The 144,179-nt window shown below is 51.7% G+C and overlaps 1 protein-coding gene across 1 annotated transcript; it reads left to right on the top strand.

The window, feature by feature from the left end:
* Positions 1-47,462: 47,462 nt before the first annotated feature.
* PPM1G (protein phosphatase, Mg2+/Mn2+ dependent 1G) lies at positions 47,463-111,873 on the top strand. The gene is made up of 10 exons (XM_063914902.1): positions 47,463-47,652; positions 85,265-85,334; positions 87,677-87,762; positions 87,832-87,964; positions 88,210-88,646; positions 94,940-95,056; positions 106,627-106,861; positions 109,855-109,984; positions 110,055-110,142; positions 111,260-111,873. The coding sequence occupies exons 1-10, from the start codon at positions 47,542-47,544 to the stop codon at positions 111,446-111,448; spliced, it is 1,596 nt and encodes a 531-aa protein (XP_063770972.1). The 5' UTR covers positions 47,463-47,541; the 3' UTR covers positions 111,449-111,873.
* Positions 111,874-144,179: the final 32,306 nt, after the last annotated feature.

Genomic DNA, 144,179 nt, shown 5'->3' with positions numbered 1-144,179 from the left:
TGTGGGGGTATATAGCGGAGCGTCCTGAGTTACCAGAAACCAGCCATACTGCCATAGTGCTCTGTAATACCTGGGTTGCAGATTCATTACTTGCAACCTGTCAGAAATCTGAGAAATCCAAGATTTGATAGAGGAAAACCACTCTGGTACCCTTGCTGGTATCTGTGCTAAACCAGTGCTATCCTGATTACATGGAATGGGATCATCCTGGGAGGACAAATCCTCTGCAGCATATGACACAGTGTCCCTGGACATAACTAAAGGAGGCCACCAAACACTCCACACACACACACACACACACACACACACACACACACACACACACACACACACACACACACACACACACACACACACACACGGGCAGACAGAGTTTCCCCCCCAAGAATGGTGAGAGAGACACAGAGATCGGAGCCAACCCACACACAGCGCTTTTACCAAAGTGAGACCCCTTGTCAGCGCTGACTGTGCACCTTAAAAGGACACACAGTCGTATTACAGCCCCCCCCCCCCCCCTTCTACAACCCCCTGGTACCATTTACAGATAGCTGGAGTTGCTGTGGAGGGACCTGATTCTACTTCTCAGCGCTGTGCAGGCAGGAAAATGGCGCTGAAACGCTGCTGGGTCCGCACTGAGAAGCTCTGCCCCCCAAATGGTGCTGTCTTCCTGCTCTTCCACTGATTATACTGGCCTGAGGATTGAGTGCTGGCTGAGATCCGAGGACCCCGAGAGGCTTTGGGACCAGTGTGGGGGGTAAGCGCTGGCTCAGGGCACCCCTCACAGCGCCGCACCATGTACCGCTGAGCCTTCCCAGGAGCGGTTAATACTGCGCTCCCTCCCCGCTGCCGCCATCTTCACACCGGCCCCCGCTAGCTAGGGGGGTCGGTGTCTCACTCACCACTTCTTCAGCTCTGCAAGGGGGTGGCGGCATGCTGCTGGGCGAGCGGTCCCCTGTGACGGGGAACGATCTATCCCCTCTGGAGATCAGTGTCCAGTCAGCGGATACAGTGGCTCAGACCCCGCAGGGCGGACACTGCTTTCCCCCTTAGTCCCTCGCAGCAGGGCTGTTGCCAGCAGCCTCCTGTAAAATAATAAACTCTAATAAAACTTTCTCTGACGTCCTAAGTGGATGCTGGGACTCCGTAAGGACCATGGGGAATAGCGGCTCCGCAGGAGACTGGGCACAGCTAAGAAAGATTTAGGACTACCTGGTGTGCACTGGCTCCTCCCACTAAGACCCTCCTCCAGACTTCAGTTAGAATCTTGTGCCCGGCTGAGCTGGATGCACACTAGGGGCTCTCCTGAGCTCCTAGAAAGAAAGTATATTTAGGTTTTTTATTTTACAGTGAGATCTGCTGGCAACAGACTCACTGCAGCGAGGGACTAAGGGGAGAAGAAGCGAACCTACCTAACAGGTGGTAGTTTGGGCTTCTTAGGCTACTGGACACCATTAGCTCCAGAGGGATCGACCGCAGGAAAAGGGGCGGGGCCATCTCCCTCAGCACACTGGCGCCATTTTTCCCTCACAGCTCCGCTGGAAGGAAGCTCCCTGGCTCTCCCCTGCAGTCTGAACACTACAGAAGGGTAAAAAAGAGAGGGGGGGGGGGGGGGGGGGGCCACTAAATTTAGGCGCAGGATAGATATATATATATTGATATATAAAAAGCAGCTATAAGGGAAAACACTCATTTATAGAGAGATCCCTGTGTTATATAGCGCTCTGGTGTGTGCTGGCATACTCTCTCTCTGTCTCCCCAAAGGGCTTTGTGGGGTCCTGTCCTCTGTCAGAGCATTCCCTGTGTGTTTGCGGTGTGTCGGTACGGCTGTGTCGACATGTTTGATGAGGAGGCTTATGTGGAGGCGGAGCAGATGCCTGTAAATGTGATGTCACCCCCTGCGGGGTCGACACCTGAGTGGATGGTGCTGTGGAAGGAATTACGCGACAGTGTCGACTCCTTGCATAAAAGGTTTGACGACATACCTAATGTGGGACAGCTGGCCTCTCAGCCTGTGCCTGCCCAGGCGTCTCAAAAGCCATCAGGGGCTCTAAAACGCCCGCTACCTCAGATGGCAGACACAGATGTCAACACGGATACTGACTCCAGTGTCGACGACGATGAGACTAATGTAACTTCCAGTAGGGCCACACGTTACATGATTGAGGCAATGAAAAATGTGTTGCACATTTCTGATGTTACCCCCGGTACCACAAAAAAGGGTATTATGTTTGGAGAGAAAAAAACTACCAGTAGCTTTTCCTCCATCTGAGGAGTTAAATGAAGTGTGTGAAGAAGCGTGGGTTCCCCCGATAAGAAACTAATAATTTCTAAAAGGTTCCTAATGGCGTACCCTTTCCCGCCAGAGGATAGGTCACGCTGGGAAACATCCCCTAGGGTGGATAAAGCGCTCACACGCTTGTCAAAGAAGGTGGCACTACCGTCTCCGGATACGGCCGCCCTGAAGGAATCTGCTGATAGAAAGCAGGAGGCTATCCTGAAGTCTGTATATACACACACAGGTGTTATACTGAGACCAGCTATTGCTTCAGCCTGGATGTGCAGTACTGCTGCTGCATGGTCAGATTCCCTGTCAGAAAATATAGATACCCTAGACAGGGACACTATATTGCTAACCGTAGAGCATATAAAAGACGCACTTTTATACATGAGGGATGCACAGAGGGATATTTGCCGGCTGGCATCCAAAATTAGTGCAATGTCCATTTCTGCCAAGAGAGGGTTCATGGAAGTTCTGCAGTATAAGGGTGAGGAGTTGTTCGGGGATGGTCTCTCGGACCTCGTTTCCACAGCAACAGCTGGGAAGTCTACATTTTTACCCCATGTTCCCTCACAACCAAAGAAAGCACCGTATTATCAGGTACAGTCCTTTCGGCCCAATAGGGGCAAGCGGGTTAAAGGCGCGTCCTTTCTGCCCAGAGGCAGAGGTAGAGGGAAAAAGCTGCAGCATACAGCCAGTTCCCAGGAGCAAAAGTCCTCCCCCGCTTCCTCTAAGTCCACAGCATGACGCTGGGGCTCCACAGGCGGAGCCAGGTACGGTGGGGGCCTGTCTCAAATATTTCAGCAATAAGTGGGCTCGCTCACGGGTGGATCCCTGGATTTTTCAGATAGTATCTCAGGGGTACAAGCTGGAATTTGAGACGTCTCCTCCCCGCCGTTTCCTCAAATCTGCCTTGCCAACCACTCCCTCAGGCAGGGAGGCAGTGTTACAGGCAATTCACAAGCTGTATTCACAACAGGTGATAGTAAGGTACCCCTACTTCAACAAGGAAGGGGTTACTATTCCACAATGTTTGTGGTACCGAAACCGGACGGTTCGGTGAGACCCATTTTAAATTTGAAATCCTTGAACACATATATAAAAAAATTCAAGTTCAAGAAGGAATCGCTCAGGGCGGTTATTGCAAGCCTGGACGAGGGGGATTACATGGTATCACTGGACATCAAGGATGCTTACCTGCATGTCCCCATTTACCATCCTCACCAGGAGTACCTCAGATTTGTGGTACAGGATTGTCATTACCAATTCCAGACGTTGCCGTTCGGTCTATCCACAGCTCCGAGGGTCTTTACCAAGGTAATGGCCGAAATGATGATACTCCTTCGAAAGAAGGGAGTTTTAATTATCCCGTACTTGGACGATCTCCTGATAAAGGCGAGGTCCAGAGAGCAGTTGTTGGTCGGGGTAGCACTATCTCGGGAAGTGCTACAACAGCACGGCTGGATTCTAAACATTCCAAAGTCACAGCTGGTCCCTACGACACGTCTACTGTTCCTGGGGATGGTTCTGGACACAGAACAGAAAAAAGTGTTTCTCCCGGAGGAGAAGGCCAAGGAGCTGTCATCTCTAGTCAGAGGCCTCCTAAAACCAAAACAGGTGTCGGTGCATCACTGCACGCGGATCCTGGGAAAAATGGTAGCTTCCTACGAAGCGATTCCATTCGGCAGGTTTCATGCAAGAACCTTTCAGTGGGACCTGTTGGACAAGTGGTCCGGATCGCATCTTCAGATGCATCGTCTGATAACCCTGTCTCCAAGGACAAGGGTGTCTCTGCTGTGGTGGCTGCAGAGTGCTCATCTTCAAGAGGGCCGCAGATTCGGCATACAGGACTGGGTCCTGGTGACCATGGATGCCAGCCTTCGAGGCTGGGGGGCAGTCACACAGGGAAGAAACTTCCAAGGACTATGGTCAAGTCAGGAGACTTCCCTGCACATAAATATTCTGGAACTAAGGGCCATTTACAATGCCCTAAGTCAGGCAAAACCCCTGCTTCAAAACCAGCCGGTACTGATCCAGTCAGACAACATCACGGCGGTCGCCTATGTAAACCGACAGGGCGGCACGAGAAGCAGGACGGCAATGGCAGAAGCCACAAGGATTCTCAGATGGGCGGAAAATCACGTGTTAGCACTGTCAGCAGTGTTCATTCCGGGAGTGGACAACTGGGAAGCAGACTTCCTCAGCAGGCACGACCTCCACCCGGGAGAGTGGGGACTTCATCCAGAAGTCTTCCAAATGATTGTAAACCGTTGGGAAAGGCCACAGGTGGACATGATGGCGTCCCGCCTCAACAAAAAGCTAGAAAAGTATTGCGCCAGGTCAAGAGACCCGCAGGCGATAGCTGTGGACGCTCTAGTGACACCGTGGGTGTACCGCTCGGTTTTATGTGTTCCCTCCTCTTCCTCTCATACCAAAGGTACTGAGGATAATACGGAGAAGAGGAGTAAGAACTATACTCATTGTTCCGGATTGGCCAAGAAGAGCTTGGTACCCGGAACTTCAAGTAATGATCTCAGAGGACCCATGGCCTCTACCGCTCAGACAAGACCTGCTGCTGCAGGGGCCCTGTCTGTTCCAAGACTTACCGTGGCTGCGTTTGACGGCATGGCGGTTGAACACCGGATCCTGAAGGAAAAGGGCATTCCGGAGGAAGTCATTCCTACGCTGATTAAGGCTAGGAAAGAAGTAACCGCAAACCATTCTCACCGCATATGGCGAAAATATGTTGCGTGGTGTGAGGCCAGGAAGGCCCCAATGGAGGTATTTCAGCTGGGCCGTTTTCTGCCCTTCCTACAGTCAGGGGTGACTATGGGCCTTAAATTGGGTTCCATTAAGGTCCAGATTTCGGCTCTATCGATTTTCTTCCAGAGAGAACTGGCTTCACTACCTGAAGTTCAGACTTTTGTTAAGGGAGTGCTGCATATTCAGCCCCCTTTTGTGCCTCCAGTGGCACCTTGGGATCTCAACGTGGTGTTGGATTTCCTAAAGTCACATTGGTTTGAGCCACTGAAAACCGTGGATTTGAAATATCTCACGTGGAAAGTGGTCATGTTGTTGGCCTTGGCTTCGGCCAGGCGTGTATCAGAATTGGCAGCTTTGTCATGTAAAAGCCCATATCTGATTTTCCATATGGATAGGGCAGAATTGAGGACTCGTCCCCAGTTTCTCCCTAAAGTGGTATCAGCGTTTCATCTGAACCAACCTATTGTGGTGCCTGCGGCTACAAAAGACTTGGATCTTCCAAGTTGTTGGACGTAGTCAGGGCCCTGAAAATATATGTTTCCAGGACAGCTGGAGTCAGAAAGACTGACTCGCTATTTATCCTGTATGCGCCCAACAAGTTGGGTGCACCTGCTTCAAAGCAGACTATTGCTCGCTGGATCTGTAGTACGATTCAGCTTGCACATTCTGCGGCTGGACTGCCGCATCCTAAATCAGTGAAAGCCCTTTCCACAAGGAAGGTGGGCTCTTCTTGGGCGGCTGCCCGAGGGGTCTCGGCTCTTCAACTTTGCCGAGCAGCTACTTGGTCGGGGTCAAACACGTTTGCTAAATTCTACAAGTTTGACACCCTGGCTGAGGAGGACCTAGAGTTTGCCCATTCGGTGCTGCAGAGTCATCCGCACTCTCCCGCCCGTTTGGGAGCTTTGGTATAATCCCCATGGTCCTTACGGAGTCCCAGCATCCACTTAGGACGTCAGAGAAAATAAGAATTTACTCACCGGTAATTCTATTTCTCGTAGTCCGTAGTGGATGCTGGGCGCCCATCCCAAGTGCGGATTGTCTGCAATACTTGTATATAGTTATTGCTTAACTAAAGGGTTATTGTTGAGCCATCTGTTGAGAGGCTCAGTTGTTATCATACTGTTAACTGGGTATAGTATCACGAGTTATACGGTGTGATTGGTGTGGCTGGTATGAGTCTTACCCGGGATTCAAAATCCTTCCTTATTGTGTCAGCTCTTCCGGGCACAGTATCCTAACTGAAGTCTTGAGGAGGGTCATAGTGGGAGGAGCCAGTGCACACCAGTTAGACCTAAAGCTTTCTTTATAGTTGTGCCCAGTCTCCTGCGGAGCCGCTATTCCCCATGGTCCTTACGGAGTCCCAGCATCCACTACGGACTACGAGAAATAGAATTACCGGTGAGTAAATTCTTATTTTTCTAGGGAAGCTCAGGAGAGCTCCCCTAGCTGTGACCGGCTCCTCCGGGCACATTTTCTAAACTGAGTCTGGTAGGAGGGGCATAGAGGGAGGAGCCAGCCCACACTCTCAAACTCTTAAAGTGCCAATGGCTCATGGTGGACCCGTCTATACCCCATGGTACTAATGTGGACCACAGCATCCTCTAGGACGTAAGAGAAAAAATAGGATTTTAATACCTACCGGTAAATCCTTTTCTCCTAGTCCGTAGAGGATGCTGGGGACTCCAAAAGGACCATGGGGTATAGACGGGATCCGCAGGAGACATGGGCACACTAAAAATACTTTGACTGGGTGTGAACTGGCTCCTCCCTCTATGCCCCTCCTCCAGACCTCAGTTATAGGAACTGTGCCCAGGGGAGACGGACATTTCGAGGAAAGGATTTTTGTTAAACTAAGGGTGAGAGACATACCAGCTCACACCACAAACACACCGTACAACTGGATCAGCAGGTACCAGATAACAGTATGAATTAACAGCAACAAGCTGAATATAATTGATACACAAACCTTGTGTAACCGAAAATAACCAGTATCAATACAACTGCAAGGAACAGTCCGCACTGGGATGGGCGCCCAGCATCCTCTACGGACTAGTAGAAAAGGATTTACCGGCAGGTATTAAAATCCTATTTTCTCTTACGTCCTAAAGGATGCTGGGGACTCCAAAAGGACCATGGGGTCTATACCAAAGCTCCAGACCGGGCGGGAGAGTGCGGACGACCCTGCAGCACCGATTGAGCAAACATGAGGTCCTCCTCAGCCAGGGTATCAAACTTATAGAGCTTAGCAAAAGTGTTTGAACCCGACCACGTAGCTGCTCGGCAAAGTTGAAGTGCCGAGACCCCTCGGGCAGCCGCCCAAGAAGAGCCCACCTTCCTGGTAGAATGGGCCTTTACTGACTTCGGCAACGGCAGCCCAGCCGAAGAATGAGCGTGCTGAATCGTATTACAAATCCAGCGTGCAATAGTTTGCTTGGAAGCAGGATTTCCAATCTTGTTGGAAGCATACAGGACAAACAGAGCCTCTGTTTTCCTAGTAAGAGCCGTTCTGGCAACATAAATTTTCAAAGCTCTTACGACATCAAGAGATTTTGGGACTGCCACAGCATCCATAGCCACAGGTACCACAATAGGTTGATTTATGTGAAACGAAGAAACCACCTTCGGCAGAAATTGTTGATGAGTCCTCAATTTCGCTCTATCCACATGAAAAATCAAATATGGGCTCTTGTGAGACAAAGCCGCCAATTCGGACACTCATCTGGCAGACGCCAAAACCAAAAGCATGACCACTTTCCAAGTGAGAAACTTTCACTCAACCTTACGCAAGGGTTCAAACCAGTGAGACATAAGAAACTGCAACACCAGATCAAGATCCCACGGTGCCACGGGTGGCACAAATGGAGGATGGATATGCAGCACTCCCTTCACGAAAGTCTGAACCTCAGGAAGGGCGGCCAATTCTTTTTGAAAGAAAATAGATAAAGCCAAAATCTGCACTTTGATGGAACCTAATTTCAGGCCTGCATCCACACCTGCCAGCAAAAAATGGAGGAAACGACACAAGTGAAACTCCTCCGCAGGAGCTGCTTTGGTTTCACACCACGACACATACTTTCTCCAAATACGGTGATAATGTTTTGCTGTGACCTCCTTCCTAGCCTTAAGGAGAATGGGGATGACCTCCCCGGGAATACCCTTCCGAGCTAGGATTTGGCGTTCAACCTCCACGCCGTCAAACGCAGCAAGTCCATAAACACGCATGGCCCCTGCAGTAACAGGTCCTCTCTTAGAGGAGCGGCCAGGGATCTTCTACTAGTAATTCCTGAAGATCCAGATACCAGGACCTCCGTGGCCAATCTGGAACGACGAGTATTGCCTGAACCCTTGTTCATCTTATGATCCTCAACACTTTTGGAATGAGAAGAAGTGGAGGGAACACATACACCGACTGAAACACCCACGGAGTTACCAGGGCGTCCACTGCACAGACTTGGGGGTCCCTTGACCTGGAACAATACCTCGGAAGCTTCTTGTTGAGGCGAGACGCCATCATGTCTATCTGAGGAATTCCCCAACGCCTTGTCACTTCTTTAAATACCTCTTGATAAAGAGCCCACTCTCCTGGATGGTGGATGGAGATCGTGTCTGCTGAGGAAGTCTGCTTCCCAGTTGTCTACGCCCGGGAGGAAGACTGCTGACAGAGCGCTCACGTGCTGTTCCGCCCAGCGGAGAATTCTTGTGGCCTCCGCCATTGCCGCCCTGCTCCTTGTTCCGCCTTGGCGGTTTACGTATGCCACCGCTGTTATGTTGTCCGACTGGATCAGGACAGGGAGACCCTGAAGAAGGTTCCTCGCTTGCAGGAGGCCGTTGTAAATGGCTCTTAACTCGAGATCATTTATGTGGAGACAAGATTCCTAACTTGACCATTTTCCCTGGAAACTTCTTCCTTGCGTGACTGCGCCCCAGCCTCGGAGACTTGCATCTGTGGTCAGCAGGACACAGTCCTGGATTCCGAACTGAGAACATTGCAGCCACCCATGGAGAGAAATCCTGGCCCTGGAAGATAGACTTATTTTCTGGTGCATGTGCAGGTGAGACCCGGACCATTTGTTCAGCAGATCCCACTGAAACACCCGGGCATGAAACCTGCCAAACGGAATGGCTTCGTAAGCCGCAACCATCTTCCCTAGCACTCGAGTGCATTGATGAATCGACACTCTTGCCGGTCTCAGAAGCTCCTTGACCATGGTCTGTATTTCCAGAGCTTTGTCTTCCGGAAGAAACACTCTCTGTAGCTCCGTGTCTAGGATCATGCCCAGGAAGGGCAGACGAGTTGTCGGGATCAACGGAGACTTTGGCAAATTTAGAATCCAACCGTGATGTCGCAGAACCGACAGGGAGAGTTCCACATTTCTTAGCAACTGTTCCTTTGATCTCGCCTTTATCAGGAGACCGTCCAAGTACGGGATAATTGTGACACCTTGCTTGCGAAGGAGCATCATCATCTCCGCCATTACCTTGGTGAAAACCCTCGGGGCCGTGGAAAGCCCAAACGGCAACGTCTGAAATTGGTAATGACAATCCTGCACCGCAAATCTCAGGAAGGCCTGATGAGGAGGATATATCGGGACGTGTAAGTAGGCATCCTTTATGTCGACTGACGCCATAAAATCCCTCCCTTCTAGGCTGGAGATCACAGCTCGAAGAGATTCCATCTTGAACTTGAAAATTTTCAAGTATGGATTGAGGGATTTTAGGTTCAGAATCGGTCTGACCGAGCCGTCCGGCTTCGGCACGATAAAAAGGCTCGAATAGAACCCTTCCCCCCGTTGGGACGGGGGAACCGGCACAACGACCCCCTGTTGACACAGCTTTTGTATCGCAGCATTTACTACTACTCTTTCTGGAAGAGACACTGGAAGGCCGACTTGAAAAAGCGAGGAAGGACGAGCCCTTTCCTTTTTTGTATTTATTAGGCCGAAAGGACTGCATCTGATGATGGGGCGCCTTTTTCTGTTGTGTGGGAACATAAGGAAGAAAAGATGACTTACCCGCAGTAGCGGTAGACACCAGGTCAGCAAGGCCGTCACCAAACAAGACACTACCTTTAAAGCGTAGAGCTTCCATATTTTTCTTGGAGTCGGCATCAGCATTCCATTGATGAATCCACAGCGCCCTCCTGGCCGAGACCGCCATGGCATTGGCTCTTGATCCCAAGAGGCCGACATCCCTCGCCACATCCTTTAGGTAATCTGCAGAGTCCTTGATATAACGAGGAGTCAAAAGAATGTTATCCTTATCAAGGGTATCTGTGGCCGGAGAGACTAACCAGCCACACGTGTAATGGCAGCCGCAGCACTGAAGGGGGTTAACCCATAGTGCCCGGCGCCATTAGGAGGACAATGGGCGCTTGGCGCCACTTTTAAACTGTGCACTGGCGCTAGTCGCCATCTTTAAATGTATTGTGGGTGCTAGGCACCGGGTATTTAAAGTATGTTTAGTGATGTGTTTTGGCATGTCATATGTAGTGCTCTGTGCACAATTGCAGGAATGCATGTTTAAATGTATTTGTATTTGAGATGTGGTCACCTGTATTTTAAAGGGACAAATGCACTTACTATAGCTGTCTGAATAATCATCTCTTATCCTCTGGAAATAGGAAGTGGCATGCTAATGGCCCTGTCCTAGCAGAGAGGTGTGAAGGACAAAACCTTTTGATGTGTAAGTTCCTTAGAGAAATATGCTAATCTCGGGGGATCTCCTTATCCCATAGGTCTATGGGCTTGGAACCTGTTTGTTTCATGTAGCTGATTTAATTGATATACGAATCCTGAATGGTAGATGCAGGAAGGAAGAATATTTGTTTGGTAAATCCAATACAAACCGTATTTAAAGCTATGTGTTAAATGTATCAATGGTGAAGTGTAACCTCCCAGGTGGTAGGAATTGGAGTTTAAATTATACAAAACTTTGTCTGTGTGTGGCAGGAAAAAGGAAATAGCTTTTTTTGCACTTACTGACATCCTTGTAAAATGTAATTTATTTATATTTTGTGCGATAACCTGATTGGTTGGAGAAGACAGGGAGGGCTTACCCCCCTGTGGTACTGTGTGGAAAATTGACATAAAAAGGAGGCCTGCGTGCCTCCGTATTGTAGTTGTACCATCTTTATTCTGCTGGAACATCTTGCTGTATGCTGTTGCCCCTAGCAATAGGGATGAGTCTTTTTTAAGGCTATTATTGAGCAAATAAACATCTGCCTCAGGAAGATTGCATCATCTTGTGACCTACAGGGTTATGCCAAACCTAGCCCCGTCCTCCGGCTGTCCAGGGAAGCACCTAACGTCTCCAAGTTCCGCCTTCCGCCAGCTACCGGTAGCGGCCTAGCAAGTGGCTAGTGGGGATTCGTCAACACCACACAGGTGTGGTAACGCAGTGTGTCGGCACAGAGCAGAACCGTGGTTCCAAACGCCACGGCAGGTTAGGAGTTTGGTGGAGGCAGCATAAACCCGCCCACAGCGCAGTGGGTGGAGTCAGTAACAGGCGGTTACTGACGGTAAGCGGGAATCCCCTATGTGGTCAGGCCTCGTGTGACCTGACCCTCCATTCTGTGCGCAGGAGACGGGACGCGAAAGCGGTGAGTGCTTTCATACGGGACCGTCCTGTCACAGTATCCATATCAGAAGCCAAATTATCAGCCCACTTAGCAATAGCACTACTCACCCATACCGACGCCACAGCAGGTCTGAGCAATGCACCAGTATTAACGAAAATGGCCTTCAATGTCGTCTCCAGCTTGCGATCTGCAGGATCCTTGAGAGCAGCCGTGTCAGGAGACGGAAGCGCCACCTTCTTGGACAATCGGGATAGAGCCTGATCCACATTGGGAGACGACTCCCATTTTTCCCTGTAGTCAGAGGGGAAAGGATATGCCATAAAAATTCTCTTGGGAATCTGCCACCTTTTGTCAGGCGACTCCCAAGCTTTTTCACAAAGAGCGTTCAGTTCATGAGAGGGGTTAGACTTCACCTCAGGCTTTTTCCCTTTAAATAAGCAAACCCTTGTGTCTGGAATAGCAGGTTCGTCAGAGATATGTAAAACATCTTTAATAGCCACAATCATGTACTGAATACTCCTAACTACCCTTGGATGTAAAGTAGCCTCATTGAAATCGACATCGGACTCAGAGTCTGTGTCGGTATCTGTATCTGCCATCTGGGTAAATGAACGTTTCTGTGACCCTGAGGGGGTCTGTACCTGAGACAAGGCGTCCTCCATGGATTTTCTCCACGTTTGTGTCTGAGAATCAGATTTATCCAGCCTCTTAGACAATAACGACACATTTGCATTCAATGTACTCAACATATTCACCCAATCAGCAGTTGGCTGTGCCGACAGAGTCATTCCCAAATCCTTTTCTGCGCCCCCAGTAACCTTCTCCGGGGAGGAACACTCAGCCTCAGACATGCCGACACGTAGTATCGACACACACACACTCACACCGGCCAAATCAAGGGGACAGACCCACAGGGAAGCCTGTAGAGAGAAACACAGAGGGAGTATGCCAGCTCACACCCCAGCACCCATATACTACAATATAAATAATATATGTGGTTTGCGCTGAAATATAAATATAACAAGCACCAAATTGCATGTGCCCCCCCGTTTTGCTCCCTTTTACATATGAGGAGCTTGGCGGTCCGGGCCAGCGTCTCTGCAGTGGCTGTGGAGAGAAAAAATGGCGCTGGTGAGCTGTGCGGCTAAGCCCCGCCCTTCCCGGCGAGCTGTAGTCCCGCTCAAATTTGAATTTATTATACTGGCGGGGGTATTGTATACGGTGCCCAGGCACTGAATATGCCTTCTGCCAGTTAAATTGACCCTCAGTAACTGCTGCCCAGGGCGCTCCCCCCAGCGTCCTGCACCCTGTGAGTGCCGTTTGTGATGTGTGTGGGAGCATGGAGCGCAGCGCTACCGTTGCGCTGTACCGTTACTGAAGTCTTCTGCCGTCTGATGTCTCCTGTTCTTCTAATACTCACCCGGCTTCTTTCTTCTGGCTTCTGTGAGGGGGGTGACGGCGCGGCTCCGGGAACAAGCAGCTAGGCGAACCAAGTGATCGAACCCTCTGGAGCTAATGGTGTCCTGTAGCCTAAGAAGCAGAACCCTTAACTCAGAAGAAGTAGGTCTGACATCTCTCCCCTCACTCCCACGATGCAGGGAGCCTGTAGCCAGCAGTGCTCCCTGAAAATAAAAAAGCCTAACATAAAGTCTTTTCTAGAGAAACTCAGTAGAGCTCCCCTAGTGTGTGACCAGTCTCTCTGGGCACAGAATCTAACTGAGGTCTGGAGGAGGGGCATAGAGGGAGGAGCCAGTTCACACCCAGTCAAAGTCTTTTTAGTGTGCCCATGTGTCCTGCGGATCCCGTCTATACCCCATGGTCCTTTGGGAGTCCCCAGCATCCTCTAGGACAGGCATTCCCAACCACGGTCCTCAAGGCACACCTACAGTGCAGGTTTTAGTGATATCCAGGCTGAAGCACAGATGGTTAAATCAAAATAACTGAGCTACTAATTATGTCACCTGTGCTGAAGCATGGCTATCCCTAATACCTGCACTGTAGGTGTGCCTTGAGGACCGTGGTTGGGAATGCCTGCTCTAGGACGTAAGAGAAACGTTTGTTTTTTTTCCAACCCTGATAATCAGTAATGCACTCTTAGGGGGTCATTCCGAGTTGATCGCAGCTGTGCTAAATCTAGCACAGCTACGATTGTAAACTCAGACATGCGGGGGACACCCAGCACAGGGCTAGCTCCCCCCCCCCCCACCCCGGAACAAATACAAAAGTATCGCACAGAGGCACAGAGGCGATGCCTTTGTATTTGAGGAGTAATTCCCGGTCAGTGCAGCTCCTGCGACTGGCCGGGAGTTGCTCATCGCCCCCCAACGGTCCGGCCATGCCTGCGTTGGCCGGACCGCTCCCCCTAAACGGTGGCTTAACGCCGCCGTTCAGCCCCCTCCCGCCTAGCGACCGCCTCTGTCTCAGAGACGATCGCTAGGTAACGACCCAATCGCTGCGTTGCGACAAACTGCAGCGAGCGATCGGGTCGGAATGACCCCCTTAATCCCTTTCCACATAAACCTTGAATCACCAGCTGCCTTAGTCAAACAAATACCCTTTTTTAAAATTTGAATGGGCGGTCTTGTATGCAAAACTGTAATGAGGGGCAAGAGGGAGGAATGTGCGCTATGAGGGGCAGGAGGGGGATATGCGGTGTAATGAGGGGCAGGAGGGGGATATGCAGTGTAATGAGGGGCAGGAGGGGGATATGCAGCATAATGAGGGGCAGGAGGGGTATATGCGGTGTAATGAGGGGCAGGAGGGGGATATGCAGCATAATGAGGGGCAGGAGGGGGATATGCAGCGTAATGAGGGGCAGGAGGGGTATATGCGGTGTAATGATGGGCAGGAGGGGGATATGCAGCATAATGAAGGGCAGGAGGGGGATATGCAACATAATGAGAGGTAGGAGGGGAATATGCGGTGTAATGAGGGGCAGGAGGGGTATATGCGGTGTAATGAGGGGCAGGAGGGGGATATGCAGCATAATGAAGGGCAGGAGGGGGATATGCAGCATAATGAAGGGCAGGAGGGAGATATGCAGTGTAATGAGGGGCAGGAGGGGGATATGCGGTGTAATGAGGGGCAGGAGGAGGATATGCGGCATAATGAGGGGCAGGAGGGGAGGGGGATATGCAGCATAATGAAGGGCAGGAGGGGGATATGCAGCATAATGAAGGGCAGGAGGGGGATATGCAGCATAATGAAGGGCATGAGGGAGATATGCGGTGTAATGAGGGGCAGGAGGTGGATATGCGACATAATGAGGGGCAGGAGGGGTATATGCAGCATAATGAGGGGCAGGAGGGGGATAAGCAGCATAATGAAGGGCAGGAGGGGGATATGCGGCGCAATGAGGGGCAGGAGGGGGATATGCGGTGTAATGAGGAGCAGGAGGGGTATATGCGGTGTAATGAGGGGCAGGAGGGGGATATGCGGTGTAATGAGGGACAGGAGGGGGATATGCGGCGTAATGAGGGGCAGGAGGGGTATATGCGGCGTAATGAGGGGCAGGAGGGGGATATGCGGCGTAATGAAGGGCAGGAGGGGGATATGCAGCATAATGAGGGGCAGGAGGTCGATATGCAGCATAATGAGGGGCAGGAGGGGGATATGCAGCATAATGAAGGGCAGGAGGGGGATATGCAGCATAATGAGGGGCAGGAGGGCGATATGCAGCATAATGAGGGGCAGGAGGGAGAAATGCGGTGTAATGAAGGGCAGGAAGGGGATATGCAGCATAATGAAGGGCAGGAGGGGGATATGCAGCGTAATGAGGGGCAGGAGGGGGATATGCAGCATAATGAGGGGCAGGAGGGGGATATGCAGCATAATGAAGGGCAGGAGGGGGATATGCAGCATAATGAGGGGCAGGAGGGGGATATGCAGCATAATGAGGGGCAGGAGGGGGATATGCAGCATAATGAAGGGCAGGAGGGGGATATGCAGCGTAATGAGGGGCAGGAGGGGTATATGCGGTGTAATGAGGGGCAGGAGGGGTATATGCGGTGTAAAGAGGGGCAGGAGGGGGATATGCGGTGTAATAAAGGGCAGGAGGGGGATATGCGGCGTAATGAGGGGCAGGAGGGGGATATGCGGTGTAATGAGGGGCAGGAGGGGGATATGCGGCGTAATGAGGGGCAGGAGGGGGATATGCAGTGTAATGAGGGGCAGGAGGGGTATATGCGGTGTAATGAGGGGCAGGAGGGGGATATGCAGTGTAATGAGGGGCAGGAGGGGGATATGCGGCGTAATGAGGGGCAGGAGGGGTATATGCGGCGTAATGAGGGGCAGGAGGGGGATATGCGGCGTAATGAAGGGCAGGAGGGGGATATGCAGCATAATGAGGGGCAGGAGGTCGATATGCAGCATAATGAGGGGCAGGAGGGGGATATGCAGCATAATGAAGGGCAGGAGGGGGATATGCAGCATAATGAGGGGCAGGAGGGCGATATGCAGCATAATGAGGGGCAGGAGGGAGAAATGCGGTGTAATGAAGGGCAGGAAGGGGATATGCAGCATAATGAAGGGCAGGAGGGGGATATGCAGCGTAATGAGGGGCAGGAGGGGGATATGCAGCATAATGAGGGGCAGGAGGGGGATATGCAGCATAATGAAGGGCAGGAGGGGGATATGCAGCATAATGAGGGGCAGGAGGGGGATATGCAGCATAATGAGGGGCAGGAGGGGGATATGCAGCATAATGAAGGGCAGGAGGGGGATATGCAGCGTAATGAGGGGCAGGAGGGGTATATGCGGTGTAATGAGGGGCAGGAGGGGTATATGCGGTGTAATGAGGGGCAGGAGGGGGATATGCGGTGTAATAAAGGGCAGGAGGGGGATATGCGGCGTAATGAGGGGCAGGAGGGGTATATGCGGCGTAATGAGGGGCAGGAGGGGGATATGCGGCGTAATGAAGGGCAGGAGGGGGATATGCAGCATAATGAGGGGCAGGAGGTCGATATGCAGCATAATGAGGGGCAGGAGGGCGATATGCAGCATAATGAGGGGCAGGAGGGGGATATGCAGCATAATGAGGGGCAGGAGGGCGATATGCAGCATAATGAGGGGCAGGAGGGAGAAATGCGGTGTAATGAAGGGCAGGAAGGGGATATGCAGCATAATGAAGGGCAGGAGGGGGATATGCAGCGTAATGAGGGGCAGGAGGGGGATATGCAGCATAATGAGGGGCAGGAGGGGGATATGCAGCATAATGAAGGGCAGGAGGGGGATATGCAGCATAATGAGGGGCAGGAGGGGGATATGCAGCATAATGAGGGGCAGGAGGGGGATATGCAGCATAATGAAGGGCAGGAGGGGGATATGCAGCGTAATGAGGGGCAGGAGGGGTATATGCGGTGTAATGAGGGGCAGGAGGGGTATATGCGGTGTAAAGAGGGGCAGGAGGGGGATATGCGGTGTAATAAAGGGCAGGAGGGGGATATGCGGCGGGAGATATGTGGTGTAATGAAGGGCAGGAGGGGGATATGCAGCATAATGAAGGGCAGGAGGGGGACATGCAGCGTAATGAGGGGCAGGAGGGGGATATGCAGCATAATGAGGGGCAGGAGGGGGATATGCAGCATAATGAAGGGCAGGAGTGGGATATGCAGCATAATGAGGGGCAGGAGGGGGATATGCGGCGTAATGAGGGGCAGGAGGGGTATATGCGGCATAATGAGGGGCAGGAGGTTGATATGCAGCATAATGAGGGGCAGGAGGGGGATATGCAGCATAATGAAGGGCAGGAGGGGGATATGCAGCATAATGAGGGGCAGGAGGGCGATATGCAGCATAATGAGGGGCAGGAGGGAGAAATGCGGTGTAATGAAGGGCAGGAAGGGGATATGCAGCATAATGAAGGGCAGGAGGGGGATATGCAGCGTAATGAGGGGCAGGAGGGGGATATGCAGGATAATGAGGGGCAGGAGGGGGATATGCAGCATAATGAAGGGCAGGAGGGGGATATGCAGCATAATGAGGGGCAGGAGGGGGATATGCGGCGTAATGAAGGGCAGGAGGGGGATATGCAGCATAATGAGGGGCAGGAGGTCGATATGCAGCATAATGAGGGGCAGGAGGGGGATATGCAGCATAATGAAGGGCAGGAGGGGGATATGCAGCATAATGAGGGGCAGGAGGGCAATATGCAGCATAATGAGGGGCAGGAGGGGGATATGCAGCATAATGAGGGGCAGGAGGGGGATATGCAGCATAATGAGGGGCAGGAGGGCGATATGCAGCATAATGAGGGGCAAGAGGGAGATATGCGGTGTAATGAAGGACAGGAAGGGGATATGCAGCATAATGAAGGGCAGGAGGGGGATATGCAGCATAATGAGGGGCAGGAGGGGGATATGCAGCATAATGAAGGGCAGCAGGGGGATATGCAGCATAATGAAGGGCAGGAGGGAGATATGCAGCATAATGAAGGGCAGGAGGGGGATATGCAGCATAATGAGGGGCAGGAGGGGGATATGCAGCATAATGAAGGGCAGGAGGGGGATATGCAGCATAATGAAGGGCAGGAGGGAGATATGCAGCATAATGAGGGGCAGGAGGGGGATATGCAGCATAATGAGGGGCAGGAGGAGTGTATGCGGTGTAATGAGGGGAAGGAGGGGTATATGCGGTGTAATGAGGGGCAGGAGGGGGATATGCAGCGTAATGAGGGGCAGGAGGAGTGTATGCGGTGTAATGAGGGGAAGGAGGGGTATATGCGGTGTAATGAGGGGCAGGAGGGAGATATGCGGCGTAATGAGGGGCAGGAGGGGGATATGCGGCGTAATGAGGGGCAGGAGGGGTATATGCGGTGTAATGAGGGGCAGGAGGGGGATATGCGGCATAATGAAGGGCAGGAGGGGGATATGCAGCATAATGAGGGGCAGGAGGGAGATATGTGGTGTAATGAAGGGCAGGAGGGGGATATGCAGCATAATGAAGGGCAGGAGGGGGATATGCAGCGTAATGAGGGGCAGGAGGGGGATATGCAGCATAATGAGGGGCAGGAGGGGGATATACAGCATAATGAAGGGCAGGAGTGGGATATGCAGCATAATGAGGGGCAGGAGGTGGATATGCAGCATAATGAGGGGCAGGAGGGGGATATGCAGCATAATGAAGGGCAGGAGGGGGATATGCAGCATAATGAAGGGCAGGAGGGGTATATGCAGCATAATGAGGGGCAGCAGGGAGATATGCAGTGTAATGAAGGGCAGGAGGGGGATATGCAGCATAATGAGGGGCAGGAGGGGGATATGCAGCGTAATGAAGGGCAGGAGGGGGATATGCAGCATAATGAGGGGCAGGAGGGGGATATGCAGCATAATGAGGGGCAGGAGGGGGATATGCAGCGTAATGAGGGGCAGGAGGGGTATATGCGGTGTAATGATGGGCAGGAGGGGGATATGCAGCATAATGAAGGGCAGGAGGGGGATATGCAACATAATGAGAGGCAGGAGGGGAATATGCGGTGTAATGAGGGGCAGGAGGGGTATATGCGGTGTAATGAGGGGCAGGAGGGGGATATGCAGCATAATGAAGGGCAGGAGGGGGATATTCAGCATAATGAAGGGCAGGAGGGAGATATGCAGTGTAATGAGGGGTAGGAGGGGTATATGCGGTGTAATGAGGGGCAGGAGGAGGATATGCGGCATAATGAGGGGCAGGAGGGGGATATGCAGCATAATGAGGGGCAGGAGGGGGATATGCAGCATAATGAAGGGCAGGAGGGGGATATGCAGCATAATGAAGGGCAGGAGGGGGATATGCAGCATAATGAAGGGCATGAGGGAGATATGCGGTGTAATGAGGGGCAGGAGGTGGATATGCAACATAATGAGGGGCAGGAGGGGGATATGCAGCATAATGAGGGGCAGGAGGGGGATATGCAGCATAATGAAGGGTAGGAGGGGGATATGCGGCGTAATGAGGGGCAGGATGGGGATATGCAGCGTAATGAGGGGCAGGAGGGGTATATGCGGTGTAATGAGGGGCAGGAGGGGGATATGCGGTGTAATGAGGGGCAGGAGGGGGATATGCGGCGTAATGAGGGGCAGGAGGGGTATATGCGGCGTAATGAGGGGCAGGAGGGGGATATGCGGCGTAATGAAGGGCAGGAGGGGGATATGCGGCATAATGAGGGGCAGGAGGTCGATATGCAGCATAATGAGGGGCAGGAGGGGGATATGCAGCATAATGAAGGGCAGGAGGGGGATATGCAGCATAATGAGGGGCAGGAGGGCGATATGCAGCATAATGAGGGGCAGGAGGGAGAAATGCGGTGTAATGAAGGGCAGGAAGGGGATATGCAGCATAATGAAGGGCAGGAGGGGGATATGCAGTGTAATGAGGGGCAGGAGGGGGATATGCAGCATAATGAAGGGCAGGAGGGGGATATGCAGCATAATGAGGGGCAGGAGGGGGATATGCAGCATAATGAGGGGCAGGAGGGTGATATGCAGCATAATGAAGGGCAGGAGGGGGATATGCAGCGTAATGAGGGGCAGGAGGGGTATATGCGGTGTAATGAGGGGCAGGAGGGCTATATGCGGTGTAATGAGGGGCAGGAGGGGGATATGCGGTGTAATAAAGGGCAGGAGGGGGATATGCGGCGTAATGAGGGGCAGGAGGGGTATATGCGGTGTAATGAGGGGCAGGAGGGGGATATGCGGCGTAATGAAGGGCAGGAGGGGGATATGCAGCATAATGAGGGGCAGGAGGTCGATATGCAGCATAATGAGGGGCAGGAGGGGGATATGCAGCATAATGAAGGGCAGGAGGGGGATATGCAGCATAATGAGGGGCAGGAGGGCGATATGCAGCATAATGCAGGGCAGGAGGGGGATATGCAGCATAATGAAGGGCAGGAGGGGGATATGCAGCATAATGAGGGGCAGGAGGGCGATATGCAGCATAATGAGGGGCAGGAGGGGGATATGCAGCATAATGAAGGGCAGGAGGGAGATATGCAGCATAATGAGGGGCAGGATGGGGATATGAAGCATAATGAGGGGCAGGAGGAGTGTATGCGGTGTAATGAGGGGAAGGAGGGGTATATGCAGTGTAATGAGGGGCAGGAGGGGGATATGCAGCGTAATGAGGGGCAGGAGGAGTGTATGCGGTGTAATGAGGGGAAGGAGGGGTATATGCGGTGTAATGAGGGGCAGGAGGGGGATATGCGGTGTAATGAGGGGCAGGAGGGGGATATGCGGCGTAATGAGGGGCAGGAGGGGTATATGCGGTGTAATGAGGGGCAGGAGGGGGATATGCGGCGTAATGAAGGGCAGGAGGGGGATATGCAGCATAATGAGGGGCAGGAGGGTGATATGTGGTGTAATGAAGGGCAAGAGGGGGATATGCAGCATAATGAAGGGCAGGAGGGGGATATGCAGCGTAATGAGGGGCAGGAGGGGGATATGCAGCATAATGAGGGGCAGGAGGGGGTTATGCAGCATAATGAGGGGCAGGAGGGGGATATGCAGCATAATGAAGGGCAGGAGGGGGATATGCAGCATAATGAGGGGCAGGAGGGAGATATGCAGCATAATGAGAGGCAGGAGGGGGATATGCAGCATAATGAGGGGCAGGAGGGAGATATGTGGTGCAATGATGGGCAGGAGGGGGATATGCAGCGTAATGAAGGGGCAGGAGGGAGATATGCGGTGTAATGAGGGGCAGGAGGGGGATATGCAGCATAATGAGGGGCAGGAGGGGGATATGCAGCATATTGAGGGGCAGGAGGGGGATATGCAGCATAATGAGGGGCATGAGGGGGATATGCAGCATAATGAGGGGCAGGAGGGGTATATATAGAGTAATGAGGGGCAGGAGGGGGATATGCAGCATAATGAGGGGCAGGAGGGCGATATGCAGCATAATGAGGGGCAGGAGGGAGATATGCAGCGTAATGAGGGGCAGGAGGGAGATATGCAGCATAATGAAGGGCAGGAGGGGGATATGCAGCATAATGAAGGGCAGGAGGGGGATATGCAGCATAATGAAGGGCAGGAGGGCGATATGCAGCATAATAAAGGGCAGAAGGGGGATATGCAGCGTAATGAGGGGCAGGAGGGGGATATGCAGCATAATGAAGGGCAGAAGGGGGATATGCAGCGTAATGAGGGGCAGGAGGGGGATATGCAGCATAATGAAGGGCAGGAGGGGGATATGCAGCATAATGAAGGGCAGGAGGGGGATATGCAGCATAATGAAGGGCATGAGGGAGATATGCGGTGTAATGAGGGGCAGGAGGTGGATATGCAACATAATGAGGGGCAGGAGGGGGATATGCAGCATAATGAGGGGCAGGAGGGGGATATGCAGCATAATGAAGGGTAGGAGGGGGATATGCGGCGTAATGAGGGGCAGGATGGGGATATGCAGCGTAATGAGGGGCAGGAGGGGTATATGCGGTGTAATGAGGGGCAGGAGGGGGATATGCGGTGTAATGAGGGGCAGGAGGGGGATATGCGGCGTAATGAGGGGCAGGAGGGGTATATGCGGCGTAATGAGGGGCAGGAGGGGGATATGCGGCGTAATGAAGGGCAGGAGGGGGATATGCGGCATAATGAGGGGCAGGAGGTCGATATGCAGCATAATGAGGGGCAGGAGGGGGATATGCAGCATAATGAAGGGCAGGAGGGGGATATGCAGCATAATGAGGGGCAGGAGGGCGATATGCAGCATAATGAGGGGCAGGAGGGAGAAATGCGGTGTAATGAAGGGCAGGAAGGGGATATGCAGCATAATGAAGGGCAGGAGGGGGATATGCAGTGTAATGAGGGGCAGGAGGGGGATATGCAGCATAATGAGGGGCAGGAGGGGTATATGCGGTGTAATGATGGGCAGGAGGGGGATATGCAGCATAATGAAGGGCAGGAGGGGGATATGCAACATAATGAGAGGCAGGAGGGGAATATGCGGTGTAATGAGGGGCAGGAGGGGTATATGCGGTGTAATGAGGGGCAGGAGGGGGATATGCAGCATAATGAAGGGCAGGAGGGGGATATTCAGCATAATGAAGGGCAGGAGGGAGATATGCAGTGTAATGAGGGGTAGGAGGGGTATATGCGGTGTAATGAGGGGCAGGAGGAGGATATGCGGCATAATGAGGGGCAGGAGGGGGATATGCAGCATAATGAGGGGCAGGAGGGGGATATGCAGCATAATGAAGGGCAGGAGGGGGATATGCAGCATAATGAAGGGCAGGAGGGGGATATGCAGCATAATGAAGGGCATGAGGGAGATATGCGGTGTAATGAGGGGCAGGAGGTGGATATGCAACATAATGAGGGGCAGGAGGGGGATATGCAGCATAATGAGGGGCAGGAGGGGGATATGCAGCATAATGAAGGGTAGGAGGGGGATATGCGGCGTAATGAGGGGCAGGATGGGGATATGCAGCGTAATGAGGGGCAGGAGGGGTATATGCGGTGTAATGAGGGGCAGGAGGGGGATATGCGGTGTAATGAGGGGCAGGAGGGGGATATGCGGCGTAATGAGGGGCAGGAGGGGTATATGCGGCCTAATGAGGGGCAGGAGGGGGATATGCGGCGTAATGAAGGGCAGGAGGGGGATATGCGGCATAATGAGGGGCAGGAGGTCGATATGCAGCATAATGAGGGGCAGGAGGGGGATATGCAGCATAATGAAGGGCAGGAGGGGGATATGCAGCATAATGAGGGGCAGGAGGGCGATATGCAGCATAATGAGGGGCAGGAGGGAGAAATGCGGTGTAATGAAGGGCAGGAAGGGGATATGCAGCATAATGAAGGGCAGGAGGGGGATATGCAGTGTAATGAGGGGCAGGAGGGGGATATGCAGCATAATGAAGGGCAGGAGGGGGATATGCAGCATAATGAGGGGCAGGAGGGGGATATGCAGCATAATGAGGGGCAGGAGGGTGATATGCAGCATAATGAAGGGCAGGAGGGGGATATGCAGCGTAATGAGGGGCAGGAGGGGTATATGCGGTGTAATGAGGGGCAGGAGGGCTATATGCGGTGTAATGAGGGGCAGGAGGGGGATATGCGGTGTAATAAAGGGCAGGAGGGGGATATGCGGCGTAATGAGGGGCAGGAGGGGTATATGCGGTGTAATGAGGGGCAGGAGGGGGATATGCGGCGTAATGAAGGGTAGGAGGGGGATATGCAGCATAATGAGGGGCAGGAGGTCGATATGCAGCATAATGAGGGGCAGGAGGGGGATATGCAGCATAATGAAGGGCAGGAGGGGGATATGCAGCATAATGAGGGGCAGGAGGGCGATATGCAGCATAATGCGGGGCAGGAGGGGGATATGCAGCATAATGAAGGGCAGGAGGGGGATATGCAGCATAATGAGGGGCAGGAGGGCGATATGCAGCATAATGAGGGGCAGGAGGGGGATATGCAGCATAATGAAGGGCAGGAGGGAGATATGCAGCATAATGAGGGGCAGGAGGGGGATATGAAGCATAATGAGGGGCAGGAGGAGTGTATGCGGTGTAATGAGGGGAAGGAGGGGTATATGCAGTGTAATGAGGGGCAGGAGGGGGATATGCAGCGTAATGAGGGGCAGGAGGAGTGTATGCGGTGTAATGAGGGGAAGGAGGGGTATATGCGGTGTAATGAGGGGCAGGAGGGGGATATGCGGTGTAATGAGGGGCAGGAGGGGGATATGCGGCGTAATGAGGGGCAGGAGGGGTATATGCGGTGTAATGAGGGGCAGGAGGGGGATATGCGGCGTAATGAAGGGCAGGAGGGGGATATGCAGCATAATGAGGGGCAGGAGGGAGATATGTGGTGTAATGAAGGGCAAGAGGGGGATATGCAGCATAATGAAGGGCAGGAGGGGGATATGCAGCGTAATGAGGGGCAGGAGGGGGATATGCAGCATAATGAGGGGCAGGAGGGGGTTATGCAGCATAATGAGGGGCAGGAGGGGGATATGCAGCATAATGAAGGGCAGGAGGGGGATATGCAGCATAATGAGAGGCAGGAGGGGGATATGCAGCATAATGAGGGGCAGGAGGGAGATATGTGGTGCAATGATGGGCAGGAGGGGGATATGCAGCGTAATGAAGGGGCAGGAGGGAGATATGCGGTGTAATGAGGGGCAGGAGGGGGATATGCAGCATAATGAGGGGCAGGAGGGGGATATGCAGCATATTGAGGGGCAGGAGGGGGATATGCAGCATAATGAGGGGCATGAGGGGGATATGCAGCATAATGAGGGGCAGGAGGGGTATATATAGAGTAATGAGGGGCAGGAGGGGGATATGCAGCATAATGAGGGGCAGGAGGGCGATATGCAGCATAATGAGGGGCAGGAGGGAGATATGCAGCGTAATGAGGGGCAGGAGGGAGATATGCAGCATAATGAAGGGCAGGAGGGGGTTATGCAGCATAATGAAGGGCAGGAGGGGGATATGCAGCATAATGAAGGGCAGGAGGGAGATATGCAGCATAATAAAGGGCAGAAGGGGGATATGCAGCGTAATGAGGGGCAGGAGGGGGATATGCAGCATAATGAAGGGCAGAAGGGGGATATGCAGCGTAATGAGGGGCAGGAGGGGGATATGCAGCATAATGAAGGGCAGGAGGGGGATATGCAGCATAATGAAGGGCAGGAGGGGGATATTCAGCATAATGAAGGGCAGGAGGGAGATATGCAGCATAATGAAGGGCAGGAGGGAGATATGTGGTGCAATGATGGGCAGGGAGGGTGATGTGCTATGTAATAGGAATGATATGTGGCATAACGGATAATGGAGATGAATATGTAGAGTAATGAGGGGCAGGTGGGGTATATATGGTGTAATAAGGGGCAGGAGGGGTATAAGCGGTGTAATGAGGGGCAGGAGGGGTATATGCGGTGTAATGGGATCCGGATTGAAAGTCGACAGTAACTAGGTCGACAATGTCTAGGTCGACCACTATTGGTCGACAGTAACTAGGTCGACAGGGTGTTTAGGTCGACATGTTCTAGGTCGTCAGGTCAAAATGTCGACATGAGTTTTTCACAATTTTTTTCTTTTTTGGAACCTTTTCATATTTAACGATCCACGTGGACTACGATTGGAACGGTAATCTGTGCCGAGCGAAGCGGTAGCGGAGCGAAGGCACCATGCCCGAAGCATGGCGAGCGAAGCGAGCCATGCGAGGGGACGCGGTGCACTAATTGGGGTTCCCGGTCACTCTACTAAGAAAACGACACCAAAATAACATTAAAAACACATGTCGACCTTTTGACCTGTCGACCTAGAACATGTCGAACTAAAGACCTTGTCGACCTAGACACCCTGTCGACCTAGTTACTGTCGACCAATAGTGGTCGACCTAGACATTGTCGACCTAGTTACTGTCGACTTTCAATACCACACCCATATAGAGTAATGAGGGGCAGGTGGGGTATATGAGGTATAATGAGGGGCTGGAGGGGTATATAAAGAGTAAGGAGTGGCAGGAGGGGTATATACAGAGTAATGAGGGGCAGGAGGGGTATATAGAGAGTAATGAAGAGCAGGAGGGGTATATGAGGTGTAATGAGGGACAGGAGGGTAATATAAAGAGTAATGAGGGGCAGGAGGGGTATATGAGGTGTAATGAGGGGCAGGAGGGGTATATATAGAGTAATGAGGGGCAGTAGGGGTATATATGGTGTAATGAGGGGCAGGAGGGGTATATGCGGTGTAATGAGGGGCAGGAGGGGTATATATAGAGTAATGAGGGGCAGGAGGGGTATATATAGAGTACTGAGCGGCAGGAGGGGTATACATAGAGTAATGAGGGGCAGGAGGGGTATATATGGTGTAATGAGCGGCAGGTGGGGTATATGCAGTGTAATGAGGGGCAGGAGGGGTATATATAGAGTAATGAAGGGCAGGAGGGGTATATGAGGTGTAATGAGGGGCAGTAGGGGTATATATAGAGTAATGAGGGGCAGGTGGGGTATATATAGAGTAATTAGGGGCAGGTGGGGTATATGCGGTGTAATGAGGGGCAGGAGGGGTATAGAGTAATGAGGGGCAGGTGGGGTATATGAGGTGTAATGAGTGGCAGGAGGGGTATATATAGAGTAATGAGGGGCAGGAGGGGTATATGTGGTATAATGAGGGGCAGGAGGGGTATATTATTATTAACCTTTATTTATATGGCGCCACAAGGGTTCCGCAGCGCCCAATTACAGAGCACATAAACAAATAATCAAGCACGAAAACAGCAACTTAAGGTGCATACACACGGAGCGATATAACTGAGCGATTTTGACTATATAGTCAAAATCGCTCAGAAAGTTAGTGCATATCGCTCCGTGTGTACACAGGCAGCGATAGCGATGCGCGTCCCCGCCAGGTCGCTATCGCTGGGAAAAATAGACAGTGCAGGCAAGTCAATTTAGACTATGTCGCTGGAAAATTTAGTCAAAATTGCTCATATTTTGTGTGCACAAGCGATTTTCCCCAGCGATAGCGATGTTTCCTTCTAGCCACTCCCCGCCGCCCATAGCTCATTGCGCGGAGGCTGAAGAGGGAAGAGTCAGCAGAGTTCAGGAGCTCCAGACACCGCTGAAAAGGTGAGTATGAATAGTGAGGTACCTGGCCAATTCCCGCTGCTGCTCCGTGAGGTGGGGAAGCGGGGGCAGGGGGGGAGATGCCGCTGTTCCTTGCGCCGAGTCTGACAGGGGGTTGGCGGCGGTGATATGTGCTGTGCGTTGGCTCTGGGACTGTCCCTGGCGCACAGCACGATACGAGGTGCCTGGCCTATTCCTGCTCCTCTCCTCTGCCTAGCTGCAGCTCCGTGAGGTGGGGAGCGGGGGAAGGGGGAAGGGGGAGATGCCGTGGTCAGTGTTTGTGTTGTGAATGCTTACTTCCTTGGCCCCGAGCTTGTCAGCTGGCACAGGTCCGGGGGGGGGGGGGGGTAAGGGGGGTGGTAAGTAAAGGAGAGAGTCACTGTCTGTAGCTGGCTACCTGGCGCAGTGTTTTAGTGCTCTACCTGGCGCAATGTTTTAGTGCTCTACCTGGCGCAATGTTTTAGTGCTCTACCTGGCGCAATGTTTTAGTGCTCTACCTGGCGCAAAGTGTATATGTGCTCTACCTGGTGCAAAGTGTATATGTGCTCTACCTGGCGCAAAGTGTATATGTGCTCTTCCTGGCGCAAAGTGTATATGTGCTCTACCTGGCGCAAAGTGTATACGTGCTCTACCTGGCGCAAACTGTATACGTGCTCTACCTGGCGCAAACTGTATATGTGCTCTACCTGGCACAAAGTGTATATGTGCTCTACCTGGCGCAAAGTGTATATGTGCTCTACCTGGCGCAAAGTGTATATGTGCTCTACCTGGTGCAAAGTGTATATGTGCTCTACCTGGCGCAAAGTGTATATGTGCTCTACCTGGCGCAAAGTGTATATGTGCTCTACCTGGCGCAAAGTGTATATGTGCTCTACCTGGCGCAAAGTGTATATGTGCTCTTCCTGGCGCAAAGTGTATATGTGCTCTACCTGGCGCAAAGTGTATATGTGCTCTACCTGGCGCAAAGTGTATATGTGCTCTACCTGGCGCAAAGTGTATATGTGCTCTTCCTGGCGCAAAGTGTATATGTGCTCTACCTGGCGCAAAGTGTATATGTGCTCTACCTGGCGCAAAGTGTATATGTGCTCTACCTGGCGCAAAGTGTATATGTGCTCTTCCTGGCGCAAAGTGTATATGTGCTCTACCTGGCGCAAAGTGTATACGTGCTCTACCTGGCGCAAAGTGTATACGTGCTCTACCTGGCGCAAAGTGTATATGTGCTCTACCTGGCGCAAAGTGTATATGTGCTCTACCTGGCGCAAAGTGTATATGTGCTTGTGGCCGGAGGGACCCCAGCCACGAGGGAAATGGCCGCCTGCAGCACTGAAGGGGTTAACCCCTAGTGCCCGGCGCCATTTCTTCAGACAATGGGCGCTTGGCGCCAGATTTGAAATAGACTGTGGGCGCTAGGCGCCGTGTCATAAAATGTATAAAATTGTATTTTTAAATGTGCCGTGGTCCCGGACCTCTCCGGAGACCACGGCAGGGAGGACAGCCCCCCGGCGCGCTCAGCAGTGTGTGCGCGCCGGGGGAGAGAAGGCAGCCGCTGACCGCCGGAGTCCGGGAGCTGCGCTCCCGGCAGCGGTCGGTGAAGCCCCGGGCGCACTGGAGTGTGCGCGCCGGGGAGAAGGGTGAGCGCTGCGGCTGGGAGCTCGGCTCCCGCTGCAGTGCTCTATGTGAGAGCCGCCGCTGGGGGCCGGGAGCTCTGCTCCCGGCGCCTCAGCCCAGCACGGGTGGCCAGCCGCAGCAGCCGGGACGGACGTCCCGGGCTGCTGGGCGGCGAGGGGGGTGCGCCGCAGCCCGGCTCCCCGCCGGACGCTGCGGCGAGGCTACCAGACAGGCGCCGCTCATGGGGGACCGGGCTAGCCGGCTCCCTAGCGGTGTGGGGGACATTAGGCTGCCGAGCAGGATGGTGAAGCGCTGGGGTCCGGGAGCTACGCTCCCGGCGCCTCAGCGCTGAAACAAGCCAGGGTCACGGCGGCCGGGACAAGTGTCCCGGGCCGCCGGGCTTCGGTACAGGGGGGTGCGCCGCTGCGTGCGGCGAGGCCACTGGTTAGTGCCACACTGGGGGGACAGGGAGAGCCAGCTCCCTGGAACCCCAGAGGCAGGAAGGCAGGCTGGAGGATGGGGGAAGCCAGCCCCATACCTCCAGCACTGAGAGAGAACCCTAGCAGCCAGGCTGCAGGGCTAGAGAAGCCCAGCGCTGAGCGCTGAGCACAGTAGCTACAGAACAGGACATTGTGTAAAACATGCAGTGCCTAGGTTTGTGAAGCCTGTGCAGGCTCAGAGTGTATTTAAATGTATAAACATGTACAGTGTGATTTAAATGTAATGTATTTAAAGATAAATTGCACTTACTTGATTGTGTGTCCCAGGAGGGGGGAATCCATAGCTGTGCAGGCTGATGGATTCTCCCAGACCTTTTCCCCAAAAACTGAATGTTTTCCCATCCAGCCTCACATTTTCAAGAGGCACAGGGAGAGAGAGAAGCAGCTTAGCTATGAAACAAGCTGAGTGGTTTCTTGGAGCTCCATGGAGATCAGCCGTAGTGCCAAGAAACCTGGACCGGGGAGCCAGGCTGCCCAGCTCTGGAGCCCAAATCCAGGCTGCAGGCAGTGAGAGGGGTCCCGGGCAGGTTTCTGGAAGTCAGTTTAGGAGGGAAAACTTCCCCCCAGCCAGACTGAACGGCACCGTGGGAGTATCCTGAATCTCCAAGATGGGAGGGTCAAAGGAGACCGACCACTCCCCACTGTCCATAGGGAACAATGTAAAGCTGTGCATGAGACCAGAGCATGCACAGCTCATGGGTAAACATTGATTGGTTGTGCACCACAGGGCGGGCTTACCCCCTGTGGTAAGGGGTCTTGGAGAGGGATAAAAGAAGGGCAGTTGGCCCATAGGAGGGGTTATTGTAACATCTTCTTCTGCTGAAAACATCTGATTGTATGCTGTTGCCCCTAGCAATAGGGAGGAGCCTTTTTAAAGGTTATTTGAGCAATAAACATCTTTGCCTCAAGAAGACTGCTTCATCTTGTGACCTACAGGGTTAGGCCAAACCTAGCCCCGTTCTCCGGCTGTCCAGGGAAGCACCTGACGTCTCCAAGCTCCGCCTTCCGTCAGCTACCGGTAGAGGCCTAGCAAGTGGCTAGTGGGGATTCTTCAACACCACACAGGTGTGGTAAGGCAGTGCGTCGGCACATACAGAGCAGAACCGTGGTTCCAAACGCCACGGCAGGTTAGGAGTTTGGTGGTGGCAGCGAGAACCCGCCCACAGCGCAGTGGGTGGAGTCAGTAGCAGGCGGTTACTGACGGTAAGCGGGAATCCCCTATGTGGTCAGGCCTCGTGCGGCTTGACCTTCCATTCTGTGCGCAGTCAACGGGACGCGGCAAGCGGCGAGTGCTTCCGTACGGTACCGTCCTGTCACAGAAATTGGTGGCATAGTGGTGGGATAATCCCAGGCGGCTTTTCATCACCTGATTGGAGAAGCCGAGTTACTCAGGAGAGGAGTAACTGCAGCGCAGGAGAACGCACACGATGGCGGAATTCAGCGGAATGTCCAAGGAGGATCTGGAGATCGTATGCCAGGGGAAGGGTGTGGATATCCCTTCCAACGCGTCCAGGAGCGTCATGCAGGCGGCGCTCAGGAGCTGGGAGGAGTCTCATCGGGCGGAGGTGAAAAGCACTGACGGCGTCAGCATCGCAGAGGACGGCCCACCAGTGGACCTTCGTAAGGAACCGGTGAGAACCACAAGCCCCGCCCTCTCTCACAGCAGCAATGTTTCCCAGCAATCCCTAGCAGGGCCAGGATCCCAACGTCCCAGCGGGGGCAGTATGGATAGCCTAGCAGATCGGCTAGCGGAATTGGGGGAAAGGGCAACGAAGCAAGAGCGCTTGATCATCATCCAGATGTGGCGTGATGAGCGGGCACCACAGGCCGTGGTACCCCGGGAGCCGTTGTCAGCTGTTGTACACAGATCGGGACGCATTCAGTTTGCCAAGTTTGCAGACAGTGATGGGGACATTGATGGACATTTACAAGTTTTTGAAAGGACTTGCAAACTACACGATCTACCCAAGTCGGAGTGGGTGAGACACCTTGTGCCCACTCTGCATGGAGAGGCCTTGGAGGCCTATCGAGGAGTGGCGACGGAGGACTGTGGGAACTACGACGAAGTCGCGAAGGCCCTCCTCCAGCGATTCTTCATCACTCCCGAGTCTTACAGGAAGAAATTCAGAGACTTGCCTAAGAATCCTAGCAGCACCCATGAGCAGTTCGCCACCCAGCTGCGGCAGTACGTGGTGAAGTGGGTGAAGGATTCGGAAGCCACTACATGGGACGCACTGATCGACCTGATCTGCAGGGAGCAGTTCTACCGCAGGTGCGCCCAAGAAGTGAAGGAGTGGGTGCTAGATCGGGAGCCACCCAGCTTAAAAATGGCTGCCCAATTAGCCGACAAATATGTGGCAATTCGGCCACGGGGGCAGAAGCGCCCCGCCAGCAGCCAGCTCCAACAGACTGTACCACCAAGGGGACCACCCTCTTCAGCTCATCACCCCCAAAGACAAGCATCTTCCAACCCGGGTGCTCTTAGCCAGCAACCGCACCGCAGCGTCCCTGCAACTGATCAGAGATCATCGGTGCCACGACTGGAGAAGAAGTGCTACGGCTGTGGGAAAATCGGACATCTGAGGATGAACTGTCCTGCATCCCAAGCACCCCAGACTCGTGCCCCAAATCCGAGTGCTGGAGCCCGGATCGCTTGTTTGTCGAGAGGAGATGAGCCTACAGAGACTGTTCCCCCTCCAGTCAGTCCGATGGAGTGTGGCGAGAGACAGGTGCACTCTGCGGAGAGAGTCACCTGCATGGCCAAACAGCCCCTACACAACATGTGGAGGCACCTGCAGCAGTCCACGTGGGACCCCTGCAGGGAGAAGGCCTAAGAGACTCTGGGGCCTCAATCACTGTGGTGAGCCCCCACCTTATAGATCCTGCTGCAGTATTGCAGGGTCGCACTGCCACGGTCACCCTGGCAGAAGGAACAGAAAAAGCGGTTCCCATGGCAAGAGTCTACCTGGACTGGGGAGCTGGACCAGAGTTGTGAGAAGTTGCCGTCATGGATGGTCTCCCAACTGATGTGGTCCTAGGAAATGATCTGGGTGGTGGGATCGTCACTATGTTTGTTGGCGCCATTCCCCGGAGTCAAGTTCCAAACCCACCGTTGACATCAGCTACTCCAGCACCGCCCAGCCCAGAGGAAAAGACTACAGCTGCTAGACAACTGCCAGCACAGCCAACCACAGCATCAACCAGCCCAGAGGAAAAGATTACAGCGGCTAGATCAGTACATCGACCCCGCATGCCTTTTGCCTCTGGTATGCCTACGTCCCCTAGCAACGCAGAGGATGTCGGTTCCAGCTCGTGTGATCCTGTGGGGGTGCCCAATGATGCTCCTGACCCAAGTGGTTTGCCAACTCCGGCGGTGAGTATGAGAAACCACACTGATTTTTCCATGACTGACCCCTACCAGACTGACCCTAGTAGTCCCCACCTAGATCCCCCTGTAGAGTGTCCCAATTTAGGAGAGATTGAGGGCCACAGGCAGGAGTTTAGGGAGGCTCAACTCTCTGACCCGTCCCCGAAAGGCATGAGGCGCCACTCTGGCAGCGGCCTTGACAGGGTTGGGGCAGGAAGTTCGACCTGGCGGGAAGGATTAAGGTACAGGGTAGCCAGGAAAGTGGGAGGGGATAGACCAGATAGGGAATGTGTCCAACTGGTCCCCTCAGGGAACGTTCCTGCGCAACCGGTGTCGGTTGCCAGCGAAACCCCTTTGGACAGTAACCCGGAGACAGACCGTACCCTGAAGTGCCTGACACAGAGCTTACCCTGGTCTGGAATGTCGGATGACGCCCAGACCAACTGTAAGGCTGGTGCCATGCGTTGGCAGCTGGGGCACTCCAGCGGTTGTGTTGTCTCTGGGCCTCTGCCCGTAGGAGAACCCTTGCAGCAAGTTGCTGTGGACATAGCAGGTCCCCTGCCTGTGCACAGTAGATCGGGGAAGACGCGCAGCCTCCCTGTAGTGGATGCCACACAGGATCCAGAGGCTGGTGGTCTGGCCGCCATCCCTGTGGCACAGGTAGCGGACGAGGAGGAAGGAGTAGGCCTAGGTGACAGGGTATGTTTCCCGAGTCATAGGTCGACAGAAGAGGATTGGAGGGCAGGTCTGACAGTTAGGGCAGACAGTTGCCAGATAGGTATGACGGAGGTGCAGTGCCTGGGGCACCATGTGGGAGGAGACAGGGGTAGGCCCAACCCAGAGGGGGTGGAGGCAACCAGAGGCTGTCCCCGACCCACATCACCCAGACCGGTACTGACCTTAGAACCTGTAAGGCCCTACGGACATGTTGTCATTGACTCTAGTCCTGTAGTGAACCCCTTGACAGAGATGGCTAGGAAGGGCATTCCCAAGTCAGTGGACTTTGCACCCGCTTGCGAGTTGGCATTCCAGTCATTGAAGGAGGCTCGGGTACCCGCTCCAGTGCTGATGGCGCACATTCTTGACCAGGACTGTGTGTTACGAACTATTGCGCCACTGCACGGACTGGGAGCAGTACCGAGCCAGAAAGAGCCATATGGGCAGGAGCACCCTGTGGCCTGGTTGAGCAGTATACTGCTATTGTGGGAGGTGGGGTATGCCACAGTTGGGACACCGTGGGTGGCACTTGTTTGCAACCGGCCCCCCACCGTGGTGACTTACCACCTACCTGTTAGGTGGCTGCAACCTACCTTGGGGGAATTGGACAGACTTTTGTGGTGGAGCCTTGAACTTGGACTTCAGGTGGACTGTTTGAACATTGTGCACCCACGAAGAGAGGCCCACTACACTATGGATGAACTGTCTAGGCCAGAGCCTACACCCCCCAGGTAGCGTCCCCTTCACCCCAACGGACTGCGGGACCAGGACCCAAATCGTTGGGACATGGGTCCCTGGTTGACCCGCTTGAATGGGGGGGGGAGGAGTGTGGCCGGAGGGACCCCAGCCACGAGGGAAATGGCCGCCTGCAGCACTGAAGGGGTTAACCCCTAGTGCCCGGCGCCATTTCTTCAGACAATGGGCGCTTGGCGCCAGATTTGAAATAGACTGTGGGCGCTAGGCGCCGTGTGTCATAAAATGTCTAAAATTGTATTTTTAAATGTGCCGTGGTCCCGGACCTCTCCGGAGACCACGGCAGGGAGGACAGCCCCCCCGGCGCGCTCAGCAGTGTGTGCGCGCTGGGGGAGAGAAGGCAGCCGCTGACCGCCGGAGTCCGGGAGCTCCGCTCCCGGCAGCGGTCGGTGAAGCCCCGGGCGCACTGGAGTGTGCGCGCCGGGGAGAAGGGTGAGCGCTGCGGCTGGGAGCTCGGCTCCCGCTGCAGTGCTCTATGTGAGAGCCGCCGCTGGGGGCCGGGAGCTCTGCTCCCGGCGCCTCAGCCCAGCACGGGTGGCCAGCCGCAGCAGCCGGGACGGACGTCCCGGGCTGCTGGGCGGCGAGGGGGGTGCGCCGCAGCCCGGCTCCCCGCCGGACGCTGCGGCGAGGCTACCAGACAGGCGCCGCTCATGGGGGACCGGGCTAGCCGGCTCCCTAGCGGTGTGGGGGACATTAGGCTGCCGAGCAGGATGGTGAAGCGCTGGGGTCCGGGAGCTACGCTCCCGGCGCCTCAGCGCTGAAACAAGCCAGGGTCACGGCGGCCGGGACAAGTGTCCCGGGCCGCCGGGCTTCGGTACAGGGGGGTGCGCCGCTGCGTGCGGCGAGGCCACTGGTTAGTGCCACACTGGGGGGACAGGGAGAGCCAGCTCCCTGGAACCCCAGAGGCAGGAAGGCAGGCTGGAGGATGGGGGAAGCCAGCCCCATACCTCCAGCACTGAGAGAGAGCCCTAGCAGCCAGGCTGCAGGGCTAGGGAAGCCCAGCGCTGAGCGCTGAGCACAGTAGCTACAGAACAGGACATTGTGTAAAACATGCAGTGCCTAGGTTTCTGAAGCCTGTGCAGACTCAGAGTGTATTTAAATGTATAAACATGTACAGTGTGATTTAAATGTAATGTATTTAAAGATAAATTGCACTTACTTGATTGTGTGTCCCAGGAGGGGGGAATCCATAGCTGTGCAGGCTGATGGATTCTCCCAGACCTTTTCCCCAAAAATGGAATGTTTTCCCATCCAGCCTCACATTTCCAAGAGGCACAGGGAGAGAGAGAAGCAGCTTAGCTATGAAACAAGCTGAGTGGTTTCTTGGAGCTCCATGGAGATCAGCCGTAGTGCCAAGAAACCAGGCTGCCCAGCTCTGGAGCCCAAATCCAGGCTGCAGGCAGTGAGAGGGGTCCCGGGCAGGTTTCTGGAAGTCAGTTTAGGAGGGAAAACTTCCCCCCAGCCAGACTGAACGGCACCGTGGGAGTATCCTGAATCTCCAAGATGGGAGGGTCAAAGGAGACCGACCACTCCCCACTGTCCATAGGGAACAATGTAAAGCTGTGCATGAGACCAGAGCATGCACAGCTCATGGGTAAACATTGATTGGTTGTGCACCACAGGGCGGGCTTACCCCCTGTGGTAAGGGGTCTTGGAGAGGGATAAAAGAAGGGCAGTTGTTGGTTATTGTAACATCTTCTTCTGCTGAAAACATCTGATTGTATGCTGTTGCCCCTAGCAATAGGGAGGAGCCTTTTTAAAGGTTATTTGAGCAATAAACATCTTTGCCTCAAGAAGACTGCTTCATCTTGTGACCTACAGGGTTAGGCCAAACCTAGCCCCGTTCTCCGGCTGTCCAGGGAAGCACCTGACGTCTCCAAGCTCCACCTTCCGTCAGCTACCGGTAGAGGCCTAGCAAGTGGCTAGTGGGGATTCTTCAACACCACACAGGTGTGGTAAGGCAGTGCGTCGGCACATACAGAGCAGAACCGTGGTTCCAAACGCCACGGCAGGTTAGGAGTTTGGTGGTGGCAGCGAGAACCCGCCCACAGCGCAGTGGGTGGAGTCAGTAGCAGGCGGTTACTGACGGTAAGCGGGAATCCCCTATGTGGTCAGGCCTCGTGCGGCTTGACCTTCCATTCTGTGCGCAGTCGACGGGACGCGGCAAGCGGCGAGTGCTTCCGTACGGTACCGTCCTGTCACAGTGCTCTACCTGGCGCAAAGTGTATATGTGCTCTTCCTGGTGCAAACTGTATACGTGCTCTACCTGGCGCAAAGTGTATACGTGCTCTACCTGGCGCAAAGTGTATACGTGCTCTACCTGGCGCAAAGTGTATATGTGCTCTACCTGGCGCAAAGTGTATACGTGCTCTACCTGGCGCAAAGTGTATACGTGCTCTACCTGGCGCAGTGTTTTAGTGCTCTACCTGGCGCAGTGTTTTAGTGCTCTACCTGGCGCAAAGTGTATACATGCTCTACCTGGCGCAGTGTTTTAGTGCTCTACCTGGCGCAGTGTTTTAGTGCTCTACCTGGCGCAAAGTGTATACATGCTCTACCTGGCGCAAAGTGTATACGTGCTCTTCCTGGCACAAACTGTATACGTGCTCTACCTGGCGCAAAGTGTATACGTGCTCTACCTGGCGCAAAGTGTATACGTGCTCTACCTGGCGCAGTGTTTTAGTGCTCTACCTGGCGCAGTGTTTTAGTGCTCTACCTGGCGCAAAGTGTATACATGCTCTACCTGGCACAAAGTGTATATGTGCTCTTCCTGGCACAAACTGTATATGTGCTCTACCTGGCGCAAAGTGTATACGTGCTCTACCTGGCGCAAAGTGTATACGTGCTCTACCTGGCGCAAAGTGTATACGTGCTCTACCTGGCGCAAAGTGTATACGTGCTCTTCCTGGCGCAAACTGTATACGTGCTCTACCTGGCGCAAAGTGTATACGTGCTCTACCTGGCGCAAAGTGTATACGTGCTCTACCTGGCGCAAACTGTATACGTGCTCTACCTGGCGCAAACTGTATACGTGCTCTACCTAGCGCAGTGTTTTAGTGCTCAACCTGGCGCAGTTTTTTAGTGCTCTACCTGGTGCAAAGTGTATACGTGCTCTATCAGCTATTGGGGGGGGGGGGGGGAGCAGCTATGTGGTGTGTCCATAGCTGTCCCTGGGGGGGGGGGGGGGGGGGAGCGAGACGGAGATGGTGCTCTGCTGCCTGGCGGGTGGCGGGGCTGCTTGCTGTTGTCCCGCAGGCATGATGGTGGAGTGAACTGTCTGCCGTAATGTGTACAATGGGTGCGCTGTCTGCTGTAATGTGTAAAATAAGAATTTACTCACCGGTAATTCTATTTCTCGTAGTCCGTAGTGGATGCTGGGACTCCGTCAGGACCATGGGGAATAGCGGCTCCGCAGGAGACTGGGCACAACTAAAAGAAAGCTTTTGGTCTAACTGGTGTGCACTGGCTCCTCCCTCTATGACCCTCCTCCAGACCTCAGTTAGGACACTGTGCCCGGAAGAGCTGACACAATAAGGAAGGATTTTGAATCCCGGGTAAGACTCATACCAGCCACACCAATCGCACCGTATAACTCGTGATACTATACCCAGTTAACAGTATGAAATATAACTGAGCCTCTCAACAGATGGCTCAACAATAACCCTTTAGTTAAACAATAACTATATACAAGTATTGCAGACAATCCGCACTTGGGATGGGCGCCCAGCATCCACTACGGACTACGAGAAATAGATTTACCGGTGAGTAAATTCTTATTTTCTCTGACATCCTAAGTGGATGCTGGGACTCCGTAAGGACCATGGGGATTATACCAAAGCTCCCAAACGGGCGGGAGAGTGCGGATGACTCTGCAGCACCGAATGGGCAAACTCTAGGTCCTCCTCAGCCAGGGTGTCAAACTTGTAGAATTTAGTAGTGTTTGACCCCGACCAAGTAGCTGCTCGGCAAAGTTGAAGAGCTGAGACCCCTCGGGCAGCCACCCAAGAAGAGCCCTCCTTCCTCGTGGAATGGGCTTTTACCGATTTAGGATGCGGCAGTCCAGCCGCAGAATGTGCAAGCTGAATCGTACTACAGATCCAGCGAGCAATAGTCTGCTTTGAAGCAGGTGCACCCAACTTGTTGGGCGCATACAGGATAAATAGCGAGTCAGTCTTTCTGACTCCAGCTGTCCTGGAAACATAAATTTTCAGGGCCCTGACTACGTCCAACAACTTGGAAGCCTCCAAGTCTTTAGTAGCCGCAGGCACCACGATAGGTTGGTTCAGATGAAAGGCTGATACCACCTTTGGGAGAAACTGGGGACTAGTCCTCAATTCTGCCCTATCCATATGGAAAATCAGATAAGGGCTTTTACATGACAAAGCCGCCAAGTCTGATACACGCCTGGCCGAATCCACGTGAGATATTTCAATTCCACGGTTTTAAGTGGCTCAAACCAATGTGACTTTTGGAAATCCAACACCACGTTGAGATCCCAAGGTGCCACTGGAGGCACAAAAGGGGGCTGAATATGCAGCACTCCCTTAACAAAAGTCTGAACTTCAGGCAGTGAATCCAGTTCTCTCTGGAAGAAAATCGATAGAGCCGAAATCTGGACCTTAATGGAACCCAATTTTAGGCCCATAGTCACCCCTGACTGTAGGAAGTGCAGAAAACGGCCCAGCTGAAATTCCTCCATTGGGGCCTTCCTGGCCTCACACCACGCAACATATTTTCGCCATATGCGGTGAGAATGGTTTGCGGTTACTTCTTTCCTAGCTTTAATCAGCGTAGGAATTACTTCCTCCGGAATGCCCTTTTCCTTCAGGATCCGGTGTTCAACCGCCATGCCGTCAAACGCAGCCGCGGTAAGTCTTGGAACAGACAGGGCCCCTGTTGCAGCAGGTCCTGTCTGAGCGGCAGAGGCCATGGGTCCTCTGAGATCATTTCTTGAAGTTCCGGGTACCAAGCTCTTCTTGGCCAATCCGGAACAATGAGTATAGTTCTTACTCCTCTTCTCCTTATTATCCTCAGTACCTTTGGTATGAGAGGAAGAGGAGGGAACACATAAACCGACCGGTACACCCACGGTGTCACTAGAGCTTCCACAGCTATCGCCTGCGGGTCTCTTGACCTGGCGCAATATCTTTCTAGCTTTTTGTTTAGGCGGGACGCCATCATGTCCACCTGTGGCCTTTCCCAACGGTTTACAATCAGTTGGAAGACTTCTGGATGAAGTCCCCACTCTCCCGGGTGGAGGTCGTGCCTGCTGAGGAAGTCTGCTTCCCAGTTGTCCACTTCCGGAATGAACACTGCTGACAGTGCTAACACGTGATTTTCCGCCCATCGGAGAATCCTTGTGGCTTCTGCCATCGCCGTCCTGCTTCTCGTTCCGCCCTGTCGGTTTACATGGGCGACTGCCGTGATGTTGTCTGACTGAATCAGTACCGGCTGGTTTTGAAGCAGGGGTTTTGCCTGACTTAGGGCATTGTAAATGGCCCTCAGTTCCAGAATATTTATGTGTAGGGAAGTCTCCTGACTTGACCATAGTCCTTGGAAGTTTCTTCCCTGTGTGACTGCCCCCCAGGCTCGAAGGCTGGCATCCGTGGTCACCAGGACCCAGTCCTGTATGCCGAATCTGCGGCCCTCTTGAAGATGAGCACTTTGCAGCCACCACAGCAGAGACACCCTGGTCCTTGGAGACAGGGTTATCAGCCGATGCATCTGAAGATGCGATCCGGACCACTTGTCCAACAGGTCCCACTGAAAGGTTCTTGCATGGAACCTGCCGAATGGAATCGCTTCGTAGGAAGCTACCATCTTTCCCAGGATTCGCGTGCAGTGATGCACCGACACCTGTTTTGGTTTTAGGAGGCCTCTGACTAGAGATGACAGCTCCTTGGCCTTCTCCTCCGGGAGAAACACTTTTTTCTGTTCTGTGTCCAGAACCATCCCCAGGAACAGTAGACGTGTCGTAGGGACCAGCTGTGACTTTGGAATATTTAGAATCCAGCCGTGCTGTTGTAGCACCTCCCGAGATAGTGCTACCCCGACTAACAACTGCTCCCTGGACCTCGCCTTTATCAGGAGATCGTCCAAGTACGGGATAATTAAAACTCCCTTCTTTCGAAGGAGTATCATCATTTCGGCCATTACCTTGGTAAAGACCCTCGGAGCCGTGGATAGACCAAACGGCAACGTCTGGAATTGGTAATGACAATCCTGTACCACAAATCTGAGGTACTCCTGGTGAGGATGGTAAATGGGGACATGCAGGTAAGCATCCTTGATGTCCAGTGATACCATGTAATCCCCCTCGTCCAGGCTTGCAATAACCGCCCTGAGCGATTCCATCTTGAACTTGAATTTTTTTATATATGTGTTCAAGGATTTCAAATTTAAAATGGGTCTCACCGAACCGTCCGGTTTCGGTACCACAAACATTGTGGAATAGTAACCCCGTCCTTGTTGGAGTAGGGGCACCTTGACTATCACCTGCTGGGAATACAGCTTGTGAATTGCCTCTAGCACTGCCTCCCTGCCTGAGGGAGTTGTTGGCAAGGCAGATTTGAGGAAACGGCGGGGGGGGAGACGTCTCGAATTCCAGCCTGTACCCCTGAGATACTACTTGAAAGATCCAGGGATCCACCCGTGAGCGAGCCCACTGATTGCTGAAATTTTTGAGACGGGCCCCCACCGTACCTGGCTCCGCCTGTGGAGCCCCAGCGTCATGCGGTGGACTTAGAGGAAGCGGGGGAGGACTTTTGCTCCTGGGAACTGGCTGTATGCTGCAGCTTTTTCCCTCTACCTCTGCCTCTGGGCAGAAAGGACGCGCCTTTAACCCGCTTGCCCTTATGGGGCCGAAAGGACTGTACCTGATAATACGGTGCTTTCTTTGGCTGTGAGGGAACATGGGGTAAAAATGCAGACTTCCCAGCTGTTGCTGTGGAAACTAGGTCCGAGAGACCATCCCCGAACAACTCCTCACCTTTATAAGGCAAAACTTCCATGTGCCTTTTAGAGTCTGCATCACCTGTCCACTGCCGAGTCCATAACCCTCTCCTGGCAGAAATGGACATTGCACTTATTTTAGATGCCAGCCGGCAAATATCCCTCTGTGCATCTCTCATGTATAAGACTGCGTCTTTAATATGCTCTACGGTTAGCAATATAGTGTCCCTGTCTAGGGTATCAATATTTTCCGACAGGGAATCTGACCATGCAGCTGCAGCACTGCACATCCATGCTGAAGCAATAGCTGGTCTCAGTATAATACCTGTGTGTGTATATACAGACTTCAGGATAGCCTCCTGCTTTCTATCAGCAGGTTCCTTTAGGGCAGCCGTATCCGGAGACGGTAGTGCCACCTTCTTTGACAAGCGTGTGAGCGCTTTATCCACCCTAGGGGATGTTTCCCAACGTGACCTATCCTCTGGCGGGAAAGGGTACGTTATTAGTAACCTTTTAGAAATTACTAGTTTCTTATCGGGGGGGAGCCCACGCTTCTTCACACACTTCATTTAACTCCTCAGATGGAGGAAAAACTACTGGTAGTTTTTTCTCTCCAAACATAATACCCTTTTTTGTGGTACCTGGGGTAACATCAGAAATGTGCAACACATTTTTCATAGCCTCAATCATGTAACGTGTGGCCCTATTGGAAGTTACATTAGTCTCATCGTCGTCGACACTGGAGTCAGTATCCGTGTCGACATCTGTGTCTGCCATCTGAGGTAGCGGGCGTTTTAGATCCCCTGATGGCTTTTGAGACGCCTGGGCAGGCACAGGCTGAGAAACCGGCTGTCCCATATTTGGTATGTCGTCAAACCTTTTATGTAAGGAGTCGACACTGTCACGTAATTCCTTCCACATAACCATCCACTCAGGTGTCGGCCCCGCAGGGGGTGACATCACATTTATAGGCATCTGCTCCGCCTCCACATAAGCCTCCTCATCAAACATGTCGACACAGCCGTACCGACACACCGCACACACACATGGAATGCTCTGACTGAGGACAGGACCCCACAAAGTCCTTTGGGGAGACAGAGAGAGAGTATGCCAGCACACACCACAGCGCTATATAATTAGGGATTTACACTATTACAGAAAGTGATTTTTCCCTATAGCTGCTTAACATGTATAGTTTGCGCCTAAATTTAGTGCCCCCCCTCTCTTTTTAACCCGTTGAGCCTGGAAACTGCAGGGGAGAGCCTGGGGAGCTGTCTTCCAGCGAAACTGTGAAGAGAAAATGGCGCCAGTGTGTTGAGGGAGATAGCCCCGCCCCTTTCACGGCGGACTTCTCCCGCTCTTTTATTAATATTATGGCAGGGGATTTTTACACATATATAGTTTATTAGACTATATTATGTGTTTTTTGCCATTTTTAAGGTAATCTAATTGCAGCCCAGGGCGCCCCCCCCCAGCGCCCTGCACCCATCAGTGACCGGAGTATGTGGTGTGCATGGGGAGCAATGGCGCACAGCTGCAGTGCTGTGCGCTACCTTAATGAAGACCGGAGTCTTCAGCCGCCGATTTTCTCCTCGGAATCTTCCGTCTTCTGGCTCTGCAAGGGGGACGGCGGCGCGGCTCCGGGACCGGACGACCGAGGCTGGGCCTGTGTTCGATCCCTCTGGAGCTAATGGTGTCCAGTAGCCTAGAAGCCCAAGCTAGCTGCAAGCAGGTAGGTTCGCTTCTCTCCCCTAAGTCCCTCGTAGCAGTGAGTCTGTTGCCAGCAGATCTCACTGAAAATAAAAAAACCTAACAAATACTTTCTTTCAGGAGAGCCCCTAGTGTGCAACCAGCTCGAGCCGGGCACAGATTCTAACTGGGGTCTGGAGGAGGGGCATAGAGGGAGGAGCCAGTGCACACCAGATAGTACCTAATCTTTCTTTTAGAGTGCCCAGTCTCCTGCGGAGCCCGTCTGTTCCCCATGGTCCTTACGGAGTACCCAGCATCCACTAGGACGTCAGAGAAATATAGAGTAATGAGGGGCATATGCAGTGTAATGAGGGGCAGGTGGGGTATATGAGGTATAATGAGGAGCAGGAGGGGTATATATAGAGTAATGAGGGGCAGGTGGGGTATATGAAGTGTAATGAGGGGCAGGAGAGGTATATATAGAGTAATGAGGGGCAGGAGGGGTATATATAGAGTAATGAGGGGCAGGAGGGGTATATATAGAGTAATGAGGGGCAGGAGGGGTATATGAGGTATAATGAGGGGCAGGAGGGGTATATAAGGTGTAATGAGGGGTATATATAGAGTAATGAGGGGCAGGTGGGGTATATATGGTGTAAGGAGGGGTAGGAGGGGTATATATAGAGTAATGAGGGGCGGGAGGTGTATATGAGGTGTAATGAGGGGCAGGTGGGGTATATGAGGTATAATGAGGGGCAAGTGGGGTATATGAAGTATAATGAGGGGCAGGAGGGGTATATAAGGTGTAATGAGGGGTATATATAGAGTAATGAGGGGCAGGTGGGGTATATGCGGTGTAATGAGGGGCAGGAGGGGTATATATAGAGTAATGAGGGGCAGGAGGGGTATATGAGGTGTAATGAGGGGTATATATAGAGTAATGAGGGGCAGGTGGGGTATATATGGTGTAATGAGGGGCAGGAGGGGTATATATAGAGTAATGGGGGGTATATGAGGTATAATGAGGGGCAGGAGGGGTATATGAGGTGTAATGAGGGGTATATATAGAGTAATGAGGGGCAGGTGGGGTATATATGGTGTAATGAGGGGCAGGAGGGGTATATATAGAGTAATGAGGGGCAGGAGGTGTGTATGAGGTGTAATGAGGGGCAGGTGGGGTATATGAGGTATAATGAGGGGCAGGTGGGGTATATGAGGTATAATGAGGGGCAGGTGGGGTATATGAGGTGTAATGAGGGGCAGGAGGGGTATATATAGAGTAATGTAGTCGTGGTGTAAAGGACAGAGTATGATTACTGATTAGTAAAAGAAAACAAATACTGAGCAACATCCCCAAACAGGTAATTTCAACTTTAAACTTGTCATTTATTTTGTACGCTCTGGACATGGCTACTACTAACAAATGCACAGAAACATTTTTTAAAGCTATGTCTGCAAATGCTAGGAGCTTAGGAGACAAAATTCCAGAGCTAATTGCGATAATGACAAGGGATAACCTGGATTTTGTGGCTATTACAGAGTCTTGGTGCAATGAGAATCATGACTGGGACTTAACTATACCAGGATACAATTTATTTAGGAAAGATAGAATAGGAAGAATAGGAGGAGGGGTAGCAATGTATGTGAAAAAAAGCATAAATGCCACTTTAATACAAAATATTGAAGCCAAAACTGAGGCCCTTTGGGTCACCATAGAAACTGGGAAGAAGGACATTATTCGCATTGGGGTGATCTATAGACCACCAGGCCAGGGGCAGGATTTGGACAGGAACCTATTGTTGGACATCTCTAAAATGGCTTTTAAGGGAGAAGTCATAATCATGGGAGACTTTAATTTACCTGATGTAAATTGGGAGGGGTCTTTTGCAAGTTCAGCTACAAGTGGCAAATTTCTACATTCCTTACAGGGAGCATCTCTCAAGCAATTGGTGAGGGAGCCCACTCGCAAAGACTCAATATTAGATCTAATTCTTACAAATGGTGATAGAATATCTGATATATATGTGGGTGAGCACCTGGGATCCAGTGATCATCAAGCAGTATGGTTTAGTATAAAGACAGGATCCAACTCCTCTCACACAAAAACAAAGGTGTTGGATTTTAGAAATGCAGACTTTGCAAAAATGGGGAGATGTTTAAGTGATTCATTGGCAGACTGGAGGAACTTGGAAGGGATGCAGGAGAGGTGGAAAAAAATTAAAAGTGCATTACTAAGTGTAACAGACCTTTGTATCAAAATGGTTAGGAAAAGCACCAGGAAAAGGAAGCCAGTGTGGTTCACAAAAGTAGTATCAACTAGTGTGAAAGCAAAAAAGATGGCTTTTAGGAAATACAAACAGACTCAAAATAATAACGACAAAGAGGAGTATCTGGACAGACGGAAGGATGCTAAGAAAGTGATCAGACGTGCAAAGGCAGAAGCTGAGGAGAAAATGGCCCAGTCAGTAGATAAAGGGGGCAAAACTTTTTTTAAGTATATAAGTGAAAGGAGAAAATCAAATGGAGGAATAATAAGACTTAAGACAGAGAGTGGGCATTTGGTGGAGGGAGACAAGGCAATAGCAGATCACCTAAATAATTATTTTTGCTCAGTATTTACTACAGAAGAAGGGATGGGGCCACAGTTAAATTGCAAGGACATTCATAAAAAGAAGGTAGATGAAAATACATTTACAGAGGAGAAGGTCCTAACAGAACTTTCAAAACTAAAAGTGGATAAATCAATGGGACCAGATGGAATACACCCAAGGATACTCAAAGAGCTAAAAGATGTCCTGGTTACACCTTTAACAGAATTATTTAACCAGTCACTAAATACAGGTGATATTCCAGAGGACTGGAAAAGAGCAAATGTAGTTCCACTGCACAAAAGTGGAAGCAAGGAAGAAGCAAGTAACTACAGACCAGTAAGCCTTACATCAGTAGTAGGGAAAGTAATGGAAAAACTATTAAAAGAAAGAGTAGTGGAATATCTTAAATCAAACAACTTACAGGATCCAAAACAGCATGGATTTACTGGTGGGAGATCATGCCAAACAAATCTTATTGACTTTTTTGACTCTGTGATGAAAATAATAGATCAAGGGGGAGCTGTAGATGTAGCATATCTAGACTTTAGTAAGGCATTTGACACTGTCCCACATCACAGACTGCTAAATAAACTTGAAAGCCTGGGGGTGGATTATAAATTAGTGAAATGGATAAGAACCTGGTTGCAGGATAGGAAACAGACAGTTGTAGTTAATGGAGTGCAATCTATGGAGGGAAATGTTACCAGTGGAGTACCCCAGGGATCTGTACTTGGTCCAGTTCTCTTTAATATCTTTGTTGGTGACATTGCAGATGGTATTGAAGGGAAGATATGCCTTTTTGCAGATGATACAAAGATATGCAACAGGGTAGACACACCGGGAGGGGTCAAACAAATGATTGATGACCTAGGTAGGCTTGAGAAATGGTCAAGAATGTGGCAACTACAGTTTAATGCTAAAAAATGCAAAATCATGCACTTGGGTCTCAAAAACCCAAAGGCTAAGTATAGTATCAAGGGTACTATAATGGAAACTACTGAGGAGGAAAGAGATTTAGGAGTCACTATTTCAAGTGACTTGAAGGCAGGAAAGCAATGCAACAAAGCAATGAGAAAGGCAAGTCAGATCCTTGGTTGCATAGGGAGAGGAATCAGTAGCAGGAAAAAAGAAGTGATAATGCCACTGTATAGGTCATTGGTGCGGCCCCATCTGGAATACTGTGTCCAGTTCTGGAGACCCTATCTCCAGAAGGATATAAATACATTAGAGAGTGTACAAAGAAGGGCAACTAAAATGGTGCATGGCCTACATCACAAAACTTACCCAGAAAGGCTAAAAGATCTTAACATGTATAGTTTGGAGGAGAGAAGGGAAAGGGGGGACATGATGGAGACTTTCAAATATATAAAGGGTCTTAACAAAGTTCAGGAGGGAAACATTCTTCAAAGGAAAAGAAGTATTAGAACTCGAGGGCATACATTGAGACTGGAGGGGGGGAGGTTCAGGGGAAATTTAAGGAAAAATTACTTCACAGAAAGGGTAGTGGATAAGTGGAATAGTCTCCCATCAGAGGTGGTAGAGGCTAAGACTGTAGGGCAATTTAAACATGCTTGGGACAGGCATATGAATATCCTTACAAAGAATCAAGGTTAAAAAAGGGTTGAGATTACCTAAAGGATAAAATAAAAAAGGGGCAGACTAGATGGGCCAAGTGGTTCTTATCTGCCGTCAAATTCTATGTTTCTATGTTTCTATGTAATGAGGGGCAGGTGGGGTATATGAGGTATAATGAGGGGCAGGAGGGGTATATATGGTGTAAGGAATACAGGGAGCGGTATAATGAGGAGTGATAAATGAATGCCAGGACCTCACTCTCTGTCACTAGGGCCGCCGTTGCTATGGACGTCACGTGCACCGGAAGTAATAGAGATACGGGCGTACTGCAGCGCCATGATGGTTCCGGGTGTGCGGGTGTCAGTGTGAGGTACGGGTCACAGTCCGGGTCAGGACACGGTTCCCGGTACAGGGTAATGACGCCCCCGGAGGGGCAGCTGGAATAAGATGCCAGGACAGGAGTTCCCGTCTCCGCATGCCCGGCCCTCTGCCCACAGGTAAGATGGCGGCCGGTGACTCCGCCCCCTCCGTCACGTGCTGCCCCAGCGTCTGTGTTCGTTGCCATTTCCGTTTCCGGAACCGTCCGATTCTGCCGGGAGCCGCTGAGATACCGCACGTGTCCGGAGATGGGGGCCTACCTGTCCCAGCCCAGCACCAGCAAGAGCTCCAGCGACGGCGGCAACCTGAGCCTCAGCTACGGCTACTCCGCCATGCAGGGCTGGAGGGTGTCCATGGAGGTGGGTGGTGCGCGACACCGGCCTTATCGTCCCTGGCCCCACCTACCTGTATCATCTCTGTCCCCTGTATCCCCGCCTACCTGTATCATCTCTATCCCCTCCTACCTGTATCATCTATGTCCCCTGTGTCCCCACCTACCTGTATCATCTCTATCCCCTGTGTCCCCACCTACCTGTATCATCTCTATCCCCTGTGTCCCCACCTACCTGTGTCCCCACCTACCTGTATCATCTGTGTCCCCTGTATCCCCTCCTACCTGTATCATCTCTATCCCCTCCTACCTGTATCATCTATGTCCCCTGTGTCCCCACCTACCTGTATCATCTCTATCCCCTGTGTCCCCTCCTACCTGTATCATCTCTATCCCCTGTGTCCCCACCTACCTGTATCATCTCTATCCCCTGTGTCCCCACCTACCTGTGTCCCCACCTACCTGTATCATCTGTGTCCCCTGTATCCCCTCCTACCTGTATCATCTCTGTATCCCCGCCTACCTGTATCATCTCTATCCCCTCCTACCTGTATCATCTGTGTCCCCACCTACCTGTATCATCTCTATCCCCTGTGTCCCCACCTGTGTCCCCACCTACCTGTATCATCTGTGTCCCCTGTATCCCCTCCTACCTGTATCATCTCTGTATCCCCTCCTACCTGTATCATCTCTGTATCCCCTCCTACCTGTATCATCTCTATCCCCTGTAACCCCACCTACCTGTATCATCTCTGTCCCCTGTATCCCCTCCTACCTGTATCATCTCTGTATCCCCTCCTACCTGTATCATTTCTATCCCCTCCTACCTGTATCATTTCTATCCCCTCCTACCTGTATCATCTCTGTATCCCCTCCTACCTGTATCATCTCTGTATCCCCTCCTACCTGTATCATCTCTGTCCCCTGTATCCCCCTCCTACCTGTATCATCTCTGTCCCCTGTATCCCCCTCCTACCTGTATCATCTCTGTCCCCTGTATCCCCCTCCTACCTGTATCATCTCTGTCCCCTGTATCCCCCTCCTACCTGTATCATCTCTGTCCCCTGTATCCCCCTCCTACCTGTATCATCTCTGTCCCCTGTATCCCCTCCTACCTGTATCATCTCTGTCCCCTGTATCCCCTCCTACCTGTATCATCTCTGTCCCCTGTATCCCCTCCTACCTGTATCATCTCTGTCCCCTGTATCCCCCCCTACCTGTATCATCTCTGTCCCCTGTATCCCCTCCTACCTGTATCATCTCTGTCCCCTGTATCCCCTCCTACCTGTATCATCTCTGTCCCCTGTATCCCCTCCTACCTGTATCATCTCTGTCCCCTGTATCCCCTCCTACCTGTATCATCTCTGACCCCTGTATCCCCTCCTACCTGTATCATCTCTGACCCCTGTATCCCCTCCTACCTGTATCATCTCTGTCCCCTGTGTCCCCACCTACCTGTATCATCTCTGTCCCCTGTATCCCCTCCTACCTGTATCATCTCTATCCCCTGTATCCCCTCCTACCTGTATCATCTGTGTCCCCACCTACCTGTATCATCTGTGTCCCATGTATCCCCTCCTACCTGTATCATCTCTGTCCCTTGTATCCCCTCCTACCTGTATCATCGCTGTATCCCCTCCTACCTGTATCATCTCTGTCCCCTGTATCCCCTCCTACCTGTATCATCTCTATCCCCTGTATCCCCTCCTACCTGTATCATCTGTGTCCCCTGTATCCCCTCCTACCTGTATCATCTGTGTCCCCTGTATCCCCTCCTACCTGTATCATCTGTGTCCCCTGTATCCCCTCCTACCTGTATCATCTCTGTCCCCTGTATCCCCTCCTACCTGTATCATCTCTGTCCCCTGTATCCCCTCCTACCTGTATCATCTCGGTCCCCTGTATCCCCTACTACCTGTATCATCTCTGTCCCCTGTATCCCCTCCTACCTGTATCATCTCTATCCCCTGTATCCCCTCCTACCTGTATCATCTGTGTCCCCACCTACCTGTATCATCTGTGTCCCATGTATCCCCTCCTACCTGTATCATCTCTGTCCCTTGTATCCCCTCCTACCTGTATCATCGCTGTATCCCCTCCTACCTGTATCATCTCTGTCCCCTGTATCCCCTCCTACCTGTATCATCTCTATCCCCTGTATCCCCTCCTACCTGTATCATCTGTGTCCCCTGTATCCCCTCCTACCTGTATCATCTGTGTCCCCTGTATCCCCTCCTACCTGTATCATCTCTGTCCCCTGTATCCCCTCCTACCTGTATCATCTCTGTCCCCTGTATCCCCTCCTACCTGTATCATCTCGGTCCCCTGTATCCCCTACTACCTGTATCATCTCTGTCCCCTGTATCCCCTCCTACCTGTATCATTTCTGTCCCCTGTATCCCCTCCTACCTGTATCATCTCGGTCCCCTGTATCCCCTCCTACCTGTATCATCTCGGTCCCCTGTATCCCCTCCTACCTGTATCATCTCGGTCCCCTGTATCCCCTCCTACCTGTATCATCTCGGTCCCCTGTATCCCCTCCTACCTGTATCATCTCGGTCCCCTGTATCCCCTCCTACCTGTATCATCTCGGTCCCCTGTATCCCCTCCTACCTGTATCATCTCGGTCCCCTGTATCCCCTCCTACCTGTATCATCTGTATCCCCACCATCCCGTATCATCTGTGTCCCCACCACCATCACTGTCCCCTATATCCTTCCCCTACTTGTATCATCTCTGTCCTCTGTATCCCCACCAACCTGTAGCATCTCTGTCCTCTGTATCCCCACCAACCTGTAGCATCTCTGTCCCCTGTATCCCCACCAACCTGTCATCTCTGTCCCCTGTATCCCCACCAACCTGTCATCTCTGTCCCCTGTATCCCCACCAACCTGTGTCATCTCTGTCCCCTGTATCCCCACCAACCTGTGTCATCTCTGTCCCCTGTATCCCCACCAACCTGTGTCATCTGTCCCCTGTATCCCCACCAACCTGTGTCATCTCTGTCCCCTGTATCCCCACCAACCTGTGTCATCTCTGTCCCCTGTATCCCCACCAACCTGTGTCATCTCTGTCCCCTGTATCCCCACCAACCTGTGTCATCTCTGTCCCTGTATCCCCACCAACCTGTCATCTCTGTCCCTGTATCCCCACCAACCTGTGTCATCTCTGTCCCTGTATCCCCACCTACCTGTGTCATCTCTGTCCCCCTGTGTCCCCACCTACCTGTGTCATCTCTGTCCCCTGTATCCCCACCAACCTGTGTCATCTGTCCCCTGTATCCCCACCTACCTGTGTCATCTCTGTCCCCTGTATCCCCACCTACCTGTGTCATCTGTCCCCTGTATCCCCACCTACCTGTGTCATCTCTGTCCCCTGTATCCCCACCTACCTGTGTCATCTCTGTCCCCTGTATCCCCACCTACCTGTGTCATCTCTGTCCCCTTGTATCCCCACCTACCTGTGTCATCTCTGTCCCCCTGTATCCCCACCTACCTGTGTCATCTCTGTCCCCCTGTATCCCCACCTACCTGTGTCATCTCTGTCCCCCTGTATCCCCACCTACCTGTGTCATCTCTGTCCCCCTGTATCCCCACCTACCTGTGTCATCTCTGTCCCCCCTGTATCCCCACCTACCTGTGTCATCTCTGTCCCCCCTGTATCCCCACCTACCTGTGTCATCTCTGTCCCCCTGTATCCCCACCTACCTGTGTCATCTCTGTCCCCCTGTATCCCCACCTACCTGTGTCATCTCTGTCCCCCTGTATCCACTAGGGGACACTGGAGAGCCGTTACACTGGGGATATAGTAGGTAGCAACTGGAAGCTGGAACTTTAAAATTCTAACACTGTGGTTAGCTCTTCCCCTACCCTTCCTGGTGGAATATATATATATATATATATATATATATATATATGTATATATATATGTATATATATATATATATATATATGTGTATGTATATGTATATATGTATGTATATATATATATATATATATATATGTATATATATATATATGTGTATGTATATATATATATGTATATATATATATATATGTGTATGTATATATATATATATGGTATATATATGTATGTATATGTATATATATATATATATATATATATATGTATATATATATATATGTGTGTGTGTGTATATATATATATATATATATATATATATATATATATATATATATATATATATATATATATATAGTATCCCATATCCAAATATTCCAAAATACGGACTTTTTTGAGTGAGACTGAGATAGTGAAATCTTTGTTTTTTGATGACTCAATGTACACAAACTTTGTTTAATACACAAACTTATTAAAAATATTGGCTAAAATGACCTTCAGGCTGTGTGTATAAGGGGTTTATGAATCATAAATGCATTCTGTGCTTAGATTTAGGTCCCATCACCATGATATCTCATTATGGTATGCAATTATTCCAAAATACGGAAAAATCCGATATCCAAAATACCTCTGGTCCCAAGCATTTTGGATAAGGGATACTCAACCTGTATATGTGTGTGTGTGTGTATGTATGTATGTATATATATATATATATATATATATATATATATATATATATATATATATATATATATATATATATATATATATATATAATATTTATTTATTTATTTTCTGCTGCGGGGTACACTGGGCTCCACAAGGATTGGACAATCGGGTGTAGAGTAGGATCTTGATCCGAGGCACCAACAGGCTGAAAAGCTTTGACTGTTCCCAGAATGCACAGCGCCGCCTCCTCTATAACCCCGCCTCCCAGCACAGGAGCTCAGTTTTGTAGTTGGTGCTGCAGTAAGCAGGCACATAACAGAGGGGCTGCTCCAGGCAGCCCCAAGAAAAGCTTTTAATGAGGTAAAAAGTGAAGACTTCAAGGGCAGCAGCGGTGGTAAATGTCTTGTGACATTCTCTGCTGCAGCTCCAGCTCTCCCCAGCGGCGCTGTACACTCCCGAGCCCTGGTTGCCAGGTACCTACAGCGGAGGCTCTGGTTTTCTTCACATTAGACACACACGGCTGGGGCTCTCCAGGATCGTGTGGCTGCGCTTCGGGAGGTGGCGAGTGGGTCACGCTTGCGGGACCTGGTCATTATCGCGATCCAGCACGGTCAGTGGGAGGCGGGACGCGCGCGTGGACACTGGCGGTACAGGCGATCCCACTAGATCACCAGGGCATGGGTGCAGGTCAGGTTTTCTCTCTAAACCATTTTCAGTAGCCCACAGTACCCGGTGGTTTTGCCAGCAGGGGGATAAGGCTTAGACCTGAAGCCCCTCCCCCAACCCCAGGGCGCCATTTCCCGCAAATGTTCCCGCCCTGGAGCTGCATCTCTGTCTCTCCCTCACTCCCTGTCAGTGTCTGGGTGCCATTATCCCTCAGCTCACTGTTCCTGGGACTGCTTGGGCAAATCCTCCTATGTAAAGCCGCCTGGTTGTCAGCGCTGTGACTTTACATGACACTTAAGTATTCTACCTGCCTATTAGTCAGTGTTAGTAAGAAAGAGTGCATTTAGTCAGGGTTTATAGTACAATTACCCTGTGATATACATCCAGTTCTTACTGTGTACTGTTATATCTATTGTTATATAGCTGTGTAAGCTAGTCCAGTGCAGTATTATTGTCAGTAATAACCTCTGCATTGTACAGACTGTGACTTTCTGTGTGTGCATTGATAGCTGAGTGGTGTCCATCTCGTGTCTTTCACTCAACTTGCTATCCCTATATTCTATAACCTGAGGGGGCTTGGTGCGTCAGGTTTTATATTGATATAGGATTTTCACAAAGATATACTGTATTATGTATTTCTTTTTCATCCACTAGGGGTCACTGGAGTACTCTTGGGATATGGACGGCTTCCACCGGAAGAAGGCACTGAATAAATTAATTTTTGAGACTACTCCTCCCCTCCATATCCTGCAGCACTTCAGTGTTTTTTCTGTGCTCGACACAGTTAGAAGGCATAGTGGAGCTCATCCACAAAGTATTGGAATTTTTTCTAAGTTTTTTTTTTTCTTCAATTTCCACGTCCTTTCCCCCCTTCTAACAGGCGTGGGTCAGGGACAGTGGAAGCGGCTGAGTAGCCGTGAGTGTCGGACCTCTCTGTAAAGAGCTCCCTCACTCCACTTGCAGGCTGCCTGCAGGAAAGCTGGACGGAGCTTGGATGAAGGCCCCGTCATAGACTTTTGTCACGGTCCAGGTATGTTGGGTTGGGGCGGTCAGCGCTTGCTGCCGCTCCACTGTTGGGGGTTGTTGGGTACTCACCGCTGCCCGGAGCGCGTGTACATGGGCCGCTTCACGGTCCATGCGGCGCGCTCTCACTCTCCGGCTCCCAGCATCCTAAGAGACCGCTGCTCCCTGCGCAGCAGCAGCGCTGCTTGGCTACACAGACACGCCGCTATGCTGTGTGTGGCGGGCGGGAGCACGTGTGCATAGGCCGCTCCACGGCTCTATGCAGCACGCTCTCTGCTTCCGCCATCCGCCCGCAGCAGCCGAGGAGTTCCGTTGTCCGGGGTCTACAGACAGGCCGCTCACACGGCCCTTTGCAAAACTTCCACAGGCCCAGACCCGGTGCTGTACACGGAGGTCGTGGGAGTGGGGGGGGGAGACTTTAACAGTATTTGGCAGTGTCAAGAAATGCTTAATATGTTTAAATGTTCTCCTGTCTGTTCCAGGTTTCCTATTTTACATCTCGGCTAAGAGTGGTACTAGAGGAATTTTGGGGTCAGTTTTCGTATTTCTGGCAGGCACTGCACTTGCCTAGATATATACCAGGAACTTTGGTGTTATTACTGAGTCGTGCAGTCTGTCTGTGTGGAGTTTGTATTGTCTGTCTTCATAATGAGTAAGACACCAGCAAAATCTAAGAAACATTTGTCATGTCATGTCTTGGATCCACCACATGTACAGCATGTGTTGTTAATACAGCCATAAATACGATTTCCATTCCAGAAGTAAAGCCAGCATCTCAGGACCCGCCATGGGCTTTACTTGCAGATGTATTAGTTGGTTTACAATCAGAACTGGCCGCCTCTCGTGAAGAAAGAGAGGCGGCAAGATCTGAGTTTAAGATGAGACCATTTGAGTTACCTGGGGAGTCTCAAACTGGTCATAAGTCCACCTTGAGTGGAAAAGATAAGTTTCCTTTTCCTACTAATTTTCCTGTCTCTGGGATACTAGACCTCACTGAACAGGAGTACGAGGAGGGCGAAATAGAACAACAGTCAGATAGTGACGATTTTGACAGCCCAGGTATTGACAATCTCATCAGAGCAGTTCGTCAGTCGCTGGAGTTTACGGAAACTGAGGAGCCCCTGACGAATGATGAGGTAGTTTTTACTAAACGACAGAGATCTCCGATGTGTTTCCCTATCTCGGAATCTCTTAATAAAATGTTACTGGAGTCACGGAAAAATCCGGATAAACGGTTTTCTATTCCTCGTAGATTTAAATCGAGTTACCCGTTTCCAGAGTCCATGACAGCTACATGGGAGAACCCACCATCGGTGGATTCATCCGTATCTAAACTTACAAGGAAGTTAACCATACCAGTACCAACTGCTACTACGCTTAAAGACCCTGCAGATCGTAAAATAGAGGCTATGCTAAGGTCCATGTATACAGCAGCTGGAGTGCTGCTGAGACCTGGGTTGGTTGGCATTTGGGTTACTAAAGCTTTAATGGTATGGATAAAAGAGCTCAAATCGGCTCTGCAAGATGATCATCTTATACTTCTCGCGGATCAAATCTGGGAAGCTGCTGAATATGTATGTACAGCTTCTACTGACGTCTGTCAGCTTACTTCTCGCCTGTCCTCATCGCTAGTCACAGTACGACGAGCACTTTGGCTGCGTTCGTGGCAGGCGGAGACGGAGGTTAAAAAAGGTATAGAGGCATTGCCTTATGATGGCGAGAAACTTTTTGGTCCTGAATTGGACAAATGGATTTCTGAGGCTACTGGAGGGAAGTCTGTTTTTCTTCCATCGCCTACAACTATACCTAAACGGAAATATTCTGGTCCGGCGTTCAAATCCTTTAGAACTCAGCCCTTTCGTGGGCAGGGAGGAGCAGTCACGCCGGGCAGAAGAGGTCGGGGACGTAGTGCCCGACAATCCAATGCACGTCGTCAAGACACCAAGACCACTAACAAACCAGTGGCATGACGGGCTCCCAGCCCATCTCGGATCTCCAATTGTGGGAGCACGCCTTCAGAGCTTTCAGGGGGCGTGGCTGCAGACGTCCACAGATGGGTGGATCCGCAATTTAGTATTAGAGGGTTACAAAATAGAGTTCGATTATCTTCCGACAGGAAGATTTTTCACGACAGGACTGCCTGTGTCGGACGACAAGAAAGCAGTTCTGCAGGTTGCCATTCAGTCTCTGCTGAAATGCTGCAGTGATAATTCCGGTCCCTGTGCAGGAACAGGGGCAGGGTTATTATTCCAGTCTGTTTCTGGTTCCAAAACCAGATGGCTCAGTCAGGCCAATATTGAACCTAAAAGGTCTCAATCATTACGTCACTTACCACAGATTCAAGATGGAATCTCTCAGGTCAGTAATTGCAGGGTTAGAGCCACAGGAATTCATGATTGCACTAGATCTCAAGGATGCGTATTTGCACATTCCGATTTGGCCACCTCACCAGAGTTTCTTAAGGTTTGCGATAAGGCGAGACCATTACCAATTTCAGGCTCTACCGTTTGGCCTCTCATCAGCGCCTCGGGTATTCACCAAGGTAATGTCCGTGATGACAGCTCATCTCAGGTCCCTAGGGGTAATAATTGTTCCGTATTTAGACGATCTACTCATAAAGGCTCCGTCTCAACAATTGCTTCTCCAACATGCCTTACTAACGTACAATGTACTAGTTCAGCACGGTTGGATAGTCAGTTTAAAGAAATCACATCTAATTCCGTGTCAACGACTTCAATTCCTAGGGATGATTCTCGATACAGTAAAACAAAGGGTTTACCTGCCACAACAGAAAGTACAGGGCATTCGTCATCTGGTGCAATTAGTGCTCAAGCCACGCACAGTCTCAGTACATTTGTGCATTCGCCTTCTAGGCACAATGGTGGCGGCTTTCGAAGCACTTCAGTTCGGAAGATTTCACTCACGTCCGTTTCAACTGGAGGTGTTAGCACAGTGGTCGGGATCACATCTGCAGCTGCACCACAGGGTGAGGTTGTCACCACAAGTCAGGGTGTCTCTTCTCTGGTGGTTAAAAATACACAATCTATCTGCAGGGAGACGATTCGGCGTCGCGAATTGGATAATTCTGACAACAGACGCAAGTCTCAGAGGTTGGGGAGCTGTAGTTCAGAGTTATCGGCTCCAGGGCCTCTGGGCGGATCACGAAAGATCGCTATCCATAAATGTTCTGGAACTCAGGGCGATTTACAATGCTCTAAGACAAGCGGTGTACATGTTTCGTTTTCAGACTGTTCAGGTGCAGTCAGACAACGCGACGGCAGTCGCATATATAAACAAACAAGGAGGAACGAGAAGCCGCATGGCTATGCGGGAAGTAGCTCGGATCCTCAGATGGGCCGAATATCACCAGGTGATATTATCGGCAGTGTTCATTCCTGGAGTGGACAACTGGGAGGCAGATTTTCTCAGTCGTCGGGATTTTCATCCAGGAGAGTGGGCATTAAATCCAGAAGTATTTCAGATGTTGATCCAGAAGTGGGGTTACCCTCAGGTGGATCTAATGGCATCCCGCCACAATCATCAGGTGTCAAGATATGTGTCCAGAACAAGAGATCCAGGGGCAGTGGCGGTGGATGCTCTCACAGCCACGTGGCCATACAGCCTTGTGTATCTGTTTCCACCGTTTCCGCTGCTCCCGTTGGTGCTAAAACGGATCAAGAGAGGGTTCGTCACAGTCATTCTAATAGCGCCTCATTGGCCTCGGAGGGCTTGGTTCTCGGATCTCCTCGGGTTACTCGCAGACGATCCGTGGCCACTCCCACTACGTCCGGACCTGTTACAACAGGGTCCGTTCCTTTACCCCGATTTAGCGCGGCTGCGTTTGACGGGGTGGCTGTTGAAAAGGCCATCTTAAGGAAAGAGGGCATTCCTGAGTCTGTTATACCAACCATGGTACGAGCTAGGAAGCCGGTTACGGCAGCTCATTATTATAGAATTTGGCGTACTTATATAGGTTGGTGTGAAGCTCGGAAATTTCCGACATCGTCTTTTAAATTATCCCGTCTTTTGTTATTTTTACAAATGGGGTTAGATGGAGGACTACGTCTTTCCACACTAAAGGTGCAGGTATCTGCGTTGTCAATTTATTTTCAAAGGAAATTGGCCTCGTTGCAGTCAATACATACGTTTCTACAGGGTGTAAAGAGGATACAGCCTCCTTTCATTCCACCTACAGCACCATGGGACTTGAATCTGGTTTTAGATTACTTACAGTCCGATTACTTTGAACCCTTACAACAAGTGGATATTAAATTTCTCACTTGGAAAACGATTTTTCTTTTAGCCTTAGCTTCGGCTAAGCGTGTTTCAGATTTGGGTGCCTTGTCATGCAAGTCACCGTATTTAATTTTTCATGATGACAGAGTGGAACTTCGGACGAATCCCGTTTTTCTACCAAAGGTAGTGTCGTCTTTTCACATCAATCAACCAATAGTAGTTCCTGTGTTAACAGGAGATTCTGGAACGTTGGATGTGGTTCGTGCATTGCGCATCTATGTTTCCCGAACGTCTACTGTGCGTAAGACAGATACGTTGTTTGTTCTCTATGACGCAGCTAAGAGGGGTTGGCCAGCCTCTAAGCAGACCTTATCCAGATGGATCAAACTGACTATACGTCAGGCTTACCTTTATGCTAAGTTACAGCCACCTACTTCAGTAACAGCTCATTCCACACGTTCTGTGGGGACGTCATGGGCAGCGAGTCGTGGGGCTTCTACGACACAGCTTTGCCGTGCGGCTACTTGGTCGTCAGTGCACACGTTTGTGCGCTTTTACAAGTTTGATACGTTCGCGGCAGCAGCATCTAGCTTTGGCCGTTTAGTGTTACAGGTGCCAAACAGCTCTCCCGCCACGGAGGAGACTTTGGTACATCCCAAGAGTACTCCAGTGACCCCTAGTGGATGAAAAAGAAAATAGGATTTTGGTACCTACCAGGTAAATCCTTTTCTTTGAATCCATAGGGGGCACTGGACGCCCACCCAGAGCAGTTTACCTGTTTTAGGAGTCCAGTGGTTCTTATGGTAACACACTTTCACGACTGGTTTAAATTTAACAAGGGTTAATCAGTTATGGTGTCAACTGTTTAGTTGTCTGTTACGTTGTGTCAACTTTATGGTTGTCTGTGAGACTATATGTAATTCTCCTTTTGTCAATCTCTCTATCGATCCTGTTCGGCTCAGTAAAAAACACTGAAGTGCTGCAGGATATGGAGGGGAGGAGTAGTCTCAAAAATTAATTTATTCAGTGCCTTCTTCCGGTGGAAGCCGTCCATATCCCAAGAGTACTCCAGTGCCCCCTATGGATTCAAAGAAAAGGATTTACCTGGTAGGTACCAAAATCCTATTTTTTCTCTGTGATTTAGTCACCATCCTTTCCTTTATCTCTGCTGGTGCTGACTACACTGCGCAGGGGTTTGGGTAAGAGGTATTGTGCTGCTGCCAATTGTACTGTGTTACCTGATACAGCAAGTTATATCATGTCTGCTTCTGAGGGTAACGGTTCTGGGGCGGAACACACTGCCGGTGTTGCTGAAGCCACAGATACCTATGAGGAGACTATAGCAGCTGTGGGCTCTGGTTCTGGGGGCTCCTTGCCCCCCAGTGGGACTGTGGCAACGGAGGCACATACTGACCTTCCGTGGGCCGCTTTTTCCACGCTTCTGCATACGCTAGTTCATAAACTAACACCCCCTATGGGACCCCCAATGCCGGTACAACCGTATGTGGTCCCTGCAGCTAACCCGCCGTGGGCGGACAATTTACCTGCTCAATTAAAGAAGTTGAACCAGTCCCTGACTACTAAAAAGTCTGACCATCGCTCGCCTAAGTCCAAGTGGTCCTCTAAGCGAGCTCTTGTCTCCTCACAATTCACTGCTGTCACTGACACCTCGTCTGATGAAGATGCCGCTTACACTGACCCCACAGATTCTGACTCTGATACGGCTGATGGGGAGGGTGGTTCACGTGTGGATGTTCCTGATCTTTTGGAGGCTATTAAGTTGATTCTACAAATTACGGATGATCCTGAGCCATCCGTTCCTCCTAAGAAACCAGATAGGTTCAAGCGTCAGAAGGTGATTAAACAAGTTTTACCTCACTCTGACCACCTAATTGATATACGTCAGGAACCCTGGGAAAACCTGGGTACATAGTTTGTGCCTCAAAAGAATATGCTGGCTCGCTATCCCCTCGCACCAGATCTACGCCTCCTCCAGTGTACTCACATGTGGCTAGGATGGTGGTTTCCTCAGCTCTACCTGTCACTACCGTCACGTCTCTAAAAGAGCTTATGGATAAACGTGTGGAGGGTTGTCTGAAAGCGATTTACACCCTTACGGGTGCTGCACAAAGGCCCACTATTGCAGCAGCATGGGCTGCAGAGGCTATTGAAGCATGGGCCTTGGAGTTAGAAGCTGAAATCTCCTCTGACCATGCTAGACAATGCTGGTCATATATTGTCACAGCTTCTCGATATATTAAAGAGGCGGCTTCGGATGCCGGTATCCTAGCAACCAAGGCCTCTACTACGTCAGTCTTGGCTCGCCGGATATTGTGGCCGAGATCCTGGTCTGTGGATCTGGACTCTAGAAAAACCCTGGAGGTACTCCCTTTCAAGGGAGATATTCTGTTTGGGGACGACTTAAATAAGATAGTGGCTGACTTGGCTACTGCCAAAACTGCCTGTCTGCCAAATACCACTCCTTCTGTGTCGAAAGGCTAAAGGTACTTCCTTTCGCCCTTCAGGTAATGCAGAAGGTCAGGCGTACCACAAGCAGGCCCGCACTTCCAAACCTGGTAAACCGAAGCCCAAAAGATCCTGGGCTGCCCGTCAGCCAGCTTCCAAGACCGATAAGCCTGCCGCATGACGGGGCAGGCCTCCCCCTGGGGGATCCCAGGGTGGGGGGCCGGCTTCTAGGGTATACCCAGGAATGGTTGAAGACCACTTCAGATGCCTGGGTACGGGAAGTCGTCACTCGAGGTTACGCCATAGCCTTCAAAAACCGACCCTCGTCAATTTTGCCAGACAGATGTCCCGTCGGACCAGACAAACGCAAACGCTCTGCATTCGGTGGTACAGACCCTCCTGGATACAGGAGTTGTAGTACAGGTGCCCCTTGCTCAGAGGTGCCGGGGGTACTATTCTCTGCTGTTTCTAGTCCCGAAACCGAATGGGTCCTCCCGGCCCATTCTCAACCTCAAGGCATTGAACAGGTTTGAAGGTTTCCAAGTTCCGTATGGAAACCCTTCGCTCTATAGTTCTGGCCTTGGAACCTGGGGACTACATGGTCTCTCTCTGGATATACAGGATGCTTATCTGCATATTCCTATAGCAGCGTCACATCAGCAATACCTGAGGTTCGCTATTGGCAACCTTCATTACCAGTTTCGGGCGTTACCTTTTGGTTTAACAACGGCTCTGCGAGTCTTCACCAAAGTGATGACGGTGGTACTCCGCCGTCAAGGGGTCAAGATACTGCCGTACCTGGACGACTTGTTAATCCTGGCAAATTCCCCAGACGTTCTCCTACGTCATCTGGATGTGACGGTCCGGTTTCTACAAGCCCACGGGTGGCTCATCAACTGGAAGAAATCCTCCCTGGTCCCTGCTCAGAGCATGGTGCACCTGGGAGCGCTATTGGACACTCTTACAACCAGCGGTTGTTCTTGTCTCAGAAGAAAGTCCTGAAGCTTCAGGACAGGATTCGTTGCTTCCTTTCTCGTCCGCAAGTGACGATACATTCGGCGATGCAGGTGCTGGGCCTCATGGTGTCAGCATTCGACATGGTGGAGTATGCTCAATTCCATTCTCGCCCCCTCCAGAAGCTGATTCTAGCCAAGTGGGACGGCCTGCCTCACCGGATCAGGTCTCAGATGATCTCATTGACTCCGGAGGTCCGTCTGTTGCTACTTTGGTGGCTCCGGGACCAACAGTTGTGCTGGGACCGTCCCTTCTGGATATCCAACTGGGTCCTGTTGACGACAGATGCCAGTCTAAGAGGTTGGGGTACGGTGCTGGAGCAACACTCCCTTCAGGGTCGGTGGACCAAGGAGGAATCTCTCCTCTCGATCAACATTCTGGAATTGCGGGCGGTCTTCAATGCGTTGAACCTGGCCCAGCATTTAATTCAGAACCGTCCTGTTCAAGTACAGTTGGACAACGCCACCACAGTGGCTTACATAAATCATCAAGGCGGCACTCGAAGCCGTTTGGCAATGAAGGAAGTCTCACGGATTCTACGTTGGGCGGAAAGCCATCTACCGGCCATATCGGCAATATTCATTCCGGGAGTCCTGAATTGGGAAGCAGACTTTCTCAGTCGTCAGGACGTGCATGCCGGCGAGTGGAGCCTCCATCCAGAAGTGTTTCAGCTCCTAGTATAAAAGTGGGGTCTTCCAGATGTAGATCTGATGGCGTCTCGACACAATCACAAGGTTCCGGTCTTCGGAGCAAGGACAAGGGATCCTCAAGCAGCATTCGTGGATGCGCTGGCAGTGCCGCGGAGGTTTTGGCTGCCGTATGTGTTCCCTCCGGTGTCACTCCTGCCCAGGGTCATTCGGAAATTCAAGCAAGAAAAGGGAAATCTGCTTCTCATAGCTCCGGCGTGGCCCAGACGGCACTGTTTCTCAGACTTGCAAGGCCTATCGTCAGAGCGTCCACTTCTACTTCCACAACGCCCAGACCTCCTCGTTCAGGGCACCTGTGTCTACCAGGACCTAGCCCGGCTGTCTTTGACGGCGTGGCTCTTGAAGCTTCCGTCTTGAGGGCTAAGGGTTATTCTGAAGAGGTCATTAAAACTTATGTTGCGGGCCCGGAAGCCGGCTTCTGCTCTGATTTACCATAGGGTCTGGCATTCCTACTTTGTTTGGTGCGCATCTCATAATTATGACTCTTCCAAGTTTAGTACAGCCAAACTTTTGGCTTTTCTGCAGCAGGGTCTAGATTTAGGCCTGCGTCTGGCCTCCCTCAAGGTTCATATTTCTGCCTTGTCGGTGTGGTTTCAGAGAAAAATTGCGACTTTACCTGATGTTCATACTTTCAGTCAGGGTGAGTTGCGTATCCAACCTCCCTATGTCCCACCTGTGGCTCCTTGGGACTTGTCGGTGGTTTTGGAGGTGTTACAGAAGCCTCAGTTTGAACCTCTGGGTTCAGCTGATCTTAAGTGGCTTTCCCTTAAGGTGGTGTTCTTGCTGGCTATTGCCTCTGCTAGAAGAGTGTCGGATCTGGGTGCCTTGTCTTGTAGTTCCCCATATCTGATTTTTCACCGTGACCGGGCGGTTCTTAGGACTCGTCCCGGGTATTTGCCTAAGGTGGTTTCTTCGTTCCACCTTAATCAGGAGATTGTGGTTCCGGCCTTTGTCTCTCCTGATTTGTCTCCCAAAGAGCAGTCTTTGGATGTGGTACGGGCTCTCTGTATCTATGTGAAGAGAACTGCTTCTATTCGAAAATCTGATTCTCTTTGTTTTGTTTGGATTTCACAAACGTGGCTGGCCTGCTCACAAGCAGATCCTGGCCAGATGGATTAGAATGGTGATTGCACATACTTATGTGAAGGCTGGTCTGTCAGCTCCTGCTCACATTACGGCCCATTCTACTCGGTCTGTTGGACCCTCTTGGGCGGCCCAACGTGGTGCGACCCTTGACCAATTGTGCAAGGCGGCTACGTGGTCCTCTGGGAACACGTTCATAAGGTTCTATGCCTTCGATACTGCCGCTTCCCAGGATGCTTTCTTTGGACGCCGGGTTCTTGTGCCCGCTACAGTGCGTCCCCTCCCATAAGGAACTGCTTTAGGACATCCCCATTGTCCATTCTTTGTGGAGCCCTGTGTACCCCGCAGCAGAAAACAAATTTTTGGTAAGAACTTACCTTTGTTAAAACTCTTTCTGCGAGGTACACTGGGCTCCACAAGGCGCCCACCCTGACGCACTTAGCTTCTTTGGGTTGGTATGGCATTAGCCCCTGACACCCTCTCCTGCGGTAAGTATGTGGCTACTAACCGTTGTCGTCTCTTTTTCTGCTACTGCATTGGGCTGGTTAACTAAAAACTGAGCTCCTGTGCTGGGAGGCAGGGTTATAGAGGAGGCGGTGCTGTGCATTCTGGGAACAGTCAAAGCTTTGAGCCTGTTGGTGCCTCGGATCAAGATCCTACTCTACACCCCAATGTCTATCCTTGTGGAGCCCAGTGTACCTCGCAGAAAGAGATTTAACAAAGGTAAGTTCTTACCATAAAACTCGTTTTTTTTTTAAGATTTACATTTGAGAACAGACTGGCAGCTTCTGTCTCTGCATCGTAGGAGCTGCCGGCGGGGTCACCATCGCAGCTGCTTGCGGCTCAGCGCTGGGATCCCCGGCTGCAGAGACGTTGGCTCTCTGGTGGGACCGGACTCCGCTGCTTGCGGCGCACATCCGGGTCACCACCTCAGCCACATCACCACCGGCCAGCACAGCAGCGGTAAGTATAACCCTGACGGACTCCGCTGCTTGCGTCTGGGTCACCACCTCAGCCGCACCACCTCCGGAGAGCACGACAGCGGTGAGTATAACCCTGGCTTCTGTTAGCAGAAGTAAAAAAAGAAACCAAAAACAATTGCGCAAATACCTCACGTGCAGCCCAGGTCAGTTCAGAGCAGGTTCACCACACCACAACAATAGTACAATAGAAAGAGAGACCCAGTGGCGCAGAAGGAATAACTAAATAGATAACAATATAAACAATACAATTCCCTGTCCTTATAGGAAAAAAGTTCGATCCAGGTTTTTCGTTCTCCTTTCAATGTTTCCACATCAGGAAAAGTACCTCAAGGGGAAGAGAGAATATCCTTAGTGCAACACTGTTTGAAACACTTGGTCACACTCTCTAGATCTAGGAGTCATACACTCACATTAGATAAATGAATTAAAGGCTCATCATCCTCCACATTTGTTTTCCTTCCTTCACCGCAGTTTATAGAACTCGGATAGAAAATATATTTAGTGCAACACTGTTTTCTTAAAAGCAGGAAGATTTATTACAAAATAACACTCACAATATTTAAAAGAAAACAAGGCATGTAGGACCTCCTCAGAGGACAAACTGACTCTCACAGACAGAAGGATTCGGATCCAGCCGGTCCAACCGCAACAAGATGTCGACGTCCCCACGATGTTTACCAGAAAAGGTCCAAAAGTCCAAGAACAAAGTCCACCAGCTTTACGCGTTTCGGACACTCTGGTCCTTCATCAGAAGCTTGGTGGCATATAGTCCTATAGGGCTTTTTATACCCTCACTAATCCAGAAAGACCACCCCCACTTCACCTGAGAATGGGTGCCAAACAACATTCATCAACCAATCAGATAGAGGCGATGATCCTTAATTTTCTATTACATCACTTCCAGAATAGTCGGAAGCCACATTTGCGTGTCACCGCGTTTGTAGTTCCGACGCGCAACTTCCGGTAATCCCGGATGTTCTAAACGTCACTTCCGGTAATCCCGGAATGACAGGTGCGTTCCACACCAACAGACTCTGTAACTCTTGTAGATGTCTTGGTAGTGGAGAAGCTCACAATTAAGCAGTGGATATCTCTACCAGATGGGGTCTACCGGAGATAGACCTTATGGCGTATCGTCTAAACAACAAGGTACCGAGGTACGGATCAAGAACAAGGGACCCAGGAGCGGTCCTTGTAGTCGCATTATCAGTAGAATGGAGGTTTCAGCTGGCGTATCTGTTCCCGCCAATATCTCTGTTACCTAGAGTAGTGAGAAAGATAAAACCGGCAAAAGGAGCAATCATTCTAATAGCTCCAGCTTGGCCAAGAAGGCATTGGTACACAGATCTGTTGATAATGTCCATGGGAGCACCGATACTGCTCCCTCAACGTCCAGATCTGCTAATGCAGGGTCCTTGTTGTCACAGTCATCTGGATCGCCTATCTTTGACGGCGTGGCTGTTGAAACCTCTATCCTAGAGGCTAAAGGATTTTCGAAACAAGTAAACCAAACTATGCTTAGAGCAAGAAAGCCTTCTTTGGCCCGTGTGTATCATAGAATATGGCAAGCCTATATTCATTGGTGTACTGGAAAAAATTTCAATACGAGATCTTTTAAAGTATCCAGGATTTTGGATTTCGTTCAGGCAGGATTGGATAAAGGGTTGAAAATTGCTTCCTTGAGGCTTCAAGTCTCAGCGTTAACTGTATGGTTTCAGCATAAGATTGCTGATTTACAGGATGTACGTACATTTTTCAAGGAGTAGTACATATTCAACCTCCATTTGTTCCTCCTGCAGCTCCCTGCGATTTGAATTTAGTTCTTAAATTTCCCCAGGGACCTCCGTTTGAACCACTTGAGAGAGCAGATCTTAAGTGGTTAACGGCTAAAGTGCTTTTTTTTACTGGCAATGGCGTCAGCCAGAAGAGTGTCAGATTTAGGAGCATTATCATGTAAGTCTCCTTTCCTAAGTTTTTTTCCAGACAGAGCAGTTCTCAGAACGAGATCTAGCTATCTTCCAAAGGTGGTATCAAAGTTTCACCTGAATGAAGAAATTGTAGTCCCAGCTTTTCAGATATCGGGACTATCTGCGGGAGAAGCGTCGCTGTACGTGGTCCGGGCTTTAAGAATCCACATGGATCGTACTAGTGCCATCAGGAAAACAGATTCTCTCTTCATCCTCTACGGATTCCGTAGGAGAGGTTGGCCTGCTAGTAAACAGACGCTGGCGAGATGGCTCCGAATGGTAATATCAGACGCTTATTCTTATGCAGACCTCCCTATTCCGGCTAATGTCTCTGCACACTCTACACGTAAGGTAGGTCCTTCATGGGCAGCACAACAGGATGCTTCAGCAGAACAGATGTGTAGGGCAGCCACATGGTCTTCCATAAACACATTCATCAGACATTATGCCTTGGATACTTTTGCCTCTCATGACGCAGACTTCGGGCGTAAGGTCCTCCTGTGTAATCAGGAGCGTCCCCACCACTAAAATGGCTTTGGGAATCCAAATGTTATCCTGTGGATAATCCTGTGGACCCAGCCAGAGAAATATACGTTATGGTAAGAACTTACCGTTGATAAGGTGATTTCTCTTATGTCCACAGGTATCCACAGGGATCCCACCCTGACGCATCTGATTTGAGGATCTAGACAATCACTAAAACCTCTTCCTTCTTGTATGGAAGGGTGTGCATGTGTGTTCTTATCGCCTGTACAGGTCTCTACCTGATGTTCCTGCCTAAAATCGCTGTGGAAAGAACTGATCTGACTGAGTCAGTGGGCGGGACTATATAGTGGAGGCCCCAATGCATCCTGGGAGGCCAGAAAGCTCGTGACCGTGTTGGTGCCATTTTTGGTGTCGCTCGACAATATCCCAATGTTATCCTGTGGATACCTGTGGACATAAGAGAAATCACGTTATCAACGGTAAGTTCTTACCATAACGTATATTTTGCCTGGTGTTGAAGGTTGAATAGCCGGATCAGTGTACTTCACGTCCCTCGCTGTTTGGCACCAAGAAAAGGTGAGGTCTACTGTTTCGGAGGAGCTGGAGGGGTTCCTAACTACAGCCTGGAAACATCCGGGTACGAATTTCAGGTATCTTAAAAGATTTAGTCTTCCTGCCCTTTTTCCTGCAGATAGCAGAAAGCTATTTGAGACCCCTCCCGTAATACATTCCACGGTGTCTCGTCTGTCCAAGAAGACTGTTCTGCCGGTTCTGGGGGGTCACATCGTTGAGGGTACCATCAGATAGGAGACACTCAGCAGCAGGAGTTTTACATCGCCCGGCGCAGGTAGGTTGTTGGGTCAACAAAGCTATGGGAAACCTGGCCAAACTGCCTGTCCTCAGGTCTTGGTGACGATTTTCCTCCTCTTGCTGTACATATTTGCGATCAGCGTTGTATCTTTGTTAAGCCTCCCAGGACATCTGTACTCTCGGAGCCAGAATTTCCACCCTGACTATCTCGGCTCGCAGAGCTCTCTGGCTACAACAGTGGCAAATGGATGCTGAATGTAGGATGTCTAGTGGAGGCGTTTCCTTTTACGTGAAAGGTCCTGTTTGGTACAGAACTTGACACTAGGATTTCTGAAGCTACTGGGGGTTAAGTCAACTTATCTCCCTATTGCTGCTCCAGCTCCTCACAGGATCTATTCGGGGCCTTTTGTGTCCGTTCCAGGTTTAGGGTCCGTTCCCGGGGAGGAGCTTCAGGCACCCGTGGCTCTCGAGGTAGAGGCAGAGGTTTCACAGTCTCAGCCAGTGGGAGGGTAAGTCTACCACTAAGCCCAGTGCATGACGGGCTTCCCTCTCACCTGGGGGACCCCAGAGAGGGGGCTCATCTGTGGGACTTCAAGGACATCAAGACAACATCCTACCCAAATGTCTGGGTTTGAGATCTCATCACCCACGGGTACAAAATCGATTTTCATCATCGACCGCCTCAGCGTTTCTTCACCATGGGTTTGCCAGCTTCCGACGACAGGAGTGTCGTCTTATAGAATGCTGTCAAGACTCCTGTCTGCATCTACAGAACCAGGGTTCCTACTCCAGCCTATCTTCTCATGCTGAAGCCAGAGAGTTCAGCCAGACAGATACTGAACGTAAATGATCTCAATCCTTTCTTGTGAGTGTTCAGATTCAGGATGGAGTCCCTTCAATCGATACTTGCAGGTTTGGGGCAGAACGAATCAAGGACGCCTATTAACAGGTTCCCGTTTGGCCTCCACATCAGGCTTTTCTCCGGTTCGCTATAAGGGACCCTTACTCCCAATTCCAGACCCTTCCATTCGGTCTCTCTGCGGCCCCAGAGTGTTCACAAAGATCATGGCCATCATGATGTCCCTTCTTCGCAGGTAGGGGGGCGTGAGGATTATTCCCCTGTCTGGACGTTCTGCTGCTGAAGGCCGCTTCGCAGACCAGTTGCTTCAAAATATCCGGATAACACAAGACCTTTATGATTCAGCATGGGTGGATCCTCAACTTCCCAAAGTATTATTTATGCCCCACACAACTATTACTTTTCCTGGGGATGATCCTCTACACCAGGCATTCCCAACCACGGTCCTCAGGGCACACCAAACAGTGCAGGTTTTAGTGATATCCAGGCTTCAGCACAGGTGACTTAATTAGTAGCTCAGGTATTTTGATTTAACCACCTGTGCTGCAGCCTGGATATCGCTAACACCTGCACTGTTGGTGTGCCTTGAGGACCGTTGTTGGTCTGCTCTACACAGTACGTCAGAAGGTATTTCTTCCTCAGGACAAGATCCTCTCTGTTCAGTTGTTGGTGCTGGCGAAACTTCACCAATGTCAGGTATCTGTGTATATGTCTCCTTGGGAAGATGGTGGCGGTGTTCGAGGCCCTTCAGCACAAAGTTCCACTCAAGGCCTTTCCAGATGTATCTCCAACATCAGTGGTCCGGGTCTCATTTGTTTTTTGTTTTTTTTCATTAGCGGGTGACGCTGTCTCCGAAGGAACGGTTGTCTCTTCTCTGGTGGCCAAAATTCGACCCATCTGTTGAAAGGGACACCGTTCGGGGTTTGGCCCCTTGGACTCCAATTTCAGGGATGCCGGTCATTCCTAGACTTCGCTCTCCCGTTGTACACTGCTCGCAAGTTGAGTATGTTTAACACCCTGCTTCAGGCAGATCACTTGCTTCAGAGTCAGGCCGAAGGAGTTCAGTCCGACAACAAAATCCTACGCTGGGCAGAGGTATACACACTGGCCATGTCTGCACTCTTCAGTCCAGGGGTGGTAAATTGGGAGGCCGATTATCTCGGCCGCCAAAACATGCACCCAGGACAGTGCACTCTCAATTCCCAGGTGTTTCTTCCTCTGATCCATCAGTGGGGCTGTCCCCAGATCGACCTCATGGCGTCCCGCCTAAGCCACCAGTTGCCTCTTTCCTGCTTTCGGACGAAAGACCCGGCAGTAGCGGCCGTGGATGCCTTCACGGCTCCTTGGGACTTAAAGTTCGTTTATCTCTTTCCTCCTTTTCTGTTGCTGCCTCAGGTTCTGCAACGCATACGGCGTAAAGACGTGTTTGTCCTCCTAGTGACTCCGGTTTGGCCACGCTGGGATTGGTACTCCGGGCTCTAATTTCTGTCTATAGCGGAGCCTTGGCTCCTACCAATCCGAGATCATCTACTACAACAGGATCAGGCTACGTTTGACGGCGTGGCATCTGGAAGGCCTATGTGGCCTCGTGTGAACGACGGGGGTTGTCTCCTATGGTTTTTTCTATTGGCCTGCCATTTCTTTTTTCTGCAGGCGGTTTTCTCTGCGGGACTGAGACTTGGTTCTCTGAAGGTTCAGGTCTCTGCTCTTTCTGTTTTCTTCCAGAGGAAATTGGCTTTGCTTCCGGCGGTTCAGACCTTTTTCCGGTATCCGGACTCCAGGTCGACAGCAAAAAGGTCGACACACCTTAGGTCGACGCCAATTGGTCGACACACCTTAGGTCGACATGGACAAAAGGTCGACAGGAACAAGGTCGACAGGAACAAGGTCGACATGGAAAAAGGTCGACATGACTTTTTCACAATTTTTTTTCTTTTTTGGAACCTTTTCATACTTAACGATCCACGTGGACTACGATTGGAACGGTAAAGTGTGCTGAGCGAAGCGGTAGCGGAGTGAAGGCACCATGCGAGGGGACGCGGTGCACTAATTGGGGTTCCCGGTCACTCTACGAAGAAAACGACACCAAAAAAACCATAAACTCATGTCGACCTTTTTCCACGTCGACCTTTTGTCCATGTCGACATAAGGTGTGTCGACCAATTGGCGTCGACCTTTTTGCTGCCGACCCTCAGTCCCAGACCCCCTTTTTCCACGGGGTTTCTCCAAACCCAACCACCCTTTCAGCCTCTGACGGCTTTGTGGGACCTGAGCCTGGTTCTCCTTTTTTCTACAGTCTCCTTTGTTTGAGCCTCTTGAATCAATGGAGGTTAAAGATCTCGCCTGGAAAGTGGTCCTTCTCCTGGCTACGGCTTCGGATGGGAGTTGGTACTTGGAACTCTTCTTGCCGACCTCCTTCCCTGGTGTTTCATGAGGTTAGAGCTTCAGACTCGCATGTCATTTCTCCTGACAGTGGTTTCCGATTTTCACATCACCTGGCCACTTGTGGTTCCGGCCCTTTTCGTCGGATTCACAGGATACCTGATCTGGGATGGGATTTCTTCTCTTCGAGAGTGTGATTCCTTATTTGTCCTGTACGATGCCACTCATCCTGAATGGCCGGCTTCCACACAGACTTTATCCGTTGGATCCGTTTGCCCATCCGACAAATTTTTTTTTAATTTTTTTTACGGTTTCTCAGGAGCATTCGGCTTACATTTTTCGGTGCACTTTATGCGCTCCGTGGGACCCTCGTGGGCGGCCGCCCGTAGGGTTTTCCATGACTTTTTTTAATATTGCGCAACCGCTTGGTCGGGCTGACATACCTTTATTTACAGATTTGATACTTTTGTGGCCTCTGCGACGCAGTTTGTCCTTGCCATTTTGCAGGGCTCTCTGCGCTCTCCCACCCGTATTGGGAGCTCTGGGACTTCCCCATTGTAACTGCGCTCCAGTGTCCCCTAGTGGATGAAGGAGACATCAGGATTTTGGTAATTATCGATAAATCCCTTTCTCCGATTCCACAGGGGACACTGGACGCCCACCCGACGCTGTTTTCCTGCCTTGTTGACTTGTCTGCTTGCCTGTCGCTGCTTGTTTGTTGTTTGACTCACCTTCGCTGCAGTGGTTTTTTTCACACGTCTCCTTGTGTGTTGTATTGGTGTTCTGTGACTTGGTTACCTCCTCTGTTTAACATTTGTTTCTTCCAGCTCTCCAGTTTTAGTAGACTGGCTTGGAGGGGGGACATAGTAGGGGAGGAGCTAGCCACATTGCTAGTATTTAAAGTGCCAGCTCCCAGTTACAGCCTACTATATCCCCATTGTAACTGCGCTCCAGTGTCCCCTGTGGAATCGGAGAAAGGGATTTATCGCAAAGTACCAAATCCTGATACCCCCCCATCACTGTCCCATGTATCTCCCCTCCCACCCCCCCCATCACTGTCCCCTGTATCCCCCCCCATCACTGTCTCCTGTATCCCCCCCCATCACTGTCTCCTGTATCCCCCCCCATCACTGTCTCCTGTATCCCCCCCATCACTGTCTCCTGTATCCCCCCATCACTGTCTCCTGTATCCCCCCATCACTGTCTCCTGTATCCCCCCCCATCACTGTCTCCTGTATCCCCCCCCATCACTGTCTCCTGTATCCCCCCCCATCACTGTCTCCTGTATCCCCCCCCATCACTGTCTCCTGTATCCCCCCCATCACTGTCTCCTGTATCCCCCCCATCACTGTCTCCTGTATCCCCCCCCATCACTGTCTCCTGTATCCCCCCCCATCACTGTCTCCTGTATCCCCCCCCCCCATCACTGTCTCCTGTATCCCCCCCCCCATCACTGTCTCCTGTATCCCCCCCCCATCACTGTCTCCTGTATCCCCCCCCCATCACTGTCTCCTGTATCCCCCCCCATCACTGTCTCCTGTATCCCCCCCCCCATCACTGTCTCCTGTATCCCCCCCCCCCATCACTGTCTCCTGTATCCCCCCCATCACTGTCTCCTGTATCCCCCCCCATCACTGTCTCCTGTATCCCCCCCCATCACTGTCTCCTGTATCCCCCCCCATCACTGTCTCCTGTATCCCCCCCCCCATCACTGTCTCCTGTATCCCCCCCCCCATCACTGTCTCCTGTATCCCCCCCCCATCACTGTCTCCTGTATCCCCCCCCATCACTGTCTCCTGTATCCCCCCCCATCACTGTCTCCTGTATCCCCCCCCCATCACTGTCTCCTGTATCCCCCCCCCATCACTGTCTCCTGTATCCCCCCCCCATCACTGTCTCCTGTATCCCCCCCCCATCACTGTCTCCTGTATCCCCCCCCATCACTGTCTCCTGTATCCCCCCCCATCACTGTCTCCTGTATCCCCCCCCCATCACTGTCTCCTGTATCCCCCCCCCATCACTGTCTCCTGTATCCCCCCCCCCATCACTGTCTCCTGTATCCCCCCCCCCCATCACTGTCTCCTGTATCCCCCCCCCCCCATCACTGTCTCCTGTATCCCCCCCCCCCATCACTGTCTCCTGTATCCCCCCCCCCATCACTGTCTCCTGTATCCCCCCCCCCATCACTGTCTCCTGTATCCCCCCCCATCACTGTCTCCTGTATCCCCCCCCCATCACTGTCTCCTGTATCCCCCCCCCATCACTGTCTCCTGTATCCCCCCCCCATCACTGTCTCCTGTATCCCCCCCCCCATCACTGTCTCCTGTATCCCCCCCCCATCACTGTCTCCTGTATCCCCCCCCATCACTGTCTCCTGTATCCCCCCCCATCACTGTCTCCTGTATCCCCCCCCCATCACTGTCTCCTGTATCCCCCCCCCATCACTGTCTCCTGTATCCCCCCCCCATCACTGTCTCCTGTATCCCCCCCCCATCACTGTCTCCTGTATCCCCCCCCCCATCACTGTCTCCTGTATCCCCCCCCCATCACTGTCTCCTGTATCCCCCCCCCATCACTGTCTCCTGTATCCCCCCCCCATCACTGTCTCCTGTATCCCCCCCCATCACTGTCTCCTGTATCCCCCCCCCCATCACTGTCTCCTGTATCCCCCCCCCCATCACTGTCTCCTGTATCCCCCCCCCCATCACTGTCTCCTGTATCCCCCCCCCCATCACTGTCTCCTGTATCCCCCCCCCATCACTGTCTCCTGTATCCCCCCCCCATCACTGTCTCCTGTATCCCCCCCCCATCACTGTCTCCTGTATCCCCCCCCCATCACTGTCTCCTGTATCCCCCCCCCATCACTGTCTCCTGTATCCCCCCCCCATCACTGTCTCCTGTATCCCCCCCCCATCACTGTCTCCTGTATCCCCCCCCCATCACTGTCTCCTGTATCCCCCCCCATCACTGTCTCCTGTATCCCCCCCATCACTCTCCTGTATCCCCCCCCATCACTGTCTCCTGTATCCCCCCCCATCACTGTCTCCTGTATCCCCCCCATCACTGTCTCCTGTATCCCCCCCCATCACTGTCTCCTGTATCCCCCCCCATCACTGTCTCCTGTATCCCCCCCCATCACTGTCTCCTGTATCCCCCCCCATCACTGTCTCCTGTATCCCCCCCCATCACTGTCTCCTGTATCCCCCCCCCATCACTGTCTCCTGTATCCCCCCCCATCACTGTCTCCTGTATCCCCCCCCATCACTGTCTCCTGTATCCCCCCCCCATCACTGTCTCCTGTATCCCCCCCCCCATCACTGTCTCCTGTATCCCCCCCCCCATCACTGTCTCCTGTATCCCCCCCCCATCACTGTCTCCTGTATCCCCCCCCCCATCACTGTCTCCTGTATCCCCCCCCCATCACTGTCTCCTGTATCCCCCCCCCCATCACTGTCTCCTGTATCCCCCCCCCATCACTGTCTCCTGTATCCCCCCCCATCACTGGTCTCCTGTATCCCCCCCCATCACTGTCTCCTGTATCCCCCCCCCATCACTGTCTCCTGTATCCCCCCCCCCATCACTGTCTCCTGTATCCCCCCCCATCACTGTCTCCTGTATCCCCCCCCCATCACTGTCTCCTGTATCCCCCCCCCCATCACTGTCTCCTGTATCCCCCCCCTCCTGTATCCCCCCCATCACTGTCTCCTGTATCCCCCCCCATCACTGTCTCCTGTATCCCCCCCCATCACTGTCTCCTGTATCCCCCCCCATCACTGTCTCCTGTATCCCCCCCCCCATCACTGTCTCCTGTATCCCCCCCCCCATCACTGTCTCCTGTATCCCCCCCCCCATCACTGTCTCCTGTATCCCCCCCCCCATCACTGTCTCCTGTATCCCCCCCCCATCACTGTCTCCTGTATCCCCCCCCCCATCACTGTCTCCTGTATCCCCCCCCCCATCACTGTCTCCTGTATCCCCCCCCCCATCACTGTCTCCTGTATCCCCCCCATCACTGTCTCCTGTATCCCCCCCCCATCACTGTCTCCTGTATCCCCCCCCCATCACTGTCTCCTGTATCCCCCCCCCATCACTGTCTCCTGTATCCCCCCCCATCACTGTCTCCTGTATCCCCCCCCCATCACTGTCTCCTGTATCCCCCCCCCCATCACTGTCTCCTGTATCCCCCCCCCATCACTGTCTCCTGTATCCCCCCCATCACTGTCTCCTGTATCCCCCCCATCACTGTCTCCTGTATCCCCCCCATCACTGTCTCCTGTATCCCCCCCCATCACTGTCTCCTGTATCCCCCCCCATCACTGTCTCCTGTATCCCCCCCCATCACTGTCTCCTGTATCCCCCCCCATCACTGTCTCCTGTATCCCCCCCCATCACTGTCTCCTGTATCCCCCCCCCATCACTGTCTCCTGTATCCCCCCCCATCACTGTCTCCTGTATCCCCCCCATCACTGTCTCCTGTATCCCCCCCCCATCACTGTCTCCTGTATCCCCCCCATCACTGTCTCCTGTATCCCCCCCCCATCACTGTCTCCTGTATCCCCCCCCCATCACTGTCTCCTGTATCCCCCCCCCATCACTGTCTCCTGTATCCCCCCCCCCATCACTGTCTCCTGTATCCCCCCCCCCCCATCACTGTCTCCTGTATCCCCCCCCCCATCACTGTCTCCTGTATCCCCCCCCCATCACTGTCTCCTGTATCCCCCCCCCATCACTGTCTCCTGTATCCCCCCCATCACTGTCTCCTGTATCCCCCCCATCACTGTCTCCTGTATCCCCCCCATCACTGTCTCCTGTATCCCCCCCATCACTGTCTCCTGTATCCCCCCCCATCACTGTCTCCTGTATCCCCCCCCCCATCACTGTCTCCTGTATCCCCCCCCCATCACTGTCTCCTGTATCCCCCCCCCATCACTGTCTCCTGTATCCCCCCCCCATCACTGTCTCCTGTATCCCCCCCCATCACTGTCTCCTGTATCCCCCCCCATCACTGTCTCCTGTATCCCCCCCCATCACTGTCTCCTGTATCCCCCCCCCCCCATCACTGTCTCCTGTATCCCCCCCATCACTGTCTCCTGTATCCCCCCCCATCACTGTCTCCTGTATCCCCCCCCCCATCACTGTCTCCTGTATCCCCCCCCCCCATCACTGTCTCCTGTATCCCCCCCCCCCCATCACTGTCTCCTGTATCCCCCCCCCCCCCCATCACTGTCTCCTGTATCCCCCCCATCACTGTCTCCTGTATCCCCCCCCATCACTGTCTCCTGTATCCCCCCCCATCACTGTCTCCTGTATCCCCCCCCCATCACTGTCTCCTGTATCCCCCCCCCCATCACTGTCTCCTGTATCCCCCCCCCCCATCACTGTCTCCTGTATCCCCCCCCCCATCACTGTCTCCTGTATCCCCCCCCCATCACTGTCTCCTGTATCCCCCCCCATCACTGTCTCCTGTATCCCCCCCCCATCACTGTCTCCTGTATCCCCCCCCCATCACTGTCTCCTGTATCCCCCCCCCATCACTGTCTCCTGTATCCCCCCCCCATCACTGTCTCCTGTATCCCCCCCCCATCACTGTCTCCTGTATCCCCCCCCCATCACTGTCTCCTGTATCCCCCCCCCATCACTGTCTCCTGTATCCCCCCCATCACTGTCTCCTGTATCCCCCCATCACTCTCCTGTATCCCCCCCCATCACTGTCTCCTGTATCCCCCCCCCATCACTGTCTCCTGTATCCCCCCCATCACTGTCTCCTGTATCCCCCCCCATCACTGTCTCCTGTATCCCCCCCCATCACTGTCTCCTGTATCCCCCCCATCACTGTCTCCTGTATCCCCCCCCATCACTGTCTCCTGTATCCCCCCCCATCACTGTCTCCTGTATCCCCCCCCCCATCACTGTCTCCTGTATCCCCCCCCCCCATCACTGTCTCCTGTATCCCCCCCCCCCCCCATCACTGTCTCCTGTATCCCCCCCCCCATCACTGTCTCCTGTATCCCCCCCCATCACTGTCTCCTGTATCCCCCCCCCATCACTGTCTCCTGTATCCCCCCCCCATCACTGTCTCCTGTATCCCCCCCCCCATCACTGTCTCCTGTATCCCCCCCCCCATCACTGTCTCCTGTATCCCCCCCATCACTGTCTCCTGTATCCCCCCCCATCACTGTCTCCTGTATCCCCCCCCCATCACTGTCTCCTGTATCCCCCCCCCCATCACTGTCTCCTGTATCCCCCCCCCATCACTGTCTCCTGTATCCCCCCCCATCACTGTCTCCTGTATCCCCCCCCCATCACTGTCTCCTGTATCCCCCCCATCACTGTCTCCTGTATCCCCCCCCATCACTGTCTCCTGTATCCCCCCCCATCACTGTCTCCTGTATCCCCCCCCATCACTGTCTCCTGTATCCCCCCCCATCACTGTCTCCTGTATCCCCCCCCATCACTGTCTCCTGTATCCCCCCCATCACTGTCTCCTGTATCCCCCCCCATCACTGTCTCCTGTATCCCCCCCCCCCATCACTGTCTCCTGTATCCCCCCCCCCATCACTGTCTCCTGTATCCCCCCCCCCATCACTGTCTCCTGTATCCCCCCCCCCCCATCACTGTCTCCTGTATCCCCCCCCCCATCACTGTCTCCTGTATCCCCCCCCCATCACTGTCTCCTGTATCCCCCCCCCATCACTGTCTCCTGTATCCCCCCCCCATCACTGTCTCCTGTATCCCCCCCCATCACTGTCTCCTGTATCCCCCCCCCATCACTGTCTCCTGTATCCCCCCCCCCATCACTGTCTCCTGTATCCCCCCCCATCACTGTCTCCTGTATCCCCCCCCCATCACTGTCTCCTGTATCCCCCCCCCATCACGGTCTCCTGTATCCCCCCCATCACTGTCTCCTGTATCCCCCCCCATCACTGTCTCCTGTATCCCCCCCCATCACTGTCTCCTGTATCCCCCCCCCCCATCACTGTCTCCTGTATCCCCCCCCCCATCACTGTCTCCTGTATCCCCCCCCCCATCACTGTCTCCTGTATCCCCCCCATCACTGTCTCCTGTATCCCCCCCCATCACTGTCTCCTGTATCCCCCCCCATCACTGTCTCCTGTATCCCCCCCCCCATCACTGTCTCCTGTATCCCCCCCCCATCACTGTCTCCTGTATCCCCCCCCCCCATCACTGTCTCCTGTATCCCCCCCCCCCATCACTGTCTCCTGTATCCCCCCCATCACTGTCTCCTGTATCCCCCCCATCACTGTCTCCTGTATCCCCCCCATCACTGTCTCCTGTATCCCCCCCCATCACTGTCTCCTGTATCCCCCCCCATCACTGTCTCCTGTATCCCCCCCCATCACTGTCTCCTGTATCCCCCCCATCACTGTCTCCTGTATCCCCCCCCATCACTGTCTCCTGTATCCCCCCCCATCACTGTCTCCTGTATCCCCCCCCATCACTGTCTCCTGTATCCCCCCCCATCACTGTCTCCTGTATCCCCCCCCATCACTGTCTCCTGTATCCCCCCCCATCACTGTCTCCTGTATCCCCCCCATCACTGTCTCCTGTATCCCCCCCCCCATCACTGTCTCCTGTATCCCCCCCCATCACTGTCTCCTGTATCCCCCCCATCACTGTCTCCTGTATCCCCCCCCATCACTGTCTCCTGTATCCCCCCCCCCATCACTGTCTCCTGTATCCCCCCCCATCACTGTCTCCTGTATCCCCCCCCATCACTGTCTCCTGTATCCCCCCCCATCACTGTCTCCTGTATCCCCCCCCCCATCACTGTCTCCTGTATCCCCCCCCCATCACTGTCTCCTGTATCCCCCCCCCATCACTGTCTCCTGTATCCCCCCCCCATCACTGTCTCCTGTATCCCCCCCCCCCATCACTGTCTCCTGTATCCCCCCCATCACTGTCTCCTGTATCCCCCCCCATCACTGTCTCCTGTATCCCCCCCCATCACTGTCTCCTGTATCCCCCCCCATCACTGTCTCCTGTATCCCCCCCCATCACTGTCTCCTGTATCCCCCCCCCCATCACTGTCTCCTGTATCCCCCCCCATCACTGTCTCCTGTATCCCCCCCCATCACTGTCTCCTGTATCCCCCCCCATCACTGTCTCCTGTATCCCCCCCCCATCACTGTCTCCTGTATCCCCCCCCCATCACTGTCTCCTGTATCCCCCCCATCACTGTCTCCTGTATCCCCCCCATCACTCTCCTGTATCCCCCCCCATCACTGTCTCCTGTATCCCCCCCCATCACTGTCTCCTGTATCCCCCCCCATCACTGTCTCCTGTATCCCCCCATCACTGTCTCCTGTATCCCCCCCCATCACTGTCTCCTGTATCCCCCCCCCATCACTGTCTCCTGCATCCCCCCCCCATCACTGTCTCCTGCATCCCCCCCCCATCACTGTCTCCTGCATCCCCCCCCCATCACTGTCTCCTGTATCCCCCCCCATCACTGTCTCCTGTATCCCCCCCCCCCCATCACTGTCTACTGTATCCCCCCCACCATCACTGTCTCCTGTATCTCCCCCACCATCACTGTCTCCTGTATCTTCCCCCCCCCCCCACCATCACTGTCTCCTGTATCTCTCCCCCCCCCCCCCCCCCCATCACTGTCTCCTGTATCTCTCCCCCCCCCCACCATCACTGTCCCCTGTATCCCACTTGCTCTGTGTTTCACCATTGCCCCCTATAATCTTTTGTCTTCCCCATGCTGTGTGATAGGGCAGTAGTGTATGTACGGGTAGTGTGAGGCCTGGAGGTATGTGCGGTGTAATAGGGCAGTAGTGTATGTACGGGTAGTGTGAGGACAGGAGGTATGTGCGGTGTAATAGGGCAGTAGTGTATGTACGGGTAGTGTGAGGCCTGGAGGTATGTGCGGTGTAATAGGGCAGTAGTGTATGTACGGGTAGTGTGAGGCCTGGAGGTATGTGCGGTGTAATAGGGCAGTAGTGTATGTACGGGTAGTGTGAGGACAGGAGGTATGTGCGGTGTAATAGGGCAGTAGTGTATGTACGGGTAGTGTGAGGACTGGAGGTATGTGCGGTGTAATAGGGCAGTAGTGTATGTACGGGTAGTGTGAGGCCTGGAGGTATGTGCGGTGTAATAGGGCAGTAGTGTATGTACGGGTAGTGTGAGGCCTGGAGGTATGTGCGGTGTAATAGGGCAGTAGTGTATGTACGGGTAGTGTGAGGACAGGAGGTATGTGCGGTGTGATAGGGCAGTAGTGTATGTACGGGTAGTGTGAGGCCTGGAGGTATGTGCTGTGTGATAGGGCAGTAGTGTATGTACGGGTAGTGTGAGGCCTGGAGGTATGTGCTGTGTGATAGGGCAGTAGTGTATGTACGGGTAGTGTGAGGACTGGAGGTATGTGCTGTGTGATAGGGCAGTAGTGTATGTACGGGTAGTGTGAGGACTGGAGGTATGTGCTGTGTGATAGGGCAGTAGTGTATGTACGGGTAGTGTGAGGCCTGGAGGTATGTGCTGTGTGATAGGGCAGTAGTGTATGTACGGGTAGTGTGAGGCCTGGAGGTATGTGCTGTGTGATAGGGCAGTAGTGTATGTACGGGTAGTGTGAGGACTGGAGGTATGTGCTGTGTGATAGGGCAGTAGTGTATGTACGGGTAGTGTGAGGACTGGAGGTATGTGCTGTGTGATAGGGCAGTAGTGTATGTACGGGTAGTGTGAGGACTGGAGGTATGTGCTGTGTGATAGGGCAGTAGTGTATGTACGGGTAGTGTGAGGCCTGGAGGTATGTGCTGTGTGATAGGGCAGTAGTGTATGTACGGGTAGTGTGAGGACAGGAGGTATGTGCGGTGTAATAGGGCAGTAGTGTATGTACGGGTAGTGAGAGGACTGGAGGTATGTGCTGTGTAATAGGGCAGTAGTGTATGTACGGGTAGTGTGAGGCCTGGAGGTATGTGCGGTGTAATAGGGCAGTAGTGTATGTACGGGTAGTGTGAGGCCTGGAGGTATGTGCGGTGTAATAGGGCAGTAGTGTATGTACGGGTAGTGTGAGGACAGGAGGTATGTGCTGTGTAATAGGGCAGTAGTGTATGTACGGGTAGTGTGAGGACAGGAGGTATGTGCGGTGTAATAGGGCAGTAGTGTATGTACGGGTAGTGTGAGGCCTGGAGGTATGTGCGGTGTAATAGGGCAGTAGTGTATGTACGGGTAGTGTGAGGACTGGAGGTATGTGCTGTGTAATAGGGCAGTAGTGTATGTACGGGTAGTGTGAGGACAGGAGGTATGTGCTGTGTAATAGGGCAGTAGTGTATGTACGGGTAGTGTGAGGACTGGAGGTATGTGCGGTGTAATAGGGCAGTAGTGTATGTACGGGTAGTGTGAGGACAGGAGGTATGTGCGGTGTAATAGGGCAGTAGTGTATGTACGGGTAGTGTGAGGCCTGGAGGTATGTGCGGTGTAATAGGGCAGTAGTGTATGTACGGGTAGTGTGAGGACAGGAGGTATGTGCTGTGTAATAGGGCAGTAGTGTATGTACGGGTAGTGTGAGGACTGGAGGTATGTGCGGTGTAATAGGGCAGTAGTGTATGTACGGGTAGTGTGAGGACAGGAGGTATGTGCTGTGTAATAGGGCAGTAGTGTATGTACGGGTAGTGTGAGGACAGGAGGTATGTGCTGTGTAATAGGGCAGTAGTGTATGTACGGGTAGTGTGAGGACAGGAGGTATGTGCTGTGTAATAGGGCAGTAGTGTATGTACGGGTAGTGTGAGGACAGGAGGTATGTGCGGTGTAATAGGGCAGTAGTGTATGTACGGGTAGTGTGAGGACAGGAGGTATGTGCTGTGTAATAGGGCAGTAGTGTATGTACGGGTAGTGTGAGGCCTGGAGGTATGTGCTGTGTAATAGGGCAGTAGTGTATGTACGGGTAGTGTGAGGACAGGAGGTATGTGCTGTGTAATAGGGCAGTAGTGTATGTACGGGTAGTGTGAGGACAGGAGGTATGTGCTGTGTAATAGGGCAGTAGTGTATGTACGGGTAGTGTGAGGACAGGAGGTATGTGCTGTGTAATAGGGCAGTAGTGTATGTACGGGTAGTGTGAGGCCTGGAGGTATGTGCGGTGTAATAGGGCAGTAGTGTATGTACGGGTAGTGTGAGGACAGGAGGTATGTGCTGTGTAATAGGGCAGTAGTGTATGTACGGGTAGTGTGAGGACAGGAGGTATGTGCGGTGTAATAGGGCAGTAGTGTATGTACGGGTAGTGTGAGGACAGGAGGTATGTGCGGTGTAATAGGGCAGTAGTGTATGTACGGGTAGTGTGAGGACTGGAGGTATGTGCTGTGTGATAGGGCAGTAGTGTATGTACGGGTAGTGTGAGAGGCCTGGAGGTATGTGCGGTGTGATAGGGCAGTAGTGTATGTACGGGTAGTGTGAGGACAGGAGGTATGTGCTGTGTAATAGGGCAGTAGTGTATGTACGGGTAGTGTGAGGACAGGAGGTATGTGCTGTGTAATAGGGCAGTAGTGTATGTACGGGTAGTGTGAGGCCTGGAGGTATGTGCTGTGTAATAGGGCAGTAGTGTATGTACGGGTAGTGTGAGGCCTGGAGGTATGTGCTGTGTAATAGGGCAGTAGTGTATGTACGGGTAGTGTGAGGCCTGGAGGTATGTGCGGTGTAATAGGGCAGTAGTGTATGTACGGGTAGTGTGAGGACAGGAGGTATGTGCTGTGTAATAGGGCAGTAGTGTATGTACGGGTAGTGTGAGGACAGGAGGTATGTGCGGTGTAATAGGGCAGTAGTGTATGTACGGGTAGTGTGAGGCCTGGAGGTATGTGCTGTGTAATAGGGCAGTAGTGTATGTACGGGTAGTGTGAGGACAGGAGGTATGTGCGGTGTAATAGGGCAGTAGTGTATGTACGGGTAGTGTGAGGCCTGGAGGTATGTGCTGTGTAATAGGGCAGTAGTGTATGTACGGGTAGTGTGAGGCCTGGAGGTATGTGCTGTGTAATAGGGCAGTAGTGTATGTACGGGTAGTGTGAGGCCTGGAGGTATGTGCTGTGTAATAGGGCAGTAGTGTATGTACGGGTAGTGTGAGGCCTGGAGGTATGTGCGGTGTAATAGGGCAGTAGTGTATGTACGGGTAGTGTGAGGACAGGAGGTATGTGCTGTGTAATAGGGCAGTAGTGTATGTACGGGTAGTGTGAGGACAGGAGGTATGTGCTGTGTAATAGGGCAGTAGTGTATGTACGGGTAGTGTGAGGCCTGGAGGTATGTGCGGTGTAATAGGGCAGTAGTGTATGTACGGGTAGTGTGAGGACAGGAGGTATGTGCGGTGTAATAGGGCAGTAGTGTATGTACGGGTAGTGTGAGGCCTGGAGGTATGTGCTGTGTAATAGGGCAGTAGTGTATGTACGGGTAGTGTGAGGCCTGGAGGTATGTGCTGTGTAATAGGGCAGTAGTGTATGTACGGGTAGTGTGAGGCCTGGAGGTATGTGCTGTGTAATAGGGCAGTAGTGTATGTACGGGTAGTGTGAGGACAGGAGGTATGTGCTGTGTAATAGGGCAGTAGTGTATGTACGGGTAGTGTGAGGCCTGGAGGTATGTGCGGTGTAATAGGGCAGTAGTGTATGTACGGGTAGTGTGAGGACAGGAGGTATGTGCTGTGTAATAGGGCAGTAGTGTATGTACGGGTAGTGTGAGGCCTGGAGGTATGTGCTGTGTAATAGGGCAGTAGTGTATGTACGGGTAGTGTGAGGACAGGAGGTATGTGCTGTGTAATAGGGCAGTAGTGTATGTACGGGTAGTGTGAGGCCTGGAGGTATGTGCGGTGTAATAGGGCAGTAGTGTATGTACGGGTAGTGTGAGGACAGGAGGTATGTGCGGTGTAATAGGGCAGTAGTGTATGTACGGGTAGTGTGAGGACAGGAGGTATGTGCTGTGTAATAGGGCAGTAGTGTATGTACGGGTAGTGTGAGGCCTGGAGGTATGTGCGGTGTAATAGGGCAGTAGTGTATGTACGGGTAGTGTGAGGACAGGAGGTATGTGCGGTGTAATAGGGCAGTAGTGTATGTACGGGTAGTGTGAGGCCTGGAGGTATGTGCTGTGTAATAGGGCAGTAGTGTATGTACGGGTAGTGTGAGGACTGGAGGTATGTGCTGTGTGATAGGGCAGTAGTGTATGTACGGGTAGTGTGAGGCCTGGAGGTATGTGCTGTGTAATAGGGCAGTAGTGTATGTACGGGTAGTGTGAGGACAGGAGGTATGTGCTGTGTAATAGGGCAGTAGTGTATGTACGGGTAGTGTGAGGACTGGAGGTATGTGCTGTGTAATAGGGCAGTAGTGTATGTACGGGTAGTGTGAGGACAGGAGGTATGTGCTGTGTAATAGGGCAGTAGTGTATGTACGGGTAGTGTGAGGACAGGAGGTATGTGCTGTGTAATAGGGCAGTAGTGTATGTACGGGTAGTGTGAGGACAGGAGGTATGTGCTGTGTAATAGGGCAGTAGTGTATGTACGGGTAGTGTGAGGCCTGGAGGTATGTGCTGTGTAATAGGGCAGTAGTGTATGTACGGGTAGTGTGAGGCCTGGAGGTATGTGCTGTGTAATAGGGCAGTAGTGTATGTACGGGTAGTGTGAGGACAGGAGGTATGTGCTGTGTAATAGGGCAGTAGTGTATGTACGGGTAGTGTGAGGACAGGAGGTATGTGCTGTGTAATAGGGCAGTAGTGTATGTAAGGGTAGTGTGAGGACTGGAGGTATGTGCTGTGTAATAGGGCAGTAGTGTATGTACGGGTAGTGTGAGGACAGGAGGTATGTGCTGTGTAATAGGGCAGTAGTGTATGTACGGGTAGTGTGAGGACAGGAGGTATGTGCTGTGTAATAGGGCAGTAGTGTATGTACGGGTAGTGTGAGGCCTGGAGGTATGTGCTGTGTAATAGGGCAGTAGTGTATGTACGGGTAGTGTGAGGACAGGAGGTATGTGCTGTGTAATAGGGCAGTAGTGTATGTACGGGTAGTGTGAGGACTGGAGGTATGTGCTGTGTAATAGGGCAGTAGTGTATGTAAGGGTAGTGTGAGGACTGGAGGTATGTGCTGTGTAATAGGGCAGTAGTGTATGTACGGGTAGTGTGAGGACAGGAGGTATGTGCTGTGTAATAGGGCAGTAGTGTATGTACGGGTAGTGTGAGGACAGGAGGTATGTGCTGTGTAATAGGGCAGTAGTGTATGTACGGGTAGTGTGAGGCCTGGAGGTATGTGCTGTGTAATAGGGCATGTACGGGTAGTGTGAGGCCTGGAGGTATGTGCTGTGTAATAGGGCAGTAGTGTATGTACGGGTAGTGTGAGGCCTGGAGGTATGTGCTGTGTAGGTAAGTGATACATAGGGGGATAGTATGTGGTAATATGTAGTATATATCGCCTATATCTCCTCCATTAATGAGAGCTTTCCTTTTCTAGGACGCCCATAACTGTATCCCCGAACTGGACGGTGACACGGCTATGTTCTCCGTGTACGACGGACATGGAGGTCAGTCTGAAGGCGCTCAGGTTTCACCATCTCTCTGGCACCCCACCCCCCTTCCCCTGAGGCCACCCTCTCCCTGTCTGCCGTCCCATTTCCCTTTCCTCTCCAGTGCGCCATTTTCTCACCTCCCCAAAACCCCTGTGGTCACCCACTCACCTCCCTGGTGTCCCATTACCCTGGAGGCCACGCTCTTTACTCTGAAGCCACCCTCTCCCCCCTGTGGCGCGCTCTTTTCCCCCAGAGTCCCCCTCTCCCCCCCTGTGGCGCGCTCTTTTCCCCCGGAGTCCCCCTCTCCCCCATGTGGCGCGCTCTTTTCCCCCGGAGTCCCCCTCTCCCCCCCGTGGCGCGCTCTTTTCCCCCGGAGTCCCCCTCTCCCCCCTGTGGCGCGCTCTTTTTTCCCCCGGAGTCCCCCTCTCCCCCCTGTGGCGCGCTCTTTTTTCCCCCGGAGTCCCCCTCTCCCCCCTGTGGCGCGCTCTTTTTTCCCCCGGAGTCCCCCTCTCCCCCCTGTGGCGCGCTCTTTTCCCCCGGAGTCCCCCTCTCCCCCCTGTGGCGCGCTCTTTTTTCCCCCGGAGTCCCCCTCTCCCCCCTGTGGCGCGCTCTTTTTTCCCCCGGAGTCCCCCTCTCCCCCCTGTGGCGCGCTCTTTTTTCCCCCGGAGTCCCCCTCTCCCCCCTGTGGCGCGCTCTTTTCCCCCGGAGTCCCCCTCTCCCCCCTCCCCCCTGTGGCGCGCTCTTTTCCCCCGGAGTCCCCTTCTCCCCCCTCCCCCCTGTGGCGCGCTCTTTTCCCCCGGAGTCCCCCTCTCCCCCCCCCGGAGTCCCCCTCTCCCCCCTCCCCCCTGTGGCGCGCTCTTTTCCCCCGGAGTCCCCCTCTTCCCCCTGTGGCGCGCTCTTTTCCCCCGGAGTCCCCCTCTTCCCCCTGTGGCGCGCTCTTTTCCCCCGGAGTCCCCCTCTTCCCCCTGTGGCGCGCTCTTTTCCCCCGGAGTCCCCCTCTCCCCCCTGTGGCGCGCTCTTTTCCCCCGGAGTCCCCCTCTCCCCCCTGTGGCGCGCTCTTTTCCCCCGGAGTCCCCCTCTCCCCTCTCCCCCCTGTGGCGCGCTCTTTTCCCCAGGAGTCCCCCTCTCCCCCCTCCCCCCTGTGGCGCGCTCTTTTCCCCCGGAGTCCCCCTCTCCCCCCCTGGAGTCCCCCTCTCCCCCCTCCCCCCTGTGGCGCGCTCTTTTCCCCCGGAGTCCCCCCTCCCCCCTGTGGCGCGCTCTTTTCCCCCGGAGTCCCCCCCTCCCCCCTGTGGCGCGCTCTTTTCCCCCGGAGTCCCCCTCTCCCCCCTGTGGCGCGCTCTTTTCCCCCGGAGTCCCCCTCTCCCCTCTCCCCCCTGTGGCGCGCTCTTTTCCCCAGGAGTCCCCCTCTCCCCCCTCCCCCCTGTGGCGCGCTCTTTTCCCCCGGAGTCCCCCCTCCCCCCTGTGGCGCGCTCTTTTCCCCCGGAGTCCCCCCCTCCCCCCTGTGGCGCGCTCTTTTCCCCCGGAGTCCCCCCCTCCCCCCTGTGGCGCGCTCTTTTCCCCCGGAGTCCCCCTCTCCCCCCTGTGGCGCGCTCTTTTCCCCCGGAGTCCCCCTCTCCCCCCTGTGGCGCGCTCTTTTCCCCCGGAGTCCCCCTCTCCCCCCTGTGGCGCGCTCTTTTCCCCCCGGAGTCCCCCTCTCCCCCCTGTGGTGCGCTCTATTTTTTCCCCCGGTGTCCCCCTCTCCCCCCTGTGGCGCGCTCTTTTCCCCCGGAGTCCCCCTCTCCCCCCTGTGGCGCGCTCTTTTCCCCCGGAGTCCCCCTCTCCCCCCTGTGGCGCGCTCTTTTCCCCCTGTGGCGCGCTCTTTTCCCCCGGAGTCCCCCTCTCCCCCCTGTGGCGCGCTCTTTTCCCCCGGAGTCCCCCTCTCCCCCCTGTGGCGCGCTCTTTTCCCCCCGGAGTCCCCCTCTCCCCCCTGTGGTGCGCTCTTTTTTTTCCCCCGGTGTCCCCCTCTCCCCCCCGTGGCGCGCTCTTTTCCCCCGGAGTCCCCCTCTCCCCCCTGTGGCGCACTCTTTTCCCCCAGAGTCCCCCTCTCCCCCCTGTGGCGCGCTCTTTTCCCCCGGAGTCCCCCTCTCCCCCCTGTGGCGCGCTCTTTTCCCCCCGGAGTCCCCCTCTCCCCCCTGTGGTGCGCTCTTTTTTTTTCCCCCCGGTGTCCCCCTCTCCCCCCCGTGGCGCGCTCTTTTCCCCCGGAGTCCCCCTCTCCCCCCTGTGGCGCACTCTTTTCCCCCAGAGTCCCCCTCTCCCCCCTGTGGCGCGCTCTTTTCCCTGTGCCCGCTGGACGCTGCATGTATGTGACTGTCTTTCAGGTGAGGAAGTGGCGCTGTACTGTGCTAAATATCTGCCTGGCATTATCAAGGAGCAGAGGGCCTACAAGGAGGGGAAGCTGCAGAAGGTGAGTCTTCCCTGCGTGGGGTGACCATTGGGGGCAGCAGAGTTGTGGTGTAACCGTTGTGTTTGTCAGGCCCTGGAAGATGCCTTCCTGGCTATTGATGAGAAGCTGACCCAAGAGAGCGTGATTAAGGAACTGTCCCAGATGGCCGGGCGTCCGATAAATGATCAGGGCGAGAAGAATAAAGTGGCCGATGAGGACGATGGTAAGTAGCGCAAGGTTGGCTCTGCGGCGTAATCTGTCCGCTATCTCTCATAGTCCCCGCTCTGTCCCTCTATGTACCATGTCCTGCAGACAGTGGCGTGTTTCCTTCCTCTCGCAGCCAGTCGCTGGGTGACACGCAGTGACCCGCCTGTATTCCTGTTACAGAGCAGCTGATTGGTGGGATCCACGCCGCTTGCGCCTGTCGTGTACTGTAGACACTGACCTCTCTGCCGTCTTCTCTTGCAGTGGATAATGAGGAAGCGGTCTTGCTGCATGAAGAAGCCACCATGACCATTGAGGAACTTCTCACCCGTTATGGCCAGAACTGCGCTAAAGGCTCACGGAACAAGACTTGTCTACAGAACGCTAAGTCTGACTCTGCGGAGAAACCCAAGGACGCCGTTCTTAATGGAGAGCTGGAGTCTGATAGTCAGTGTAAGAACGGAGAGCAGAAAAAGACTGGTGCCTCCTCTGGTGCCTCCTCTGGTACCTCCTCCCCAGAAGAAGGGAGTGGCAGTAGTTCCTCTGTCACAAAGTCGGGCGAGGAGGCTGTGCCGCCTTCCACTGGGGATGCTGGCCCCTCCTGCTCCTCCCGCCCCGTGCAGCCGCAGAACACCGACAAGTCCAAGTTCTTTGAGGACAGTGAGGAGTCTGAGGCCGAAGAGGATGAAGAGGACAGTGAGGTAAGTACGTGTCCGTGTCTGTGGGCACCACTTGCTGCATGTGACGACTATTACAAAGTGCCAGCTCCGGACTGCCATGTTACAGGGGGATACTTTCCCTGCAAGTCTTAGTACATAGACCCCTGTATCAGTGCTGTGGCCCCTGGCTCCTGTGTGCTCTGTACATAGACCCCTGTATGAGGGATGTGGCCCCTGGCTCCTGTGTGTTCTGTACATAGACCCCTGTATCAGTGCTCTGGCCCCTGGCTCCTGTGTGCTCTGTACATAGACCCCTGTATCAGCGCTGTGGCCCCTGGCTCCTGTGTGCTCTGTACATAGACCCCTGTATCAGTGCTGTGGCCCCTGGCTCCTGTGTGCTCTGTACATAGACCCCTGTATGAGGGATGTGGCCCCTGGCTCCTGTGTGTTCTGTACATAGACCCCTGTATCAGTGCTCTGGCCCCTGGCTCCTGTGTGCTCTGTACATAGACCCCTGTATCAGCGCTGTGGCCCCTGGCTCCTGTGTGCTCTGTACATAGACCCCTGTATCAGTGCTGTGGCCCCAGGCTCCTGTGTGCTCTGTACATAGACCCCTGTATCAGCGCTGTGGCCCCTGGCTCCTGTGTGCTCTGTATATAGACCCCTGTATCAGCGCTGTGGCCCCTGGCTCCTGTGTGCTCTGTATATAGACCCCTGTATCAGCGCTGTGGCCCCTGGCTCCTGTGTGCTCTGTACGTAGACCCCTGTATCAGTGCTGTGGCTCCTGTGTGCTCTGTACATAGACCCCTGTATCAGTGCTGTGGCCCCTGGCTCCTGTGTGCTCTGTACATAGACCCCTGTATCAGTGCTGTGGCCCCTGGCTCCTGTGTGCTCTGTACATAGACCCCTGTATCAGTGCTGTGGCCCCTGGCTCCTGTGTGTTCTGTACATAGACCCCTGTATCAGCGCTGTGGCCCCTGGCTCCTGTGTGCTCTGTACATAGACCCCTGTATCAGCGCTGTGGCCCCTGGCTCCTGTGTGCTCTGTACATAGACCCCTGTATCAGTGCTGTGGCCCCTGGCTCCTGTGTGCTCTGTACATAGACCCCTGTATGAGGGATGTGGCCCCTGGCTCCTGTGTGTTCTGTACATAGACCCCTGTATCAGTGCTCTGGCCCCTGGCTCCTGTGTGCTCTGTACATAGACCCCTGTATCAGCGCTGTGGCCCCTGGCTCCTGTGTGCTCTGTACATAGACCCCTGTATCAGTGCTGTGGCCCCAGGCTCCTGTGTGCTCTGTACATAGACCCCTGTATCAGCGCTGTGGCCCCTGGCTCCTGTGTGCTCTGTATATAGACCCCTGTATCAGCGCTGTGGCCCCTGGCTCCTGTGTGCTCTGTATATAGACCCCTGTATCAGCGCTGTGGCCCCTGGCTCCTGTGTGCTCTGTACGTAGACCCCTGTATCAGTGCTGTGGCTCCTGTGTGCTCTGTACATAGACCCCTGTATCAGTGCTGTGGCCCCTGGCTCCTGTGTGCTCTGTACATAGACCCCTGTATCAGTGCTGTGGCCCCTGGCTCCTGTGTGCTCTGTACATAGACCCCTGTATCAGTGCTGTGGCCCCTGGCTCCTGTGTGTTCTGTACATAGACCCCTGTATCAGCGCTGTGGCCCCTGGCTCCTGTGTGCTCTGTACATAGACCCCTGTATCAGTGCTGTGGCCCCTGGCTCCTGTGTGCTCTGTACGTAGACCCCTGTATCAGCGCTGTGGCCCCTGGCTCCTGTGTGCTCTGTAGATAGACCCCTGTATCAGCGCTGTGGCCCCTGGCTCCTGTGTGCTCTGTACATAGACCCCTGTATCAGTGCTGTGGCTCCTGTGTGCTCTGTACATAGACCCCTGTATCAGCGCTGTGGCCCCTGGCTCCTGTGTGCTCTGTACATAGACCCCTGTATCAGCGCTGTGGCCCCTGGCTACTGTGTGCTCTGTACATAGACCCCTGTATCAGTGCTGTGGCCCCTGGCTCCTGTGCGCTCTGTATATAGACCCCTGTATCAGCGCTGTGGCCCCTGGCTCCTGTGTGCTCTGTACATAGACCCCTGTATCAGTGCTGTGGCTCCTGTGTGCTCTGTACATAGACCCCTGTATCAGCGCTGTGGCCCCTGGCTCCTGTGTGCTCTGTACATAGACCCCTGTATCAGCGCTGTGGCCCCTGGCTACTGTGTGCTCTGTACATAGACCCCTGTATCAGTGCTGTGGCCCCTGGCTCCTGTGCGCTCTGTATATAGACCCCTGTATCAGCGCTGTGGCCCCTGGCTCCTGTGTGCTCTGTACATAGACCCCTGTATCAGTGCTGTGGCCCCTGGCTCCTGTGTGCTCTGTACGTAGACCCCTGTATCAGCGCTGTGGCCCCTGGCCCCTGTGTGCTCTGTACATAGACCCCTGTATCAGTGCTGTGGCCCCTGGCTCCTGTGTGCTCTGTATATAGACCCCTGTATCAGCGCTGTGGCCCCTGGCTCCTGTGTGCTCTGTATATAGACCCCTGTATCAGCGCTGTGGCCCCTGGCTCCTGTGTGCTCTGTACGTAGACCCCTGTATCAGTGCTGTGGCTCCTGTGTGCTCTGTACATAGACCCCTGTATCAGTGCTGTGGCCCCTGGCTCCTGTGTGCTCTGTACATAGACCCCTGTATCAGTGCTGTGGCCCCTGGCTCCTGTGTGCTCTGTACATAGACCCCTGTATCAGTGCTGTGGCCCCTGGCTCCTGTGTGTTCTGTACATAGACCCCTGTATCAGCGCTGTTGCCCCTGGCTCCTGTGTGCTCTGTACATAGACCCCTGTATCAGCGCTGTGGCCCCTGGCTCCTGTGTGCTCTGTACATAGACCCCTGTATCAGTGCTGTGGCCCCTGGATCCTGTGTGCTCTGTACGTAGACCCCTGTATCAGCGCTGTGGCTCCTGTGTGCTCTGTACATAGACTCCTGTATCAGCGCTGTGGCCCCTGGCTCCTGTGTGCTCTGTAGATAGACCCCTGTATCAGTGCTGTGGCCCCTGGCTCCTGTGTGCTCTGTACATAGACCCCTGTATCAGTGCTGTGGCTCCTGTGTGCTCTGTACATAGACCCCTGTATCAGCGCTGTGGCCCCTGGCTCCTGTGTGCTCTGTACATAGACCCCTGTATCAGCGCTGTGGCCCCTGGCTCCTGTGTGCTCTGTACATAGACCCCTGTATCAGCGCTGTGGCCCCTGGCTACTGTGTGCTCTGTACATAGACCCCTGTATCAGCGCTGTGGCCCCTGGCTCCTGTGTGCTCTGTACATAGACCCCTGTATCAGTGCTGTGGCCCCTGGCTCCTGTGTGCTCTGTACATAGACCCCTGTATCAGCGCTGTGGCCCCTGGCTCCTGTGTGCTCTGTACATAGACCCCTGTATCAGCGCTGTGGCCCCTGGCTCCTGTGTGCTCTGTACATAGTCCCCTGTATCAGTGCTGTGGCCCCTGGCTCCTGTGTGCTCTATACATAGACCCCTGTATCAGCGCTGTGGCCCCTGGCTCCTGTGTGCTCTGTACGTAGACCCCTGTATCAGCGCTGTGGCCCCTGGCTCCTGTGTGCTCTGTACATAGACCCCTGTATCAGCGCTGTGGCCCCTGGCTCCTGTGTGCTCTGTACATAGACCCCTGTATCAGGGCTGTGGCCCCTGGCTCCTGTGTGCTCTGTACATAGACCCCTGTATGAGGGATGTGGCCCCTGTGTGCTCTGTACATAGACCCCTGTATCAGCGCTGTGGCCCTCGGGTGCTGTGGCCCCTGGCTCCTGTGTGCTCTGTACATAGACCCCTGTATGAGGGATGTGGCCCCTGTGTGCTCTGTATATAGACCCCTGTATCAGCGCTGTGGCCCCTGGCTCCTGTGTGCTCTGTACATAGACCCCTGTATCAGTGCTGTGGCCCCTGGCTCCTATGTGCTCTGTACATAGACCCCTGTATCAGCGCTGTGGCCCCTGGCTCCTGTGTGCTCTGTACATAGTCCCCTGTATCAGTGCTGTGGCCCCTGGCTCCTGTGTGCTCTATACATAGACCCCTGTATCAGCGCTGTGGCCCCAGGCTCCTGTGTGCTCTGTACGTAGACCCCTGTATCAGCGCTGTGGCCCCTGGCTCCTGTGTGCTCTGTACGTAGACCCCTGTATCAGCGCTGTGGCCCCTGGCTCCTGTGTGCTCTGTACATAGACCCCTGTATCAGCGCTGTGGCCCCTGGCTCCTGTGTGCTCTGTACATAGACCCCTGTATCAGCGCTGTGGCCCCTGGCTCCTGTGTGCTCTGTACATAGACCCCTGTATGAGGGATGTGGCCCCTGTGTGCTCTGTACATAGACCCCTGTATCAGCGCTGTGGCCCTCGGGTGTTGTGGCCCCTGGCTCCTGTGTGCTCTGTACATAGACCCCTGTATGAGGGCTGTGGCCCCTGGATCCTGTGTGCTCTGTACGTAGACCCCTGTATCAGCGCTGTGGCCCCTGGCTCCTGTGTGCTCTGTACATAGACCCCTGTATCAGCGCTGTGGCCCCTGGCTCCTGTGTGCTCTGTACATAGACCCCTGTATCAGCGCTGTGGCCCCTGGCTCCTGTGTGCTCTGTACATAGACCCCTGTATGAGGGATGTGGCCCCTGTGTGCTCTGTACATAGACCCCTGTATCAGCGCTGTGGCCCTCGGGTGCTGTGGCCCCTGGCTCCTGTGTGCTCTGTACATAGACCCCTGTATGAGGGCTGTGGCCCCTGTGTGCTCTGTACGTAGACCCCTGTATCAGCGCTGTGGCCCTCGGGTGCTGTGGCCCCAGGCTCCTGTGTGTTCTGTACATAGCAGCAGCTGAGCTTGTACTGGAGGATGCCACGTGTAGGGTAATACGTAGATATGGGGACCTCTGTGCTGGAGAGGGCCGCCGCCCATTATGCAGTGTTCATGCTGTGCTGGGAGGTGTGCAGCCTGCGGGGGGAGGCACTGAGGCACCTTATGGCTCTAGCTATTGTTTCCCCAGCACCCTGAATGATAACAGTAACCAGATACAAATCCCACATGATAATAGAATTCAGAGATCTTCGTTACACATTTGCGCAAATGTGTGGTTAAGCCCCAAAGCCGCATCAAGGCCTCTCTGTATATTTGGGGTCCCTAGCGCTATATCTAGGTGCAGGGTGTGGCACCCCAAAATACCAGAATGAGCCAGAAAGCCCAGCGTGGCATACCAGTGTAAAAAACTATAGTGTTAATAAATTAGTATTTAGGAAGCCGAAGCTATAGAGGGGGTGATACAAACATGAAATGTAATTAAAATAGAGAAATAGTGTTAGAAAATTAATAAGTGAAAAGTGTTAATAGAATGTAAAGGTATGCCACACTAAAGCCATCCAGCTCAGCCAGTCCAGAGGCACCACACCTCACACCTCCATTACCCCAATCTGGGTCTAATATTAACCAGCAAGGAGCCACATGATAATGGCTCCTTACTAAAATATGTCTAAGCTAAGAGCTACCTACCTTGGAGCAACCCCATAATGCTCCATGTGGCATGTCAGGGCCTGCACCTCCTCCTAATGCAGAAACCTCTCTGCCTCTCACAACAGACATATAGATTGGTAAATGCTCAATTAGCTTAGTGATATCATTCAGGTGCTCGAAAGGAAGGGGTATTTCTTAGCTTAGACATATTTTAGTAAGGAGCCATTATCATGTGGCTCCTTGCTGGTTAATATTAGACCCAGATTGGGGTAATGGAGGTGTGAGGTGTGGTGCCTCTGGACTGGCTGAGCTGGATGGCTTTAGTGTGGCATACCTTTACATTCTATTAACACTTTTCACTTATTAATTTTCTAACACTATTTCTCTATTTTAATTACATTTCATGTTTGTATCACCCCCTCTATAGCTTCGGCTTCCTAAATACTAATTTATTAACACTATAGTTTTTTACACTGGTATGTCACGCTGTGCTTTCTGGCTCATTCTGGTGTTTTGGGGTGCCACACCCTGCACCTAGATATAGCGCTAGGGACCCCAAATATACAGAGAGGCCTTGATGCGGCTCTGGGGCTTAACCACACATTTGCGCAAATATGTGTAACGAAGATCTCTGAATTCTATTATCATGTGGGATTTATATCTGGTTACGGTTATCATTCAGGGTGCTGGGGAAACAAATGCCTTTTTTCTTGCTCAGAAATACCCCTTCCTTTCGAGCACCTGAATGATATCACTAAGCTAATTGAGCATTTACCAATCTATATGGCTCTAGCTATTGGTCTGCATTATATTCCTGTGTAACACCTCGTCCTGACAGTCCTGTTCTACCATCCCACAGGAATGCAGCGAGGAGGACTACAGCAGTGAGGAAGAGGAGGACAGCGAGGACGTGGAGGATGCTGAGGCTGAAGATGAAGAGGAAGAGGTGCTGCCCGGCATGGATGGGAAAGAGGAGGTAGGTGTCCATTCTGCACACTGAGTACGGCAGACACGTCACAAGGACACAGTCTCTCGCTGTACTGGCAGTGTGCATAGGTTGTGTAAGAATGTGGTGATGGGGATTGCTGGGTGCTATTATATGACGGTGTCTCCGGTGGTGATGGGGATTGCTGGGTGCTATTATATGACAGTGCATACAGTGATGATGGGGATTGCTGGGTGCTATTATATGACGGTGTCTCCGGTGGTGATGGGGATTGCTGGGTGTTATTATATGACGGTGTCTCCGGCGGTGATGGGGATTGCTGGGTGTTATTATATGACGGTGTCTCCGGTGGTGATGGGGATTGATGGGTGTTATTATATGACAGTGTCTCCAGTGGTGATGGGGATTGATGGGTGTTATTATATGACAGTGTATATGGTGATGATGGGGATTGATGGGTGTTATTATATGACAGTGTATATGGTGATGATGGGGATTGATGGGTGTTATTATATGACAGTGCATACAGTGATGATGGGGATTGCTGGGTGTTATTATATGACAGTGTATACAGTGATGATGGGGATTGCTGGGTGTTATTATATGACAGTGTATACAGTGATGATGGGGATTGCTGGGTGTTTTTATGAGACAGTGTCTCCGGTGATGGGGATTGCTGGGTGTTATTATATGTCGGTGTCTCTGGTGATGATGGGGATTGCTGGGTGTTATTATATGACAGTGTCTCCGGTGATGATGGTGGTTGCTGGGTGTTATTATATGACCGTGTATATGGTGATGATGGGGATTGCTGGGTGTTACTATATGACAGTGTATATGGTGATGATGGGGATTGCTGGGTGTTACTATATGACAGTGTCTCTGGTGATGATGGGGATTGCTGGGTGCTATTATATGTCGGTGTCTCTGGTGATGGGGATTGCTGGGTGTTATTATATGACCGTGTCTCTGGTGATGATGGGGATTGCTGGGTGTTATTATATGACAGTGTATATGGTGATGATGGGGATTGTTGGGTGTTATTATATGACAGTGTCTCCGGTGATGATGGGGATTGCTGGGTGTTATATGACAGTGTCTTCGGTGATGATGGGGATTGCTGGGTGATTTATATGACAGTGTATATGGTGATGATGGGGATTGCTGGGTGTTATTATATGACCGTGTCTCTGGTGATGATGGGGATTGCTGGGTGTTATTATATGACCGTGCATACAGTGATGATGATTGCTGGGTGTTATTATATGACTGTGTCTCTGGTGATGATGAGGATTGCTGGGTGTTCTATGACAGTGTCTCTGGTGATGAGGATTGCTGGGTGTTATTATATGACTGTGTCTCTGGTGGTGATGGGGATTGTTGGGTGTTATTATATGACAGTGTCTCTGGTGATGATGGGGATTGTTGGGTGTTATTATATGACGGTGTCTCTGGTGATGATGGGGATTGCTGGGTGTTATTATATGACGGTGTCTCTGGTGGTGATGGGGATTGCTGGGTGTTATTATATGACAGTGTCTCTGGTGATGATGGGGATTGCTGGATATTATTATGACAGTGTGTACAGTGATGATGGGGATTGCTGGGTGTTATTATATGACAGTGTCTCTGGTGATGATGGGGATTGCTGGGTGTTGTTATATGACAGTGTCTCTGGTGATGGGGATTGCTGGGTGTTATTATATGACGGTGTCTCTGGTGGTGATGGGGATTGCTGGGTGTTATTATATGACCTTGTCTCTGGTGATGATGGGGATTGCTGGATATTATTATGACAGTGTATACAGTGATGATGGGGATTGCTGGGTGCTATTATATGACAGTGTATACAGTGATGATGGGGATTGCTGGGTGTTTTTATGAGACCGTGTCTCCGGTGATGATGGGGATTGCTGGGTGCTATTATATGTCGGTGTCTCTGGTGATGGGGATTGCTGGGTGCTATTATATGTCTGTGTCTCTGGTGATGATGGGGATTGCTGGGTGTTATTATATGACAGTGTCTCTGGTGATGATGGGGATTGCTGGGTGTTGTTATATGACAGTGTCTCTGGTGATGGGGATTGCTGGGTGTTATTATATGACGGTGTCTCTGGTGGTGATGGGGATTGCTGGGTGTTATTATATGACCGTGTCTCTGGTGATGATGGGGATTGCTGGATATTATTATGACAGTGTATACAGTGATGATGGGGATTGCTGGGTGCTATTATATGACGGTGCATACAGTGATGATGGGGATTGCTGGGTGTTTTTATGAGACCGTGTCTCCGGTGATGATGGGGATTGCTGGGTGCTATTATATGTCGGTGTCTCTGGTGATGGGGATTGCTGGGTGCTATTATATGTCTGTGTCTCTGGTGATGATGGGGATTGCTGGGTGTTATTATATGACGGTGTATCTGGTGATGATGGGGATTTCTGGGTGTTATTATGACAGTGTATACGGTGATTATAGGAATTGCTGGGTGTTATTATATGACCGTGTCTCCGGTGATGATGGTGGATGCTGGGTGTTATTATATGACAGTGTCTCTGGTGATGATGGGGATTGTTGGGTGTTATTATATGACAGTGTCTCTGGTGATGATGGGGATTGCTGGGTGTTATATGACTGTGTCTCTGGTGATGATGGGGATTGCTGGGTGTTATTATATGACCGTGTCTCTGGTGATGATGGGGATTGCTGGGTATTATATGACAGTGTATACAGTGATGATGGGGATTGCTGGGTATTACTATATGACAGTGTATATGTTGATGATGGGGATTGCTGGGTGTTATTATATGACAGTCTCTGGTGATGATGGGGATTGCTGGGTGTTATTATATGACGTGTCTCTGGTGAGGATGGGGATTGCTGGGTGTTATTATATGACCGTGTCTCTGGTGATGGGGATTGCTGGTTGTTATATGGTTAATGGCAGCCCGTTATATGGTTAATGGCGGCCCGTTATATGGTTAATTAACACCCGTTAATCCCCATCATCACCAGAGACACTCTCATTTAATAACACCCAGCAATTCCCATCACCAGAGACACTGTCATATAATAACACCCAGCAATCCCCATCATCACCATATACACTGTCATTTCTCTATCGTCCTAGTGGATGCTGGGGTTCCTGAAAGGACCATGGGGAATAGCGGCTCCGCAGGAGACAGGGCACAAAAGCAAAGCTTTCCGATCAGGTGGTGTGCACTGGCTCCTCCCCCCATGACCCTCCTCCAAGCCAGTTAGATTTTTGTGCCCGGCCGAGAAGGGTGCAATCTAGGTGGCTCTCCTAAAGAGCTGCTTAGAAAAGTTTAGCTTAGGTTTTTTATTTTACAGTGAGTCCTGCTGGCAACAGGATCACTGCAACGAGGGACTTAGGGGAGAAGAAGTGAACTCACCTGCGTGCAGGATGGATTGGCTTCTTGGCTACTGGACATCAGCTCCAGAGGGACGATCACAGGTACAGCCTGGATGGTCACCGGAGCCTTGCCGCCGGCCCCCTTGCAGATGCTGAAGTAAGAAGAGGTCCAGAATCGGCGGCAGAAGGCTCCTCAGTCTTCTAAAGGTAGCGCACAGCACTGCAGCTGTGCGCCATTTTCCTCTCAGCACACTTCACACGGCAGTCACTGAGGGTGCAGGGCGCTGGGAGGGGGGCGCCCTGGGAGGCAAATGAATACCTATTTTGGCTAAAAATGCCTCACATATAGCCTCCGGAGGCTATATGGAGATATTTAACCCCTGCCAGAATCCGTTAAGAGCGGGAGACGAGGCCGCCAAAAAAGGGGCGGGGCCTATCTCCTCAGCACACAGCGCCATTTTCCCTCACAGAAAGGCTGGAGGGAAGGCTCCCAGGCTCTCCCCTGCACTGCACTACAGAAACAGGGTTAAAACAGAGAGGGGGGGCACTAATTTGGCGTTAGAAATATATAAAAAAGATGCTATAAGGGAAAACACTTATATAAGGTTGTCCCTATATAATTATAGCGTTTTTGGTGTGTGCTGGCAAACTCTCCCTCTGTCTCTCCAAAGGGCTAGTGGGTCCTGTCCTCTATCAGAGCATTCCCTGTGTGTGTGCTGTGTGTCGGTACGTGTGTGTCGACATGTAGGAGGACGATGTTGGTGAGGAGGCGGAGCAATTGCCTGTAATGGTGATGTCACTCTCTAGGGAGTCGACACCGGAATGGATGGCTTATTTAGGGAATTACGTGATAATGTCAACACGCTGCAAGGTCGGTTGACGACATGAGACGGCCGACAAACAATTAGTACCGGTCCAGACGTCTCAAAAACACCGTCAGGGGTTTTAAAACGCCCGTTTACTTTAGTCGGTCGACACAGACAGGGACACTGAATCCAGTGTCGACGGTGAATAAACAAACGTATTCCTTATTAGGGCCACACGTTAAAGGCAATGAAGGAGGTGTTACATATTTCTGATACTACAAGTACCACAAAAGAGGGTATTATGTGGGATGTGAAAAAACTACCATAGTTTTTCCTGAATCAGATAAATTAAATAAAGTGTGTGATGATGCGTGGGTTCCCCCCGATAGAAAATTATGGGCGGTATACCCTTTCCCGCCAGAAGTTAGGGCGCGTTGGGAAACACCCCTTAGGGTGGATAAGGCGCTCACACGCTTATCAAAACAAGTGGCGGTACCGTCTATAGATAGGGCCGTCCTCAAGGTCCAGCTGACAGGAGGTTGGAAAATATCATAAAAAGTATATACACACATACTGGTGTTATACTGCGACCAGCGATCGCCTCAGCCTGGATGTGCAGAGCTGGGGTGGCTTGGTCGGATTCCCTGACTAAAAATATTGATACCCTTGACAGGGACAGTATTTTATTGACTATAGAGCATTTAAAGGATGTATTTCTATATATGCGAGATGCACAGAGGGATATTTGCACTCTGGCATCAAGAGTAAATGCGATGTCCATAACTGCCAGAAGATGTCATGGACACGACAGTGGTCAGGTGATGCAGATTCCAAACGGCACAAAGGTGTATTGCCGTATAAAGGAAGAGGAGTTATTTGGGGTCGGTCCATCGGACCTGGTGGCCACGGCAACTGCTGGAAAATCCACCGTTTTTACCCTAAGTCACATCTCTGCAGAAAAAGACACCGTCTTTTCAGCCTCAGTCCTTTCGTCCCTATAAGATCATATCTGCCCAGGGATAGAGGAAAGGGAAGAAGACTGCAGCAGGCAGCCCATTCCCAGGAACAGAAGCGTTCCACCGCTTCTGACAAGTTCTCAGCATGGCGCTGAGACCGTACAGGACCCCTGGATCCTACAAGTAGTATCCCAGGGGTACAGATTGGAATGTCGAGAAGTTTCCCCTTCGCAGGCTCCTGAAGTCTGCTTTACCAAGGTCTCCCTCCGACAAGGAGGCAGTATGGGAAAAAATTCACAAGCTGTATTCCCAGCAGGTGATAATTAAATTACCCCTCCTACTACAAGAAAAGGGGTATTATTCCACACTATATTGTGGTACTGAAGCCAGAAGGCTAGGTGAGACTTATTCTAAAAAAATTTTTTGAACACTTACAAAGGTTCAAATCAAGATGGAGTCGCTCAGAGCAGTGATAACGAACCAGGAAGAAGGGGACTATATAGTGTCCCGGGACATCAGGGATCCTTACCTCTATGTCCCAAATTTGCCCTTCTCACTAAGGGTACCTCAGGTTCGTGGTGCAGAACTGTCACTATCAGTTTCAGACGCTGCCGTTTGGATTGTCCACGGCACCCCGGGTCTTTACCAAGGTAATGGCCGAAATGATGATTCTTCTTCGAAGAAAAGGCGTCTTAATTATCCCTTACTTGGACGATCTCCTGATAAGGGCATAGTCCAGGGAACAGTTGGAGGTCGGACTATCTAGGATACTGCTACAACAGCACTATCTAGGATACTGATACTGCTACAACAGCACGGGTGGATTCTAAATATTCCAAAATCGCAGCTGATCCCGACGACACGTCTGCTGTGCCTAGGGATGATTCTGGACACAGTCCAGAAAAAGGTGTTTCTCCCGGAAGAGAAAGCCAGGGAGTTATCCGAGCAAGTCAGGAACCTCCTAAAAACAGTGCATCATTGCACAAGGGTCCTGGTAAAAATGGTGGCTTCCTACGAAGCAATTCCATTCGGCAGATTTCACGCAAGAACTTTTCAGTGGGATCTGCTGGACAAATGGTCCGGATCGCATCTTCAGATGCATCAGCGGATAACCCTATATCCAAGGACAAGGGTGTCTCTCCTGTGGTGGTTACAGAGTGCTCATCTTCTAGAGGGCCGCAGATTCGGCATTCAGGATTGGATGCTGGTGACCACGGAGCCCAGCCCGAGAGGCTGGGGAGCAGTCACACAAGGAAAAAATTTCCAGGGAGTGTGATCAAGTCTGGAGACTTTTCTCCACATAAATATACTGGAGCTAAGGGTAAATTTATAATGCTCTAAGCTTAGCAAGACCTCTGCTTCAAGGTCAGCCGGTATTGATCCAGTGGGAAAAACATCACGGCAGTCGCCCACGTAAACAGACAGGGCGACACAAGAAGCAGGATGGCAATGGCAAAAACTGCAAGGACTTTTCGCTGGGCGGAAATTCATGTGATAGCACTGTCAGCAGTGTTTCATCCCGGGAATGGAAACTGGGAAGCAGACTTCCTCAGCAGGCACGACCTCCACCCGGGAGAGTGGAAACTTCATCGGGAAGTTTTTTCCACATGATTGTAAACCGTTGGGAAATACCAAAGGTGGACATGATGGCGTCCCGTCTGAACAAAAAACGGGACAGGTATTGCGCCAGGTCAAGAGACCCTCAGGCAATAGCTGTGGACGTTCTGGTAACACCGTGGGTGTACCAGTCGGTGTATGTGTTCCCTCCTCTGCTTCTCATACCTAAGGTGCTGAGAATTATAAGACGTAGAGGAGTAAGAACTATACTCATGGCTCCGGATTGGCCAAGAAGGACTTGGTACTCAGAACTTCAAGAGATGCTTACAGAGGTCTTATGGCCTCTGCCGCTAAGAAGGGACTTGCTTCAGCAAGTACCATGTCTGTTCCAAGACTTACCGCAGCTGCGTTTGTCGGCATGGCGGTGGAAAGCCGGATCCTAAGGGAAAAAGGCATTCCGGAAGAGGTCATTCCTACCCTGGTCAAAGCCAGAAAGGAGGTGACCGCACAACATTATCACCACATGTGGCGAAAATATGTTGCGTGGTGTGAGGCCAGGAAGGCCCCACAAAGAAATTTCAACTCGGTCGTTTCCTGCATTTCCTGCAAACAGGAGTGTCTATGGGCCTCAAATTGGGGTCCATTAAGGTTCAAATTTCGGCCCTGTCGATTTTCTTCCAGAAAGAATTGGCTTCAGTTCCTGAAGTCCAGAAGTTTGTTAAGGGAGTATTGCATATACAACCCCCTTTTGTGCCTCCAGTGGCACTGTGGGATCTCAACGTAGTTCTGGGATTCCTCAAATCACATTGGTTTAAAACCAGTCAAATCTGTGGATTTGAAGCATCTCACATGAAAAGTGACCATGCTCTTGGCCCTGGCCTGGACCAGGCGAGTGTCAAATTGGTGGTTTTTTCTCAAAAAAGCCCATATCTGTTTGTCCATTCGGACAGGGCAGAGCTGCGGACTCGTCCCCAGTTCTCTCCCTAAGGTGGTGTCAGTGTTTCACCTGAACCAGCTTATTGTGGTGCCTTGCACCTACTAGGGACTTGGAGGACTCCAAGTTGCTAGATGTTGTCAGGGCCCTGAAAATATGTTCCAGGACGGCTGGAGTCAGGAAAACTGACTTGCTGTTATCCTGTATGCACCCAACAAACTGGGTGCTCTTGCTTCTAAGCAGACTATTGCTAGTTGGATGTGTAATACAATTCAGCTTGCACATTCTGTGGCAGGCCTGCCACAGCCAAAATATGTAAATGCCCATTCCACAAGGAAGGTGGGCTCATCTTGGGCGGCTGCCCGAGGGGTCTCGGCTTTACAACTTTGCCGAGCAGCTACTTGGTCAGGGGCAAACACGTTTGCTAAATTCTACAAATTTGATACCCTGGCTAAGGAGGACCTGGAGTTCTCTCATTCGGTGCTGCAGAGTCATCCGCACTCTCCCGCCCGTTTGGGAGCTTTGGTATAATCCCCATGGTCCTTTCAGGAACCCCAGCATCCACTAGGACGATAGAGAAAATAAGAATTTACTTACCGATAATTCTATTTCTCGGAGTCCGTAGTGGATGCTGGGCGCCCATCCCAAGTGCGGATTATCTGCAATACTTGTACATAGTTACAAAAATCGGGTTATTATTGTTGTGAGCCATCTTTTCAGAGGCTCCGCTGTTATCATACTGTTAACTGGGTTTAGATCACAAGTTGTACGGTGTGATTGGTGTGGCTGGTATGAGTCTTACCCGGGATTCAAAATTCCTCCCTTATTGTGTACGCTCGTCCGGGCACAGTACCTAACTGGCTTGGAGGAGGGTCATGGGGGGAGGAGCCAGTGCACACCACCTGATCGGAAAGCTTTGCTTTTGTGCCCTGTCTCCTGCGGAGCCGCTATTCCCCATGGTCCTTTCAGGAACCCCAGCATCCACTACGGACTCCGAGAAATTGAATTATCGGTAAGTAAATTCTTATTATAACACCCAGCAAACCCCATCATCACCGGAGACACTGTCCTATAATAACACCCAGCAATCCCCATCACCACAAGAGACACTCTCATTTAATAACACCCAGCAATCCCCATCCTCACCAGAGAGACAGTCCTATAACAACCAGCAATCCCCATCATCACCGGAGACACTGTCATATAATAACACCCAGCAATCCCCATCATCACCATATACACTGTCATATAATATCACCCAGCAATCCCCATCATCACCATATACACTGTCATATAATAACACCCAGCAATCCCCATCATCACTGTATACAATGTCATATAACAACACCCAGCAAACCCCATCACCACCAGAGACACGGTCATATAATAGCACCCAGCAATCCTCATCACCAGAGACACCGTCATATAATAGCACCCAGCAATCCCCATCATCACCATATACACTGTCATATAATAACAGCCAGCAATCCCCATCATCACCATATACACTGTCATATAACAGCCAGCAATCCCCATCATCACCATATACACTGTCATATAACAGCCAGCAATCCCCATCATCACTGTATACACTGTCATATAATAATACCCAGTGTGACAGGACGGTCCCGTACGAAAGCACTGGCCGCTTTCGCGTCCCGTCTCCTGCGCACAGAATGGAGGGTCAGGTCACACGAGGCATGACCACATAGAGGATTCCTGCTTACCGCCTGTTACTGACTCCACCCACTGCGTTGTGGGCGGGTTTATGCTGCCACCACCAAACTCCTAACCTGCCGTGGCGTTTGGAACCACGGTTCTGCTCTGTATGTGCCGACACACTGCGTTACCACACCTGTGTGGTGTTGACGAATCCTTGCTAGGTCTCTACCGGTAGCTGGCGGAAGGCGGAACTTGGAGACGTTAGGTGCTTCCCTGGACAGCCGGAGGACGGGGCTATGTTTGGTATTACCCTGTAGGTCACAAGATGAAGCAATCTTCTTGAGGCAATGATGTTTATTTGCTCAATAATAACCTTTAAAAAGGCTCCACCCTATTGCTAGGGGCAACAGCATACAACAAGATGTTTCAGCAGAAGGAAGATGTACAATACAACTTTCATGGGGCAACTGCCCTCCTTTTATCCTACTCCAATACACATTACCACAGGGGGTAAGCCCGCCCTGTGGTGTACAACCAATCAATGTTTACCCATGAGCTGTGCATGCCTTGGCTACATGCACAGCTACATTGTTCCCTATGGACAGTGGGGAGTGGTCGGTCTCCTTTGACTGTCCCATCCTGGAGGATCAGGATACGCCCCGGTGCCGTTCAGTCTAGGCTGGGGGAAGTTTTCCCTCCTAAACTGACTTCCAGAAACCTGCCCGGGACCTAGCCCACTGCCTGCAGCCTGGATTTGGGCTCCAGAGCTGGGCAGCCTAGCTCCCCGGTCCAGGGTTCCGGGCCACTACGGGTGATCTCCATGGAGCTCCAGAAAACCACTCAGCTTGTTTCAAAGCTGAGCTTCTTCTCTCTCTCCCAATGCCCCTTTCAAGTCTGAGGCTGGAAGGGAAAGTATTCCATTTTTGGGGAAAAGGTCTGGGAGAATCTAACAGCCTGCACAGCCATGGATTCCCCTCTCCTGGGACACACAACCAAGTAAGTGCATTTACCTTTAAATACATTTCATTTAAAACACACTGTACATTCCCCTTTTGATATACACTGAGCCTGTGCCCTGCATAGGCTCCACATTCTCAGGCACTGCAGTGCCTCCCAGCACAATATCTCTTACATTTAAATACATTGTTGTTGTTTTTTAAATACTGTGCCCAGCGCTCAGCGCTGGGCTCCCCTAGCCCTGCAGCCTGGCTGCTAGGGCTCTCTCTCAGTGCTGGAGGTATGGGGCTGGCTTCCCCCATCCTCCAGCCTGCCTCTGGGGTCCAGGGAGCTGGCTCTCCCTGTCCCCCCAGAGCGGCATTCACTTGGTAGCCTCGCCGCACGGAGCGGCGCACCCCCTGGATCTAAAGCCCGGCGGCCCGGGACACTTGTCCCGGCCGCTGTGGCTCTGTGTCCGCTCCCGGACCCCAGCACTCACTGCCTGTATGACCCCACGCCGCTAGGGAGCCGGCTAACCCGGTCCCCCCTGAGCGGCGCACTCTGGTGGCCTCGCCGCAGCGTCTGTCCCGGCTGCCGCGGCTAGCTGCCTCCAGTGTGCTGAGGCACCGGGAGCAGAGCTCCCGTCCCCCAGCACAGGCAACCCCCAGAGCGCGCTGCAGCGGGAGCCGAGCTCCCAGCCGCAGCGGCTCACCCTCCCCCCCCCCCCCCCCCCCCCCCCCCCCGGCGCGCACACAGCTTGGTGCGCCGGGGGCTGTGCTCACCGCTGCCGGGAGCGCACACCTGATGGCTTCAGCGGGAGCTGATCTCCCGGCTGCAGCGGTTCCCCTCTCCCCCGGTGCACACACTCTGCTCAGCGCGCCGGGGGCTGCCCTCACTGCCGCGGTCGCCGGAGAGGTCCGGGACCGCGGTGACACATTAGAATACATTTTTACACAGTAATGCAAACACGGCGCCTAGCGCCCACAATATTTTGAATATGGCGCCAAGCGCCCATTGTCCTGTTAATGGCGCCGGGCACTAGGGACTAACCCCTTCAGTGCCGCGGCGGCCATTTTACACGTGGGCTGGAGCCTCTCCGGCCACACTGGGTGTTATTATATGACAGTGTATACAGTGATGATGGGGATTGCTGTGTGTTATTATATGACGGTGTATCTGGTGGTGACGGGGATTGCTGGGTGTTATATGATGGTATATACGGTGATAGTGATTGGTGGGTGATATTATATGACAGGATGTATAAGGTGTATGTGCGGTTGTAGTAATTGCCGGGTACTGCCATAATCTGATGGCGGTACCCCTGATTTCCGGCGGTGGTGTTGGCTGTATACAATAACTGCTTCTTACTCCACAGCCCGGCTCGGACAGCGGTACCACGGCGGTGGTTGCTTTGATCAGGGGTAAGCAGCTGATTGTGGCCAATGCTGGTGACTCTCGATGTGTGGTGTCGGAGAAAGGGAAAGCCGTGGACATGTCCTATGATCACAAACCAGAAGATGAGCTGGAGCTAGCACGCATTAAGAACGCAGGAGGCAAAGTTACTATGGATGGTCGCGTCAATGGAGGACTGAACCTGTCCCGAGCCATCGGTAAGCGTTCCTGGGCACAGGTGGCAGGTATTCTGTCCTGTACACATAAGCCCTGGAGTTTGGAAGAGTGCTGCCACCTGGTGGTGTGCGGCTGCAGTACTCCAGGGAATGGATGCACGGGTCTCCAAATAGAACTAAAGACGGGAACTAGATTGTTTATCTCTGGAACCCGCCTGGGCTCCCGTATGGGTGGGGGAGTGTGGGGACTGATCATGGATACTGGGAACACCACACATCACCTGCAGTTTTGGAGATCCTCTGAGGTAGTCGTCCGTCCATCACAATTTGGCCTTTTTCAGTGATGCTCAGATCCTGCTTCCAGCACATCATATACTGCCAATATACCCCAGTCCTGGTGCCAGTGTAGTGAGAGAATCTGCGTTATTCACTTCTCCGGTCAGTGGTGTGTATATATATATATATATATATCTGTGTGTGTGTATATAGTATCTGTGCCAGGCGTCACACACCCAGACTGCTCTGCAGCTTGTGTATAATCATTCCCTGACATACATCTCTGCAGTGCTAGCTTCCCCTGGTACATACACACTGCACGCTCTGTGCCAGGCGTCACACACCCAGACTGCTCTGCAGCTTGTGTATAATCATTCCCTGACATTCATCTCTGCAGTGCTAGCTTCCCCTGGTACATACACACTGCACGCTCTGTGCCAGGCGTCACACACCCAGACTGCTCTGCAGCTTGTGTATAATCATTCCCTGACATTCATCTCTGCACTGCTAGCTTCCCCTGGTACATACACACTGCACGCTCTGTGCCAGGCGTCACACACCCAGACTGCTCTGCAGCTTGTGTATACTCATTCCCTGACATTCATCTCTGCAGTGCTAGCTTCCCCTGGTACATACACACTGCACGCTCTGTGCCAGGCGTCACACACCCAGACTGCTCTGCAGCTTGTGTATAATCATTCCCTGACATTCATCTCTGCAGTGCTAGCTTCCCCTGGTACATACACACTGCATGCTCTGTGCCAGGCGTCACACACCCAGACTGCTCTGCAGCTTGTGTATAATCATTCCCTGACATTCATCTCTGCAGTGCTAGCTTCCCCTGGTACATACACACTGCACGCTCTGCACCAGGCGTCACACACCCAGACTGCTCTGCAGCTTGTGTATAATCATTCCCTGACATTCATCTCTGCAGTGCTAGCTTCCCCTGGTACATACACACTGCACGCTCTGTGCCAGGCGTCACACACCCAGACTGCTCTGCAGCTTGTGTATACTCATTCCCTGACATTCATCTCTGCAGTGCTAGCTTCCCCTGGTACATACACACTGCACGCTCTGTGCCAGGCATCACACACCCAGACTGCTCTGCAGCTTGTGTATACTCATTCCCTGACATTCATCTCTGCAGTGCTAGCTTCCCCTGGTACATACACACTGCACGCTCTGCACCAGGCGTCACACACCCAGACTGCTCTGCAGCTTGTGTATAATCATTCCCTGACATTCATCTCTGCAGTGCTTGCTTCCCCTGGTACATACACACTGCACGCTCTGTGCCAGGCGTCACACACCCAGACTGCTCTGCAGCTTGTGTATAATCATTCCCTGACATTCATCTCTGCAGTGCTAGTTCCCCTGGTACATACATACTGCACGCTCTGTGCCAGGCGTCACACACCCAGACTGCTCTGCAGCTTGTGTATAATCATTCCCTGACATTCATCTCTGCAGTGCTAGTTCCCCTGGTACATACACACTGCACGCTCTGTGCCAGGCGTCACACACCCAGACTGCTCTGCAGCTTGTGTATAATCATTCCCTGACATTCATCTCTGCAGTGCTAGTTCCCCTGGTACATACATACTGCACGCTCTGTGCCAGGCGTCACACACCCAGACTGCTCTGCAGCTTGTGTATAATCATTCCCTGACATTCATCTCTGCAGTGCTAGCTTCCCCTGGTACATACACACTGCACGCTCTGTGCCAGGCGTCACACACCCAGACTGCTCTGCAGCTTGTGTATAATCATTCCCTGACATTCATCTCTGCAGTGCTAGCTTCCTCTGGTACATACACACTGCACGCTCTGCGCCAGGCGTCACACACCCACACTGCTCTGCAGCTTGTGTATACTCATTCCCTGACATTCATCTCTGCAGTGCTAGCTTCCTCTAATACATACACACTGCACGCTCTGTGCCAGGCGTCACACACCCAGACTGCTCTGCAGCTTGTGTATACTCATTCCCTGACATTCATCTCTGCAGTGCTAGCTTCCCCTGGTACATACACACTGCACGCTCTGTGCCAGGCGTCACACACCCAGACTGCTCTGCAGCTTGTGTATAATCATTCCCTGACATTCATCTCTGCAGTGCTAGCTTCCCCTGGTACATACACACTGCACGCTCTGTGCCAGGCGTCACACACCCAGACTGCTCTGCAGCTTGTGTATAATCATTCCCTGACATTCATCTCTGCAGTGCTAGCTTCCCCTGGCACATACATGCTGCACGCTCTGTGCCAGGCGTCACACACCCAGACTGCTCTGCAGCTTGTGTATACTCATTCCCTGACATTCATCTCTGCAGTGCTAGCTTCCCCTGGTACATACACACTGCACGCTCTGTGCCAGGTGTCACACACCCAGACTGCTCTGCAGCTTGTGTATACTCATTCCCTGACATTCATCTCTGCAGTGCTAGCTTCCCCTGGTACATACAGTTCTCCTGCCTGCGGGGGGCAGTAAGAGGAGGGGAGGTTCTGCTGCCAGCACTATGTAGCGCTGCGGCAGATATCTGCCCTGTGTCTGAGTAGCTGTTATTAGGTGAGTGGGACGTAGCACCAGATTCCCAGTATATTACTGGCCGCCTCCTATCTATCGCCTGTTACTGAATGGGAGACGTAGCGCCATTAGAGGCCAGTACTGATCTGACGCCAGGGAGTTTATTTGCATCCGATGGAGAACAGTGTTTGTCCGGCTTCACTGTACTCTCCTCTCATTGTCTCCAGGTGATCATTTCTATAAGCGGAACCGTAATCTCCCCGCAGAGGAGCAGATGATCTCAGCGCTGCCGGACATCAAAGTGCTCACCCTGAACGAGGAGCACGACTTCATGGTCATTGCCTGTGATGGAATCTGGTAATTGTCGCCCCGGATGTCTGTCTGCCCCGGTGCTGTCAGCACAGTCTCATGTATGTCTCTTTCTCAGGAATGTAATGAGCAGCCAGGAGGTGGTGGACTTCATACAGGAGAGGATAAAGCAGGAGCCCGCCTCCCTGTCTTCTATAGTGGAGGAGGTGAGTGGTCTCAGTCGTGTATGTGTGTGGTCTGATTGCGTGGTCTCAGTCGTGTATGTGTGCGGTCTGATTGCGTGGTCTCAGTCGTGTATGTGTGCGGTCTGATTGCGTGGTCTCAGTCGTGTATGTGTGCGGTCTGCTGATTGCGTGGTCTCAGTTGTGTGTGTGTGGTCTGATTGCGTGGTATCAGGTGTGTGTGTGGTCTCTGATTGCATGGTATGTCGTGTGTGGTCTGATTGTGTGGTCTCAGTTGTGTGTGTGTGGTCTGATTGCGTGGTATCAGGTGTGTGTGTGTGTGGTCTCAGTTGTGTGTGTGGTCTGCTGATTGCGTGGTCTTAGGTGTGTGTGTGGTCTGTTGATTGCATGGTCTCAGTCGTGTAGGTGTGTGGTCTGTTGATTGCGTGGTCTCAGTCGTGTAGGTGTGTGGTCTCAGGTGTGTGTGGTCTGATTGCGTGGTCTCAGTCGTGTGTGCCGTCTGCTGATTGCGTGGACTCAGTCGTGTGTGCCGTTTGCTGATTGCGTGGACTCAGTCGTGTGTGTGCGCCGTCTGCTGATTGCGTGGTCTCAGTCGTGTGTGGTCTGCTGATTGCGTGGTCTGTCGTGTGTGGTCTGATTGCGTGGTCTCAGTTGTGTGTGTGGTCTGCTGATTGCGTGGTCTCAGTCGTTTAGGTGTGTGGTCTGCTGATTGCGTAGGCTAGGTGTGTGGTCTGCTGATTGCGTGGTCTGTCGTGTGCGTGTGTGGTCTCCTGATTGTGTGGTCTTAGGTGTGTGTGGTCTGCTGATTGCGTGGTCTTAGGTGTGTGTGGTCTGCTGATTGCGTGGTCTTAGGTGTGTGTGCGGGCTGCTGATTGCGTGGTCTCAGGTGTGTGTGTGGTCTGATTTCGTGGTCTTAGTTTTGTGTGTGTGTGTGTGGTCTGCTGATTGCGTGGTCTTAGGTGTGTGTGTGTGGTCTGCTGATTGCGTGGACTCAGTCGTGTGCGGTCTGCTGATTGCGTGGTCTCACATCTGTGTCAGTGTCGTGTACCCCCACCGCTCTTGTGTGCTGTGTTATGGCCCCCAACCCTTGAGCGCTGTGTCTACCCCACAGTCTCACTGCCGCCCTGTCCTATCCCCACAGCTCCTGGATCAGTGCCTGGCTCCGGACACCTCTGGGGATGGTACGGGATGTGACAACATGACCTGCATCATTATTCGCTTCCAGCCCTTCACACACGCCAGTCCTGAGGCCAGTAAGCGGAAACTGGACGATGCAGAAACCGCCACTGAGAACTGCAAGGATGGCAGCAAGAAGGCCAAGCGGGATTAGCGCGCCGCGCGCCGCCATCACTGAACTTTCACCTCTGCAGACTTTTACGAGTATTATCTTTTTTTTTTTTTTTCGTTTGGTTCCGAAAACCACTGTACAAAGTTATTTGAGTTCTAGGGGTAGCTGGCGGGCGTTGCTCGTGTCTGGGGGGGGTGGTCTGAGCCCTGGGTGGGTAACAGTGTCGCTAAGGATTTGTGTATAATTTTGTAATCATTCCATGAACCCAGTTACCTTTTGGCCCCTGGAACCTGTGGACAAATTTTAACATGCCTTTTTATAAATCCGTGTGTGGCCTGGCTGACTCCCTGGACGTGTGGTGCACTATGGGGGGGCCGGGGAGGACAGGCGGCACTTGCTGGCCACTGCGGGTGGGTGGAAGCTGCCATGTATACGTTCACTGACGATTAAACATAATTCTCTCTGGAGTGGTGTAAATGGAACAGAAAGGGATTATCGCCTTACACTGATAGTGTTGTAGCCTGTGCTGTGGAGCTTGCGATCTAGTATAAGTAGCAGCCGGTCACCATGCTGCCTCTTCCTGCCACTGACCATGTGTCTGGAGATAAAGGATGAAACTGTTGTAGCATCTAGTCTCCTGCATTGTGTTCTGCGCCACGCTGTACTAATGTAATGGCTTCTCTCTAACGTCCTAGGGGATTCTGGGATGCTATTAGTACCATGGGTTATAGGTGGGGTCCGTTGGTGCCTGCCACCTTAAGAAATGTTCAGTGTGGTCTGGCTCCTCCCCTCTATGCCCCTCCTGCCAGACTGTGTAGAAAATTGTGCCAGACGAGCCGGGTGCAGTCTCTGGAGCTCCAGAGAGTTTTCTTCAAAACTTTATTTTTTGTTTGATATTATAAGGCGGTCTGCCTGCGTCGTGGGACTTATTGGGGGCGCCGAACCAACTTACAGGGTTAATGGTCTGTATCCCCGCTGGCAGGACATAGCTGTTTCGCATTACCCCCATGGTGTGCGCACACGGCGACAGCATGCCACCACCCCTAACAGAGCTGAAGACGCTGGTGCGATGAGTACAGAAACTGCGGATCCCTGGTTACAGTGTCGGCATAAGGGCGCGGCAGGCACTTGGCTGTGGAGTCCGCTGTGGAACCCCGTTTTCTGCATTTTGGAGATAACTGCCAGTATAATTATGCACAGGGACGGAGCACCATAAAGGGGGTGGGGCTTCCTGGAGAGCGAGATCAGTGGCGCAATTTCCTGCCGCATCAGACTCGCGCTGCTCCTCCACCGATACTCAAGTCACCTTGTATGGTACCAGGGGGATTTGTAGAAGGGGGGAGCATATATATTTTCAGAAAACTAGTTACTTTATCTAAGGCTCTAGTTTATGCTCGGCAAAGCGCTGCTTTAGCTGTTGTGGCATTGTGTGCTGGTCTCATCACTCTCTATATCACGCCATCCAGGATGTCTGGGGTTGTTATTTCACTGCTACTGTGTATGTTTTGCTGTATCAGTACGTCTGGCACAAAGGCTGTGTCCATCCTGCAACACAAAGTTTTCCCCTTCTGCAGGGGGATCTCTGTTATGTACTCAGTGCTCTCTTCCTTCTCAGGGAAGTAGTACTCAGGAACCAGAATGGCTGGATTCATTTAAGGGAATGATATTTAACATTAACTCTAAATTGGCTACTGCAAGGCAAGAAAGACAAATGCTTAAAAAAAAAAAAACCTGTGGATGATTTTTTTTAGTTCATACTGCTGCCCACAGTCCAGCTCCTCAGCTCCCCAGCTCCCCCTGCTGGTATAGCATAAACGCACACTTCCACATGTACTCTAATCTGACTCTGAAACTGACATGCCAGATTTGGTAGACGTAGGCACAGGTGACAATACTCTGTCTCAGGAAGCTCTAATATATTCTATTAGGGACGTCCTCAATGGGTGTGGTATGGAAGGTAGATAGTAACTAGGTCGACAGTGTCTAGGTCTACCACTTTGACAAAAGGTCGACATGAGTTTTTTATGGGTTTTTGGTGTTGTTTTCTTGGTAGAGTGACCGGGAACCCCTATTAGTGCACCGTCTCCCCTCGCATCTGGGCAGGGTTCCTCCCTCCACTATCGCTGCGCTCTGCACAGGTTACCGTTCCCAACTGTAATCCACGTGGATAAAGTATGAAAAGATTAAAATTTGTGAAAAACTCATGTTGACCTAGAAACCCTGTCAACCTAGTTACTGTCGACCAATAGTGGTCGACTCAGTTACTGTTGACCTAGAGACCGGATCCTGTCCTCAATATCCCAGATAAAGAGGCAGAACCTGATGAGTTTCTTTTTTATCCACTAGGGATCACTGGAGTGCTCTTGGGATATGGACGGGGTGTTAGCAGGGATAGGCATATTTAAATTAGTAATCCTCCACTTTCTCCATACTCCCAAAGTACCTCAGTGTTTTTCTGTGCCTCAGTCAGGAAGGTACAAGTGGACTATGTTCTACAGCTTTTTTCTCTGACGTCCTAGTGGATGCTGGGAACTCCGAAAGGACCATGGGGAATAGCGGGCTCTGAAGGAGGCTGGGCACTCAAGAAAGATTTATGACTACCTGGTGTGCACTGGCTCCTCCCACTATGACCCTCCTCCAAGCCTCAGTTAGATTTTGTGCCCGGCCGAGGTTGGATGCACACTAGGGGCTCTCCTGAGCCTTTAGAAAGAAAGTATAGAAATTAGGTTTCTCTATCGTCCTAAGTGGATGCTGGGGTTCCTGAAAGGACCATGGGGAATAGCGGCTCCGCAGGAGACAGGGCACAAAAAAGTAAAGCTTTACTAGGTCAGGTGGTGTGCACTGGCTCCTCCCCCTATGACCCTCCTCCAGACCCCAGTTAGATTTTGTGCCCGAACGAGAAGGGTGCAATCTAGGTGGCTCTCCTAAAGAGCTGCTTAGAGAAAGTTTAGTTTAGGTTTTTTTCTTTACAGTGAGTCCTGCTGGCAACAGGATCACTGCAACGTGGGACTTAGGGGGAAAGTAGTAAACTCACCTGCATGCAGAGTGGATTTGCTGCTTGGCTACTGGACACCATTAGCTCCAGAGGGATCGAACACAGGCCCAGCCGTGGAGTCCGGTCCCGGAGCCGCGCCGCCGACCCCCTTGCAGATGCTGAAGCGTGAAGAGGTCCGGAAACCGGCGGCTGAAGACTCCTCAGTCTTCATAAGGTAGCGCACAGCACTGCAGCTGTGCGCCATTTTCCTCTCAGCACACTTCACTGGGCAGTCACTGAGGGTGCAGAGCGCTGGGGGGGGGCGCTCTGAGAGGCAAATATAAACCTTATACAAGGCTAAAAATACCTCACATATAGCCCATAGGGGCTATATGGAGATATTTAACCCCTGCCTGACTGGAAAAATAGCGGGAGAAGAACCCGCCGAAAAAGGGGCGGGGCCTATCTCCTCAGCACACGGCGCCATTTTCTGTCACAGCTCCGCTGGTCAGAACGGCTCCCAGGTCTCTCCCCTGCACTGCACTACAGAAACAGGGTAAAACAGAGAGGGGGGGCACATTAATGGCTATATATATATATATTAAAGCAGCTATAAGGGAGCACTTAATATAAGGATATCCCTTGTATATATAGCGCTTTGTGGTGTGTGCTGGCAGACTCTCCCTCTGTCTCCCCAAAAGGGCTAGTGGGTCCTGTCTTCATTAGAGCATTCCCTGTGAGTTTGCGGTGTGTGTCGGTACGTGGTGTCGACATGTATGAGGACGATATTGGTGTGGAGGCGGAGCAATTGCCAAATATGCAGATGTCACCCCCCAGGGGGTCGACACCAGAATGGATGCCTTTATTTGTGGAATTACGTGATGGTTTATCTTCCCTTAAACAGTCAGTTGAGGACATGAGGCGGCCGGACAATCAATTAATGCCTGTCCAGGCGCCTCAAACACCGTCAGGGGCTGTAAAACGCCCTTTGCCTCAGTCGGTCGACACAGACCCAGACACGGGCACTGATTCCAGTGACGACGGTAGAAATTCAAACGTATTTTCCAGTAGGGCCACACGTTATATGATTTTGGCAATGAAGGAGACGTTACATTTAGCTGATACTACAGATACCGTAAAACAGGGTATTATGTATGGTGTGAAAAAACTACAAACAGTTTTTCCTGAATCAGAAGAATTAAATGACGTGTGTGATGAAGCGTGGGTTGCTCCTGATAAAAAGTTGATAATTTCAAAAAAGTTATTGGCATTATACCCTTTCCCGCCAGAGGTTAGGGCGCGCTGGGAAACACCCCCTAAGGTGGACAAGGCGCTCACACGCTTATCCAAACAAGTGGCGTTACCCTCTCCTGAGACGGCCGCACTTAAGGATCCATCAGATAGAAAGATGGAAGTTATTCAAAAGTATATATACACACATGCAGGTGTTATACTACGACCAGCTATAGCAACTGCCTGGATGTGCAGTGCTGGAGTAGTTTGGTCAGAATCCCTGATTGAAAATATTGATACCCTAGATAGGGACAATGTTTTACTGTCGTTAGAACAAATAAAGGATGCATTTATCTATATGCGTGATGCACAGAGGGATATTTGCACACTGGCATCTCGGGTGAGTGCTATGTCCATTTCAGCCAGAAGAGCCTTATGGACACGACAGTGGACAGGCGATGCGGATTCAAAACGTCACATGGAGGTTTTGCCGTATAAAGGGGAGGAGTTATTTGGAGTTGGTCTATCAGACTTGGTGGCCACGGCTACTGCCGGGAAATCCACTTTTTTACCTCAAGTCACTCCCCAACAGAGAAAGGCACCGACCTTTCAACCGCAGCCTTTTCGCTCCTACAAAAATAAGAGAGCAAAGGGCTTGTCGTACCTGCCACGAGGCAGAGGAAGAGGGAAGAGACACCAACAGGCAGCTCCTTCCCAGGAACAGAAGCCCTCCCCGGCTCCTGCAAAAACCTCAGCATGACGCTGGGGCCTCTCAAGCGGACTCGGGGACAGTGGGGGGCCGTCTCAAAAATTACAGCGCGCAGTGGGCTCACTCGCAGGTAGACCCCTGGATCCTGCAGATAATATCTCAGGGGTACAGGTTGGAATTAGAGACGGATCCTCCTCATCGTTTCCTGAAGTCTGCCTTACCAACCGTCTCTTCCGAAAGGGAGAGGGTGTTGGAAGCCATTCACAAGCTGTACGCTCAGCAGGTGATAGTCAAAGTACCCCTATTACAACAAGGAAAGGGGTATTATTCCACTCTATTTGTGGTACCGAAGCCGGATGGCTCGGTAAGGCCTATTCTAAATCTGAAGTCCTTGAACCTCTACATAAAAAAGTTCAAGTTCAAGATGGAGTCACTCAGAGCAGTGATAGCGAACCTGGAAGAAGGGGACTTTATGGTATCCTTGGACATCAAGGATGCGTATCTACACGTTCCGATTTACCCCGCACACCAGGGGTACCTCAGGTTCATTGTTCAAAACTGTCACTATCAGTTTCAGACGCTGCCGTTCGGATTGTCCACGGCGCCTCGGGTCTTTACCAAGGTAATGGCCGAGATGATGATTCTTCTTCGAAGAAAAGGCGTATTAGTTATCCCATACTTGGACGATCTCCTAATAAGGGCAAGGTCCAGAGAACAGCTGGAGACAGCTTTAGCACTATCTCAAGAGGTGCTAAGACAACACGGGTGGATTCTGAATATTCCAAAATCCCATTTAATCCCGACAACTCGTCTGCTGTTCCTAGGAATGATTCTGGACACGGTTCAGAAAAAGGTTTTCCTTCCAGAGGAAAAAGCCAAGGAGTTATCCGATCTGGTCAGGAACCTCCTAAAACCAGGAAAAGTGTCAGTACATCAATGCACAAGAGTCCTGGGAAAAATGGTGGCTTCTTACGAAGCAATTCCATTCGGCAGATTCCATGCAAGAATATTCCAAAGGGATCTGTTGGACAAATGGTCAGGGTCGCATCTGCAGATGCACCTGCGAATAACCCTGTCACCAAAGACAAGGGTGTCACTTCTGTGGTGGTTGCAGAAGGCTCACCTATTAGAAGGCCGCAGATTCGGCATTCAGGATTGGATCCTGGTGACCACGGACGCCAGCCTGAGAGGCTGGGGAGCAGTCACACAAGGAAGAAACTTCCAGGGAGTATGGACGAGTCTGGAAAAGTCTCTTCACATAAACATTCTGGAACTAAGAGCAATCTACAATGCTCTAAGCCAGGCGGAACTTCTCCTGCAAGGAAAGCCGGTGTTGATTCAGTCGGACAACATCACGGCGGTCGCCCATGTAAACAGGCAGGGCGGCACAAGAAGCAGGAGTGCAATGGCAGAAGCTGCCAAGATTCTTCGCTGGGCGGAGAATCACGTGATAGCACTGTCAGCAGTGTTCATCCCGGGCGTGGACAACTGGGAAGCAGACTTCCTCAGCAGACACGATCTTCATCCGGGAGAGTGGGGTCTACATCCAGAAGTCTTCAACATGTTAATAGACCGTTGGGAAAGACCAATTGTAGACATGATGGCGTCTCGCCTCAACAAGAAACTGGACAAATATTGCGCCAGGTCAAGAGATCCACAGGCAATAGCTGTGGACGCACTGGTAACTCCTTGGGTGTACCAGTCAGTGTATGTGTTTCCTCCTCTGCCGCTCATACCAAAGGTATTGAAGATCATACGGCAAAGAAGAGTAAGAACAATACTAGTGGTTCCGGATTGGCCGAGAAGGACTTGGTATCCGGAACTTCAAGAGATGCTCACGGACGAACCGTGGCCTCTACCTCTGAGAAGGGACCTGCTACAGCAGGGTCCCTGTCTTTTTCAAGACTTACCGCGGCTGCGTTTGACGGCATGGCGGTTGAACGCCAGATCCTAAAAGGGAAAGGCATTCCAGAAGAAGTCATTCCTACCTTGATTAAGGCACGGAAGGAAGTCACCGTGAAACATTATCACCGCATTTGGCGAAAATATGTAGCGTGGTGCGAGGATCGGAGGGTTCCGACGGAGGAATTCCAACTGGGTCGTTTCCTACATTTCCTGCAATCAGGATTATCTATGGGTCTCAAATTGGGATCCATTAAGGTTCAAATTTCGGCCCTGTCAATATTCTTCCAAAAAGAATTGGCCTCTGTCCCTGAGGTCCAGACTTTTGTCAAGGGAGTACTGCATATACAGCCTCCTGTGGTGCCTCCGGTGGCACCGTGGGATCTAAATGTAGTTTTAGATTTCCTCAAATCCCATTGGTTTGAACCATTGAAAAAGGTGGATTTGAAATATCTCACATTGAAAGTGACTATGTTACTAGCCCTGGCCTCTGCCAGGAGAGTATCTGAATTGGCGGCTTTATCTTATAAAAGTCCTTATCTAATCTTCCATTCGGATAGGGCAGAACTGCGGACTCGTCCGCATTTTCTCCCTAAAGTGGTATCAGCATTTCATCTGAACCAACCTATTGTGGTGCCTGCGGCCACTAGCGACTTGGAGGACTCCAAGTTGTTGGACGTTGTCAGAGCCTTAAAAATATACATTGCAAGGACGGCTGGAGTCAGAAAATCTGACTCGCTGTTTATATTGTATGCACCCAACAAGTTGGGCGCACCTGCTTCTAAGCAGTCGATTGCTCGTTGGATTTGTAACACAATTCAACTTGCACATTCTGTGGCAGGCCTGCCACAGCCTAAAACTGTAAAAGCCCACTCCACAAGGAAGGTGGGCTCATCTTGGGCGGCTGCCCGAGGGGTCTCGGCATTACAACTCTGCCGAGCAGCTACGTGGTCGGGGGAGAACACGTTTGTAAAATTTTACAAATTTGATACCCTGGCAAAGGAGGACCTGGAGTTCTCTCATTCGGTGCTGCAGAGTCATCCGCACTCTCCCGCCCGTTTGGGAGCTTTGGTATAATCCCCATGGTCCTTTCAGGAACCCCAGCATCCACTTAGGACGATAGAGAAAATAAGAATTTACTTACCGATAATTCTATTTCTCGGAGTCCGTAGTGGATGCTGGGCGCCCATCCCAAGTGCGGATTATCTGCAATACTTGTACATAGTTATTGTTAACTAATTCGGGTTATTGTTAAGGAGCCATCTTTAAGAGGCCCTTTCTGTTGTCATACTGTTAACTGGGTTTAGATCACAAGTTGTACGGTGTGATTGGTGTGGCTGGTATGAGTCTTACCCGGGATTCAAAATGCCTCCCTTATTGTGTATGCTCGTCCGGGCACAGTACCTAACTGGAGTCTGGAGGAGGGTCATAGGGGGAGGAGCCAGTGCACACCACCTGACCTAGTAAAGCTTTACTTTTTTGTGCCCTGTCTCCTGCGGAGCCGCTATTCCCCATGGTCCTTTCAGGAACCCCAGCATCCACTACGGACTCCGAGAAATAGAATTATCGGTAAGTAAATTCTTATTTTTTTATTTTCAGTGAGACCTGCTGGCAACAGGCTCACTGCAGCGAGGGACTAAGGGGAGAAGAAGCGAACCTGCCTGCTTGCAGCCAGCTTGGGCTTCTTAGGCTACTGGACACCATTAGCTCCAGAGGGATCGACCGCAGGCCCAGCCTTGGTGTTCGGTCCCGGAGCCGCGCCGCCGTCCCCCTTACAGAGCCAGAAGCAAGAAGAGGTCCGGAAAACCGGCGGCAGATGACATCAGTCTTCACCAAGGTAGCGCACAGCACTGCAGCTGTGCGCCATTGCTCCTCACACACACTTCACACTCCGGTCACTGAGGGTGCAGGGCGCTGGGGGGGGGGGGGGGGGGGGGCGGGCGCCCTGAGAAGCAATAATAACACCTTGGCTGGCAAAAATACCACAATATATAGCCCCAGAGGCTATATATGTGGAAAATACCCCTGCCAGAATATAGGAAAAAGCGGGAGAATAGTCCGCGGAAAAGGGGCGGAGCTATCTCCCTCAGCACACTGGCGCCATTTCTCCTTCACAGATCCGCTGGAAGGAAGCTCCCTGGCTCTCCCCTGCAGTCTACACTACAGAAAAGGGTAAAAAAGAGAGGGGGGTCACTAAATTTAGGCGCAGTATACTTTTATATAGAAAAAGCAGCTATAGGGGACATAACTCAGTTAGTCCCTGCATTATATAGCCCTCTGGTGTGTGCTGGCATACTCTCACTCTGTCCCCCCAAAGGGCTTTTGTGGGTCCTGTCCTCTGTTGGAGCATTCCCTGTGTGTGTGCGGTGTCGGTACGGCTGTGTCGACATGTTTGATGAGGATAATGATGTGGAGACGGAGCAGATGCCTTTAGAAGGGATGTCACCCCCTGCGGGGCAGACACCTGAGTGGTTGAGCTTATGGAAAGAAATGAGTGCACGTATAGACTCCTTATATAAGAAATTTGACGACATGCCAAATGTGGGACAGCCAACTTCTCAGCTCGTGCCTGTCCAGGCGTCTCACAGGTCATCAGGGGCTCTAAAACGCCCGCTAACTCAGACCGCAGACCCAGATGTCGACACTGATACTGACACCAGTGTCGACGACGATGAGTCTAACCTGATGCCCACTAAGGCCATTCACTGCATGATTGAGGCAATGAAAGAGGTGTTACACATTTCTGATATAAATACAGGTACCACAAAAAAGGGTATTATGTTTGGGGAGAAAAAACTACCTGTAGTTTTTCCCCCGTCAGATGAATTAAATGAAGTGTGTGAAGAAGCGTGGACTTTCCCTGATAAAAAATTGGTGATTCCTAAGAAGGTACTAATGGCGTTCCCTTTCCCGCCAGAGGATAGGTCACGTTGGGAAACACCTCCTAAGGTGGATAAAGCGCTCACACGTTTGTCTAAAAAGGTGGCACTACCGTCTCCGGATACGGCCGCCCTCAAGGAACCTGCTGATAGAAAGCAGGAGGCGATCCTGAAGTCTATATATACACACACAGGTGTTATACTGAGATCAGCTATTGCGTCAGCATGGATGTGCAGTGCTGCCGCTGCGTGGTCAGATAAACTGTCAGAAAATATTGACACATTAGACAGAGACACGATCCTGTTAACCATAGACCATATAAAAGACTCAGTCTTATATATGAGAGATGCACAAAGGGAAATCTGCCGACTGGCATCCAAAAGTAAGTGCATTGTCCATTTCTGCTAGGAGAGGCTTATGGACTCGCCAGTGGACAGGAGATGCAGATTCTAAAAGGCACATGGAAGTTTTGCCATATAAAGGTGAGGAATTATTTGGGGATGGTCTCTCGGACCTAGTTTCCACAGCAACGTCTGGGAAGTCAGCATTTTTACCCCATTTCCCCTCACAGCCTAAGAAGGCGCCGTTTTATCAGGTTCAGTCCTTTCGGACCCAGAAAAACAAGCGTGGAAAAGGCGGGTCTTTTCTGTCCAGAGGCAGAGGTAGGGGAAAAAGGCTGCAACAAACAGCAGGTTCCCAGGAGCAAAAGTCCTCCCCCGCTTCCTCTTCCAAGTCCGCCGCATGACGGTGGGGCTCCACAGGCGGAGCCAGGTACGGTGGGGGGACGCCTCAAGAATTTCAGCGATCAGTGGGCTCGCTCACAGGTGGATCCTTGGATCCTTCAAATAGTATCTCAGGGGTACAAACTGGAATTCGAGGTGTCTCCACCCCACCGGTTCCTAAAATCTGCCTTGCCGATTGCTCCCTCAGACAGGGAGGCGGTGCTAGCGGCAATTCACAAGCTGTATTCCCAGCAGGTGATAGTCAAGGTGCCCCTACTTCAACAAGGACGGGGTTACTATTCCACACTGTTTGTGGTACCGAAACCGGACGGTTCGGTGAGACCCATTTTAAATTTGAAATCCTTGAACACATACATAAAAAAATTCAAGTTCAAGATGGAATCGCTCAGGGCGGTTATTGCAAGCCTGGACGAGGGGGATTACATGGTATCCCTGGACATCAAGGATGCTTACCTACATGTCCCCATTTATCATCCTCACCAGGAGTACCTCAGATTTGTGGTACAGGATTGCCATTACCAATTCCAGACGCTGCCGTTTGGACTGTCCACGGCACCGAGGGTATTTACCAAGGTTATGGCGGAAATGATGATACTCCTTCGAAAAAAGGGAGTTTTAATTATCCCGTACTTGGACGATCTCCTAATAAAGGCGAGGTCCAAGGAACAGTTGTTGGTGGGAGTAGCACTATCTCAGGAAGTGCTGCACCAGCACGGCTGGATTCTGAATATCCCAAAGTCACAGCTGGTTCCGACGACACGGCTACTGTTCCTGGGTATGATTCTGGATACAGCCCAGAAAAAAGTGTTTCTCCCGGAGGAGAAAGCCAGGGAGTTGTCATCTCTAGTCAGAGACCTCCTGAAACCAAAATAGGTATCGGTGCATCACTGCACGCGGGTCCTGGGAAAGATGGTAGCTTCTTACGAAGCAATTCCTTTCGGCAGGTTCCATGCCAGAATCTTTCAGTGGGACCTGTTGGACCAATGGTCCGGATCGCATCTTCAGATGCATCGCTTAATAACCCTGTCTCCAAGAACCAGGGTGTCTCTACTGTGGTGGCTGCAGAGTGCCCATCTTCTAGAGGGCCGCAGGTTCGGCATACAGGACTGGGTCCTGGTGACCACGGATGCCAGCCTTCGAGGCTGGGGGGCAGTCACACAGGGAAGAAATTTCCAAGGACTATGGTCGAGTCAGGAGACTTCCCTTCACATAAATATTCTGGAACTAAGGGCCATTTACAATGCCCTAAGTCAGGCAAAATCCCTGCTCCTACACCAGCCGGTGCTGATCCAGTCAGACAACATCACGGCAGTCGCCCATGTAAATCGACAAGGGAGGCACAAGAAGCAGGATGGCGATGGCAGAAGCCACAAGAATTCTCCGATGGGCGGAGAATCATGTTCTAGCACTGTCAGCAGTGTTCATTCCGGGAGTGGACAACTGGGAAGCAGACTTCCTCAGCAGACACGACCTCCACCCGGGAGAGTGGGGACTTCATCCAGAAGTTTTCCAGATGCTGGTAAACCGTTGGGAAAAACCACAGGTGGACATGATGGCGTCCCGCCTCAACAATAAGTTGAAAAGATATTGCGCCAGGTCAAGGGACCCTCAGGCGATAGCTGTGGACGCTCTAGTGACACCGTGGGTGTACCAGTCGGTTTATGTGTTCCCTCCTCTGCCTCTCATACCAAAGGTATTGAGAATAATAAGAAAGCGAGGAGTAAACACAATTCTCGTGGTTCCGGATTGGCCAAGACGAGCGTGGTACCCGGAACTTCAAGAGATGCTCTCAGAGGACCCGTGGCCTCTACCGCTCAGACAGAACCTGCTACAGCAGGGGCCCGGTCTGTTCCAAGACTTACCGCGGCTGCGTTTGACGGCATGGCGGTTGAACGCCGGATCCTGAAGGAAAAGGGTATTCCGGAAGAAGTCATTCCTACGCTTATTAAAGCCAGGAAAGATGTTACGGCAAAGCATTATCACCGCATATGGCGGAAATATGTTGCATGGTGCGAGGCAAAAAAGGCCCCAACAGAGGAATTTCAGCTGGGTCGATTTCTGCATTTCCTGCAAGCAGGAGTGAATATGGGCCTAAAACTAGGCTCCATTAAAGTACAGATCTCGGCTCTGTCGATTTTCTTTCAAAAAGAACTAGCTTCAGTACCTGAAGTTCAGACATTTGTGAAAGGAGTGCTGCATATTCAGCCCCCGTTTGTGCCCCCTGTGGCACCTTGGGATCTCAACGTGGTGTTGAGTTTCTTAAAATCACATTGGTTTGAGCCACTAAAAACCGTGGATCTAAAATATCTCACGTGGAAAGTGGTCATGTTATTGGCCTTGGCTTCAGCCAGGCGAGTGTCAGAATTGGCGGCTTTATCATGTAAAAGCCCTTATCTGAATTTCCATATGGATAGGGCAGAATTGAGGACTCGTCCCCAGTTTCTCCCTAAGGTGGTGTCAGCGTTTCACCTGAACCAGCCTATTGTGGTGCCTGCGGCTACTAGGGATTTGGAGGACTCCAAGTTACTGGACGTTGTCAGGGCCCTGAAAATATGTTTCCAGGACGGCTGGAGTCAGAAAATCTGACTCGCTGTTTATCCTGTATGCACCCAACAAGCTGGGTGCTCCTGCTTCTAAGCAGACGATTGCTCGTTGGATTTGTAGTACAATTCAGCTTGCACATTCTGTGGCAGGCCTGCCACAGCCAAAATCTGTAAATGCCCATTCCACAAGGAAGGTGGGCTCATCTTGGGCGGCTGCCCGAGGGGTCTCGGCATTACAACTTTGCCGAGCAGCTACTTGGTCAGGGGCAAACATGTTTGCTAAATTCTACAAATTTGATACCCTGGCTGAGGAGGACCTGGAGTTCTCTCATTCGGTGCTGCAGAGTCATCCGCACTCTCCCGCCCGTTTGGGAGCTTTGGTATAATCCCCATGGTCCTTACGGAGTTCCCAGCATCCACTAGGACGTCAGAGAAAATAAGAATTTACTCACCGGTAATTCTATTTCTCGTAGTCCGTAGTGGATGCTGGGCGCCCATCCCAAGTGCGGATTGTCTGCAATACTTGTACATAGTTACAAAAATCGGGTTATTATTGTTGTGAGCCATCTTTTCAGAGGCTCCGCTGTTATCATACTGTTAACTGGGTTCAGATCACAGGTTATACGGTGTGATTGGTGTGGCTGGTATGAGTCTTACCCGGGATTCAAAATCCTTCCTTATTATGTCAGCTCGTCCGGGCACAGTGTCCTAACTGAGGCTTGGAGGGGGGTCATAGTGGGAGGAGCCAGTGCACACCAGGTAGTCATAAATCTTTCTAGAGTGCCCAGCCTCCTTCGGAGCCCGCTATTCCCCATGGTCCTTACGGAGTTCCCAGCATCCACTACGGCCTACGAGAAATAGAATTACCGGTGAGTAAATTCTTATTTTTCTTCTATTTTTCAAAGATTTCTCAGGTGCTCAGTGACGTTGCAGCGCTCCCTCTACACTCAGGCGCTCAGTGACGTTGTGGCGCGTCCTCTACACTCAAGCGCTCAGTGACGTTGCACTGCTCCCTCTACACTCAGGCGCTCAGTGACGTTGCGGCGCGCCCTCTACACTCAGGCGCTCAGTGATGTTGCAGCGCACCCTCTACACTCAGGCGCTCAGTGACGTTGCACTGCTCCCTCTACACTCAGGCGCTTAGTGACGTTGCACTGCTCCCTCTACACTCAGGCGCTCAGTGACGTTGCGGCGCGTCCTCTACACTCAGGCGCTCAGTGACGTTGCAGCGCGCCCTCTACACTCAGGCGCTCAGTGACGTTGCTTTCCTCTACACTCAGGCGCTCAGTGACGTTGCGGCGCGTCCTCTACACTCAGGCGCTCAGTGACGTTGCAGCGCGCCCTCTACACTCAGGCGCTCAGTGACGTTGCGGCGTGCCCTCTACACTCAGGCGATCAGGAGTGATGCAGTGCTCCTGCGCAGGCGCTTGGTGATGTTGCAGCGCTCCCTCCATATTCAGGTGCTCGGTGATGTTGCAGCGCTCTCTCCACATTCAGGCGCTCAGTGACTTTGCAGCACTCGGTGACGTTGCAACGCTACCTTCACATTCAGGCACTTGGTGTCGATGCAGCTCTCTCATTAAGGCGCTGATGTTGCAGCGCTCCTGCTCAGGTGCTCGGTGATGTTGAAGCGCTCAGCCGCTTGGTGACATTGTAGTGCTCCCTATATATTCAGGCACTCTGTGATGTTGCAGCACTTCCTCCAAGTCTAGGCACTTGATGATGTTGCAGTGCTCCCTCTACATTCAGGCGCTCGGTGACGTTGCAGTGTTTCTACATTCAGGCGCTCAGTGACGTAGCGCTCGGTGTTGCAGCATTCCTGCTCAGGCGCTCGGTGACGTTGCAGCGCTCCCTCCACATTCAGGCGCTCGGTGACGATGCAGCTCTCCCACTCAGGTGCTCAGTGATGTTGCAGCGCTCATGCTCAGGGGCTCGGTGACGTTGTAGCGCTCCCTCCACATTCAGGCGATTGGTGACGTTGAAGCGCTCCCTACACATTCAGGCGCTCTGTGACGTTGCAGCGCTCCCTCCACATTCAGGCGCTCTGTGACGTTGCAGCGCTCCCTCCACATTCAGGCGCTCGGTGACGTTGCAGCGCTCCCTCCACATTCAGGTGCTCGGTGATGTTGAAGCGCTCCCCCAACACTCAGGTGAACAGTGACGTTGCGGAGCTTGGTGATGTTGGTTGCAGCGCTCCCTCCACACTCGGGCGCTCAGTGATGATGTAGCTCTCCCTCCACATTTAGGTGCCTGTGATGTTGAAGCGCTTCCTCTACACTCAGGCGCTCAGTGATGTTGCAGCACTCAATAACGTTCCAGCGCTCCCTCCACATTCAGGCGCTCGGTGATGTTGCAGCGCTCCCTCCACATTTAGGCATTCGGTGACGTTGCAGTACTCCCTCTACACTCAGGCACTTGGTGACGATGCATCGCTCCCTTCACATTCAGGCATTCGGTGACGTTGCAGCGCTCCCTCTACACTCAGGCACTTGGTGACGATGCATCGCTCCCTTCACATTCAGGCATTCGGTGACGTTGCAGCGCTCCCTCTACACTCAGGCACTTGGTGACGATGCATCGCTCCCTCCACATTCAGGCATTCGGTGACGTTGCAGCGCTCCCTCTACACTCAGGCACTTGGTGACGATGCATCGCTCCCTCCACATTCAGGCATTCGGTGACGTTGCAGCGCTCCCTCTACACTCAGGCGCTCAGTGATGTTGCAGCACTCAATAACGTTCCAGCGCTCCCTCCACACTCAGGCACTTGGTGACGTTGCAGCGCTCCCTCCACACTCAGGCACTTGGTGGCGATGCAGCTCTCCCACTCAGGTGCTCAGTGATGTTGCAGCGCTCGTGCTCAGGCGCTTGGTGACGTTGCGCTGCTCCTTCCACATTCAGGCTTAAGAAAAATTGTTTGTGAATCCCTAGTAAATAGCGTACTAAAAGCAGCCCACGAGCTGAATTACCACAATAAAACCTCACCACTCGTTCAAATTGTTGTACAGATTTAAATAAAAATTTGTGGGACCAAGGATAGCAGGCGCTTGATGAAATAGAAATTTGTATATACTCAGCAACACGTCCCCGAGGTATATAGATGCACTAGATCTCCACACTGCAACGTGGGTAACCTTCTTCCTTCTACAAAAGGCTCTCCTCTCAGGCGGATGTTGACATGAAAAGAAAATGATGTATATTTGTGTAGTTAAGTTTTGATAATAGACAAGGCTCTCTTAATGCTGTACACATTCACATGGAGAAGACAATATTTGTCCACCGAAGAGGCGTACCCCAACTCACTTTCCAAACAGTAGGTGTAAACCTATAAAGGTATCTCTTATCCACCACTGTGTCAGAAAGCGTCAATTTTGGTGATGAACCCTCTTTACCAGAAAAATAAGCGTATCTCACTCACACAAAAGAGGTCTAGTGGAAGCACATAAAGGTTTCTTTAATACTTTAGTGGATGAATATAAGGCGTACCCTACTCCCGGAAAAAAGGTTATACTCAGAAGCATCTGGGTTTCTTTTGAAGGTCAACCGTGTAAGTAGTTATCATCTCATCCCCATAACTGGATTTTCCAGAGAGGGCATCAAACAAAGTTTCAATCACGATAAGTCCACAAAAAAATAATTCCTTTATTAAAAAAAACGCCCCCCACATTTGGGGTGTAGCACAAAACAAAACGAATTTAAAAAATGCGCAAAGTCTATAGGATGTTACAGCAGCATGACTTATGCGTCCAAAGAACAACAAAATCCAAATTCCCAATCGCATGAACGGTACACAGTTGCAAGAAAAAAAAGTAAAAAAAATAAATAAATGTCAGTTCATACCTATATGGTGTAATGGAAGGTCCACGCTCTCAGCTGGTCAACATGTTTCGGCCTGTCATAGGCCTTTATCAAGACATACTGAGAGAGTGGAAAGACCGGAGATTTATATGTGGAATAGCCAATCAGCAATGCTCACTTTATGACATCATCATTAGGTGACATTCTCATTATACAAAACTGTTGTGCAAAGTACAGGAAAAAATACATAAATACTTTCTGTGCAAGTTAACAGAGTTGTGTAAAAAAAACAACATTTAAAATGAACAGTATTAACCATTTGTCATTGGGATCTCCATGGCAACCATATCGATAGGTGACATCCCGTTTTCACTTACTGTAATCAACGGCCGGTATCTACTGGGATTATACCAACTGGGGTTCATTCAGCGGTGCCGGCATTGGGACAAGGCGCCGCTGTGGATAGTGACAAAAAGATAAAGATAATTGTTTTTCATGAGGCTCAGGCCGCGCGCCATGGCTACGCGGTCTGTGGGGAGGAAGTGGTGTCAGTGTGAGTCACTGACACACTTAGTGGAACACAAGCCAGGTCATAAGCTTCCTGTCTGTTGACAGGAAGTCCAGACGTGGCTATGTTTAAAAGGGTGTTCTTTCGATATATGATATCCGGAAGTGCCCAACGATCAAATGAGATGCCTTATCGTCATAACGACGACGCATCTGGGCGGGCACAACTCCCAGGAGTACACAAACAGCGTTTAATATTGGTCCCTCCTAACTTGTATATAGGATGCGGGAGCAGCCATCTTTAAAAGGGTCAAATAGTGCCCACTCAAGGGAGTAAATAATATTATGAAAACAAAGAAGATTAATATGAGATGGATGTAAAACAATCATTATTTAGAATAAAAAGGTCTTAAGACATGAAATTCATTTATATACACATATCGATACCGTGGATGGTTGCCATGGGGATTCCTAGCCACCCATTATGTAACACAATATCTTGATAAGTCTCGGATGCAGATTCTTCTTAAGTCATGATCATTCAGGATGAAAGCCTTGGTCTACAAACCAAAAAAATAACAATCAGGATCACTGTAGATCAAAAATACAAACCGATTGGATAAAAGATAAAACGAAAATGACCTCACAAAAAACATTTGAGCTCAAAATCATTATTCAATCCCCCGGAGCCAAAGTATGACAATTGTAAATCAGATTCATCTCTGTTTTGGCCAGCAATTTGGATCTATCTCTATGTCTAATGTTCCCCTTAATTGCTTTTATACCACAAAAAGATACCAGGCCCGAAATGGAACAATTATGTACCTGTTTAAAGTGGGCAGGGAGTGCGTGTGTCTCCAGCCCCTTCTTAATATTGCGTGTGTTCACTTAACCTGACTTTTAATGGCCGTGATGTTCTACCAATGTATACTTTGTCGCAGGTGTACCTTAAGGCATATACTACATTTTTCACACTGCAAGTGATGAATTCTTTAATTTTTATCACATATCCATTAATAGTGATTTGTTTGATTTTTTTTTTTTTTTTCCCCACTAGATTTTTAACATCCCATGCAAGATCGACAACGGTAAAAACCAACCGATGTTATAGTTGACACAGAAGGTGCTGGAGGCAAGGCACTCGACACAAGTTTTGATTTTAGATTTGGAGCCCTTCGATAAATTAACTTAGGCTTATTAGGTAACAAAGGTCCCAATACCGTGTCCTTTTTGAGTATAGGCCAGTGTTTATTGAAATTTTTTTCAACAACTTTATGGTCCTTTGTATAATTTGTAACAAAAGACAGATTAAAGCCATTTTCTCTGACGTCCTAGTGGATGCTGGGAACTCCGTAAGGACCATGGGGAATAGCGGCTCCGCAGGAGACTGGGCACAAAAAAGAAAGCTTTAGGACTACCTGGTGTGCACTGGCTCCTCCCCCTATGACCCTCCTCCAAGCCTCAGTTAGATTTTTGTGCCCGACCGAGCTGGGTGCAATCTAGGGGGCTCTCCTGAGCTTCTTAGAAAAAGTTAGTTTTAGGTTTTTTATTTTCAGTGAGACCTGCTGGCAACAGGCTCACTGCATCGAGGGACTAAGGGGAGAAGAAGCGAACTCACCTGCTTGCAGCCAGCTTGGGCTTCTTAGGCTACTGGACACCATTAGCTCCAGAGGGACCGAACACAGGCCCAGCCTCGGAGTCCGGTCCCAGAGCCGCGCCGCCGGCCCCCTTACAGAGCCAGAAGCAAGAAGAGGTCCGGAAAATCGGCGGCAGAAGACATCAGTCTTCACCAAGGTAGCGCACAGCACTGCAGCTGTGCGTCATTGCTCCTCATGCACACCACACACTCCGGTCACTGATGGGTGCAGGGCGCTGGGGGGGGGCGCCCTGAGCAGCAATATAAACACCTTGGCTGGCAAAAATACATCACATATAACCCCCAGAGCTATATGGATGTATATTAACCCCTGCCAGATTCCAGAAAAAAGCGGGAGAAAAGTCAGCCGAGAAGGGGGCGGAGCCTATCTCCTCAGCACACTGGCGCCATTTTCCCTCACAGCTCCGTTGGAGGGAAGCTCCCTGGCTCTCCCCTGCAGTTAATACACTACAGAAAGGGTTAAAAAGAGAGGGGGGGCACAATTTAGGCGCAGTATACAAATATATGCAGCTATAAGGGAAAACACTTTTTTATAGGTGCTATCCCTGTGATATATAGCGCCCTGGTGTGTGCTGGCATACTCTCCATCTGTCTCCCCAAAGGGCTTTGTGGGGTCCTGTCCTCTATCAGAGCATTCCCTGTGTGTGTGCTGTGTGTCGGTACGGCTGTGTCGACAGGTATGTGGAGGATAATGAGGTGGAGGCGGAGCGAATGCCTGTAAATATGTTGTCACCCCCTGCGGGGTCGACACCGGGGTGGTTGAACTTATGGAAGGATTATGTGAAAGTGTCAACTCCTTACATAAAAGGTCGACGACACGGAACAGCCGGCTACTCAGCTTGTGCCTGTTCCAGCGTCTCAAATGTCATGGGGGGCTTTAAAATCGCCCGCTACCTCAAATAACAGACACAGATGTCGACACGGATACTGACTCCAGTGTCGACATCGATGAGACTGGTGTACCCTCCAAATAGGTCCACCCGTTACAGGATTGAGGCAATGAAAAATGTATTACACATTTATGATTATACCCCAGGTACCACATAAAAGGGTATTGTGTTTGGTGAGAGAAAACTATTAGTTTTTCCTGCATCTGAGAAATTAAATGAGGTGTGTGAGGAAGAGTGGTCTTCCCCCGGTAAGAAATTGATAATTTCTACAACGGTTATTGGCAGCGTACCTTTTCCCGCCAGAGGATAGGTCACGCGGGGAAACACCCCATAGGGTAGATACAGCGCTTACACACTTATCAGAAAAGGTGGCACTACCGTCTTCGGCATGGATGTGCAGTGCTCCCGCTGCGTGGTCAGATTCCCTGTCGGAAAATAACTATGGATAGGGACAATATTTTGCTGAAAATAGAGCATATAAAAGACGTGGTCTTATACATGCGTGATGCTCAGAGGGATATTTGCCGGCTGGCATAAAAAATAAGCGCTAGGTCCATTGCCGCCAGACGGGGGTTATGGACTTGACAATGGTCAGGCGATGCCGACTCGAATCGGCACATGGAAGTTGCCCTATAAGGGGGTAAAACTGTTTGGGGATAGTTTTTCAGACCTCGTTTCCACAGCTACTGCTGGGAAATCGATTTTTTTTTTTGCCACAGGCTACCCCACAACAAAGGAAAGCACCGTATCATCAAGTACAGTCCTTTCGGCCCCAGAAAAGCAAGAGGGCTAGAGGCTCATCCTTTCTGCCGAGAGGCAAAGGTAGAGGAAAAAGCTGCAGCACACAGCTAGTTCCCAAGAGCAGAAGTCCTCCCTGCGTCCGGTAGGTCCACAGCATGGTGCTGGGGCTGTTCAGGCGGACCCGGGTACGGTGGGGGCCCGTCTCAGATATTTCAGCGGACAGTGGGCTCTCTCACATGGATCCCTGGGTCCTTCAAGCAGGATCTCAGGGGTACAGGCTGGAGTTCGAGACGTTCTTCCCCCCGCCGTTTCCTAAAATCTGCCTTACCGGCACCTCCCTCTGCCAGGGAGACGGTGTTGGTGGATATTCAACACTATAATCACAACAAGTGATTGTCAAGGTACCCCTCCTTCAGCAAGGAAGGGGTTACTATTCCACAGTGGTTGTGGTACCGAAACGGTTCGGTGAGACCCATCTTGAAATTAAAATACTTAAACTTTTATCTCAGAAGATTCAAGTTCAAGATGGAATCGCTCAGGGCGGTTATTACGAGCCTGGACGAGGGGGATTACAGGGTCTCCCTGGACATCAAGGATGCGTACCTGCATGTCCCCATTTACCCCCCTCACCAGGAGTACCTCAGATATGTGGTACAGGACTGTCACTATCAGTTCCAGACGCGGCCGTTGGAGTTGTCCACGGCACCGAAGGTCTTTACCTAGGTAATGGCCGAAGTGACGATACTCCTTCGCAAGAAGAAAGTTTTTATTTTCCCGTACTTGGACGATCTCCTGATAAAGGCGAGGTCCAAAGAACAGTTGGTAGTGGGGGTAGCAGAAGTGCTACAACAGCACGACTGGATTCTCAATATTCCAAAGTCACAGCTGGTCCTGACGACACGTCTTCTGTTCCTGGGAATGTTTCTGAACGCAGACCAGAAAAGAGTGTTTCTTTCAGTGGAAAAAGCCGAGGAGTTGTCATCTCTAGTCAGAGACATCCTAAAACCAGGACAGGTGTCTGTACATCAATGCACACGAGTCCTGGGAAAAATGGTAGCTTCGTACGAAGCATAATTCCATTCGGAAGACTCCACGCAAGGACGTTCCAGTGGGACCTGTGGGACTAATGGTCCGGGTCCCATCTACAGATACAACAGCGGATAACCCTGTCAGCAAGAAACAGGGTGTAGCTGCTGTGGTGGCTGCAGAGGGCTCATCTACTAGAGGGCCGCAGATTCGGAATACAGGACTGGGTCCTGGTGACCACGGATGCCAGCCTTCGGGGCTGGGGTGCAGTCACACAGGGAAGAAATTTCCAAGGAGATTTCGCTTCACATAAATATTCTGCAGCTAAGGGCCATTTACAATACCCTAAGCCAAGCAAGGCCCCTGCTTCAGAACCAGCCGGTACTGATCCAATCAGACGACATCACGGCGGTCGCCCATGTAAACAGACAGGGCGGCACAAGAAGCAGGATGGCGATGGCAGAAGCCACAAGGATTCTCCGATGGGCGACCTACACCCAGGAGAATGGGGACTTCATCCAGAAGTTTTCCAAATGCGGGTAAACCGTTGGGAATGACCACGGGTGGACATGATGGCGTCCCGCCTCAACAAGAAGTTGAAAAGATATGGCGCCAGGTCAAGGGACCCTCAGGCGATCGCTGGGGACGCTCTAGTGACACCATGGGTGTACCAGTCGGTTTATGTGTCTCCTCCTCTACCTCTCATACCCAAGGTACTGAGAATAATAAGAAGGCGAGGAGTGAAAACCATACTCGGGGTTCCGGATTGGCCATGAAGAGCTTGGTACCCGGAACTTCAAGTGATGCTGGCAGAGGACCCTTGGCCTCTGCCGCTCAGACAAGACCTGCTGCAGCAGGGACCCTGTCTGTTCCAAGACTTACCGCGGCTGCGTTTGACGGCATGGCGGTAGAACACCGGATCCTAAAGGAAAAGGGTATTCCGAAGGAAGTCATCCCTACCCTGATCATAGCCAGGAAGGATGTCACCGCAAGACATTATCGCCGCGTTTGGCGAAGATTTGTTGCTTGGTGGGAGGCCATGAAGGCCCCGACGGAGGAATTTCAACTATGTCGATTCCTGCACTTCCTGCAAGCAGGGGTGACGTTTGGGCCTCAAATTGGGGTCCATCAAGGTCCAGATTTGGGCTCTGTCGAATTTCTTCCAGAAAGAACTGGCTTCACTGCCTGAAGTTCAGACTTTGGTTAAAGGAGTACTACATATTCAGCCTCCTTTTTGTGCCTCCTGTGGCACTTTTTGGATCTCAACGTGGTGTTGGATTTCCTAAAGTCGCATGGGTAGAGCCACTTAAAACCATGGAGCTAAAGTATCTCCCGTGGAAAGTGGTCATGCTGTTGGCCTTGGCCAGGCGTGTATCAGAATTGGCGGCTTTGTCATGTAAAAGGCCTTATCTGATTTTCTATATGGATAGGGCAGAGTTGAGGACTCGTCCTCAGTTTCTCCCGAAGGTGGTCTCAGGTTTTCACTTGAACCAACCTATTGTTGTGCCTGCGGCTACTGGGGACTTGGAGGATTCCAAGTTGCTGGACGTAGTCAGGGCCCTGAAAATTTTATTTTTCCAGGACGGCTGGAGTCAGGAAAACTGACTCGCTGTTTATCCTGATGGCACCCAACAAGCTGGCTGCTCCTGCTTCTAAGCAGTCTATTGCGCGCTGGATTTGTAGCACTATTCAGCTGGCGCATTCTGCGGTAGGATTACCGCAGCCTAAATCAATAAAAGCCCATTCCACAAGGACGGTGGGCTCATCTTGGGCGGCTGCCCGAGGAGTCTCGGCTTTACAACTTTGCCGAGCAGCTACTTGGTCAGGGGCAAACACGTTTGCAAAATTCTATGAATTTGATACCCTGGCTGAGGAGGACCTGGAGTTCTCTCATTCGGTGCTGCAGAGTCATCCGCACTCTCCCGCCCGTTTGGGAGTTTTGGTATAATCCCCATGGTCCTTACGGAGTTCCCAGCATCCACTAGGACGTCAGAGAAAATAAGAATTTACTTACCGATAATTCTATTTCTCGTAGTCCGTAGTGGATGCTGGGCGCCCATCCCAAGTGCGGATTGTCTGCAATACTTGTACATAGTTATTGTTAACTAATCGGGTTCTTGTTGTGAGCCATCTATTCAGAGGCTCCTCTGTTATCATGCTGTTAACTGGGTTTCATATCACAAGTTGTACGGTGTGATTGGTGTGGCTGGTATGAGTCTTACCCAAGATTCAAAATCCTTCCTTATTGTGTACGCTCGTCCGGGCACAGTATCCTAACTGAGGCTTGGAGGAGGGTCAAAGGGGGAGGAGGCAGTGCACACCAGGTAGTCCTAAAGCTTTCTTTTTTGTGCCCAGTCTCCTGCGGAGCCGCTATTCCCCATGGTCCTTACGGAGTTCCCAGCATCCACTACGGACTACGAGAAATAGAATTATCGGTAAGTAAATTCTTATTTTTTTCTTTTGATACCTTTTCCTTCACCAATAGATCTTTACGTTCTATAATTTTTGTCGCCTCGATAGCTTGCTCTACCTTCCTTTCATTGTAACCACAGGCTTTAAACTTCGTGCCCATCGTTTGTGCCTGATCTGAAAATACTTTATCGTTAGTGCAAATTCTTCTGAGCCTTTTTAACTGGCCACTGGGTATTGAACTTATCCAATTATCATGATGGCAACTATTTGCTAACAGATAAGTCCCTGAGTCTGTTGGTTTCGTATAGATTTTAGAACATATTTTGCCTTCCTCTGTAAACTAGCATCCAAAAAGTTGATACTCTATTCCTGAATATCAAATGTTAACCCAATGTTTTTATCATTGGAGTTTAATTCCATGCAAAATTCTGTGAGGCTTGTTCTATCACCACCCCAAATGAAAAAAATGTTGTCTATGTATCTCGCATAGGACACCAGGCTCGCCCGAGCCCCTGGCCGGACCATATGGTATTTTCTTCCCATACGCCCATGAACAGGTTCGCATAGCTCGGAGCGGACCTGGTGCCCATAGTGGTACCCATTTTCTGTAGATAAGTCATCTTTAAACAGGAAAAATTTATTCAAAAGAATAAATTCTATCCCTTCTAACAAGAAGTTTCTCTGACGTCCTAGTGGATGCTGGGAACTCCGTAAGGACCATGGGGAATAGCGGCTCCGCAGGAGACTGGGCACAAAAGTAAAGCTTTAGGACTACCTGGTGTGCACTGGCTCCTCCCCCTATGACCCTCCTCCAAGCCTCAGTTAGATTTTTGTGCCCGACCGAGAAGGGTGCACACTAGGGGCTCTCCTGAGCTCTTAGTGAAAGTTTAGTTTTAGGTTTTTTATTTTCAGTGAGACCTGCTGGCAACAGGCTCACTGCATCGAGGGACTAAGGGGAGAAGAAGCGAACTCACCTGCGTGCAGAGTGGATTGGGCTTCTTAGGCTACTGGACACCATTAGCTCCAGAGGGACCGAACACATGCCCAGCCTCGGAGTCCGGTCCCAGAGCCGCGTCGCCGGCCCCCTTACAGAGCCAGAAGCAAGAAGAGGTCCGGAAAATCGGCGGCAGAAGACATCCTGTCTTCACCAAGGTAGCGCACAGCACTGCAGCTGTGCGCCATTGCTCCTCAGCACACTTCACACTCCGGTCACTGAGGGTGCAGGGCGCTAGGGGGGGGCGCCCTGAGCAGCAATAGAAACACCTTGGCTGGCGAAAATACATCACATATAGCCCCCAGGGCTATATGGATGAATTTTAACCCCTGCCAGATTCCACATAAAAGCGGGAGAAAAAGCCGCCGAGAAGGGGGCGGAGCCTATCTCCTCAGCACACAGGCGCCATTTTCCTTCACAGCTCCGCTGAAAGGACGTCTCCCTGACTCTCCCCTGCAGTCCTGCACTACAGAAACAGGGTAAAAAAGAGAGGGGGGCACTAATTGGCGTAATAATTACAAATAGCAGCTATAAGGGGGAAAAACACTTATTTAAGGTTATCCCTGTATATATATATAGCGCTCTGGTGTGTGCTGGCATACTCTCCCTCTGTCTCCCCAAAGGGCTAGTGGGGACCTGTCCTCTGTCAGAGCATTCCCTGTGTGTGTGCTGTGTGTCGGTACGTTGTGTCGACATGTATGAGGAGGAAAATGATGTGGAGGCGGGGCAATTGCCTATCATAGAGATGTCACCCCCTAGGGAGTCGACACCTGAGTGGATGATCTTATGGAAGGAATTACGTGACAGTGTCAGCTCTTTGCAAAAAACAGTTGACGACATAAGACAGCCGGCTACTCAGCTTGTGCCTGTCCAGGCGTCTCAAAAGCCATCAGGGGCTCTAAAACGCCCGTTACCTCAGATGGTAGATACAGACGTCGACACGGATACTGACTCCAGTGTCGACGGGGAAGAGACAAACGTGACTTCCAGTAGGGCCACACGTTACATGATTGAGGCAATGAAAAATGTTTTACACATTTCTGATAAAACGAGTACCACTAAAAAGGGTATTATGTTCGGTGAGAAAAAACTACCTGTAGTTTTTCCTGAATCTGAGGAATTAAATGAGGTGTGTGATGAAGCGTGGGTTTCCGCCGATAAAAAAATGATAATTCCTAAAAAATTATTGGCATTATATCCTTTCCCGCCAGAGATTAGGGTGCGTTGGGAAACACCCCCTAGGGTGGATAAAGCGCTCACACGCTTGTAAGGGCTCTACCCTCTCCTGAGATGGCCGCCCTTAAGGATCCTGCTGATAGAAAGCAGGAGGGTATCCTAAAATGTATTTACACACATACTGGTGTTATACTGCGGCCAGCAATCGCCTCAGCCTGGATGTGCAGTGCTGGGGTGGCTTGGTCGGATTCCCTGACTGAAAATATTGATACCCTGGATAGGGACAGTATATTACTGACAATAGAGCATTTAAAAGATGCATTTCTATATATGCGTGATGCACAGCGGGATATTTGCCGACTGGCATCAAGAGTAAGTGCGCTGTCCATTTCTGCCAGTAGAGGGTTATGGGGACGGCAGTGGTCAGGTGATGCGGATTCCAAACGGCATATGGAAGTATTGCCTTATAAAGGGGAGGAGTTATTTGGGGTAGGTCTGTCAGATCTGGTGGCCACGGCAATAGCTGGGAAATCCACATTTTTACCCCAGGTCGCCTCTCAACATAAGAAGACGCCGTATTATCAGGCGCAGTCCTTTCGTCCCCATAAGGGCAAGCGAGCGAAAGGCTCCTCATTTCTGCCCCGGGGCAGAGGAAGGGGAAAAAGGCTGCAACAGACAGCAAATCCCCAAGAACAGAAGCCCTCTCCCGCTTCTGCCAAGTCCTCAGCATGATGCTGGGGCTTTACAAGCGGACTTAGGCACGGTGGGGGCACGTCTCAAGAATTTCAGCGCGCAGTGGGCTCACTCGCAGGTAGACCCCTGGGTCCTTCAGGTGGTATCTCAGGGGTACAAATTGGAATTCGAGACACCTCCCCCTCGCCGGTTCCTAAAGTCTGCTTTACCGACATCTCCCTCTGACAGGGAGGCGGTATTGGAGGCCATTCACAAGCTGTATTCTCAGCAGGTGATAATCAAGGTACCCCTCCTGCAACAGGGCAAGGGGTATTATTCCACGCTGTTTGTGGTACCGAAGCCGGACGGCTCGGTGAGACCTATTTTAAATCTGAAATCTTTGAACACTTACATACAAAGGTTCAAGTTCAAGATGGAGTCACTCAGAGCAGTGATCGCGAACCTGGAAGAAGGGGACTATATGGTGTCTCTGGACATCAAGGATGCTTACCTCCATGTCCCAATTTACTCTTCTCACCAAGGGTACCTCAGGTTTGTGGTACAGAACTGTCACTATCAGTTTCAGACGCTGCCGTTTGGATTGTCCACGGCACCCCGGGTCTTTACCAAGGTAATGGCCGAAATGATGATACTTCTTCGAAGAGAAGGCGTCTTAATTATCCCTTACTTGGACGATCTCCTGATAAGGGCAAGATCCAAGGAACGGTTAGTAGTCGGAGTAGCACTATCTCAAGTAGTGTTACGACAGCACGGGTGGATTCTAAATATCCCAAAATCACAGCTGATTCCGACGACACGTCTGCTGTTCCTAGGGATGATTCTGGACACAGTCCAGAAAAAGGTGTTTCTTCCGGAAGAAAAAGCCAGGGAGTTATCCGAGTTAGTCAGAAACCTCCTGAAACCAGACCGGGTCTCAGTGCATCAATGCACAAGGGTCCTGGGAAAAATGGTGGCTTCCTACGAAGCGATTCCATTCGGCAGATTCCACGCAAGAACATTTCAGTGGGATCTGCTGGACAGATGGTCCGGATCGCATCTTCACATGCATCAGCGGATAACCCTGTCCCCAAGGACAAGAGTGTCTCTCCTGTGGTGGTTGCAGAGTGCTCATCTTCTAGAGGGCCGCAGATTCGGCATTCAGGACTGGATCCTGGTGACCACGGATGCCAGCCTGAGAGGCTGGGGAGCAGTCACACAGGGAAGAAATTTCCAGGGCTTGTGGTCAAGCCTGGAAACGTCACTTCACATAAATATCCTGGAACTAAGGGCCATTTGCAATGCTCTAAGCCAAGCAAGACCTCTGCTTCAGGGTCAGCCGGTGTTGATCCAGTCGGACAACATCACGGCAGTCGCCCACGTAAACAGACAGGGCGGCACGAGAAGCAGGAGGGCAAGGGCAGAAGCTGCAAGGATTCTTCGCTGGGCGGAAAATCATGTGATAGCACTGTCAGCAGTGTTCATTCCGGGAGTGGACAACTGGGAAGCAGACTTCCTCAGCAGACACGACCTCCACCCGGGAGAGTGGGGACTTCATCCAGAAGTCTTCCACATGATTGTAAACCGTTGGAAAAAACCAAAGGTGGACATGATGGCGTCCCGCCTCAACAAAAAACTAGACAGGTATTGCGCCAGGTCAAGGGACCCTCAGGCAATAGCTGTGGACGCTCTGGTAACACCGTGGGTGTACCAGTCAGTGTATGTGTTCCCTTCTCTGCCTCTCATACCCAAGGTACTGAGAATCATAAGAAGGAGAGGAGTAAGGACTATACTCGTGGCTCCGGATTGGCCAAGAAGGACTTGGTACCCGGAACTTCAAGAGATGCTCACAGAGGAACCGTGGCCTCTACCTCTAAGAAGGGATCTGCTCCAGCAGGGACCCTGTCTGTTCCAAGACTTACCGCGGTTGCGTTTGACGGCATGGCGGTTGAACACCGGATCCTGAAGGAAAAAGGCATTCCGGATGAAGTCATCCCTACCCTGATCAAAGCCAGGAAGGATGTAACCGCACAACATTATCACCGTATTTGGCGTAAATATGTTGCGTGGTGCGAGGCCAGGAAGGCCCCTACAGAGGAATTTCAACTGGGTCGTTTCCTGCATTTCCTGCAAACAGGACTGTCTATGGGCCTAAAATTAGGGTCCATTAAGGTTCAAATTTCGGCCCTGTCAATTTTCTTCCAGAAAGAACTGGCTTCAGTTCCTGAAGTTCAGACGTTTGTCAAGGGGGTACTGCATATACAACCTCCTTTTGTGCCTCCAGTGCACCTTGGGATCTCAATGTAGTTTTGGGGTTCCTAAAATCACATTGGTTTGAACCACTCACCACTGTGGACTTAAAATATCTCACATGGAAAGTGGTAATGCTGTTGGCCCTGGCTTCAGCCAGGCGTGTCTCAGAATTGGCGGCTTTATCCTATAAAAGCCCTTACCTAATTTTTCATTCGGACAGGGCAGAATTGAGGACTCGTCCTCAATTTCTCCCTAAGGTGGTTTCAGCGTTTCACCTGAACCAGCCTATTGTGGTACCTGCGGCTACTAGGGACTTGGAGGACTCCAAGTTGCTGGACGTAGTCAGGGCCCTGAAAATATATGTTTCCAGGACGGCTGGAGTCAGGAAATCTGACTCGCTGTTTATCCTGTATGCACCCAACAAGCTGGGTGCTCCTGCTTCTAAGCAGACTATTGCTCGCTGGATTTGTAGTACAATTCAGCTTGCACATTCTGTGGCAGGCCTGCCACAGCCAAAATCTGTGAAAGCCCATTCCACAAGGAAGGTGGGCTCATCTTGGGCGGCTGCCCGAGGGGTCTCGGCTTTACAACTTTGCCGAGCAGCTACTTGGTCAGGGGCAAACACGTTTGCTAAATTCTACAAATTTGATACCCTGGCTGAGGAGGACCTGGAGTTCTCTCATTCGGTGCTGCAGAGTCATCCGCACTCTCCCGCCCGTTTGGGAGCTTTGGTATAATCCCCATGGTCCTTACGGAGTTCCCAGCATCCACTAGGACGTCAGAGAAAATAAGAATTTACTTACCGATAATTCTATTTCTCGTAGTCCGTAGTGGATGCTGGGCGCCCATCCCAAGTGCGGATTGTCTGCAATACTTGTACATAGTTATTGTTACAAAAATCGGGTTATTATTGTTGTGAGCCATCTTTCCAAAGGCTCCTCTGTTATCATGCTGTTAACTGGGTTCAGATCACAGGTTATACGGTGTGATTGGTGTGGCTGGTATGAGTCTTACCCGGGATTCAAAATCCTTCCTTATTGTGTACGCTCGTCCGGGCACAGTATCCTAACTGAGGCTTGGAGGAGGGTCATAGGGGGAGGAGCCAGTGCACACCAGGTAGTCCTAAAGCTTTACTTTTGTGCCCAGTCTCCTGCGGAGCCACTATTCCCGATGGTCCTTACGGAGTTCCCAGCATCCACTACGGACTACGAGAAATAGAATTATCGGTAAGTAAATTCTTATTTTTTGAAGGTTGGCTGATAGAGAGGATGATTCAAGTGAACCACGAGTGGCCTCTATACCATTGTAAAGTTCGATTTACTTACAAGGAAAAGCAATACCTAAACACACTGTGGTTCAGACCGCTGCGGCTGCTAAACGTATACAATAACCTCTAAGATGTGTATGTACGTTGCGTATACACGCCGATACGCTGTGTGCACAATGCAGAGACACGTGTGGCCGAATACACCTTATTCCCCAAACAAGAATGGAATGCGACACCAGTAGTAAAATGTTATGTTGTGGTCCAACGCATCAACAATATTTACTCAAAAAGATACAAGTAGAAAATACAACAAAGGCCCTCATTCCGAGTTCGCTCGGTAAAAATCTTCGCATCGCAGCGATTTCCCGCTTAATGCGCATGCGCAATGTCCGCACTGCGACTGCGCCAAGTAAATTTGCTATGCAGTTAGGATTTTTACTCACGGCTTTTTCATCGTTCTGGCGATCGTAATGTGATTGACAGGAAATGGGTGTTACTGGGCGGAAACAGGCCGTTTTATGGGCGTGTGGGAAAAAACGCTACCGTTTCTGGAAAAAACGCAGGAGTGGCTGGAGAAACGGGGGAGTGTCTGGGCGAACGCTGGGTGTGTTTGTGACGTCAAACCAGGAACGACAAGCACTGAACTGATCGCAGATGCCGAGTAAGTCTGGAGCTACTCAGAAACTGCTACGAGGTGTGTAATCGCAATATTGCGAATACATCGTTCGCAATTTTAAGATGCTAAGATTCACTCCCAGTAGGCGGCGGCTTAGCATGAGCAAATCTGCTAAAATTCACTTGCGAGCGAACAACTCGGAATGAGGGCTAATATTACAGAGAAGAGCTACAACCAATAGTACATACGTTTGTTCGCAGCACTCCCAGATCCAGGTCTCAGTCAGTCTTAGCAAGATGACCTCCAGAGAATAGATTGATGCCTGATCAGGGAGCCTCTCTTTTATACAATGGATCCAAAATACAATACAAAGGAAATGTAAGCTCCTCTTCCATAGGTCAAGGGGCAGGTAATTTACAATACATGAGGGGTCATAGGTTGGTTTGAATGAGTGGGCGATGCTTGGTCCAGGTGTGCTTGCAGATCACCACCACCGGGTTCCCGCCGCATATCAAGAGTACAGTATCTACTGTATTTATGAATATTACAATTCTGTGCATATCTATGTGCACAAACATGCGATTAACTGCACATAACAATCGGAATATAGATCACAAGATACTGCACATCTGGATACCAAACACGAAGTCCTAACCTTGCTCTGTCCCCTCACATCCTGTAAAGCTGGATATCTCCATTGTTCTATCCTCTGAGTAAATGTAACTTGCTGGCAATGTGTGTGGAGACTACTGTATGTGTAAATTGTGCACTATATGAATTGAATATTACATATGTCTTTGTAGCTTTTCTGTGCATATGCGTTGCTACCGTATATACTCATACCACGCGCCAATGCACAAGGCTCATGAACCAGTGCACCTGGCATGCGGGTATGCGTATGCACGGTTAAAACGTGCACGCACAGAGGCTACTCTGTGGGGTTTGCACGTAAAGTGTGTGTATAATATTTTCAACTTCGACAGTCCACCCTTTGACAGTAAACAATAACTCACAAATTACTAACAAAATATTTCAAACACATAACAGGTTACTTAGACACACGTATGTACTTATTTCGCAAATCAGACATTGACTACGGTTGGGGAAGACAGGGAGGAGGACGAGACATCCTCTATATGCACTTGGCGGTCGAGGGACCACTGGTTGGGTGTGGGACGACATTCAGCCTATAAAGTATGCTGGGACAGTGTAATAGCCTATGATGTCTGATTTGGACGAATGTTACATACATATGTCATTGCACACTGATGTCCGGTAGAGGGAGAGAGGAACACAAAAAGATGGTGAAAGAAACAGGCCATGAAATTCATTTACATTCCTATCATAGCACTGTCTGTATCGTCAGATCGTATACCAGGTCTGCCGCATTTACGACGCACCCGCTCCTTAGACTCCTCAAATTTGTATTATGCCTTTTTCGCTGCGTCAGAATTCAAACACATCTAAATATCAAGCCGATAATTATGACGACACCCAGGATACAGAGGAGAAACTTTCCCACATTTGCAATTATATCATGTGCCCACTCTCCTAACCCTGAGAACCATCTGAGTTGGTTCAACCATGAGGCCCATCCAGTCAATTCATTACTCACAGCCGCTAAAGTGAGATTGTGTCTCCTTCTAAACTCCCATTTCAACTGCAAGATCTCGTCCATCTTTTGATCAATGATCTCGTTGGGTCCTCAGTACTGTTTGTAATATACGTGCAGCACTTCACACCATATTGTGTCGCCAAAGTAACGCAATACCCACCTATCACGG

Source organism: Pseudophryne corroboree, chromosome 4 (genome assembly GCF_028390025.1).
Source record: "Pseudophryne corroboree isolate aPseCor3 chromosome 4, aPseCor3.hap2, whole genome shotgun sequence".
Classification (NCBI taxonomy): domain Eukaryota; kingdom Metazoa; phylum Chordata; class Amphibia; order Anura; family Myobatrachidae; genus Pseudophryne; species Pseudophryne corroboree.
The sequence above is the reverse complement of the archived record's forward strand: the minus strand, read 5'-3'. Positions and strand labels throughout refer to the sequence as shown.

Excerpts from the sequence above, each read along its gene's own strand:
- PPM1G (XM_063914902.1), top strand. The coding sequence starts at position 47,542 with ATGGGGGCCTACCTGTCCCAGCCCAGCACCAGCAAGAGCTCCAGCGAC. Across the intron at positions 87,965-88,209 it reads AGTGGCCGATGAGGACGATG|TGGATAATGAGGAAGCGGTC; the intron begins GTAAGTAGCGCA and ends CTTCTCTTGCAG. Across the intron at positions 109,985-110,054 it reads ATTGCCTGTGATGGAATCTG|GAATGTAATGAGCAGCCAGG; the intron begins GTAATTGTCGCC and ends TCTCTTTCTCAG.